Genomic DNA, 142,822 nt, shown 5'->3' on the forward strand with positions numbered 1-142,822 from the left:
AATAAAATGATCTGCATTAGTAACCGGGTAAATTGGGCAACTGCTCGGGCCCCAGACCCTCAGGGGTCCCAAAGGCTCCAGGTTCACTGTGGCAATGTGTTTGTTTTAATGTCCTTAACTGCACATTTATTTAATAATATGCACTGCTAAAGCAGAATATAAACTGTGATTAAAGGCCTATAGGCAGGTCATGTAGGCTAGTGTTAGCTAATCTAGAGGCCATGTTTCAAAGTCTAGTTTTAAAAGCATTATTAATTGTGCTTATACGGTTGCTAAAAAAGTGTGCATTTAATTGTAGTGGAACTAGTGGTTAGTTAAATGCAAATATAGGCAAAAGAGCTGCAACGTTGGAATTGGGTTAATATAATACATCCATTGTTGGGATCATTAAGGAGGGTTAGACTCAGCTGTCACCCCAACTCTCGTTCTCGCGGTATTACCTTCAAGGTTTATTGACAAGGTAATTAGCCAGATGGGACCCCTGTAGTAGTCAGGCAGAAGAGAGGCACCACGGCTTTCAGTCTTTTCTCGTGTGAACCTACGGAGCGACTAGTGTAAACAATCAGTCGTTGTGTTCAACAACACCGAGCCTGCTAAAGGTAGGTTTTCCTATTACAGTAATTATTGCAGAATCTGTTTCCTGCATGGCACGATTCATCCCTGCGATGCTGGGAATCCTGTTCAGTGCGAATGCGCCAGTCTGATATTGTGTGCATACATTGCACCAGCAATAACGCACAGGTAGATACTATGAGTTTTAGAGATGCAATTTTTGTCTTTCGGCACAATGGGGAGTCTTTCAAGGCCACACGATATGAATCAGTAAATGTAGTCGTAGAACATTTGGTGCGATGTAAGTCAAATGTACAACCGCCAGGTGGCGCTGTCATTCTGCTGATCTGTTCGGCTTGGTCGCATATCACCAGCTCACCAAGCACGTTAACTCTTTATTTCAGCTTAATTAAATCGATACACATTGATTTTAAGGGGCTTCCATTTCCCTTTGAGTGTGAGGGTGTAGGGTTTCTCTTGAAAAAGACGGTCCATCTACTTCTTGTAATATCCCGACATGGACTACATTTTTATATCGCTTTTCGGGTTAAAAGTTAAGATGTTGCCAGTTGATAGAAAAAGTTGTTAGAGTTTGACATGCTGAAAAAACAAAACGTTTATAGAATCAATGTTGGTCAGCATTTTTCTTTTTTTTTTGTTTACGAATAATTAGATTGTAAGATTAAAAACTAACTTAAGTTAATTAATTTATTTCAATTTACACCATGTTTAACTTCTCATTTATCCTATTTATAATCCCAGGCTACATGAGTAAATACAGCAGGTATTTGTTTTTTTTTTGTGGCATTTGCCATTAGGGCCTCATAGCCCTGATCAGCACCATGGACAGCGCACACAGAAACAACAGGCGTAACTCTCCTGGTGATGTTGCACATTGGATGTTTTTTTAAGTTGGCTACTTGTTTTTGAGGCAACAATAGTCTTTTTCACTTATAGTCTTTTTCACTTGTCATGTATATCATATTCTAAATGTGCCATCACTTCCATCACAGCTTTGTAACAAATGATAATTTGCCTCTTTACTATAGCTGAATTAATGACTCCTAATACTGGTAATATGTGATCCAGTCAAGTGGGTAATTAGCATAACTCGGTGTAATTGATGACTGGTATTCCTCTAGAATACAAATTTAGGAAACAATGCCACTACCTCTTATTATTCTGAATATATTACGCAAATTAGGAAAAGATCATCTTATCTTTAACAAGTGATGTGTGTTGACAGAACATTGCTGGACCTAAACAGCTGCCAAATAGAACATACACGTGCAGAGACAGAAGAAAAAAAGTCGGCGACAGACTTACAAGTCAAGGTCAAGAAAAGATAAATGTGAGGGGACACAAAAGGAAAAACATTGACTCACGACCATGATTACATAGTATTGAGTACAATAGAATCACGACAGAACAATGGCACCCATCAGGGATGAAACACAACATAAATAATTTAAAGGTCCTATGACATGCTGCTTTTTGGATGCTTTTATATAGGCCTTAGTGGTCCCCTAATACTGTATCTGAAGTCTCTTTCCCGAAGTTCAGCCTTGGTGCAGAATTACAGCCACTAGAGCCAGTCCCACAATGAGCTTTACTTGGGATGTGCTATTTCTGTGTCTGTAGCTTTAAATGCTATTGAGGAGTCCTCGGTTTACATCTACCGCCATTTCTAGCCAATGGGGGACCATAGGCAGGCTACGGGAACTCACATTAATGTTAAAAAACTCATAAAGTGAAATGTTCATGTCATGGGACCTTTAAACAAATGGGAACCTTCTTCAAGAAGGTACCTAATTTACAAATAACTTTAAATTTATCTGACTGTTATAACAAATTAGGTTAAACATAGATGGACTATTTTTGTTTTCTTGTGAAATAGTTAACTCTGTTATGTCTTCAGGCATGTAGAAATCCTTCAATATGAAATAATCAGAGAGGGGAAAATCACGTTTTAGTTGACCTGCTGTTAAGAATCAAGAGATATCTGGTTTCTTTTGGATTTGCTTTGTGGGGTACTCTAGCTGCCTCTTTTCCCAAAAATTGAATGAGTCATGGTCACAGGCAAACTGAAATAAATAAGCTTGAAGATAATCAGCCAGCCTCCTTCATCGCTGACCAGCCTGCACTGCATCAGACGGCCAGCCTGCCCCCCATTGGCTCGCCCCATACCATGAGATACTGTTGTGGGTGATGACCAAGAAAACGTCACACTGCCTGTGATTTTCCCTGCTGCTTCCAGTTTTACACACAGCGATGATGGTAAATGAACTCGCCCTGGCTTTCCTTAAAAGGAAGAGCAAAGCAGCGTTCAATCAAAAAGTCAATTATTTGCTATAGGGCAAGTATATGTCACATTCTCCTGAGTTATAACACTGCAGTGGCTGCAGAAGGTATGTTGTCTTGGTTGTGGATGCGAAATAGTAAACTGAGAAACAATAATATGACAATTATAGTTTTGTGAGGAAACATACACAATATAAAAAAGCAAATGATATACTGTATATTGAAATAAAGTTCAAACCTGCTCGTTACTTGTGCTCAAGCAGTGCATTCATTTCTCATCACTGGATATTGATTAAAGGGACAGTTCACCGCAAAATGAAAAAAACTACATATTTTTCCTTTTTCCTGTAGTGCTATTCATCCATCTAGATTGTTTTGGTGTGATTTGGCCAGTGTTGGAGATATCGTCCATAGAGAGGTCTGACTTCTCTCCAATATAATGGAACAAAAATTTGAAAAACCGGTTACTCAAGATAATCCACAAACCTGCAGTTTCATGTAGGAATTATTTTCTTTCTACCAAACTACACCCGCCAACTGTATCACCGCCCAAAAAGGAAGCATACTCATGGACGAGTGGCTCGTCCTTCTTGGCTGAGCTCTAACTGTAGGTAACTAATATTGATAGTTTAGCTGAGCGTTAGCATTAGGAGGACGCCATTAACGTTTACATCTCATGCTGTCACAAGACACTCGTCCATAAGTACGCTTTCTTCTGCCTGGTGATACGGTTAGCCAGTGTAGTTCAATAAAAATAAAATAGTTCCTACACAAAACCGCTCATAACCGGGTCTGTGGATTATCTAGTATCATTATATTGGAGAGAAGGCAGACATCTCTACGACCGATATCTCCAACACTGGGCAACTCACACCAAAACAAACTCGATTGATAAATAGCACTACAGGTAAGAGGAAAAATATGTATTATAAATATGTATTTTGGGGTAAACTGTCCCTTGAATGATTACACAAATTAGAGAAATTGTATCTCTTTATTATTATAAAAGTTCAATCAGTTGACATAACACTAAAGTAAAAACATTTATAGACATAGGATTATGGAAATTGATATGCTTTCAAATACGGTAACATTATGACCATATAATGAACAAAATGATTCCAGCTTCTGGTTACTTTATCACATAAGATTTACTTTCAATGCCTCTACATGGTATATCACATAATTAGATGAATGCATCACATGAATTGAGAGAATCCATAAATGTAATTCTTGATTTTACACAGTTTGGTCGTCTCATCCTCACCGCCAAGTGCGCTAGCTGTTGTAATGAATCTCCTTTGTCAACCCTGAGGCGTCACACATTTTTTATTGTTAGGTTTCACATTTGTGCGTTTTAGAAAATATCTGTTTAGTGCTTCTGCTTTCTTGTCCCGCACCCTGAGAGAAAAAGTTCATTAACATGGACTACTTCCCCACAACAGATCTAATGAGATACAAACTGATCTCCCTGCAGCCAAAAGAAAAGACCCTCAAAACAACAACCTAAAAAATGGTCCGCATAATTATTAACACTTCCCCTGTAACAGCTGGTGATCCTCTACACCCAAGGGCATTTGGGAAGTGTAGTTAATCCAATGATAATTTTGAGCATGGTTTACACATATTATCACTTTAATTGCTATGTGTGCTGTACAATTAGGCCATCACCAATTACATGGCTGTAGTTTACTAGCCTGTCTATGCCTTTGGTTCCCTCTAATAGATGCCCTTTATCAATGCATGCAAGTGAAACCATCAAGACGTACAATAATGGATCTTTCAATGACATAATGAATTAATTATATGTTTTGAAGAAGAGTGGTGCAGGATAATGCTGAGCCATGCTGTACATAGGTGTATATATATATATATATATATATATATATATATATATATATATATATATATGTGTATATATATATATATATATATATATATATATATATATATATATATATATATATATATATAGCGGGGAGAAATGGAAGCTCTAACACAGAGTAGGGACAGTAGGTGATGTTGCCAATGAAGGTGTGTGTGTGTGAGTGCGTCCACATGTGGGTCCATCCATTAGAATGCAGAGTGCGTCCTCCAGTGTGAGTCACTCCCTCACAAACTCCCCTCCCCTTCCTCCTCCCCACCCATCCACCCACCTCAACCACCAGCAGCATCTAACTGCAGTCACCTCCTAATATTACGCCTCTGACTTCACACCGGCCAACTGAGGATTCTGTTTCTACGGCAACACACTCCAGACTCCTCCTTCGGCTCGTTCCCAGCTCCCCTCCCCTCCCTTCGTTCCTCCACCCCCGCTTCCCGGCACAAAACCACGTGACTTTCAGGAAGGTTTCTCCAACCTCCCCTTTATTGTTATTAACCCTCTCCTGACCGGACCGCTGCCAGAGGCTCTCCACAGCAGGCTGCCTGGCTGGCTGCTCGCCTCTCAGAGGTTTCAAAGGGAAATCAGACGCATCACTAATCTCCCTGGAAGATCAAAGCAGTGCTTGATCTAAATGTTGGATTTGCATATTTTAGATTACCCAGAATGAGTCAATATGGTTCTTCAGTTGTCTGGGAAACATCTTGTAACTTTCAACAAGAGAGTAAAAAGCAGCAATAATCAATATTTTCATATTAACAATGGTTCATACTAGGGATGTCATGAGAACTGATACTTGCGATACCTTTCGGTTCTAAAATGACAAAATACCAAACCATTTTTTTTAAGCACCGTGAGCGCCGATGCCAGTGTTAGCAGCATCGGTGCTGCGCCTCTTCTGGAACTGATGGGGGTAGTATACGCTTCAGAGTGTTCCAATCGGTACATTCAGAAGTAGGAGGTCGCGAACAAGCCGAAGTCACGCCAAGGGGGTAAGCTTCACTTCAGAGCTCTGACCTCCTATGTCGCCATTTTCATGCTACAAAACGATCACCCGACGTTAGCATTCCATTGATTGCCATTCATTTTGACGTCACTTTGACAGCTACCAGAAGACTTACAACTTTCAGACAGGTTGCTCACATTTACATCGTCTCTCTCAGTTGGAGGCTGCACAGTAACGCTCACAAGTGCTTCTAATATACTTCACTGGTCTCCGTCCAGAGCAACGGGATTTGTTGGTCCATTCTTATATACGAGTCTATGAGTCACGCCCTTCTACTTCCGGTCCATGGGACATTATTGATGGGACAACCAACTTTTTTACGCGAGTCGGTTCAACCGGACGGTCGTAGGTTAGCCTACCGAGTTAATAGATTTGGTCACCGGTTCGCGTGACCGCGCGGGGGGGGTGGTGATCGTGTGTTTACTTCCCCCGCCAGAAACCGCTTGATTACATTAGACTCGAGCGGTTGCGGTTACATTCGGTCTCGACATACTATTTACACACTCATACTGACCGACACTAGACTCACACACTGGCCACGGTTACATTCGGTAGCCTGGTGCGCGGTGTCCTCGTGATAGTCTAACTACCATGTAGCAACATTCACTTCTAACATTTAACTTAACATAACTACCAAGATAACATTACATGTATTTGGATATGATATAATACTTTACCCTTTGTAATGTAGCCTATGAATTTCCATGAACACAATTCTAAAATGCACAAAACATAAGGCTTCTGGGATCAGTTATTACTCAAACTTGCCGAGAACCTAGACACCCATTTCATTACATAGACTCATGCATTAGGCACGGTTACGGTCTCGTTCAGTAGCCTGGTGTGTGGTCTCCTGGTGACAGCCTACCTACCATGTAACAAACATTTAACTTAACATAACTACCAAGATAACATGACGTGTATTTGTATTTGATGTAGCCTATTTCCCCATCGATAATGTGTGAATTGCCATGAACACAATCATCTAAGATGCACCAGAAACAAGGCTTGGTTAATAACTCAAACTTGCCGAGAACCAAGACACTGCTTGTCTACATCACGGCCGGTTGCACGGTTGCATTCGGTGCGCGGTCTAGGCCATTTCCTGATTGATTCTACCACCACTCCAGTGGAGGCGCTAATGAGCTAGATTACTACACACACAGTAGCAGTCTAGCAGAAGAATACCAGCTACACACAACGGCACGAATGCATGGATGTATTAAGAGAACAGGAGTAAGTCAGGACAAAGCCCGTCTATGGAAAGCCGTTCCACTCCCTATTAAGCCCCATTGTACCTACTTTGGTTGCAGTTCCACCAGAGTTCCACTGGGGGTGATCACGGTCCAGTGCAAAATGAATGGGACCCTATGGAGCTAGACGGCTAAATTTGTCTCTTTCGCCTGATTGTCGTTGAGAAATCTCAGATTTGATTGTAGTTTTTGCAAGTTCAACATGGATTATAGGTCAAAAGTTGAATGAACGAGTACTTATGCCCTTTCGATTGTTACAGGTTGAGTCGTTGTTGCCCATAACACGCTAGCATTCTGCTAATGAATGCTGATTGGTCAGTGAAGGACTGATTACGATCGGAGATCCCGCTTGACGGCATCCGAAGCAGAACCAGAATGCCAGAGTGAATATTTCGGCGTGGTCTTTAAAACATTAGCAAACCTCTTTCTAGCACGTGTATTGACAGGGAGAGTCTAACCTGTCAGCTGTGTTGTCGATGCCTCGAGAGAAAAAAGGAAGCGACTCAGAGCTTGCCGTAAAGCAGAATCTCTGGCCGTATATGTGTATGACGTCATTGACATTTTAAAAGGCTTTTTAGAACAAAAAAGCCACTTTAAAAAAATCTAACACCCAGCAGTGTGTATTTTCTTAGCCTCCCCTTTCAAATGCAACATTCAAATTACTAGACAAAAAATTATATTCTGAGAAAAGTGGATTTTGAGGGGTATAGCTCCATAGAGTCCCATTCATTCTGCACTGGCCTGTGAGCGCCCCCTATATGGAACTCTGGTGGAACTGCAACCAGTTCAGAAGCCGGAAGTAACGAGAGAGTGGAACTTCTTCCCATATTAGAAATTCTTTGGTCAGGAGTAAGTTCATTGACGTATGGCACTTGATTCTCCTGGTTCAGTGACACGAGTCGGGTTAATTAACCGGCTCTTTGGTCAGTTCGTCAAAACTATGGGACATATCTTTCGAAAAAATATGAACGAGAGTCAATGGAGATAGATTCTACCCGACCTGAAAAACGGCATGTTCACTGTAAACTCACGGTCCTCTCTTTCCGATTTACAGCCCCCCTCTCTTGGCTTCAAATAACTCACCGTTGTCGGCTACGGCCGCTGAACAGGCTACATGTTGTAAACAGCCGTGGCCGCTTGCCTGGTCCTCTGGTAACGTTAGCTAGCAGTTAGCAGGGTTAGCATGGCGACGTTAGCCAGGACCAGTCGGGGTCACTTTACTGTCTGTGTCTCAATTGTTTTTGCGAGTAACCAACTCGGGTACTCTATAATTCATTATGAGTACACAAATGTTGAAATTACATAAAATGCCCATCCCTTGTAGCCGTGATAAATTAGCCTGAAGCTAATGCTTATCTACTTGTTCAGGAGGAAATTAGCCAACTCGCCGTTCTTTTGGGCTCTAAGCTGTCTCCATCTTTCAAATACATCTCCAATATTTACCCAGGGTTTGTAACATCTCTGGTCACGCAACTGTTAGAAACACTGTTTTGTTTTGTTGCACATGTTTTGTATGTCTTGTTATGACATTTTGATATTTTTCAAATATTTTAATAAAGAAGTTCATGTTTCAAGTTCAAGTACATGGAATCTTAGAAAATCCTTTTTTTTACCGTGGTATCGAAATTGGCATCGAGAATCGTGTTATTTTACTGGTATTGGCAGCGACTACTGAATTTTTGGTATCGTGACACCCCTAGTTCATACTAACTACTTGTATGTGAAAAAGTCTTGCTCGTTGTGATAAATCCACAACTCTGAAGTTTCCCTCAGCTCTACAGAGTTTTATATCGACTTTCAGTTTTTTTTTTAAGTTGGCTGTGTTTCTATACATTGAGTATTGTAAAAGTTAACGTTATTGAACTCATCGTATTGTTTATGCAATTTTTGATAAGTGAGTTAGAAATTGTTTCTTTTGATTTGCACACTGTGTCAGCCTATATCACGGGTATGATTCAAGCTATTTTAAACGTGACAGATTTAATATCCCAGTCTGTCAGTGCTATTGGTGTTTTCAATTGCACACCTTCTGAAAGAAGATGGCATGATTTGAAGCGGATCGGACACTCATTACCACCAATTCTCTGAGACGCTAATAATTTCCCTGTAACTGAGTGTGGCTATTAGCACTGATCTTTGTGAATTGCACTGTTTTTGCAACGAGGCTCATTTGCAGAAAGCAGCCAATTGTATGCATATTACCTAATTTAAATACCTGCACATGGCACAGAAGCACCGAGGCGCTATTTGCTTGGCAGCGCAGGTAGGGGTGAATTTCACCCTTTGCAGGTGCTTTGAAAATTACACAGTTTATTTTTGTCTTATTTGTGCAGGTTTAGCGGCCGCAAAAGCAGTGCAATCCTTTTCTGAATTTGCCCCCCACTGTACTCTACCTGCTCTGCATCAAACCGCAGACGGACACAGTTAGCGACTTGCTGGTGAACCTAGTAGAGCAGCCCAAGAGCCAGATATTTCCTCACCAGTTGGTTGAGACCAAAACCTGTGCTGAAATGAGAGTGAATATTTGACTTAGATGAATCAGGTGGCCAGAATTACCACTCATTTAAATGCTAATATTGTTCTATGCTTACTGGATTTGGATGCTGATGTTCTTTTCAACTTAAAAGCTAATCATATTTCAGTGTTGTTTTCATAGCTTGTTTTCACATATTTTGAGATATTGTAAATGTGCACACACAGTATATGACTAAAGATGCACACACTTGTTTTATCCAACAAGTTTTCGGTCAGTTTTCTATCATGACGTCTTCTTTCCAATCCTGAGTATGTGGTGCTGTAATGCAGGCAAGGTTAAAGGATGAAAGGCGTCAAACATCCTTTATAGAGTTTTTAAACGGAAAGAGGGACCTTGGCGTCCGACAGTGATCTCACCTGATCGTTACCTCATTGGCTCAACTGTTTCCTCAGCATCCTGTTGGGAGATATGTTGGTTGTATATGTGTGTGCACGCGCCTGAACACGCCCGTGTGTGTGAATGAATGAACTTTATGAATGAAAACTCTTCTTCCTGAGCTGCAGACAGGAGGTGAGATCATCTTGTTGAAATGGAGAATCCCCCACCCACCAACCCCCTTTACCCGCCCACCAATACTGGTTGGCGCCAATCTTAATGAATCCCATCAGTGGACGAAACGCAAAGTAGAGGCAACCTGATTGATGACAACACCGTCTAATATCAGCTTCCCCCGATTCACAGAAAGGGATCACTCAATTGTGTATATTCACACTGACACAACAGACTTTCTCTGGTATTCTGCTGTTGTTTTCCAGTCAATAGGATGTTGGAGCAGAGTGTTAATTATCTTTGCTTCTTTTGTTCATGTTCTCTTTAGGAACAGAGTTGAGTGGATTTGATGATTGGCCACCTATTGAGCAGTGTGTGAGTCAAAGTGACAATGAGTAACATAAGGGGCTGTCGATGAGGATCCATAAATAGGCTCTCCAAAGAGCCAGAAGCTGCCCTCCCCCTCATTCCCTGCACCCAACCAATCACACACACATACACACACCTCTACCTTCCCCCTTAACCGGACGGGGACAATCTGTGACCATTTGGCACCGGGCCTTTCACAACATACCGTACACTCACAGTCAAAGGCATGTGTACACACATGCACACACATGGCATTCCTCTTGACATCCTTCACTGCTGGCTTCTGTTAATTCCCTCCCACAGATTATGAGGCATGTTGCCAAACAATGCAGCATTTTACATCAGCCATTCGGTTGGATACCACCAAGTCTTGTACAGTCATTCCTTCAGTAGTTCGATTGAAGCTTTGCAGTTCTAATTGTGCACATTTTCTCTTAAATTACAAGATGGTCTTTGCATGTATGCAGCGGTTATGTAACGTTACAGGAGAACGCACGTAGCTCCTTCTGAATCCACTGTGCAATCTTTGAAATCAACGGGAGTCCCACTGAATATATTTTTTTTAAAAGCTGTCACATTTTGTAGATTTGAGGTTTTTATTTGATAAGGAGTGATACCCCTGCAGCATTCATTCTGTGCTTGTTTCTGCTGGAGTAATCACAACAGAAGCAGAAACTGTGTTGGTGGACATCAGAGGCAGCTGCACGGACCCTCAGAGGACTGAACATCCCTGACGAGGAGCCATCCTGCAACTACAAGCACCAATAAATAAATCATGAAGAAAGTTTTAAGAAAAAGATAGAAATAGAACAGAGGATGTGCTGCTCCATTCAGACCGCCTTAAGACAGAATTCTAGATATGGATGGCATAAAATAGCAAGAATGATTAAAGCCGCTGATTTTTTTGCCCACTATTTCTATTTCATGTGATATTAAAACCAACGTTAAACATTCATAAACCACATTTTTGGCAGGAGTTCCTTGAATATTCATTTGGAAATTTGAAGAGGATGTTCTATTAGATTGTGAAATTAAAATACAAGCATCAGGTCCTCTGTCAAAAATTATTTTAGTAATGCAATAATTCTCCGACAGTATCTACTGAGATGGTTGTTAGAGTATGCTGTAAAAAAAAAAAAAGAAAAGGTAGTTAAACATTTAATTACTTTCATAAAACAGGCCCATTATTACTTTGCTGTTTCTCTCTGTTTCCCCTTGTTGGCTATGAAATTGTAGAGTTATAATAAACCTCTTGTTTTGGGGCTTCTGTATCGCTCCACCACAGAGAGAAACATGATACAAAGTACTCAGACAATCTTATTTTGCTTTGGCAAGTCTTCATGTGTAGGCAGAAGGCAGAGTGACTCAAAAGATGAATAAATGAAAAGAGAAGCAATCTATTTTTCTAACTATTTTCAGTAGAGATGTCAAACTCAGCCAGTGCAATTATATTTTTTTCATCAGGATCTCATAAAGCTAAGCAGAGAGAAGAAGAAAAGGGGGAGGTTTTGAATACTTGTGTATTGTGCAGGTTTGTCAGTCTCACATGGTTGGTCTGTGTGCACTAGTTAGGGTTTTCCCCCGCTGCAGCGCGATGAGGTCATCGTTAGGGTTTAAGCCCAACACGAACTTAATCTGGGAGATAAGGGCTGGATTTGGATTTAGCTCTCAAAAAGGGTCATGTAGCTACAACCATCTAGACTGTCACAGTAAATACACAGCTCAGACATGGGATCCCCAGCTGTTCCACAAACTCACATCTTCCTCTGTGTCAGCCAAATAGTTTGACTCTTGGAAGATTCTCCGATGTCTTACACTGATTTCATCATGATCTCCCAGTTGGCCTGTAGAGTTACACTGGCATCCACAGGACTTCTCTGACTTATCGTGAGAGCTGTGTGATTTGGGGAAAGTGAGTGAGTCCCATTTTCTTTTGTATTGTAGCCTACATACTTAAAGCTCACTATGATGATTTAATTTCCATTTGCTGTGAAATGGCTCTACAAAACCCTGTAATATTCAAAAATTGGAATGGTTGTTCAGTTTTGATGTGTTTAAATGCACACATTGTGTCTTAAAAGCTGGAAAAAGAAGGCAAAAAAATGTTTAATTAGTATTTATTCTGATATCTCTAGTATTACACACTAATAGCTTTTGTCATTGATTTATGAATTTGGTTGTAGACATTAATGTCAAAAAATGTGATTGTGATTTCTTTATTTGAGGACTTTAGGTAGGCGAGTTTTGTTTAAAAATATATACGCAGCATTCTGAATCTCGTTTATATGACTTCATGGTGTGCTTGTGTAGGCATAGTTTTATGCATGACACAATAATAAAAACCTCATTCATTCATGTATGATGGCAGGAATACCAGGCCTTGGAAATAACACCCTGAATAATAATTGAATCAAGAACCCTTGAAAATGAGATCCTGGTGGTATTTTCGAACACAAAATAAGATTTGTGATGAAAGGTGACAGTTGTTTAAATGAGTGTAATATTTTATTTCATTCAGGTTAATTAAAGTCGCTAAGGGAAACAAATCACGCTTGGGGAAAGTCCCATTTAGGTCCTGTGCTGTCCCACTCTCACTATCTCAGAGAAATGGGTCAGTAGAGATTGGCGAGGAAGGGTAGGCTACTAATAAAAATACGATCTGCCGTCCTTCCTTCATATCCCCACTGTGGCAGACGGGGTAGTGCTCACAGATTATGCACCAATTATACTTGATACAGACGGCGTTAATAGGGTTTGAAGGGATTTACATGGCGCTGTCCAGTCAAATGCTGCATGCTTTGGGGATGACATCATTTTGATCACCTCACACACCGACTGACCCCCTACCTCCTTGCCTCTAGAGTAGCCTCACTCGCTCATAAAGCCGTTTACCTGCGGTTGTCCCGTGTCTCACCGGACTGAGCTCGTCACGGCACATTTCTCCTCTGATAGGACACCGACACTGCATCCCTCCCACCCTCCTCTCCTCCACAGTCGTGTTTACTATATGTGAGATAGGCCGTATAAATCCCTGAGTGTGCGCAGATCGCATCCTCAGAGAATGGAAAAGGAGGAGGGAGGAGGTGTAGGAGCAGGAAAAACAAGCGAACCAAGGGAGCGTAGCTGTGTCTACTGCTCACTGGGATAAGCGCACGCTGAGAAACATCCGAGAGGAGGAGAAGGAGTGAGCGTGGATGCTGACTATACCGACAAACCCATAAAGGAAGAATTATTAGATGGTTGTTATTAGAATCAATCATAAACTATAAAGTGGAATAAGCTTTTGCAGTCACCAACGATGGACGTCAGCTGTCAGCACTGAGGTAGGAAACGTTGGTTTTACATTCAGTCGGCGTGATAAGAAGGTATAATATGTAAACTGCAGTAGTGTTTTTGACTGTAAGTTCAGTGGTGTGTCAGTGATGAAACCGGAATCTTAACCGCAGCAGGAGGTGCGAGGAGAAGCGATGATGCGCGCAAGAAACCCCTCCGACACATCCACAATGCATTAGGCTGTGACGGACCGTAGCCTGCTCCCGCAGCTGATACCTCGAAATAAATCAAGTGAGAGCCGGAGCAGGACTATTAGCAGGCAGGATCAGTCGGATGTGAATGATTATTCCAGATTTCAGACACCAGATGTGTCTCAGTTGTTTGCAGAAAATTATGATGGTTGTGGTTTGGTTGATGCGTCCTCCAGGCTGTGTCTGTCTTGTTTTGGACTATGATTTCTCTCCTCCTATTTTATGAATTATAGATGGGTTTTTATTACATACAGCTATACTGTATCACGGCTGATGGCTCATACATCAGATGCCAGGCACATTACCTTTTGTGAGACTAATTGTCACAGTAGGGTGGTCGATATAATAGTCTTAATAGCATGTTAATACATTTAGGCTTAGTAATTTGACTCAAATTGACCTTCGAACTGACATAGGATATGAATAGCAAATGCGAGCTACTCTTCACAATGACTAGATGATAACTTGGAAACTGATCCAGCTCCATGTTTGAGATTTTTCTTGTAAAGAAAACACGTTTGTTTCGTCTTATATGTTGTAGCTACAACAACATAACGATGCAGGTATAGGCTACTGTGAAGGGTTTCGATTTGTATCATTATTTTACAAAGAAGGTAAAACCTGTCACCTCTTATAGCCATGCTTGTCAGAGATATAGGAGGAGTGGATCACTTAAAAAGGCCCTGACAAGAAATAATGCATTTTCATTCTCCGCTGAGCGTGTATATGCTGCTGTCCTTGGAGAAATGACAAGCTTTGAAGAGGCTTGCAGAGTTCTCGTTATTATACAGCCATCATTTGATCTCATCCATTTTAATACACCAATGATGTTGCTCCAGCTGTGGCACCATTGTCTATAAAGCATTTGGTTTGTCACATACTAAGCCAAAAGTAATACTGTATGTAATATTCCGTAAGATGTAAGGAAATTACTTAATTGAGGTACTGCGATGCTTTAGCACCTAGATAAGGTTCCCAAGTTAGCCTTAGAGAGGGGGTCTGAATATTTGCTGTACATCTCATCAAAGGTAGTGCTGAACTCAGGCTTTCTCTGATTTATGGTCCAGACTGGCTGCTCTTTTGTCCTCTATCCACATGTCCTGAATCATGTTTTACATTCTAGTAGCCTTTTGATTTCATATCTTCAGATAGCTGACATCATGACTCATAAGTTAATGTCATTGCTCTGACCACTATGCACATGCAGTGACAACCACTCTTATCTTTACCTAGGCTATATTTCATTTTACAAATAACAAACAATGATTTTAACTTGGATTTGATTCATAACAATTTTCCTCTTCTTTTTCTCTCTTTCTCTCTCACTATGCTTGGTCTTGTCCATGCTCCCAGTTCTCTACTTGTTCTGATGACCAGAGACCCTCATGGCGCTTATTCATGAACCTCGTGTCCCCTCTCCTTCTCTCTCCGGCTTCAACTCACCCCTCTCTGATCCTCCATCCTTTCGCCGCCTCGATGACGAAACACCCTGCACCCCAGAAATGGACCTTACCCCGACCCAGTGTGTCCTTCGCAACGTCCTCTCCATAGACACCGGAGGTGCTGTCGAGCCCGGGGGTGGAGGAGGAGAAGAGCAGACTGCTGGGCACAACCAGACACCAGGCGAGGAACAACAGGAGCACTTTGCCAACAGTATCCTGAAGCTCCACGAGCATGATAGGAGTCCAGGAAGGACAGAGGGAGAGGGGCAGGAGATGGAGAGCAGTGCAGTCAGGAGCCAGGTGGATGACGCCAGGCTACAGTGCCAGTCTACCGGAGGGTTTCTGGAGGGGTTGTTTGGGTGTCTGCGGCCTGTCTGGACTATGATTGGCAAGGCTTACTCCACAGAGCACAAACACGGCCTCGATGGTAAGTCTAGCATTTAAATCCATTTCACTGGAAGCACACACATACATCTACTCACACTGGCATTAATGGTTGCTAATAGTTTTCCAATAAAAGCAAGCATCAGCTCACACTTAATTCCAGTGTAAAGCTTTGATATGCTAATTACATGATTGTATCTCCCAGTTTAATTACATTAAACAGTTGGTAGAAAAATGACTCCCACAAAGGCCATGTTGTAAACAAACACTTTCGTTGACGTGAAAGAGCTGCAGCCAGAGAGACTCTATCAAAGCTGCAAATGGCTTATTTTCCCCTGATATTTTCCCCCATCCCTTCGCTTGCTTGTGCCCACCCCACATCTCCCCACTACCACCCCATAATGAAACTAGCTCCCTGTGACGCTGTGTTGTTTATGTCTGCAGCCACTACAATAGCGCAGAGCTCCCCCGGGACTCCTCTGCCAAATCTGCTCCATGAATTATGCATGGCCACTCTCTGACCCTGCACCTCTCATCTCTATTAACACAAACCTGACACACACATATGTGAGCCCAAGGAGGACTGCACGCACACATAAACACATCCACAAATAAAAACATCTAATATTGAGCACTGGCACGAACACATAAAGTACATAAAGATGCCATAAACAAACTTGATAGAATAAATACAGCATCGCACATCAGGCTTGAAGGTGGCAGATATGTCTTCTTGTCTTTATAGCCTTCTGATATTTTATCACACGTTTGACTTCCACACCTCCCCTCCGCTCCCCTCCTCCTTTCATCTATCATTGTCTCCTTTCCTCTCCTTTTCACCCGGTGCTGTTATCACTCCCAGCCCATCTGCACCTCGCTGCTCCCCTCCTTCGTGCATTATCACAGGGAGTCACACACACTGATGAGAGCAAAACAGATAATATGAAAGTGACATAAATAGGGGTACTGCAACTGAATGCCTGCCTACCATATCACAATGCTCTATTCTTAAGCTTTGATTGGAAGACACAATGTAGCACAATAGAAAGCAGGAAAATCGTCGGTCCTTTATTTAAGGTTGAGAAGGACTGTGTGGTGCTTGGAAATTTCCTAATTTTTTCAGATTAAACAAAGCAGACCTGATAATATTCTGGTGGCTCAGATGTGGCCTTATGTCTTTACTGTGGGACATTTAAGAGGCTCATTAGAGACTGAGTCTTCAATCTATCACCACAGAGCATGAATCATTTATATCATCCTTATTAATATGATAAACGTGTCTAAATCATCTTTCTGCGAGTCAGGAACAGCAGCAAAGCAGGCTGTATATTTTCTCTATATTAACAGTCTGTCATCGGCCACATGGACCCCTTCTGACCCGTTGGGAATCCCCCTCCCTTCTTTTCTCTTTACACAACTACCACAGCCACCACTACCGTCACTACCCCTCCACCTCCCTATTCACCGTACACCCCCACCCCCTTTCTGAGCGTCGGACCCCTGCTCCACATCAGCCACACAATGGCACTAAGCAGGATTTAGGAGGCTGAGGAAGAATTAACCCACAGGAGATTAGAGCTCCCTGTCTGCCTGCACACCCTGAGTCTTAGGTTAAGATGAGGTTCAACAACCGAAAAATATATCAACTTGAGCTCTGCGTTGACTGTAAGAGCCAGGGCTTACAACAGGTTTTACTGTGACAGGTCTAACCTATTCTTCTGTGCTTTATGCTCCCTGCTACTAGCTTTAGTTTTACATACAGGTTTTTTTATATGAAGTTTGTCTTGATTTAATAGTTTTAGCTTTTGATACAGGTTTTTAATGTATGCAACAACTAAACATGAAAACATGTTTTGTTTTTATTTCATATGCATAACATTTAACCATGTTGTCATGTTAAAGGAATAGTTTGACATTTTCAGAAATAAGCTTTTTCGCTTTCTTGCTCAGAGTTAAATGAGAAGATTGATATCACTCTCATGTTTGTACGGTAATTATGAAGCTACTGCGAGCAGCCAGTTAACTTAGTTTAGTATAAAGACTGGAAACAGGGGGAAACAGCTAGCCTGGTGGTAACAAAATCGCATACCAACACCTCTAAAGCGCACTAGTGAGCCAATATTTCTGGTTTGCTTTATTCATACAAAAACCAACATGTAAAAATGAAACCTTATGGTTTAAGGGGTTATGTGCTTGTCTATTTCTTGAAGTTGCCAGGCAACCAGTGCAGAATTTGGTTACTGCACCCATAAAACCACAATGTGTAATTGTTACACTTTTGTACAGATTAAACCATGAACATATAATGTTATTTAATTAGCTTTAAAAGTGCTGGGTGGGCAGATCTGTTGCACAGAGCCAGACTGGCTGTTTCCTGCTGTTTACAAGTCTATAGGCTAAGCTAAGAACCAGCTGCTAGCTGTAGCTTCATAGAGAATGAACAGACATGAGTATGGGGTGCCGTTTGTAAAGCGGCTCACGCTGAAAATAACAGCAACATTTTGTCACATTTCGCTTCAAACAATGTTTAAAAAACTGGTATGAATTTTTGAGGGTCACTTTTTTGCACATTTACAACAATATTTGTCAACTTAGAGATATTTTAAATAGTTAAATCCAAATATGAAATGTTACACCTAAATGTTAAATTTAAATCTAAATCTAAATGTTATATCTAAATATTAAATCTAAATCTAAATGTTAAATCTAAATAGTAAATCTAAATCTAAATGTTAAATCCAAATCTAAATGCTAAATCTAAATCTAATTGTTAAATCTAAATGTTAAATCTAAATGTTAAATCTAAATTTAAATGTTTCGAGATGCATTTTGAATGTGCATATTAGTTAAATATTTAGTTTCACCTGAAACATTTAGATTTAACATTTAACATTTAGATTCAACATTTAGATTTAGATTTAGATTCAACATTTAGATTTAACATTTAAATTTAGATTTAGATTTAATATTTAGATTTAACATTTAGATTTCGATTTAACATTTAGATTTCGATTTAACATTTAGATTTAACAATTAGATTTAGCATTTAGATTTAGATTTAACATTTAGATTTAACATTTAAATTTAGATATAGATTTAATATTTAGATTAAATCTATTTGGATTTAACTATTTAAAATATCTCTAAGTTGACAAATATTGTTTTAAATGTGCAAAAAAGTGACCCTCAAAAATTCATACCAGTTTTTTAAACATTGTTTGAAGCTAAATGTGACAAAATGTTGCTGTTATTTTCAGTGTGAGCCGCTTTACAAACGGCACCCCATACATGAGAGCGGTATTGCTCTTCTCCTCTAATCTTGGCAAGAATGCATGTAAGCTTATTTACCATGATGTCAAGCTATTTCTTTAAAGTATAAGGGAACTAACTTCAAAATAAGTCAATCATGTAACCAAACCAGGGGTGATATGACAATATGAATCATCACAACATAAAATACACAACATAAAGGATATTTCTATTACTTACCAAAGGTGTCTGGTGTTTAGTTATGCTATGAAATATCAGCTGTAAGACTATGAGTTTCCAGGTGAACATCACCTGTAGTCAGTACAGATTATATGACAATCGTCACTCTGCTCTACAGTATATCCATAAGTCACCTATAACTACATAGATAAACTCACCATCTACTTTGCTGCCATCTCTTTCCCCAATCTCAGAGGCGTGGGAGATTCCATTCGAGGAGATATCTGACCTGCAGTGGGTGGGCAGCGGAGCCCAGGGTGCCGTCTTTCTGGGCAAACTGTACGGACAGGAAGTGGCTGTAAAAAAAGTGCGAAACATCAAAGAGACAGACATCAAGCACCTGCGCAAGCTCAAACACCCCAACATCATCACTTTCAAGTTAGTAGGAATGATCAGTTGGCTTATTATAAAACAAGATGTGCTGAGCATTCCACACAAAAAAAATGTTTTCAATGAATGGAAATGTTTTCCATTCATAACTGACATTGTAACAACTCTAATATGGTCTGTCTTAACATACTTCTCTACACTCTCAGAGGTATTTGTACCCAGGCTCCATGTTACTGCATCATTATGGAGTACTGTGCCCAGGGACAGCTGTACGAGGTGCTGAGGGCAGGCAGGAAGATCCATCCATCCCTGCTCATGGACTGGGCCATGGGCATTGCTGGTGGAATGAACTATCTTCACCTCCACAAGATCATCCACAGAGACCTCAAGTCACCAAAGTGAGTTTTGTAGACCTGGTGAAAATGAATTGTGTGGTTACAGCTCTGTAATTCTAATGTAAATGATAATGTTAGCGCAAACAAGTCACTAAATAGACAATTTTAAAGTTTAGGTCCAACTTGGATGGCGCAGTTAATTTGAATACTTTTTAGAGGCCGGAAGAGATACAATTATCCAATAATTTACAGGAAAAAGCAAAGATTATCAGAAAAAACATAATTCTGTGTAGCAGTGATTGGTTTGAATTAGTATTTAGTAAACATTTTGATTGTTTGTCCTGTTCTTGTGAACGCGATATCGCAGGAACGCCTTGAGGATTTTTGTCAAATTTGGCCCAAACGTCCACTTGGACTCAAGAATGAACTGATTCAAATTTGGTAGGCCAAGGTCACTGTGATGTCACATAACAATTTTTTTGGCCATAACATAAGAATCCATACGCTAATTGTGACAAAATTTCACATGCTTGTCTAATAGGATACAATGATGAAGTGATGAGATTTTATACTCGAAAGGTCAAAGGTCAATTTTACTGTGACATCATAATGTTCTGCAGAAACAGAAGGGGAGACATGTGGTTGGACACTGAATTGGTGATACTAATCTTTACTAACTGTGGTGATTGTATAGATGTTCTGTGCTGCTGGGTTTAATGTGTGTGAAGTATCCATGTTTCCCCAATAAATACACTTAATATCTTTTATTAAATTCCTTCACAGTCTTCATTACATATATTATATCAGTCAGGACAGACATGAATGTAATGCAACTTGACTGGTTGGTGGAGTCTTAACCACGTGGCAGTAATTATAGTTTAATATTTGTAAACAGATGAATTCAAATAAACTTGCCGTCCATGCTTCATTCCAGCATGCTGATCACTTACGATGATGCAGTGAAGATTTCTGATTTTGGCACGTCCAAGGAGCTCAGTGAGAAGAGCACCAAGATGTCCTTTGCCGGTACGGTGGCCTGGATGGCTCCTGAGGTTATACGCAACGAACCCGTCTCAGAGAAAGTGGATATTTGGTAGGTGTCATAACCCTTTTACACTGTCCTTTTGCACTGGTGATCCTTTGCAATTTTCCCTTATGATTGTCTTATCTGTCATTGAATCAAAATAAAATCTCATTAGTCACAGCCTACTACAGTATAGAGCGCAGGATCCTATTTCCAGAAAATCTATTGAATATTATGTACAATATCTCATTACATGAAATTCTATAGGGCCTCGGCCATATCTGATGGGTTGCCCTATGTTAAGCCCTGATCTCCCCCAATACATTCTCCCCCTCTCTCTCCCATCCTACATCCCTCCATCACTCTTCCTCTCCGTCCTGAAAGGAGCACTGGCTAATTTAATAATTGATTTGCCAGATGCTGCAGTGCTCAGGAGAGGTTGGAATAACCTTCCAAGCCTGCGGATGGTTTGGCCCAGAGCCAGCAGTGCATTAGAAGAGAAGTGAAAATAGGATTAAAAAGCTTTTCATGTAAAAAAGGAAGCGAAGCATGGGTGTATACTGTGGAGTGGAGTAGTCCATACCATGAAAAGAGTGAGTCAGAGAAGGATGTGGTGAAGTATTATGTTTTATTTTGTTTTGTGCTGACATACTTTGGCAGCTGTTACAACTCATGTTCCTGTCTGATCTTTATATAAGGACTATACTAAGATAGCCACAGGTAATATTTAACATAATCATATTTTAAAGTGGAATAAATTAACTAAAGACAATATAACCTTTTTAACTTTTACTCAATTCAAGTCAATCCAACCATATATATTCCTGTAAGGACAATTGTATGCAGCAGCTCGCTACCCGTGTCAACAAATAAACACAATAAATAGAAGAAGAAAGAAAAAATACTGTTAATCACTAAGCCAAAAGGCTATAAGCTAAAATGTGGAACTGGTAATAAATAAATATAGATATCTATAAAAATGACTGTTCGACTGGGACATAGGCCGACAAAATGGAATTATATATTGACTGGCTTCAGTATAATGCTTCATTGTATTATGTAGAATAATTGTAACACAGCAATAATTTGTTTACCTTGGTTATGTAGCTACTGGATAGCTGTGGATAAAAGTATTAAAGAAAATGAATTTCATGGCAAGAGTGGAATTTGGTTAAAAACAACAACAACAACAACAACAAACGTGGGGCTTTTCATTCCTTTATCTTCAAATGAAAATTGTAACAGAAGTGGAGTGCAGAGTGCAGCTTGATTTACAGTGCACTGCATTACTTTTATCTGTAATGGCATATTTCTACATTTTTGTGTTGCTACTCTGAGACACTGAATTGACAGATGAGCAGTTCATTATATTATTGCATCATATTACCCTGTATAAAAATAAATCAATAACGTAGTTGTAATCCATCATCTCATTAACAGCTAATATTTAACCTGGTGGTAAATAAAAATACATGCATTGCCTTGAAATCAAGTATCTCTTCTTATGCATTTATATCACAAATCATAGAGAGATGGAGAGACTCTAAAAATATACATGTAAACACAATGTTACACACCTCCTGCGTGTGATGCTATTGGCACCTTGGATACTGTAAATGGTCACCATGGCAACACCGAGAGTCACCAACAACAGACTTTCCTTAGTTACATTCCCCATGGGTCTGCTTTCATGCTCCCCCACCAAACAGAGGCAGAGATGGAGCTCATCAATGAAACACTAGTAGTGAAATAGTCTTGTTTTTGGCAAAAGATGGGAAATCAGATTTGTCACCAATTACTGTATTCTTTTTGGAGCTTAGATGTATTTATAAATGGACCTGACACCATGATTATTACTAAAAAACACGTATATGTACAAAGAAGCAATTACTGGGAATTAGCAATATACTGAACGCTATTATGGTTATTACCAGTGTACCATTGATATGATTCCAATGATTGAAAAAAGGTTAACAGTGACAAAGCGTTTCATCGTAACAAACCAGAGACTGCCCACAAGGCATTAGCATCAATGGCTTTTTTACAGTGATAAAGTATCCATCAGTTGTCACAGTTGTACTTTAAAGGTGCAATATGTAATACTGACAGCTAGTGTTTAAAATAGTTACTGCAGTACAAATTCAAAATACTGGAGAGAGTCATCTCCCCCGCCCCCTCGTCCCCAGACTCGAAGTTCAAGGAGGTTGCCAGACCGCAGCATCCATAACAATGTTGCTAGACGCTTGTCTCACATAGCCAGACATTACTTCACAGCACAGCAGAGTAGCTAACGTTAGATGCTGGCTATATTGACAGTCATAAAACCCCGTGCTCACGCGGAGCTCTGTACCCAACTGACAGATACACTTTTCCGGCTTAGAATTATGATAGGAACCGCTAAAAGTAACACTACCTCGCCGTCCTCTCCACCCGACTGAACACACTTTATTAGCTTAGAATTACGGCAACAATCGCTAAACACACTGCAAACTCACTGCCCTACCGATTAACAGCCCCCCTTTCTTGGCTTAAGATAATTCACCATTGTCGGCTACGGCCACTGAACAGGCTACACGTTGTAAACAGCCATGGCCTGCTTGCCTGGTCCTCCGGTAACGTTAGCAGGGTTAGCATGGCGGCGTTAGCCAGGACCAGTCGGGATCACTTTACTGGCTGTGTCTCAATTGTTTTTGCGAGTTACCAACTTGGGTACTCTGGCTATATAATTCAAAGTGAGTACACAAATGTTGAAATGACATAAACTGCCCGTCCCTTCTAGCTGTGATAAATTAGCCTGAAGCTAATGCTTACCTGTTCAGGAGGTAATTAGCCAACTCCGCGTCCTTTTGGGCTCTAAGCTGTCTCCATCTTTCAAATACATCTCCAATATTTACCCGTGGTTTGTTATGTCTCTGGTCACGCAACTGTTAAAAACATGCCGGTTTTTTTTAGGTTGGGTAGAATCTATCTCTGGTGATCCTGTTCATTTGTTTGCTGCTGGGTTTATGTTTTTACAGGTATATCTGGCAACCCGGCCTGGCTATCAAACTGGGCAAAACACGAACAGAAATTCTGTCACAGAACGGAAATTTCAAAAGGAGAAAATACTGGCATTTGCATTGTTGTCAGAAAAGAGTATTTCAACTTAGCATGTTTCCTTAATATCTGATTACGCATTGGGGTCATTTTTGGATTTATTACAGTAAATATATTACATATTGGACCTTTAAATCTCAAGATATATTTCCGCAAAATTAAAAGTGTGACATTTCAGTCACGCTTCTTTTTATCAGTTCACTTCACATCTTTATCAATGTGTCTGAAAGTAAATATTCCACATCTCTCTGCAGGTCATTCGGTGTCGTGCTGTGGGAGATGCTGACAGGAGAGGTGCCCTATAAGGACGTGGACTCCTCTGCTATCATCTGGGGAGTGGGCAACAACAGTCTACATCTGCCTGTACCTGATAGCTGCCCAGACAGCTTCAAACTGCTCCTGAGGCAATGCTGGTGAGTGGTTAGGAGCGGGAGGAGTCAGAGAGCGAGATGGAGGGAAAAAGAATGATAGGGAAAAGAAAGTTGAGGCATCAGCACTAAGAGAATATAATTAAGTTAGAAGCTTTAAGAAGGCTGAGACATAAAAACAACAAAACTTACAATAAGATGGGGAAGGTCATTTTTCTTTTTCTTTTCTGACAAAACATTTGTTTAAATTGTCCACAGGAACTGCAAGCCAAGAAACAGGCCTTCCTTCCGACAGATTCTCCTGCATCTGGACATCGCCTCAGCAGATATCCTGTCGACTGCACAAGAAACGTACTTTCAGTCTCAGGTAAACTTCCTTTATCTCTGCCAACAGAACTCAAAACTCAGAAGCTATTTTGATATCCAAACATGAGTACAATTTAATTTAATGACATTTAAAAAAAATTTTTTTATCATTACAGAGAAAGTAGACAAAGTGGAATCAAGTTAAATCTTGTTTAGACACTGTATGTATAATTATGTGTATAACATAGAATTAAGAATCATAATTTCCCAAGTCACAGTCTCCCTTGTCAAATAAATATAAATAAATAGACATCGGACGAGGTACACATGAGTTCTGTATGTCTCTTAATAGAAGACCTCCTGTCAACAGCAGCCACTATCTCTAAAAGTCCTTTTGTTGTCAACCCACTGCCATTTGTTTCCAGTCTGCTGCAGTAACTACAAGCAGGGCAGCTGCACTGGGGGCCCAGGCCCCTCGGGAGCCCACTAATAATAACTGTCCTTTCAATCACAACATATTATTGTTGGTTTCTTGGTCTTTGTTCCTTGTCACATGAGATAGACCTTTCTCAACCTCCCATTATATGATAGTGAATGTCTGTGTGATGGAGAAGGAGGGTGTGTCTGTGATGGATGATGGATGGGAGGCAATGACAAATATGTTAGACCACTGAAAATCCAAACAGATGAAGGACAGGAGGAAAGTATAATTGTGTGGAAGCTATGTCTTTACTCAGCCATGCAGAACCACAGATCCATTTAGAACTCAAGCATGTATAATCGTTAGACACACTTGTACACACAAACACACAAAATGAACAAGATTTAATTTTCTCTTCGCAGCAACCCACTGCCTCCTCCTTCTTTGATATCTCATGATGCAAAAAATACAAACCTCTTGCACTCTCTCCACTTATCCTTGATCCTTTATTTTTTCCTGTTCCCCTTCCCCCCTGCTGCAACCCTCCCCAGCTTCTCTCCACTCTGCCCCATAATGGATTTTTCTTGTGACGTTAGAAAGAAGTATTTGCTGCTGGAGTGTATTGATTGCTTTAATGGTTGGGCGTAGAGAGCAAGGGGAGAGGAGAAAGAGGGGACTGGAGACATAGAAGAGTATGCACAAGAGTCCATTAGCTTGATAAGAAGAGCATCACTCATGCACAGACAGAAATACACACACACATGCACATGCATGTAAGTGCACACACTCATATATCAGACTTCCTTTGTCTTTTGATATGACAGGTATCAGATAACAGCTGTTACGCTCCACTGTGTACAAAAAAATGCCCACGCTGCATCTTTTTTTTTTCTCATGTCATGTCAGTTCATGTTCAGTTTCGCTCCCTGTGTATTGATTATCATCTGACAGCTTAATGGGTTTTGTTTCAATGATACACATGAACCCTCAGTCACTCTGCAAATTAAGAGCTTTTTTACAAGATCAAGGTGCAATGAAGTTTATTCTCAACGTTGATATCAGTTGTTAATATTCATAGTCAAATGAAGTCGAGTCATACTTTATTATCCAATGGAAAACACAGGAATGACTGCATTTTCCAAGTGTACAAATCATAATAATAAAACACAAAACAGGTGCTAAGATGGAACGTATTGGTCTACTGCTGTATCTCCATAGGCAGTTAAAGAGGGAGTAATTACAGTATTGGGAGTAAGAAACATTGATTATATTAATGGTGATCGTAGTAATATTAAAAGATGGAGAAGACATCAGTTGTAGTTTCAAATTATCTGAACCCTCATAACCACAGATACACTTTCGGATGTCAGCATAGAGACATTTCTTATATGTGTACCAAGTAAGCAATTTGTTAATTTTTAACAGGAACGTTTTTCGTTCTGTATTTTTTAATAACTCTCCAATTTGAAATCCATCTGCTACTTCAGCACCATGGACAGCGGCATGGGTTTATCAATACACAGGCAACTGATATATCACAGCCATGGTCTGGTCAACAGATTCTAACTTGCACAAACTACAGTCAGATAAAGCATCAATGAGTCAGGCAGACAAGACTAACATATTCCACTAAACAACCCCTCAACCCCCTCTGCCCCTTGTTAACCTGCGATTGCAGGTTAACAAGGGGCATGCATTTTGGTCATTTTGCTAACAAGGGGGATGGCATCCCCCCTCAAATTGCCTACTGCTTGTGCATGTAAAATGATGAAATACTCAGTTACTGTAAGTCATTAATACCTGCTCTGTTGAATGTGTTTTATGTGTTTCACCAGGCGGAGTGGAGGGACGAGGTGAGGCACCACTTTGAGAAGATCAAGTCTGAGGGGACATGTCTTCACAGGCTGGATGAGGAGCTGATCAAACGACGCAGAGAAGAACTCAGGTTAGCAAAGACATTGTAACATGTGCACACAAAGAACATCTACAAATACAGACGTGGAGATATAAAATGTTGATATATATATATATATATATATATATATATATATATATAAGCTAAATATTAAGACACCAATGCAATTATGTTAGTAGTACATAAATGTATTGTAATATAAGTTGTTCTCCCCATTTTCCTCTTCACACAGACATGCGCTGGACATCCGGGAGCACTACGAGAGGAAACTGGAGAGAGCCAACAATCTCTACATGGAGCTTAACGCCATCATGCTGCAGCTGGAGATCAAAGAGAAAGAGCTTCACAAGTATGAAATGTTTTATTGTTTTACAACATTGAATCAAAGAAAAATTATTTAAAATCAATCAATGTATTTATTTGTCGTGAAATCATATAAAAATACAATAGGCAGTGTCCTCGTTTAGGATCCTATTGGCCTGAGGGTAGATTCCTGTGCCTTCTCGACCTCAACAGTGAGAAAATTAAGGCTTACCTGGGTGGTTTGGATTTTTATTGATTCTCTTAGCCTTTGTTTTGCAGCACCTGATGTAAATATCCCTTAGGCAGGGTAGGGCACCGCTTATTGTATGTTCAGCCGGACAATCCACTTTTAGCAGGGCCTTGCGGTCCTGTTCGGTGCTGTTCCGGCTCCAGGAAGTGATGTTCCTTGTCAGGATGCTCTCGGTGATGCAGGAGTAGAAATTCTTTTGTCTCTGCCTTACTCACCACTGAGTCAGTATGCAGCGTCCAGGTCAGACCCTCGGTGATGTGAACACCAAGCTACTTGAAGCTGTCCAACCTCTCCACCAAGGATCCGTTGATATTAAGAGGGATGTAGTTCCTTCCCTGCTTCTTCGCAAAGTCCCCTATAATCTCTTTAATCTTACTGACATTCATGAGTAGGTTGTTGTCCTGACATCAGTGGGTCAGGTCCTCTACTTCTTTCAGGTAGGCCTTTTTATTGATATCTGTGATCAGGCACACTACAGCTGTGTGGTCAGCAAACTTTTCCAGGTGAGATAGGGTGGTGTGGAGGATGTGTGCTATGGCATTTTCCATTGATAATTTTGGACAGTAGGCAATCTGTAAAGGGTCTACTGCTGGGTAGTGAGGAGCAAAATAGTGTGACAGACTGAGGCAGTGATAGTTTGAATATCATTGTGAATACCGGCGCTAGTTAGTCAGCACACAGTTTGAGGACCTGCCGACTGATACCGTGTTTACATGCTTTAAAGCCCTCCTGACCTCATGCTCAGAAAGGGAGACGGGTGTGAGAGGTGCACCCATCCATCCATTAACCTCTACTTCAGCTGTTTTTGCTTTTTGGCTGCCAATGGCCTAAAAGTAATGTAGCTTTTGGTGCTGATTAAGAAAAAGACCCTTTAATGTCAAATTAAATACATATATCTACAAAGTGCTCTAAATCTATTAAAAACAAAATACAAAGTACTTGTTTGCATAAGTCAATGTTTAGTAGATGCCCCTTTGGCAGCCTGTATGGATAGGTCTCCATCAGCTTTGCACATCTGGACATTTTCTGTCCAGAGTTCTGTCAGGTTGGGATTGTGAGTGAAAAGCCAAAGTAATGGTTAGTCAAGTAGACCTAGGGCTGTATACTGTAGTCATTTTCTAAATGTATCGCACTGTAACAATAGGAAAACTAGGGTTGTAATTATTCAAATATTTTGTACTAATAACTTTATCCATCAACATTGATTAAGCAATGTTTTTGTAATGAAAGAGGATGGAAAAGGTCATCCGTAATGTGAAGTGAAGGGCCATTACATCCAGTCACACAGGGCCTTTGCATGTAACAAAGTGCTCTCTTATGCCATGCTAAGTATCCGTTGACATCCATTAAACGAGTATTGGCTTTGTGTTTAAAACTTCAGGAGGGAGCATTCACTGGACAAAAAGTACCCGGGCTGCTTCAAGCACCAAAGCTCCAGACAGTCGGCCTCCTCCAACTCGATGGAGAAACTCTTGAAGAAACGCAACGTACCTCAGAAGCTGCCTTCACACAGCAAGAGGTGAGACAGCCAGGAGTTATTTTAAATCGGCAGCATTTATACGTGATGGTTTGATCAAGTTCAATATTATGTGAATGCCAAAGTTATGTTAAAGGATAAGTCTGGTGATATTTTTTTATTGTCAACAAATCCCATGTGCACCAAATCTGCATCTTAAAATGACAAATAACACTATTTACTTCTGTTTGAGTAATATTTGCTAAAAAAAAAAAAACAATACACTGCCCAATTTTAAGTATTTTCTTTTTTTTTAACTGAATTTATATATTTATGACCCTTTTTTAAAGACTTATATCTTCAGTAGGAACTAATGGGCTTGCTGCTGAGTGCAGGGTAGAGGAGTTGGAAAGTATTCATTTAGGGAATTTGTTGACAATAACAAAAAAATAAGCTATCACCAGGTGTATTGAAAAATGCACAAGATAAACTAGAATCTATCTAGCAATTAATGCATTTAAATGTTTCTTCTTTTCCCCTGTTTTCTATTCATTCTGTCCCTGTCCTTTCCAGGCCAGACTTACTAAAGTCAGAGGTCATCCTCCCCAAACTGGACTCTTCCATGACCCAGGTCACAATCCCCAACAAGGGCTCTACCTCCCCTGGCCGCTCACGGCGAGGAAAACCCCGCTACAGGAAGGCTGGTAAAGGCAGCAGTGGGGACTTGGCTCAGTTGAAAGCCACTCTCTCCTCTTCATTAGCCATGGTCAACGCCACCTCATCTGTGCCCAGCAGCAAGCAGCATATGGACCCCAGTGCAGCCCTCAGGGGCCTGCAGCACGATCTGCTGCTTAAGAAGATGTACTCCTCAAGTCCGGATCTCATTTCAACCACCTTGGAGGCTGAAGGCCGGAGGAAGGGGCAGGTCGGGCCAGGGCTGGACAGAGCGGGCAGCCAGAGCGCCTCAGCCGGGCTGGGGGAAAGCAGAAGGACTGGAGGGCCTGAGGAGGGGCCGGATGTGGGTTTAGGGACTGATGACCTGGTAGAAACACCTCCACGCAGCGACACGCCCAGTGAGGATGCAGCTTCTATCCCGTTCTCCAGTAGCCCCGACTCACCGTGCGGCAGGGGAGCAGCTGCAGGGAGGGCGTCTGTACACGGGAACCCCCGTGTTTCCCACGAGGGTGACGAGAAGGAAGACGGGACGGTGATCACACGTTCACCTAGAAGTCAGCGTCTCACTCCTGCAGCACTGCTCTACAGGGCAGCAGTCACACGCAGTCAGGTGAGACTTTAACAGCATTGTCTAAGGAAGCAGTCAGACATCATGGCCCAGTTTCACAAAATTATTTTGACTTCCGCCTTATAAGGGAGCAAAGATTAAATAGCAGTGAGAAGGGGAAATGTAACCATTTTGATTTAATTTGTTGCCAGTTAAGCAAAACATTTTCCTACCTTTATTACTGTCTCTGTCTTGACTCAAACCGAAGCACAGGTACAAATCAGCATCTGTAGAGGTGTCAAACAAGAGAAAAATGCTGCGATGCTATGATGATTGAATTGATTTGCTGTCATAATTGACACTGATAATGTTTAGATAGGCAAAACATGTTGGTCTCTAATCTATCTAATATAATCGCCATCACTCCATTAGGTACAGTCCTCTTTTTTCATAGATGCCATGCTACAAATAAGGATAACACACACAAAAAACTACTTCCATCTGTGCATTTGTCAGTAGTGGTAGTTGCAACTTCAACTTCCTGTTTAATATGTGTTAGCTGAGGGTATTTGTATGTTTCACAAGTTAGATATGAATATGTATAAGTAGCAAAAGACATTAAAGATTCAGGTTTCCAAAAAAAACTCACTTTGGTTTTCTGAAAGTGACACCATGTACAGTTTGTATCCGGGGGGGGCCACCCTGATGGCACGAGTGAAGTTGGTGTGCATTGAAACATGGAAACGCTGGGGTTTCACACATACTGTTGATTTTCTCCGCAGAGACGTGGAGTGTCATCAGAGGAAGAAGAAGGAGAAGTGGACAGTGAAGTAGAGTTGCCAAGGAGACGGTAAGAGTTGCTAAACACATTAAATATAATTAGTGACGACCTACCATATTCACGATTCCATCTGTGCATTCATGCAAAACAGTTTACATGTTCACCTTTCTAACACAAATCCAAAATTACATTTGAAAGCCAGAAAAAATGACAACACCTGTGTGGGTTTGCAGGGCATTTAACACATAGATGTGAATATTAGTAATAAACAATTAGGTGTAATCCTTAGATTCACAATGAAATGCCAAATGTGGCAGAAGAGACACAAACTTGGGCATTAGCTTTACATTTTTAACATTTTGGGTTTGAATATGCCTGTAGGTCTGTGTTATCTCTCAACCCGTTTTTTTTCACCTACCATTTCGCTCTACTGTTAATTATTTCCTGTATATGTATTCTTTCTTATTGTATTCCCACTCAGGCGTCCCGTTAGCATGACCAAGTGCCAGTCCCTGTCCACCTTCAGCTCAGAGAACTTGTCGGTCTCGGACGGCGAGGAGGGAAACACTACCGACCACTCCCACAGCGGCACACCGGACGTGGTCAGCACCAACACTGACGAGCGTCTGGACGACAAGAGCGACGATCTGCTGTCTCAGGGCTCTGAGATTCCCGCTGACCCGTCCGAGCCAACACAGCTGGGCTCTGACGGGCTGTCTGAGAAGGAAGCTATTCTTCGCCAAGTCAAGACACAGCTTGCTAGTAATGATCACAATTATGAGGTAGGCTGCAGAGAGTGAATGAAGGGAGAAGGCATGAAATAGATTGATCAACAGTATAGAGGCAGACAATAGGTCATTTGTAGTGAACATCAAAGAGTCTGTTGCTGCTCTAACTCCGATTTTTTATGTTTTTCCTTCATACCAGGGCCTCTATGATGACTCGGACTGTGACAGTGCAGAGCTGGACCATTCAGGCAGTGCGGAACCCAGCCAACCTCCAGCCAACTGGTGAAAATCTGACACATCAACCCACTCAAACTCCTGCAGATCTGGTCTGTGAATGCCTCTTTAACTCTAACAGACCTTCGAATACACGGAGTCATGAGCAGGGACATTGCAAAAGCAGGAAATGAAGGCGCATCTTCATCATCACAAGCAGGAACACAAAACAAACCCTTGGTGAGTGTTCTCAAAAACCTGATATCCTGGGGGGAAAAAAAACAGAAAATCCCATTTCATTTGAGATAAAATGCCTCACAGTGATGTGAGACTGAATTGGGGCACAGCTGAGCTGACAGAGCATCAGCCACCAAAGCAACTGGCCCAAGATCAGCTTTGCAAAAACACCTCAACAACAGAGGCCTCAGTCAAAGAAGCCATCCACACAACTGTCTATTAATGTCTCTTTTCATCTTCCATGTCGATTTGTATTTTTATCTCCGTCAAAAAAATGTGTCATGTTATTTCACATCATGTCATATGAGAACATGATCATAAGATCCTATCAGGGCGCAATTATATTTTAATGTTTCTATTGTCAACATCAATGGGGCAGCCACTGATGTTGCTACTTGCACTTAATTTATGAAATGTACTGATTTCCTCGCGATCATCAGGTTATATTGCATTTACTCTCAAAACGTTATGCACTGACTAATTTATTGCTTTTTTACAGTGTAAAAAAAAACAATGTTTACATTTTTCATTTGTGTTGTTTACATATTTTATTTATATTTGTGTCATGGATTTTGTTTCCATTTTCTACTTCTGTGTTTAATATCTTATGTAAATATGTGATGATGTAAAATGGACAAATTTTTAAAATGTGAGACTGTATAATTTAAAGGTGCTGATGTTTCTAATTAGGTGGCACTACTCTATTTGAACCTCAAAAGGCTTATGGTAGTAGAATGTATTGTAGCTGCTGTTAATGTCTAAGCATCAAAACACAGATAAAAGAGGGACAAGAGAACAAAGAAAAAGCAATATGTCTGCTCTGGTACAGTATGTCCTGTCATGTCACAGGTCAAAAGAACCACAGCTGAGTTCATTCAGGGCAGATGGGCTTTTTATTAGTAGTATTGCAGTGTTTACTGTATTAATACGCAATACCAGTTTGAAAACCCCCTTCTGAACATCTTGGGGTGTATATAGAATCATAAAAGCATGCTTGTGATAAAGTATGGATAGCCTATTGGTCACGGTTTGTGATTCTGGTCAAAATTAAATATTAGAAACATCCATACAGAAAAAAATGCAACAAAAGAAAGACTGCACATTTAATAACTGAAGGCATATGGATGACAGGGACACAAACACCAAAATAGATCTCAGAATAATTATGGAATTACTTGTGGCCACAGTGTTTGCAGTATACCAGCACACGAGAGAGATGATTCGAATTTTTTAGTAAACTTAGCAATGTGGCTCATTTAGTCAAAGATCCTTTTGATATTATTGTTTTAGTAAGTAAATCACAAAGCAAGCACAGGCGTACCTGTGGCAGATGACAGAAATAACCTTTAGCTTACTCAATGCGTGGACCCCAATTCAGCTTGTTTTTGTCCACTCATAAAATCAGTGTGCACATAGCAATTAGGGCTCATAATTTGGCCATTTTTACTTACTGCCTCTTACCACAGCATATTAATTGAGAGAGACGCTTTACAAGCTTATAATATGGTTCATCAGTGTACGGAAAGGTCACTCTGCCATTGTCCTCAACAGTTGAAATTTTGGCCAACAGACAGTACTTTTTTCACAGATGTGCAAAGGTTCCTTCATAACAGGCAGCATGATACATAAAACTCTGGTTTTGATGTACTTGTGTCCCTTGACAAGCCTTCTTACATGCATGTGGTTCAATCTGACTGTACAACAGCACATTGCATCCTGTTCCATTAATGTATGACTGATCAGGTCCCACTCAATAAGCTAGAAATGGCAGCTTGTTTTTTTATCTGGTGTTACCTTTTAAACTTTCGATTTGTAGAGCATTTTAAACAGATTGTGTCCCCAATAATTAAAGCTAGAAATCCTCCTGCAGGATAAAATGTTGCCAAAAAGCAAAACTACTGCCCTCTAGTGTCTCAATTGTGGAGGTTCGTGTTTCCCATGATGCCGATTGAAACAACCCTGTATGATCCGAAATGTTTGCTTTTTATATTATTGTAACTGTACAATAAATATATTTAAGAAACAATTTAAAATAAAATCAAACCTGTAAAATCTCAACTTGTGTGTTTACTATATTTCAACCAGTGACAAAATTCCCAAGACAAGTGGTGGTTTGAGCATTTCACATCTTTATTTCTGTATTTTTTTAAACAATGTCGTGGCACCCAGGTCTACAGTCTCAAAAACGTGCACAAAAGTTTTTCTTTCCTGCAAATAAAAAATAAAATAATTTTCTGACTTGAGCAAAGCAAAGAGCAGGAAACTAGTGTTAACTCACAACCCTTTCTTGGTCTAGTTCCAGAGCTTCAATGATTTCAGCCTCATCACATCTAATAGACAGGTCAGTAGGTGTCCAGGAGTTAATACCCCTTTGGTAGTTTAAAAAAAAATATTTCCTCCATTTAAAACAAATATTCCAACATTTTTTTTTAGTATATATCAGTCTTTACAAAAAAAGCGAGGACAACCCTCTGCTTCCGATCCCTAGAGCCAAGTCCAAATCCCCCAAAAACCTCCCATCCCAGCAAAATATCAACATATGATCTATGATATGAGGACTAGGAGAGGGGAAAAACAGGAATAACATGTAGGGGATAGGAAAAGTGATGTGTAGTAATACACATTCAATTATCTGGATAAATTCAAATCGTCAAAACAGTTGTCTTTGTAACCAAATATCATCAGTGATAGTGCATTGTACAGCTACATACTGTATTCTCAGTGAGACGAGTGTGATCCATGTTACATGCACTTCAAATTGAGAAGGTGACAAAGGGGGAGAATGCTGAGTATATTTAAACCAAGTGAGTATGGACATAAAATAGACAGACGTACTTTGTGGAAATGGGTAAAAAAAGGGGGGAGGGAGCGTGTATATATATATAAACACAGAATAAAACAGTCACTCTATTCTTATTTTTGATACTTTTATTTTTCCTTTTTTGTCTTTTCCTTTTTAAAGAAAAAACTGACTGTACACAACTAAATCTATATGCCTATTCAGAGTTTTCCAACTCTAATCCTCTGTGATGGCAAAGAAAGAAAAAGGGAAGAGAGTTAAGGGATCCATTTAAAAAAAAAAAAGTCTAATAAATCATTAAAACATCCAACTGGACTCAAAAAAGGGAATTAAAAACCTAATGGTTTGCTTTTTTGACTAAAACCAAAAAAAAAATGAAATAAATAAAGAACTCAGAGGATCAAATCAGTGGCGGTTGACATGATTTCAAATGAGGAAGAGGCAGCATAATATATAAACTCTTAAGTTGGATAGTTGCATTGACTGCTTTATGGTGACCGATGATATAAAAGTGTGATTTAGTGCAGATGCAGTGTCTTATCAGTTGGCTGCCAGTCCTGTGGCCTCAGAGGAAAGCCTGGAGAGACAGAGAGACACCCGGAAACCAGGGAGGGAGAGAGAATAAGGCATGCAATCAGACAGACAAATGTAATTTACTGTATATTACATTATTAGAATACAATGCTAGATAAGGAGATATATTATTACATTTATTTAAGAAAATTTATGCTCTTGATATATATAAAAAAAGATCATAAGTTCAGTTTGGCTGCTCCTCTTGTCAATGATTACTAGTCTAGACAGATCTCAAACTGTACTTAAGGTGTTGTGGACTAATGGAGCTGTGACATCTTGAGAAACATGCTTTTTCGCATTCTTGCAGAGAATAAAGATTGATAGCAGCCGGTTAGCTCAGCTTAGCATAAAGAAATGGAAACAGGTGGAAACAGCTAGCCTTATTCTGTCCAAAGACAACAAAATCTGACTACCAGCACAGCTCACAAACTAACACATTCAGTAAAGGGATTTTCACACTGCAGCTATCCTTAAGAGTTGACCCTGGGCTAATTTAGTCCCTTTTCACAGACACATTGTTAACCCAGGGTTAACCTAAGCCCAGGGATATACGACTCACACTGCATTTATACTAGCCATGGATTAAGTGTTAAGTGCCAGCAAGCCCCAGGCTAAAGTCGGGGTTAGCCCACTTGGAATGTGCTAGGATTGTTTCAGTGTGAATGCGTTCTTAGCCCCAGGCTAACAGCTCCCTTAGCCCTTGACTTCCTGAAGTCTTGTCATCACTGAGATGTTGCCAGGCAAAAAAATAGTCTGCCACCCCCGTAACCCTCTTAAATACCCCTTTAATACCACAGTGTTGTTTTTACACTTGGTATTCATCTGCTCATCTTTCTTGCAACAAGAAAGCAAATCAGCATTTCCCAAAGTGTTGAACTATTCCTTTAAAATTAAGATTTTTTTTTTTTTTTTTTTTTTCCACATCAACAAAATTATCTAAATAAAAAAGGTGGTTTGATGCTTTTGATACCTGAGGGCAGATTTACTTGGAATAGAAATTACAATTGCTTCTTATATAAGCAAAAATAAAATCATGATAAATGTACTCTCCATTATAACAGCCAACAATTGTCACTTAAAATGCACTACAAGAAAACCATTCCCATTAATACAATGTGACATCTTAAAGAGAGCCGCTACCTGAGCAGAGATTACACAAAGAGAGAAATGCTTTAGTAAAATCAGTGAAATAATGCACTGTCCATGCTAAGCTCAACGTCATTTAAAAATATAATACACTTGACATGTCATTCTTTAAGACACAGGCCAAATCAAGCTACATATATCTATTTTATAAATATGGCAGCAACCATCTGTCTGGCTGTTTAACACTTGTTTGTGTGCATTTGTTTTCTGTGGTAAGCGTGGCACAGCCAGATATAAAAGCAAATGCAGGAACAGACAACAGAGCATTGTCAGTACTTTAGTAGTAGATGACTTATGTTTCCGTTGTTAGTAAGGGGAAAGCCTTCGCCTTTTAGACTTGGAGCTCAGCTCTGGGGCGATTTTGGGCTCAGTGGGTATTGGGTGTGTGGGGTTACTGGGCCCACTGACAACATGGAGGGCCAGGAGAGGGAGGGGCTTGAGACTGAGGAGACTTGAAACACAGGCAGGAGAGCTGGGGAGCAGGGAATCAGTGGAGGAGGAAGAGGAGGAGGAAGAGGAGGGAGGAGGCGGCCCTGGAGCCAACAAGGACAGAGGAATGGAGGCTGAGGGGGGCACCACACAGGAGGAAGAGGAGGAGGAGGAAGAGATAACAGCAGAGGAGGTGGTGGTAGTAGTAGTAGTAGTGGTAGTAGTAGTAGTAGAGGTGGAGGGAGGGCACAGGCTGGTCTGTTCAGGGTTCAAGGAGGAGGAGGGAGGAGGTTTAGAGGACTCTACACTGTAGAAAGAGAGACAAGGAGAGAGGGACAACACAGTCGGGATGGGTCACAGGGCAGGCTGTGAGCAATGGGTGGGGGGTAGCGGTAGGAGTAGGGTGAGGGAGGGGGGGAGGGGGGGCAGACCACTCAGGGATGTGATCAAAAACACAAAACAAAAAGCTTCATTAGAAATGAATGTGTCAATCCAATTAAAAAAAAAAATAAATAAATAAATAAAAATCACATCTCTAGTCTGATGGTGTGATGTGGAGTCAAGTGAAGGGGAAAATAAGGGGAAAGCACAAGTGTAGACTGACAGAGAGCTAGCAACAACAAAGAGTGATTAGCAGTAGCTAGAGAATACTATTAACCAAATCATTTGAATTTGAACACAAATCCAAAATAAATTAAAAAAAAAAACGATACAGCAGGTAGGCATGTTATGTGTTTGCATATATTAGGTACATAAACTATTTTATTCTTGCACTCTTGCATTTTATTCTTAGTAGAAATCTAATCATGTAGACCAAAGAAACTGTACGTTTTTGGGATCGACCGATGCTGGTTTTTCAAGGCCGATACCGATTAGTAGTAGTTAATGAAACGGATAACAGATTTTTGGAACCGTGCAAATGTGCATTTACAGCGAAAATTTGAATCTTTAAGTCAAAAATAAGATTATGGAATGTTACATACTCCAACAAAAAAACTTTGTTTAAATGCCTTAAGCAATTATTTAGTAAATTAAAAACTTTAACATTATACACAGTAAAAGATAGTCATGGGACGGGACATTAAGTCAGACTCAGTGGTGAGTGAAACTGAAGCAGAGGGACAGACACAGAGCTGTAGCGGAGCCAAAGTAGCACACTTTTTAATTTATTAACTTTATCGTTATAATAAAATGCTGATACAGATAATCTGCAAACTGCCAAGAAAACAGCCCCTCTAGTAGGTTTCCTTAAACAATTATAGACCACAATTGAAACAACCTGAACTGACGCAGGGAAATAATTTGCCTTTTAGCGAAACTAAATGTAACCCAGCTAATGCAATGTTGTTGGTTTTTAAGGCCTGTGACTGAATGAATCACCTGTTGGTAGCTGACATAGTATACTGTATAACTGATTATCTTACCTGGCGTTGATGAGGTACTCTGCCAGACTGATGCTGGCGGGTGAGCCTGTGATGGTGACCTGGCGGTCAGTCGATCCATCCACTGGATTCGCAATCTTGATCTGGGCGCCCGACATTTGCCTGATCTCATTGATCTTGGCTCCCTGGCGGCCGATGATGCACCCAATAAGCTGTAGTGTTGTAGAGGATGAAAGTTAAGTGGGAATAATTAGACCCTGAATAACACAATGAACACATGCCTCTGGTAAAGGTAGCAACTTGGAGTTAACAAGCTTGAATACAGCTTTTTATACACAAAAGGTGGTCAAGCACCATTTTTTTCTTTTTTGTGGATTTAATCCCAGTCAAACATTCAGCATGGTTAACATGGATACAACAGTATTGTAGATGAGAAAACATGCCTCAACTTTAACTGTTAAGTTGAGGCATACAAATTGACTTTTTGAAGCACTTACATCATTTGGAATGGTCATCTCATGGGAACTGGTTTGAGCAGAGGCATCTATCCCTGGAAAATGTGTGGAAAAGTGTGTAGAACTTGGATGACAGAACATCAAATGAGTAACTAATTCAGAAGCACTGATGCGTTATTATGGATCCCACGTGACTTCTAGGCAAGTCCCGCCCTACAAGCAGCTCGACTGGTTGGGGTTAGGCATTGACCTCGAGTGGTTAAGGTTAGGATAGCAGATTGGTCAGGGGATAGGACCTGAACAAATCGGGTTATGCTACCTTGCGTAAGCATGGACGCCTGGCCAATAGTAGTGTGTGAATGCTATTGAAGGGTGGGTCTTGCCTAGAAGTTGCGTGAGTTCCATATAGGGCTGAAACGATTCCTCGACTAACTCAAATAATTTGATTACTAAAAATCCTCGATGCAAAATGATTTGCCGCGATGCTTTGTTTAATCAATGTTACCGACGTATCGCTCACAGTGTTTCCGCACAGCTGCTTATTACTGTCGCACACCGGGCTGAAGCTGCTAGCGACACATGCCATGAAGACTGACGGAGCAGATTACAAAAATGAAGAGAGAGCGTAAATAGTGAGGGGGTAAGAGAAGAGACAGGCTGGAGAAAACGACAGAAAGTGTCCAAAGTTTGTAATCAGTTCAAACGTAATTAAAACGAAAACTCTGTACAGTGTGTCTACTGAAAAATCAAACTAGCTTACCACAATAATAGCACGACGTCAATGCTTCAGCATCTCAACAGAAAACATCGAGATTAACTTAATCATCCATTCCACGAAGCGGACCCGACAAAAGTAAATCACAGATTTGTATGGACGATGAAACTACACCAGACACAACAACTACCAAAAACAAAGATAAGAAAATACGTAGTGGTGACCACAATTTGATCTAAAGAGCCAACTTGTTGACTATCCCTTCGGAAAAACAGCTGATTGTTGCGCACCGTTTTCTCTCTCTCTCTCTCTTCATGGAGAAATGGCTGATCAACAATCTACTAGCATAAGTGTAACAGAGCTGTGTGACATTGAAATCAAATATATAAATGAAAATAGGTTGAGTATAACTAATATTTACATATAGGCCTATATACAGATCAGTCTCAGGTTGAAACTTAAGGTAATGTTTATGTATTATTGGATGTTTAATGTGTGCCTTAGTTTGAGGTTGTTATTGCATTTCAGAAAATGTTTTCTTTAAAAACAATGTAATATGGCACTTAATGTTTAGTTTTTTTAAAAGGGATGATATTGTAAGCAATGTAGGCAATAAAAATGTTGCTCTTTCCGGAAATTAAACCAAACTATTGTATATTATTGTTCTTCAATAAAACAAAAGTAATTCTTAACCCATTACTCGATTAATCGATGGAATAATCGGTAGAATACTCGATTACTAAAATAATTGATAGCTGCAGCCCCAGTTCCATAATAACGCAGCACTTATACCATATTTATCAATTCCAACTTTGTCAAAGCTTAATATCTGTCCTACTTATCCTCACATCTGGTGTGTAGTTTGTGTTTGTACTGGATTATATTATAATGTATTACATGTCAAGGAAGTGGACAAAATATAAGGAACACCTACACAACGCAGTATAATACAACACTACAAAGTACAGCCTTAAAAATCCACAGCTGAATGCCTCCGAGATGGCATAAAAAAAATATATACATTTTTGGATTGAAATGCTTTCCAGTGTACAGTGGGTTATTTCTCTAGGCAATCGGGGTGCCTTACAAATGACGCATAAATCATTATTTAAAAGTCTATAGGCCTTGTTGTGCTGCATACCAGTGAATCCCTGGTTGCTTGGTGCGATGGGGAAGGGGCTCTGCTGCATAGCCAGCTGGTGAAGCTTGGTGAGCTGTGGAGAGATAGCAGCAGAGGAAGACTGTGAGAGTGAGAGAGAAGGCAGGGAGAGAAATGGAAAACACAGGAAGAAGGAAAAACAGAACGAAACAAATCACAGTCAGTACAGACAGCTACACAAAGAACCTCTCTTATCCTTTCATAAAACTCTACTCAGGTGTCTGAAAATCATTGTGTTTTATGGCTTGTCTATGTGGGGTACCCCATAGGTATTCCTCCAAAGTGCAGGCTGCATCTCTTGGTAATGCTTTCTCACAGTCTTCAGGGTCAGGAAAAGGTCACAATACACAAAGGAGGGAGCTCTCATTACGCAGGTGATTTCCTAATTATCACCAATACAAGACCCAAACGTGAACTGAGACAATATCAACTTAGCATCACACTTTACCAGTTATCACCACAATGCTGGAAGGGAGGACTTAAGGTTTCTGTGTCAGTCTTAACAGATTCTAGTTTTAATAAAAGAAAAACTGCCATAAGCAGTGGTACACTAATTACATAAACATAATCCCACTGAACTATATAAATATGACCATGTTTTACATTATATCTGACTGGTACGGCTTTACTCTGTTGCCAATATTCAGTGGCAAGTAAGACTAATAATATACAGTCTATCACATCCAATGGTCCTGATGGAACATTTAAAGCTCATTAAAAACATTAAAAAAAAGAGGGAAAGATTAATTTAGTTGAGAGCCAAGTGGGCAGAGCACATAGTAATAATGAAGGTTGAATGGTTAATGAAGAGGGGGAATAAAATAACATTTATCTGGGACAAACTAATGAATGACACACGTAAAACAAGACGAAAAGGGAAAAAAAACAGAGAAGATTGAGCAGCAGGAACAGATATTATTCATGGAATAGTGGAGAGTCTGGACAAACACAAACAACAAATGTCAGTTTAATTAACAACTGACTGCCAGTCAACTGAGGAACTATACAAACAGAAGTACTAGCAGTGCCACTCTCTAAATGGTTACACAATCTGATAATAGTAAGTCAAAAATAAAATTAGGGGCATGTTTAGCTACATGACAGATGTAATTATAGGTAGGAGTAGTGGGCGGTCATAACAATGTCTACTGCACTTACATCTGGCTGTGGAATCGCGTGCTGTCCTTGTACGGCATACGCCTGAAACAAATAAAAACAAAGCTTTCATAGGCCTCACATCTGATTTTGGTCACATTACCCCTTCCAGCTCTCTCTCTTATTGCTCCAATATATAAATCTCCCGTAAAGACGTAAAAACTATTATCATTTAAGAAAATCAACACGTCTTGTCCAAAGTCTCCACATTTCTGGGAAAAGAGAAATCTTTAGAGACATTATAGTGGAATTAAGAAAAACCGGAGAGATTTTCTTCTTTTCAAAAGTATTAAAAAAAAGATGAAAAAAAAAAAAAAAAAAATGAAAGGTATTTAGTCAGATTAAAGACCTTGTAACGTTAGGCCAACAAGCAGCAGAAAGCCTTTTGGTTCAGACCAACAGTGGGAAATTGGCCTAATGCAGAAGAAACCTAATGCTCAAAAGAATAAAAAAAATTGGGGGAAACATACAGAGAGAAGGCATGACAAACTGCCTCCAGAGAAAATGTTTTATGGTCATCGGACAACTAAAGCTGTTGATACTCTCTCAAAACAATTAGCATAAGCAGCTCAGGTTGCAACAGTTTTCTAAACTTAAATACACTCCACAGCTCTTAACTATTTTGGTCTTGCTCAATCATATACGAGGATGAAAACTGGAATTACCATTCAAGTCATTTTTTACTTTAAGTTGAGTATATTCTGAGCCTTTCATCACACATCAAGATTTTCAAGCTCATATAATATTCTTCACAAATACAGTATGCATCCCACACATATAAGCCAAAATGACACAAGTGAAGCAATAACCCCCCGCCCCACCAAAAAAAATAAAATAAAAATTCATGATTGTAAAGGTGTCATCCTGTGTCGCATGTACCTGTCCACCTGCAAAGATGACGGGGGATCCTGAAGGCTTGGGTCGGTAGGGGATAGTGACCCCCTTAGGGGGAGACTGTAGAGGAGACAAAGAAGGTGGATGTGTAATTACATTACTAACCGTGTTATCAGAGAATTGTCGCAAAATCTAAAAATAGTGCAAGAATTACGTTTTTAAATTACAAATTTAGTACACCACTGCTTGTACCCGCAATATTGTACCTACAAGTATATCAACATGAAAGTAAGGCTGCACGATGAGGAAAATATGCGAAAACACTGTTAAATATCGCATATTTGCACGAGTCGGAGACGAGAGTTAAGTTCTTGCATTGCACGATTTATTAACCCCCTCAAAACAGTACCATAAAGTACATTATTATTATTATTATTATTATTGCAATGTCTCACAATAAATAAAACGGTACAGGATTTGGGCCAGCACTACAGCACACTAGGGATGGGCGATAGAGACGATATTTGCCTCAAAGCTGCCTCAAAGCTTTTTTGTAATCGAATTATTCGAGTAATCGTTTCAGCCCTACGTCACTTTAAATTATGTTGATGCAAAGACTTGTGGGACAGCATTGTCAAGGATGATCCAGTGTGTCCTATGTTAAAGGAGATAACAAATGAGGCATTAAAGCCCCTTTTCTTATCACTTAGACAATTCGAACAGCTCTTATCATGGCTGCCACTTAAAGGAGAATTCCGGCCAATTTTTACGTTAATCTTGATCGCTATAGCTACGCGAGTACTTTCCGATAGAAAAAACCCCGACCCGAATCAGTGCAGGTAACACGGAGAAGCTGCAGCTACACGTACAAGCGTCCCCTGAGCTAAAACGGCAGTGGTCGGGGCAAGTTTTAGAGTGCCTTTGTGCTTCTTAACAGACACAAAATGCAATTAATATGTCTGTGCAACATGAACAGGGCCCTTACATGTCAACAAGATGCGTTTTCAACTCAGACATTGTTTAAATTCACCTACCCTGGTCCTTGTATCGATCCTGCCGGTAGTTAGCTTGCCCTGCTAACTGATAGCCATTAGCCGTTAGCTGCTAGCTGCCGTCCAGTGAGTGTATTCAGACAGGCTTCTGTGATAATCATCCCAATAACAATCCACGGAGCGGCGGTGGTGTGGCTATGTCCTCCAGAGGACAGGTCATGTCATGAAGTTTATTCCCCCCTAAAATAAACAGTAGTGCGGTAGTAGCTTTTAGCTGCTAGCTGCCCTCCGGTGAGTGTGTACAGCCAGATAGCCGTTAGCTGCTAGCTGCCGTCCGGTGAGTGTATTCAGCCAGGCTTTTGTGATAATCATCCCAATAATAATCCACAGAATGGCGATGGTGTTGCTATGTCCTCCAGTTACTGAAGGCTAGCTTTAGCTTGTGCTTGGAACAGCAAGTTCATCTGCCTGTTTCCCCTCCGTCTGTCTTGTTCTTTCCAACAAAAGTTCTTTGTCTGTATACTCGGGTTTGAATAAATAAGGACGACCATCAAACTCAAAAGGCTCTCCCGTGTGTTGTATATCTGCTATATTCTCCCTAGTTACGTTACTCCAAGCTTCTTCCCTTATAAACAACTCCGCTCTTCACACACTACGCTCCAATCTGCACACTACTGTTTACCTTTTCCTGCTACAACTGAATTCCCAGGAGACAGCGCGATGCTACAGCTAAGCTTCAGTAACACTATTACTGTACAAGCCACAGACATTGTTTATCCCGTTTCCATGTAGTTACATAGTCACTGATGTGGTCATAACCACTACAGTGCAGTGAAATAATCTAAACCTTTTGCTGCGAAGGCATGATCTGTCCTATCCAGGACATCCACCAGACCACCGGGCGCTCCGTGGATTGTTAATGGGATGATTATCACAGAAGCCTGGCTGAATACACTCACCGGACGGCAGCTAGCAGTTAACGGCTAACGGCTATCTGGCTGTACACACTCACCGGAGGGCAGCTAGCAGCTAACAGCTACTACCGCACTACTGTTTTTTTACGGGAGAATAAACTTCAAGACGTGACATGACCTGTCCTCTGGAGGACATAGCCACACCACCGCCGCTCCGTGGATTGTTATTGGGATGATTATCACAGAAGCCTGTCTGAATACACTCACCAGACGGCAGCTAGCGGCTAACGGCTATCAGGGCAAGCTAGCTATCGGCAGGATCGAGACAAGGACCAGGGTAGGTGAATTTAAACAATGTCTGAGTTGAAAACGCATCTTGTTGACATGTAAGGGCCCTGTTCATGTTGCACAGATATATTAATTGCATTTTGTGTCTGTTAAAAGGCACAAAGGCACTCTAAAACTTGCCCCGACCACTGCCGTTTTAGCTCAGGGGACGCTTGTACATATAGCTGCAGCTTCTCCGTGTTACCTGCATTGATTCGGGTCGGGGTTTTTTCTATCGAAAGTACTCGCTATAGCGATCAAGATTAATGTAAAAATTGGCCGGAATTCTCCTTTAACTACTTCCGGGTCATTTTACTCTGCAATTTAACAACCTGGGACGTACTACACAGTCTATACATCTACCCCTGGTCTAAATCCAAAACACAGCAGCCAAAAACCCAAAGATCACACCGTTTTACATCATTTATTTACAGGTTAACAGCTGCCACTTCATTTGCTTCATAGCTTTCATGAGTCCGCTTACCTCAAGCATGACCACACAGATCTGCTTCACACACTCAATTATCGACTGGGGAGTACCAGCGATGGTGATGGCTCGCTCTGTGGAGTTGGGGAGCATGTCTCCTGCCACTTGTACCTGAGCACCAGTTGACTGGAACACACAAACGGAGTGAAAAAAGATGACAATTCAAGACCTGCTGTGTATCAGTGTTTGATTTACTTTATTCCACAGGTAGAAAGTTGACAGTCAGCTAATGCTGAGGGATTGGGGCTTGCATGGTTTTGTTTCATAGGTTTGGGATCACATGCTGTTCTCGATACATACCTCTCGAATTTCCTTGATCTTGCAGCCACCTTTCCCGATGAGGGAGCCACACTGGCTGGCAGGCACCACAATGCGTAAGGTCACTGGGGGCTTGCTGGTAGCTGTACTGTTTGTCATTGAGCTGCTTATGTCCTGTAAAAAAAAAAAATATGAAGAGGAAGGTTAATCTAGTTTGTGTTTGGGCTGGTTGCTGCTGACCGGTGAATCCATTAGTCAGCATAAATTTTGCCCTACCTCTTCCAGCTTTTCAATGATCATGGAGAATGCTTTAAAGATGGCGGTGGTTGGACCTGCCAAAGTAATGATCCTCTCAGGACAATTGCCCTCAGAGATGTTGATGCGAGCCCCGCTCTACAGACAAGAGAAAAGCAAGGAATTAAAAAGGAAATTTGGAAGAGTTCCCATAGTAAAAACAAATTCATCTGCCAGCTGTGGGCTCTTAGTAATTACATTATATCCTGTATATAAAAAAAGTATATAAGAAATAAAAAGAAAAAAAACTCACCTCTTCTCTCATCTTCTTCACAGATTCACCTTTCTATTAGCAGAAAATCAGTCACTCATTATCACTTAAAACACAGATTTTCAAATATCAAAATTTCTGTTATATTAAACAGCAGCTTACCTTTCCAATAATACTTCCGACTTCCTAAAATAGGAAGAAAGACAACGTTTCATTAGACTGATAAATCTTTTTATACCCGTCATTCAATAAGTTTACATGCACACTAATATTCCACTGTTATACAATATTCTGAATTAGATATGGGTCATGTAAACAACATATTTCGTTTGCAGCGGTTTACGGCCTTACGGTCAGCTCTGTGCGTTGCTATGGTTGTTGTACACAAACCAACTAGTAAACAGTAGGGGTGGAACGGTACATGTATTCGTATTGAACTGAAACAGTACGGGCGTCACAGTTCGGTGCATGGATTTACATGGAGAATACGCGGTATAAAAATAAATAAAACTTGCATGCAAATTAATTAATGTAATGTGGAACAGGTTCTTTAGGGACACCTAATCTGTAGCCCCGCCTTAGCTCTGAAGCTCTGATTGGCACCTATGTAGCCGAGCTCCGCCTATGTATGCAGTTTTTTGTCAGGTCGACGGTCCAGTGAGTGAGTCAGAGATAGCAGCACTAAGGACGAGTATGGGGAGTGGTGGCGACCTACAAGAGTTAGCGGACCCGCCGGCCTCTTTTAAGATCGCAGGTTTGGGAAAACTTCAGTTTCCCAGTCAGTTACAGTAGTACAGGCGACAGAGTGGTGGAAAGACGAGGACTGTGTGTTGGCGTTGTTCAGCAGTTGTTGGGTATGTGAGTGGAAATACATCTAACATGCTAACGCATATCCGACGCCATCACCCAGATGTGCCAATCACTGGAATGAGACAAAAAAAAAAAACTCCTCTCTACAGTGCTTAACCAGCCTTTAGATACACATACAAATAGGGCCAAAAAAAAAAAAAATAAATAAATAAATAAAAATCACTGAAGCATTTTGATTTGATTTATTTAATTGTATCAAAAATGCCTTACACATGAAAAAAAAAAAAAAGACATGAAATACAATCGAGGATAAAAACACAATAAAGTCCAGGACTTATTTCCATTGTGGTCCTCGCAAGCAATCGGAATTTACTTGTCATCTTCAATGTGCCCGTATTCACTCGTAGAGGAACCTGGCTTCAAGTATTTGCTGTATGTATTCAAACCTCATTACAACATGCCATCCCGTCCAAATATGAGGCAAACTGTAGTCCCTTCCATATACAACCAAACACGGATGTTGATGGAGCACGAGTTGTCAGCTGCACCCTCTGTTTCACTAACGACTGATGGTTGGACTTCTCGTGCTACGGAAAGCTATCTCACGGTGACTGCTCATTTTATTGACTGAGTGGGAAATGAAAGCGTCAGCTCTACAGACGCGGCCCCTGTATGAGCAGCACACAAGCACTCACCTAGCTGAGAAGCTACAGGAGGTCGTGGCAGTTATTATTCTATGTAATTTGCACTTTTACAAATAAGACTGTATTTTCAGTTTTATAGCTGATTGTTGGATGGAGTCTGGAGATGATGTGGGTACTTATTGTTTACATCTTACTTTACACACTTCAGGCTGTTGCAGCTAGCTCAGGGAAGAGACTGTGTGGCACTAGGTGGTACAGCCTGAGACATGCACAATTTAAAAAAAAAAAAAAAAAAAAAAAAAAAAAAAATTTGCCTTCTGCATTTTTGTTTTGCTTTTCCCTCCATTGTACTGAACTCGTACCGAACCGTGATGTGATGTGATGCACGGCTGCATGTAAACGGGAATATAAGTGGAATATTCACTTTCATAAGCCATGTAATCAGCTTAGTCTAAAAATATTGACTTCTTCGGAATAAGGGCAAAAACCTGAATATTATGTGCATATAAATGTGGTTAGTGTTTACTATCAGTAAGTAAGAGTTGGACCGGTCTAACCTCTTTAGCTACAGCTTGCCTAGTTTATCAGGCAATGAAAAACATAAATACACAACAGGCTATTTGGCTTTCCAACACTACAAGAAGAACAGGTGTAACTGTCAGCATTGTAAACACTAAAACATCCTGATCCATCATGAATTCCCCAGCTCTCTACCACAGGCAGTTTTTGTTTTTCAGTAAATTAGGCCTTTATTTCTGAAATAACTAAACAGTGGCTAAGAGGAACATTAATAATTAAGCAACATGGGTCCAACTTGGAAAATAACACATTTAGACATAAGGCGCCGACTGAACGCAGTGCAGACGCGCCCGGTGGAAAATAGGGGTTAGGCTACATTTAAGTCAGGTAGCCAGCGAACAGACTTGGCAGTCCATTATGAGGCTGTGTGAGAGTCCCGTACAGTTAACAGTAAACATTCCTGTTGCTGCCACAAGAAAGTTTTGAAACACTATGAGGGTAAAAAAACGAAACACAAGCACTAACTTCCCAGGAGTTACAGCTGAATGTTTCCTGTAACAACAAAGCACAGTCCCTCCATCTCTTTTCTCTCTCTCTGTGAAATGAAACCGCTTCAAGTCGGAAATAGGGATGAATGATTTTTGAAAATAATCTAATTGCGATTTTTTTCCCAAATATTGCGATTGCGATTCGATATTTGATTATTTTTTTAAGCTCTTAGTCTTCTGCATTATTCAACAAAGAATAATATAATAATTTATAGTATGAACACACAATTACACACTAGACAGTTAAATAAGTAAAAATATAGTATACATCTATATACACACACACAGTGTAATTTTTTACAGTGCACAGAGAGGAGCTGCCTCCAGCCCCTCCCCCTCGTGCTGCCGTGTGCACTTGTTCAGAGAGGCTATCGTTGCGTTAGCTAGTTGCTGGTGTTCTTGCCGTGGGATTAACTGTACTAATAAAACTGTTGAAACACCGCGGCCACGCTGCTGTGAAAGCTCCCCGAACGTCATTTATCAGTCTGATTGTTACCCCTCTCAGTGGCAGCTCCTCCACTCATATCTTTATAACGGAGCTAACCGCTAACCGGAGCTAACCGCTAATCAGAGCTAATCGTTGCCAACCGAGCCTTGAGTTCTGTGTGCCTGTATCCATTAACTGCATGCATAGACTCAAGTCCGAATAAAACCCTTCATTTTATTAAAATGGCTGTAAGTTTTAAACTACAACTCAGAGTTGTTTGAATGACAGAAATCAGCTCCAGGTACGGCGTAGTGTTAGCGTGCTAGTTGATACTTTCTCTGCAGAGTGCAGACTGATTTGCTCTCGCGAGTCATGTGACCAAATCGCAGCCTTTGCGATTAGGAAATCGCGTTTTAACATATCGCGATATTATCGCAAATGCAATTAATCGTTCAGCCCTAGTCGGAAATGTTGAGATCTATAAAACGATCTGACGGAAAACAATAATGGTGAAACATAATGTCTACTTGTGCTACATTGGGGGTTAAATAACACAACAGGACATCATAAATGGGCTATTTAAAGCTATAGTGCGCGACTACTTTATGTTAATGAACATACATTACATTCAAGCCATTGCCAAATGAGTTGATCTTCTGTGTTCTCCTTGATTTGATTGGATAAACAATACTTCAAAAGCATCTGCGTGGAGGAGGGGTGGGGGTGATGCGTGATTACTGAAGGCTTGCGTCACGTGAATCCGCCGACAGTGATGTTGTCATTACTTAGAACTCCTCATGGAGGTGACAGAAACTACGCACTATAGCTTTAAGTGACACTCCCACCGCAGCACTACCCTGTGGCGAATCGCAGGATTGTTTTCGTTGGTCTGAACATGCCCTTACTATTCCCATCAAAGCTCCTGTCCTTTATACATCCCTGGGGAACTTCATTTCCATAAATGTAATGTCATGTCATTGACTATTGAGTGTCACTAGCAGCTGATGAGGGACCTCACCTTGCCATGCATTAGCAACCTAATGGTAAGGGTGACATTGAGCCCTCCTTCAATCACACCGGAGTCCATAACTGCAACCTGGGCGTCCGTACAGAACTGGGGTATTTGGTCACCGAAATGGATCTAAAGGGACATAGCAGACAAAAAAAAAAAAAACTATAAACCAAGGATGATTATATGAAAAGCCTGAATTGCAACTCTGTAAAGAAAAAAAAAAAACATAACATGGAAGCAGGAAAACAAAAGTAAGACGTGGTGTGCCATATATAAAGCGTATATAAAAGTGGCCTGTAAACACTGACTTACATGTGGTCAACAAAGTGTTAAATACGAAATATCTCTCTATAGCATATAGCTAGTGCTCTTAGTGGTAACGTTAATTACATTGTAGCAGGGCCAACATACAATTTCTGACTTATTGATTAACGTTAGATTTCGTAAAAGAATAGGCTATCACTAGAGAAAGGTCTGTTCTCAGCATCAGGTATTATGTTACTATACGTGGCCACAGATTTAAATGTCAGCATTACACAAAGTATTTAAAGGCCCATTTACACAGTTCGCTAAGCAATTACCTTATAAATTGTGTCAAATTAAAACATCCAGTTATATCACACTAGACATTGTAACATTAACAAACTTTGGCTAAATGTGTAAAACTGAACGACAAATTTGCAAATATATGATGATATACCTGGTTTTCCATTAGACAAATGTCTTCTTAATGAACCTATTCAAAGAGAATATGATAAATCTGTGTCACAGCTCATGCTAACGTTAAGATTTATGAAAACTGATGCGTACTACGATGAATAATAGGAAATAGCTTAGGACTCACTTTCACTGTGCCAACTACACGCTGTTAGTTTGGTGCATTTATTTTTAAACATCTGAATACTGCTCGACCTAAGTTATCTGATTTCAAACAAGTACATTAGCATGGAATCCATCTCCATGCTAATATATGGCTTGTAACGTTGTGTGATTCAAGTTTGTCAACAAATGTGCTGATAATTACTCTCCTACAGTTTCATATGTTTCGTAAAATACATTCACATACTTGGTAGTATGAAAAGCAGACATTTAAATGCATACTTTGCGTGTGTTGTTCAGTTAAAAGTAAGTCCATTACTATTAACGCTTTTTGTACGTCGGTTAGCCATTTAGCATGTTGGTTGCTCACCGTGCTGGGAAAATGAATGGAGCATGCGTGTGTTACTTAGCAAAGCTAGCTAGCTAGTTAGCTAGCTGGCTTAATTAGTCAAATTTATTAATGGCTGACAAAATATCGATTGCCTTCGTGGCATGGTAGGTATGTGCTTTTTTGACTAAGTACAGGCGCTAAACAGCAGACAGCGGGTTTTTAAAAAACAACATTAAAATCAAACTTCTCCGTGGCTAGCTAGTTAAGCTAGCCGAATCATTCTGTACGGAGACTGCGTGCTCATCATCATGCGGCCTGTTAGCATGCTGGTTCAAGCAGCCGCTAGCTGATGGCTGGGCGCGATTTCTTTCCGCTACTTCTGATTATAACAACAAATATAATAACACCAAACATCAGAATTAAACTCACCTAATTCGTGTGCTGGTACCTGCCTGGGGGGAGGGTTGGGGTTGTAAGGGTAGAAGGGGAGAGGTTCGGGAGGGTAGAAACCCGGGGGAGAGTTTAGAAAGGACTCGGGGAAGAGGGAAGAGTGATGTGAAATCGAGCTCCACTCCTTTACACAAAGACAACACAATTATAACCCCTGAACTTTCCCCTTTCACCCAACCCAAACCCCCATCCTGACCCAAAGGCACCTCAAAATCACGTATAATAAAAAATAAAAAAAGTTATGGTAGCACATTTGTACATTATGGTGTAATATGGCAGTTAAATTAAGGGATATAATTAAAAAAATAAGTTATTGCGCACAATAGAAACATTGTTGCATTGGTTTAAAACGTCAAAACAGTTAAGTGTCTGTTGTTGAAAATAACTGATGATAAGTGTACATGTATTTAAACACACATTTTCAAACAGGTGTATGCTTTACCAATGTTTCTAATATGCTCATATTTACAAACTTCAATAAAATATTTATAGGGACACTAGTGGGCGTAAAGTGTATTGCAACTCAGTTTATAACTTCAATTATGTACCATTTTGGGGACGACACACGCACGGCCACGCATCTTAGACTTTTCATTTAAATCTATTTATTGAGGAGGTCAATTAAAACACTTTATATATCATCACAATTAGTACAGATACAAAGCAATGCAGAATAACGATTTCTGCAGTCATGTGTAGTAGTGAACGAGTGAACATAAAATTAGAAAATAAAATAAAGTCACTCAATATCTGTATCATTCTTCACCTCTAGGTTAAACTTCCTAAGAAAACAACAAAATATACATATTGTCTTTTGCTAAATCAGAATTTTAGACAGTAAACAGTGTATTTGTAGTGCATTTTTACTGTTGTACAGAAACTGTCACCATGGAACATTTGACATAAACACCAAAAAAAAAAAAAAAAGACATGATGGAATGCAATTACAGCCAAATGCTGTGGAAATGTTTACAGCAACAGCGTATGCATGCTTTTCTAGTTTAAATAGTCCATGATAAATCTCTGCATTTTTAAGTTTAACATCCTGTTAAAAGTGATAAGTATAACTTTAGTGTGTTTATGGTTTGTTAATAGTCAGGTTGCCCTTTTGTAAAGCGACTTTTCTTTAAAAGCCTAGTCTTGAAGTGGTGGCCTCACTCTTCGTCACTGCTGCTGCTGCTGCTGCTGCTGCTGGAGGACTGTGGAGGAAAAGAGAAAAAATAAGCTGCATTTTATAAATGCAACATCAAGAAAGAAGCATGTTGATGATGTCACCTTGGGCACTGGAATTTCCACTATTTTTTAACATCTTATAAACCAAATGGTTAACTGCATATTCAAAGTATTCCTCAGATTAATAAATATTAAAAAAAATAATATGTAGTTGCAGCACTATATTTACCACAAATGGTGTGAAGAACAAATAACTTTCCATTCCAAAGTAGTATTTATAATCAAGTTTTTTTGTCTATGCTCATACAAGCCATCATCATGTTTCATAGTTCAATCTAGTAACTGCAATATAAATCAACCTTAATGATAATTATCAATATTCCTCTTCAAGCAGAATGTCAACCATGTTGATTACCAACAGTATTGTGCCTCTTCAGATGTGCTGCACTTTGCACTAGTTGAGTCATCACTGCTTTTACATTGTGTGTGTGTGTGTGTAGCACTGACTGACATGAAGTTGAAGTTTAATCGGTGTTTTTTGCCCCCAACGGCTGCCTGGAAGGCGCTAGGATTAGGCACTGGTTAAGGTTAGGGTTAGGTGCCTTGAAGGCAGCGGTCTGCGCTGCCTGTAAGGAGTAGTTGGGGGCAAAAAACACCATCGAGCAAAGTTGAAGGGCTGAGGGGCGTAGGCAGGTTAAAGTTTCATCTTTTTATCTAGCGTTGGCATTCATACTTCACATACAGGAAGAGCCATAAACAACTCTTATGTGGTGTATCTTTAAACTTAATCTCACCTTGCCGTGTTTGTGCCCCTTATGTGCTTTCTTCTTCTTCATTTTCTTGGCTTTGTGTCCGCCCACCCCCATTCCAATTCCAGCCATTCCTCCGGCGCATGCTCCAGCCATGGGATTAAAGTCTCCATGATGATGACCTTTATGGCCTTTATGGCCTTTATGGCCTTTATGGCCTTTATGGTCTGCAGGAGGGACTACTGGATATCCACCTGGAACCATAGGATAACCATGTGGCCCTGGAGCTGTATAAGGCATTGCCCCTGGAGGTGCATGTGGTACCATGGCTGGGTTCATGCCAGCTGGGTATTGCCCAGCTGGGTATTGCCCAGCTGGGTATTGCCCAGCTGGGTTTTGCCCAGCTGGGTATTGGCCTGGGTATGTTGGCTGTGGAGGTTGGGGGAAGAGTCCTGATGGAGGTGCAACAGGATATTCAGGGCTGTAGGCAGGAGGGTAGGCAGGGTTTGGTGGGCCCACTGGCGGATGAGGACCTAATATACATAAAAACACATATACACACATTATTCTTCAGAACACCTATATTACTAAGAGGCCTAAAATACATACAGTGTGAGATCCCACCTTGATTTGGCCACATTGTTATATTGTCGAACACTTCAGGTCTCACGCAAAATCCTGAGGAAAGAATGAGAAAGTGGTAAAATAAAAAATAAAAAAAATTGAATTACATGTAAAAAGCTACTATTGTTACACATGTAACTACATTGTATCTTATTATATAAGTAAAATGACATTACATGTAAAAAGCAACTATCATTATGAGTGTAACTACATTGTATGTTATCATCTAATTTAGTATGTGGGTGTTGATTCAATCCAAATCAAACAAGTCACCACACATTATCTTTCCAAACAATGCAGTTCTGTAGATATCATTTGTATCTGGTTGTTATAGCGTACATGTTATATCTGCTATGCTATGTAAAAATGTTCAACCAACATGTTACAACTCATTTCTTGTTTTGTCCAACAAGATATTCAATTTACAATCATATACAATGTAAAAAAGCAGCATTATGCTCAAATTTGAGAACCTTGAGAATCTAACTTATCAATTATCACAATTTTTGTTGTTAAAAAACTTTATTACAACTACTAACAAAGTACTTGAATAACAAACTACACCTCCTGCTAACAATATTCAGTCATTTTCAAATTAGGCTACATAAATTAACCTATCACAGGGCATGACGTGTTTGACATAAATGCCTCAATGAAGACCATTAATTTCGGAACACTGACTCCACATTACAGGTATGATACGACAGAAATTCCAAACAATATGTCACAATTAGGCCTATCCGGTTGTTGTAGTTTCCGGCTGCTTTGTTCCATAAATGCCATTTATAATCATCGTTTTGTGGATGTCATAGGCTTACCTTAGAAACGTACTTCAGGCACAGTGTTTGTCAGCAATTCTGGGTTCCCTGTATGTCTTCCGCATTCAACTTCAGCAAAAAAAAATGCCCCAGGAAGCCACGCCCGTTGTTAAAGGCTACGCACTTTACTTACGTAATGCAAAAGTCCAGCAAGCTTGGATGAAGAGTTGATCTAGGTGTTTCTTTGGTACAAAAATAATAATGGAATTGATGTTTCCTCCCAACCATCCATTGTAAGTGATATTTAAAAGGGAGCACCCCAGTAAGGTTTGACACGCGCGCGCGCACACACACACACACACACACACGGCTTGAAATAAGTGAGTCATACCTCATAGTCGCACAAATCCATTTAATCATGGATCAACAGTTAGGCTATGTAAACAGCACAGGGCTTTAATACATGCTATTCTAACAAAAACAACAAAGGTATTGGCCAACATAACTTGTTGTGGCTCACCTAAACAAACTTGCATTGGTTTGTCATTACTTTAAAGTAATTACTTTATATTGTTTGTTATGGTTAGTTTTTTACATGTGTAATCATGATAAAATTAGTCAAACAATACAAACAAACTAACCTATTGCTGAGAGTGAAGGAATAACATTTTTTCAGTCTTACAACAAAAAAATTCCCATTATGCAATTATGGAAAGGCTTTTTATTTGTATATAATGTAGCTGGATAAGAATAGTTTTTGCAGTATTTAGAGTGCAACATAAAAGGACACATTAAATAACAGTAACACAGACTCAGCCGCACTGCATCAACAAACAAGCATAATCATTGGAACATTAGAACAATACATGACTATCCTGCCTTCCCCCTACATACAAGTACGGCCACATTCTGCCTTATAATGAATAATGCACAAGTTGAAGGAGCTGATGGGATAATATTTCACTGGAATTGTACCTCGTGTGATTTCCTGTGACAAATAAAATTGATTGATTTAAGTAGGACCAGCAGATCAACATAAACATCAAGTATGACCAGCAATAATAAGAAGAAGTCATACTTCAACAAGAGGCTGCCTATTCATTTCAAAAACTGATGAAAATATACTGAAAAGCTAAACAGTAATGACACAAAGAACAGAGCAAATGCTTGATATGTATATTACAACTCAACCGAAAGAGTAAAAAAGAAAAAAAGAAGCAAGTCATGGAGTGCAGCAAGACTCAAGAGAGACTAATCTGTCCGCTACACACTGAGCAGTCAGTCGAGCATCCGGGTCACAGTCCCAACAATCTGTCAGGAGCTCCTGCAGCACAGATCCCTGCAAGTTGGGAAAATGTTGTCAAAACTTATTTCACTATCAAACATTTTCATGAGCTATCCAGTACATGTATCTTCATTGCTACCTAACCAAAACTATGTTCAAGTGAGAAGCACCTGTGTAAGAATACCTGTGGTAGCGTTTCCCAGTGTTTAGGTATGGAGGGTCTCTCGTCCATGTGAACCACGTGCTGGACGATCCTCTCCAGTGTTACATTGGCTCCCAGCTCAGATTCATAAGGCAAAAGATGCTGTGGAGCAATGCCGCCTGCAGATGGAGACATTTGCATGGTTTTTAACATCCATTTAGTAACATGACATAACAGGTAGTATCAAAGCAGTGCACTGAGATACAGCTGATTACACAGATCATCCTCATAGGAAAGTAAAAGCAGAAAGTGTGAAAATCTGACAATATTGAGGGTACATCTATAAGTTTTGATTAATTATTAAGATGTGTGGCTTTATTTAACTGAAAAATCCATCCCAATTAAATGTCTTTCAAAAGACAAGTGAGAACAAAATTCAGAATGGCTGAATCTAAGTGAAGTGCAGAGTTTCTGTGGATTGCTGTAGCAATTTTAAGGGTGGCGAGAGAATTGAACACCCATCTCTTGATTATCTGATCAAGGAAGTTTACCTTCAAATAAATCAGAGCAGCGCATCCAGATCTCCCACAGCAGCAGTGCCAGCGCATATATGTCCCCCTGCATGAGACACCAGCTGTTGCGCAGGTTTACATGGCCTTCCAGGATCTCCGGGGACATGTAGCGCAGTGTGCCCAACTGAGCGTGACCCTGCAGATGAATAGTTATGTGAATTGGTTGTTTCCATGTGTTAGGGCCTCCATTTAAAGAAGCCAAGCCAATGCTCAAAGGGGTTTGGAGGATGCAACATATAAGAAGGATGCCAGACACAAAGTTAACAATTAACCCACAAGCTTCATTAAATTATTCAAAAATATTCCCAAAAGTAACAACCAAGGAGAAACAAAAAGGGATTGGAGATCCCGGCCAAAAAGAACAAAAGATGGGAAGACGCTGGACCAACCACGCAACCTCCCGCGTCTCCCCCTTAACTACCTAAAAAGGATCAACTAATCCTAAAACGAACAAGAGTCAAATAACTGAACTATTGGTAGCCTCCAGCCCAAACTAACACAATAAACTTAAACAACAAAACTACAGCACCTAAACGTGCATTGAGGATGGGAAAAAGAAACCTGCTTGAGGAGAAAAAGTGAGGAAAGAAAACTCCTCACAAGTTTCACAATTGTGAGGAGTTTTCTTGAAGCGTGCTACTGTGTGTGCTCTCCATGTGCACCCTTTCCCTGCACTCTCTGCCTTCTTATCACATCCCCACACTACCTGAGCACTGATTACACTCAGGTGTGCAACAGGCAGAAGGAGGAGGGTGGAACGAGGGACAGAAGCCCCGTTTACACGAAGGGAAGACGCAGATATTTTCCTGCGGTTTGGCCTCTCATTTACACAAAAACCCTGTTTTTATCACAGAAAACGATTATTTCTAAAAACTCCAGCCAAAGTGGAGATTTTGGAAAACTTCGTTTGCACGTTTGCATGTAAACTGAGACAAACGGAGGTTTAGGCAGCTGAGAGAGAGAAAGAGGAAGTGAGTCGTTGCTGTTGTTGCTATTTTCGGGATTCTGATTGGCTAACATGGGCTTGAGCTTCTTGTTACACTGCCACCTACAGGTGTGGCATGCTCTTGACAGCATTGACAGCATATATACACGGGTACATGTAAACGAACACTTTTCTGAAAACATAGAGGTTCTAAATGTCCGTTTATGAAAATAGCCGGCCACGTGTAAACGTAGTCAGAGAGAGAGAGAGAAAACAGGATGCACACAGCAGAGGCACATGTAACATCATGTATTAGATGTTGTCCCTCTGCATGTTTTCATTCATTCAAGAAGATGATGAATTTGCTTTTTAATGACCGTGTGCAATGTACCGTGAATTAACAATAATAAGTGATGGCTGCACCTGGGTCTCACCTCCATGTTTGTTGTGTGGCTCTGCCAGTGATGATGTCCTGAACAAGAATGCAGGATGGTTGAGCATCCAAAATCACATAGGACACAGGTCCCATCTGCTCTCACGAGCACATTGGAGCTGCTGAAGTCTCTGTGGGCCACAGGTGGTTTATGCAAACCTGCAAGAAAAGACACACGTGTAGTAATATGAAGAACCGGACTTGTTTGGATCAAACAAATACTCATACTTCATTCGTTAAGCATACAGTATCAGCCTCCCCATGGCTGGCAAGAGGTGCAGCCACTACACATGACTGACACACTGAAACACAATAGTTCAAACCTCCTGAGTGATATCTTTTAACTGTGAAGCCTGAAAATCAGAAATCATCTGGAACAATACTCCCTTTTAATGTATATAATAATAATATATATATATATATATATATATATATATATATATATATATATATATATATATATATATAATAATTCTGTTAGCAAATAATAATTCAATCAAATCAAAAAATACTAGTCATGTTTCATATTTTAGCTACAATGTGCACATAGACCCACATGATCGTACAGTCATGCTTTCTACATTGGTAGGCTACAACACAGACATGCACGCACATGCACACGCACAGTAATATTCTCGCCAATACCATGTCTGTGAAGGTCAGAGTGGAGATAGGAAAGTCCCTGCGATAAAGACCGGCACAATTTCAGTGACGACTTCCAGTTGGTGGTGTGTTTACACAGATAGGAGTGGAGAGAACCCTGAAATCAAAGGGACACCAGTTAATTATATCCAAGAACGTGAACATTAAAGAATTTAAAGCATTTGGCCACATTGGCTTCATGTGTACAGTGCCGGTAGGGTACAGTTTCAGTTTTCAGAGCTTTTTCACTGAAACCAGCAACCTAACATCCTTGAATTCTCAGAAAATGGGAAAATGCACAATTAATTTTGAAATTTAAACAATTGGTTGCCACTCACACATTCAGCAAATTGCAGGACAATGAGCCAACTGCCTCCATCCAGTTTCCTCCCAGTGCCCAGGAAGTGGACAATCCCAGCATGCTTCATCAGAGGTAGCTCATAGACCTCCTTCTCTGCAGTAAATTTAGTTTTCCAGCCTGCAGGGAAAACTTTCACGGCCACCGTGGATCCCTGGAATTTCCCCTGCCAGACATTTGCAAAATGCCCATTGCCTACAATCTGAACAAGGGTATGAACATCCAGGTTAAATAACAGTACATGGTAAGATATTTCACCTAACTGGATGATTTATCAATATGTTGCACACTGCTGAGCATACAGTATAAATCCATGTGATAGCTGGGCTTACCTGCTGTAGTTCAATGTTAGCGACATCGATCTCAGAGGTTTTTGTTGTTTGGCAGGAACACAGTCGTGAGACACTGTAATCATCAAGAAAGGGTGGCTTCTCTAAAATAATGAAAGTAGACAGGTCTTGTAATTAACACACACTCACAAACAAAGTAAACAAATGTTTATAGTAGCCAAATATTTATGTTTACCTTTGTTCAGCTTTATTGTCCTCGTTTCTAGCCGTGTGGCTGATTCTGCGTATGTACATTGAGAGCAACAAAAAGTAAAAAAAAATCCTTGTATGTATACACATTAATCTGACAATGAAGTCACTTTTAATTTTAAACTAGCCTGACTGAATAGCCATAGAAATCTGATTAAAGAGTAACACAGGACAGAGGTAAAAGGGAGTGTTATAGCAGAGATAAACACCAAGGTCAATTTAGCAGAGAGAATGCAACAGTTACAAGGTCAAACAAGGACATCGTGAGAACTCTATTTCCAGGAACAAATGTGTTTACTGAGGGGTCAAGACAATAAACTCCTCTTGTCTTTGTGCGCTTACTCAACAACTGCAAAAAACAACAGTTAACTCACTGTAAAGGCAATCGATTTGTTCTAGTTTAACTTCCACTTTCTGCTAGTGTAACACATTGTTAGCAGCAACAGTCGTGTCATTGATCACTGTGAAAAGAACAGGTGTTGAGACATATCGCTACAACAATGTATACTCCAATCAGGACAGTGACATTCAATGCAATTCCCATTGTTGTCCACTAAAATAGAAAGTCAAGTTTTTTGAATTTCTATCTTGATGTTCTTACAAAAACAATCTTACTTTTCTTTTTAAATTGGCTTCTCCATTTGGCTGCAACAATCAGCAGCAGGAAGCACAGGACTACCAAAGTTCCAGTCAGAATTATTGCTTTCTTGAGTTTATCTAAGAAGAAAACAAAAAGTGTCCGTTAATGTTGTCTGAATGATGAAAACCTTTTGAGTCATTCAAGTTATTACTTGTGAATTTAGCTTTTTTTTTTAAACAGCAAACATATGATATTATCTGAAGAAAGGCTTAGTCAATTTTCAAATTTAAAAGGGGGTAGAGGATGGTTTAAGTAGAGGAGACTGTGGTGGTGGGGTGTATAAAAATATGATAACATTTTCTGTGATGAAAAGAAAAATACGTCACTCTGGTACAATCTCAGGATATTATTGTATCACTGTGTTGGTTGCAAGTGATATTCAATGATTAGGTACAATCTTATCATTATCGTACCGAGAAAATAAGAGTAGGTGGGTGGAGGCTCTGCCGACTCTGGGGTCCAAGTGATGTTGCTATTGCAGAGGTCTGTGTTGCACACACACTTAATTTGGCGACCGTTGAAGCGTTTTTGTGCCTTGCAGGTTGCATCTGGGCAAGACTTTTCAACAATATCACAAGCTGCAACAGAAAAATCAGTAACACAATAGATACACATAAAAAAAAACCAATAAAAAAAAAACCATGAGAACCATTAAGCCTGCAGATTCATCTATATGTATTACATATTACACAATACACATTAAAGCAATTAAACAGTTTCATGTCATGATGTTGGTTGGGTGTGAGGATTAAAATAGAAATTTTAAGTGCAAAAAAACAGAATCTATACCATGCAGACTAATGGTCCAAGTCAATTTATATCTATTTTATTTATAGTGTTAAATCATAACAGAAGTTATCTCAGGACACTTTCCAGATAGAGTAGGTCTTGACCACACTATAATTTACAGAGACCCAACAGTTCCACCAAGAGCGTGCATTTGGTGTGTCCACATATCTTGAGTTTTACTACGGTTTCTTACCAAGAACGTCAACCTTTGGCTGGCCATCGATGACCCGATAATAACCCACGCAGCATGTGGTGTTCTCACAGAGCTGTACTGAACCACTCACATTGCCAACCGTTGCGAATCTATTGGTCCGGGGAGTCACTTGGAATGCACACAGTCTATTCTGAGGAAAAGACTGGCTGGAGGTGCATATAAAGATGCATTCTGGGAGGAGGAAGAAAGATGAACATCTGTTGTAAATGTGGTTTAAATGGGCAAAAATTACCTTTTCTCTCTGTTATCAACAGTAGGAATTATGATCTGGGCTTCATGGTCACTCTTACTATATAATGCTAAACTAAGAATCTTAATTGTATTGTTTACTGTTGCACTCACTGTTTGTCATTTGGCTAACAATATTGTATAAAAATAGTACTGTAAATATTTTACTATAAGCCACAGCTTCATCATTAAGTCTTTGGTGATGGTTCTATTGTGAGAAGAGTATTTATTTGTCAGAATATCATTACATTTATCTATATACACAGACAAGCAACTTTAGTATATATATATATATATATATATATATATATATATATATATATATATATATATATATATATATAGAGAGAGAGAGAGAGAGAGAGAGAGAGAGAGAGAGAGAGAGAGAGAGAGAGAGAGAGTAATTGTTTCTGTATGATTTGTATGTGGGAAAGTCAAGACTAGAAGATGCCCAAATGTGCATATGAGGAGCCACAATAATACAATAAAAAACAATAAAAAAAATAAAGAAATGAAGATTATTTTTAGGCCTTCAGGAAAGCTGAAGAAATGAAAGGGGAGAGAGAGGGGGGAATGACATGCAGCAAAGGGCTGCGGGTCAGAGTCGAACCTGGGCCCGCTGCATCGAGGAGTAAACCTCTATATATGGGTGCCCATTCTACCAACTGAGCTATCCGGGCACCCAGAGCCACAATAATTCTACAGCTACAAAAATGTTTTACAAGCTCAAATATAGATGACCCTTATTTGATTCCATAAATATTCCTTCTAACACCACTGCACATAATATACTGTTACACTTCCTGAAATTCTTCAAAAATAATTTTACCATTTTATCAGCGCTGTAGTTACAGGGCACATGCACATGAACATCTGTCTTGTCTCTTAATCATTTAGGGTCATGCATTTATTGACAAATGCAGCATTAATTTTAGGCAAAAACAAGACTCAGTAAAGGAGGTATACTCAGGCGACATATTTACAACTACAATTTCCCTGCATGACTAAAATCTGGTTTGTACAGTCAGTGGGTTGGCACTATATTGAATAGAGGAAGTTACTAAAAAAATACATATTTCATTTGTATTTATATGTTTATTTACTAATATTTAATTTCTTAAATCCAAAATTGTCATCATCTAATAGAGTTTAATAAGGTGAGGATTGTATTATTAAGGTTAGGAGTTACAGCAGGTACAATTCTACTGCTTCAGCAACTAATTACTGAGCTATCAAACTGCAAATCATAAGTCAAAAATCAATCAAAAATGAACACAGAAAACAAACCAAAACAAAGAAAGAAACACATACACCTGCATCTTAAGAGTTTCAAAAGAGAGAGAGTTTTTTGGATAGCAAGTTTACTCACCCACAGCCAAAATCAGCCACCACTGTTGCAGAATCATGGTCGCTCTGAGCAAGGCCCGGCCAAGCAGGGAGTGAGTATTTATCAGTCCTGGGAATGTAAGGAGTTTCCCACGTTTCCCAGTCATACTCCCACTGTCACACCTGCATGTACAACATATGCTGCGTGCCTGCCATACAATGGGCTGTGGGAATACAGGACATTTATCAACATTATCATCTCTCAGTGTTATGGAATATGACCTCATTTTATTATTAAAAGATATATGGTAGCCCAATTATAAAAGAGAAATAAACAGAAACCCTTAATATTAGAAAAGCAATAACAATACGTATAGTAGTGTGGTGGAAGTTTTTCGATGCAGCAGGTGTAGATGTTTTAAAATAGGAAGGTGAAACAAAATAAGGACAGTCGAAGACTAAACCAAGTTAGGTTTTTGTATTTTATTATAAATATATTTGCAAATATAGGAGTAACACGATTTCACAAAAGGCACAGCAGCCCCGTTTGGAAAAGTGTCTTCAAATGAGTGAACAGAAACACTGAGCTTAAATACATCTTCAGAGTGACAGCACACACGCACTTGGCTTATTATGACTCTACATTTCTCACAGGCAATCTGATACACATGAAAACAATCAAAAAAACACAAGAGACATCTTGGAGCGATTTCACCTCCTTCCCCCTGTACGACTTTCACCCCCCCAGTTGCATCTCAACTGGCATGGGAGAACTGAATGTATCAGGAGAAATAGTTTTAGGGTGACCTTGTAGCCCCTATCTGTTCAGACAAACAGTGCTCACATTATGTTCCAGACTTTGTGATTCTCACTTAGTTAGAATCAGATTCTACATGTGGGGAATGAGATAAACTCCCTTTCAGCATTGTGAGAGAAAGCTAACAGAGAAGAAAATAAGACAAAAATATAAAGAATCATGCTTAAATGTAAATTTGCCATTGCATTAGGCTAAGTCAAAATGATGACATTCTATGGCATAATTACGACTTACTAAATCAAAATTATGAGATACTAAATAAAAGTCATGACTATTTCAATCAAAAGTATTACTTTTTAAATCACAATTGTGAGATAGAAAGTCAGAAATTCCCATACTTTGTCAAACCTAGGTCAAGATTTTAATATGTATAAATTGGTTTATGATCAAATGCCTGCATAATGGCATTCCCATCAGCCTTGTGCAACTTGGAGACCTGAATCATTCTATAGGAAAATGATGTAGAAACTATAGATTTTGCTTTTCATTGCTGGAAACGCCTACTTTTTCTTCTAAATTTCTGCTGCTATGTCTTGGAATACATATTAAATTCTGCTTTAACTTACTAAATGAGAATTTCCGGGAAACATTGAGCTACTTTGTGTTTTGTTAGTATGCTAACATGCTTAACTAAGATGGTGAACATGGTAAACATTGTATGCTAAACATCAGCATTTTAGCATTTTCATTGTGAGCATGTGGCATTATTATTGTGTCTTGAAAGCATATAGACTGTATATTAAAGTCTGCATGTTTTGGTATTCAGTTCACCTCTTGAGGGTGGAGTTTATATGCGGCATGTTCCGACGCTGTGTGCATTCGTGCAACCCTGAGGTACAAAACAGGCACATCTAATTTCCAATCACATTAATTGGACAGTTACCTGCGCGCGGGCGAGTCTAGCTAAACTTAAGAAGTTAGCTAGTGGTCATCAAGAATATAATGGTTAAGTAACCTAATATTACTTCATCATCAGGCTTAAAACACACTATTTTGTACTTTTTCATATTTCAAATCTAAGTTTGTTGTTATGTTTCTCTTCAGGCAGGGGTTTTAGGAATTAACGCCATCACAAAAAAACTTGTGTTGGCCGATGTTTTTGCGGACGACTCTGAAAATGAGCGAACATTTTACGGCTTTTCTGACAGTGAAATCAGCGACCCCTGCGATAAGGTAAGTCCTTTGGCTTAAATTAAGCCTCCATATTTCCAGATCCAGCATCACATAGGTAAACATTAACCTACATAACCTACATTTGGAAAAGGCACTTTGTTGGGTTGTTTTATGACACATGCTGTCAAATAGTACGAATAGTAGCTACGTTACGAATAGTAACGTTGCCCTGAAGGGATTTGTCATAATTAAATGCAGCTGACAGCAGACCAACAGTGAATTTAGCATTGAATATTCAACCTCAACCAAAATTCTGATGGAATTTCAACATTGAATCAATGTCACCATGCTATCTAGGTATGCTTTTTATATTTTTGGGTTTTTTAGGTTTGGATAAAAACATTTTACCATAAAGGTGTAAGATATGAGATGGATCACAAGCCAAATGAGAAATCCTCTCTATTTATTTACATCAGAATTCAAATTTTCAAGATGAAGATGAAGCCCAGCCTGACCTTTCCCCCAACAAGCAGAAAGCCACATCTAAACCATCTTTTGGTGCCAAAAACTTCAGGCTGAGGGTGGCTCTCCGCTCCGCTCCCTCTACTCAGAAGTCCACTGATGATGAGGAAGAGGCAGAGGAGGAAGAAAAGATGATAAAAAAGAGCGGGGTGAAGTGGGCAGGAAAGACCAGTCAGGCTAAGAAGAAGAAACGTGTTAAATTTGAAGATGAAGAGATAGCAGTGGCTCGGCCGTCTCCTTCTAAAGAGCGTGGATCTGATTCAGCAGAAGATGTATCCAAGTCTTTCCTGGCCAAGAGAGAACAGAACATCAAGGCCAACAAAGCAATGGTAAACCAGAAACACAGAGAACCATATACAGAATAGTATACTATTTGAAGACTGACAGTACAACAGTGTATTTAAAGCTGTAGTTCCCAAAAAATGCCTAAGACTACCCAGGGTAGAAGAACACTTACTGTATATTCATTGCATGGTACCCCAAAACATACTTTTAGTTTCAAGTGTTTAGAGAAGAATCCCGCACACTGACCATTACGCAAGCAATAATTTATTTAGAAAAATACAACGTTTCGGTCTCAGACCTTCATCAGGTAAATTCACACATTCACCTCAACCATAGCCTTAAATAGTTTGGTTGACTAACCAGGACCAATCAGGTCCGGCTCTTGAATGACGTCATTCATTCACAAAGTGGCACTCCCATCACGGAGCTTCAAGTGTTGAAAGATTTGCCCTGCTAGACTGACTTGAGATGTTTGTCATTTGCAATGTCTTTTTATCCTCCGTTTTCTAACAGTTGGCTCAGCTGATGGCAGACCTGCAGAAGATGCCAGGAGGTGCCGGGATTCTGAAAAAACAAGCAGACAAACAGAAGACAAAAGAGAGAAGTTCTGTGAGTAGAAGATAATAAAAAAAATCTCTCACAAAACTACATTTTTGAGGGATGGTGAACAGTAATGTTGACCCCATATTTTGCTTAAGATTCTAGAGTAAACAAAAGGGGAAACAACATATTATTCGCTAACACAGTGGACACCCTCCTATTCTTTATCTTCAGAATTTAGTAGAGCTCTGAATAATAGCATTTGTAAATAGACTTGTATGTACTGAGGTGATTTTTTTTTTTTTTTTTTTATCTAATATTGCCTGCAGCGCCCACCACGCTCTGGTGCAGCTGGAGGACAGTCCAGGAAGAACCCAGAGCGGGCGTCCCGCAGACGGACCCGCTCTATGGGGGGGGGAGGTGAGGATCCTTCAGCCCCTAAGGAGGAAGAACTGGAGCTCAGCTTGGAGGATGAGTTGCTGGAGGTCTGCGCTGTCATTTATCAAGGACCAGTTGAAAATGTTTTAAAAAAGTATTTTTCATAGCACTGTATAACATGTAAGATTGTGCGTTTGTGTGAAACTACTATGTGGCTGTTGTGTCGTCCCTGAGCAACAGTATACAAGCATTTACAAAAACTGATTGGGATGAGTAATGATGGTAAAAATCTGAGCTTTATATTTGTATCAGTGTGTTGTAACCTTTTATTTTTCTCATCCGTTTTGTGTTGTAATGTGTAGTGTGTTCGAGGTTACCGTGTATTCGTCTTTGTTCATGACTGTGTTTAGCTAACTTAATCAGTATCTTTTCAATATCTGCGTAAAACCTCAAGCTAAATTAATCAGTACCGTCGTCTTTGTGTTCCAGGTACGTCGTAGCCGTGCCCCACAGCGCCGTGGAGCTCCACGGCCTAATCAGTGTAAACCTCATTGTATCCGTCCTGTGGAGGACATCACAGAGGACGAGATTCAGCTGGTTGCAGAGAACATGACTGATAAGGTCTACAACAGCGTCACAGTGAGTTGGACTCTACCTAATTCTTTTTTTTTCAGCGAGCTATATGGGGATGATACAATATATTGAAAGATTTGATATCAAGGTTAGTTTGTAGCTAAATCAGAGACCAGTAACAAAATCACTGTGGCAGCTTTGGTTCAGAGTCCTGATATTTGAGGGAAAACTGATGAAGCCATCTGGTCACTACCAGGTGGCAATCTCTCCTTTACTGAAATGTACCGTAATGTAATAAAAATGTCAGTGTACCTGTCCACCATCTCTTGTTGAGGTTTCTTTGCGTCTTTTCAGGGCTCCACATGTCATCAGTGCCGTCAGAAAACGACTGACACTAAGACGTGCTGCCGCAGTGAGGTCTGCCGTGGGATTCAGGGACAGTTCTGTGGGCCGTGTCTGAGGAACAGATATGGAGAGGATGTCAAGAAGGCGCTGCTTGATCCGGTCAGACTGCCAGACACACCAACACACGCTCTAAACCCGTGTCGCTGCACAAAAGATTAATTTTGCTTTAGTACAGTACTACAGTGTAGGACAGTATTACTAAACTCAGCAAAAAGGGCAGGGTTTGATACATATGCTGTTTAAAAATGGTCGTTATCAGTACCTGTCACATTGACATATGACTCTGAACTCTTGAATCTCAACTTTTCAACACTCGCACTAGCAACTTTTCGTTCAAGTGGCAAGACAAAAAGTGGATAATAACTTAAGTTTGACTACTTTTCTAAAGATAGTTGTACACAGGCTTTGTTTCTCTGCGCTTTTCATCATTTGCACCTTAGGTAAACAACCCTGCAGGCATACATCTCAAAGTGGTAGCACTTGTACTGAAAAGTTAAATGTTTGTTTTTTACAAATTGTTTTGCTTGGGTCTTTCTCTGATTTAAGTGATTTTAGTGTTTCACCATTTGGTTATCTCCTCAGGAGTGGAAGTGCCCTCCCTGTCGTGGCATTTGCAACTGCAGCTTCTGCCGCCAGCGTGAGGGACGCTGCCCGACCGGCATCCTGTTCCCCCTGGCTCAGTACCACGGCTTCTCTGACGTCCACTCCTACCTCAGCAGGTGGGGACACTACACCAAGGTTTAAACTGATAGATTCGGGTGTTCTTAAGTTGCCGACTACTAACAGCAACATATTTACCTAATCCCTTTTTATTTTTTTTACAATGGATAATACCCATGTGTATATTTACAATGGAACTCCTCCTGGTCCAACAAAGTGGCCTAGGGTGGGTTCTTGCAGAAAGTAGGGCAACCCATCATTCAGTCCAGGAGTTGGCCATGAGGATCACAAACCTAGTTATGATCCTGCAAATCCACCTTAATGAACAGCATAAGTGTTGGAACTGACAAAACCTCTACAATGTTTTTACTTCTCTCCTTACAGCCTCCGTAACAAACTGAAGAGTGAGGATGACGACGTAGAGACGTGATATCAACACTAGGTGGAGCAATTGTTCAAACTGTTAAATGTATCCCTATTCAAGTTTTGAGTCGGTTTTTAATCCTAGTAAAACATACACAACCTGTGTGATTTGAAATGAATAAAGATTTTTTTTTTCTGATCAGCTGATTGTTAGATTGAAACAAGTTTTGCAAAGAAGAGACCATAGTGTATTCATAATTTTAATCCAGCTGTTGGCATTTGCAGTAGTTAAACACAATATAAAATCCCTTATTTAAAACGGGGCAAAAGAAATAAGAGCACTTGTTGTCCGATGAACTTAATCTATAGAGTTTCAAAGGAGAGCATTTAAACATACATGTTCTGACATAATACAAGTTAATTCTTTCTCAAATAAAGCAGAATCCTAAAACAAAGAAAACAATATTCAACAATGGTGAGAAGCATCTTTTCGGAGAAAACGTTGACCCTTAATACATTATGCAACTTATTTGGACAACAAAGGGATGTGTGTCCGGTGCTTGCCTCAAGCTGGATCTTTTCCAGTTAGACCTTTTAACATATGCATTACAAGAGTAACAATTATTAGGTCATGGACCAAAGAAAGCTTTCCTAGTTTTGCTTATAAAATGAGTATGAACCTTTGGTTTTGAGCGTAGATATTTATGCAGTCTGGACATTATTACAAAATACTTCACTCTGACCAGATATGACTAAAAATGAAACAGTTTTCCACTGAAAAAAACAAACTGACTGCAAGGCAAAGATGATACCACCGGGACAAAAAAGTACTGGGAAGATCTGGACTGTATAGAATACATTATTCTATGACAGGCTCTTAAATTTAAAGATTTAATCTACACACATTTATTTATATTTGTGTGTGTGTATGTATGTATGTATGTATGTATGTATGTATGTGTATATATATATATATATATATATATATATATATATATATAATTAAGATTGATTGTGCATGAGAGGTTCATACAACTGAAAGGCAATTTCAGTAAAATGATCGTGCCTAAGCTAAGAATGTATGTAGCCTTTACATTACCAAAAATATATATATGTATACACAAAAAAAATCAAAATGTTTTGCTATGATAAACATATCAAAAGCATGATGGCTTGAATGTGTACCTACATAAGAGATTAAAGAGTTCTTCTCAGGATTTCAGTGCCCCCGACACACCTACATTCTCACTGATTAGTGCTCTCTGACCTGGTGTACTCCAGCCCTCCTCTAAACGGCTCACCCTAAAACGCTTTCATATATTATTCCTCATACTGGGATTGTAAGTTTGTGAACACGTCCCGTTCTCCCAAAACTGCAACCAATTCAAAATATTTGCTGCTCAAGATTGTTATAATTTCAGTTTTAGGGGTGAATACAGCATTATGGGCCAGTAAGCCTGAGAGGCAAGCCTGATCCAGCAGCCCAGTCTGAGAGGGCAGAAACACCTGAGGGGAACAGGAACAAGTATCAAAAGCTCACAGCGTTGGAAACAAGGGTGAGAGTGAGTTAGTAGTGTCATCTCTTTACTAAAATAAGCTTTTAGAGAGGATATTACTAGCTACCAATGAAACATCAAGAGTGCCGGTCAGTGTGTGATATTGCAATCCCACTATCAAGTAAGATTTTGAGTCTTCGCGTGGGACAAAGGTTAGTGTAGTGCCATTTCCATTTCAGGGGAAATAAGATTTCATGATGATTTCACAAGTCTAACATTTTCATCCAACTCTGACATTAAAATGCCACAGGTATCTTAAATACAAGATGGAGATCCATTTCCCTGCCCCAGTTCTCAAATTCAATAGTGTCTGTTGTGTTGCATGTGTGACCGCCTCTCCTGTCTGAAGCCTTTGGGAGGTTCCGTGTCTGCAGTCAGAGATGCCCTTCAACCCCAAATGTCCAAATGCAACATCCACCACAGCCCTCCCTTAGTAGCTGTTGCCATTAATTTGGTGAAGGTCCACCTGCATCATGTTGATCCCACTGCTAGCTAATCGAGCTATGCTCTCTGCAGATAAGGTTTCCATGGTGACGATGGTGTGCTGGTCACTGGCTGACACTGCTCCTGTGCCGATTTTCGTTCCTGCTGTAGGGGAAGCAGCGTCCGTCGAGACTGTGGTGCTGCTGCTGGTGGCGACGGCTTTCTTGTTTAAGTGGGTTTTGATGTGCTTGGAGAGATGATCGCTGCGCATGAAGCGCTTGGGACACTCTGGACAAATAAACCTTTTTTCACCTTAAAAAAGGAGAAATACAAATAATATAAAAATAGCAGCAGCTGGTATTACCTGACTACAACAGACTGTTGGCTATGCAGTTGAAAGTGTCCGTTTATGAAGGATTAATGCAATGTACTGCAGCGTAGAATAAATTTTTTTTTATATTTCGGGAAATAAAAATATGCAAGATATGAAGGGTACGTAAGATTCAAGGGGATAATCCTTAAGCAGCAACTAACGATTTTTTTCATTATCAATTAATCGGTCAATTATCTTGATAAATCTGGCCCATAAAATATCAGAAAATAATTTTCTGAAGCCCCCAACTGACATTGAAACCCAAATATATTTACTTTTAATATGACTTAAGACAAAAAGCATCAAATATATAACCTAAACAATAAATCGAATATCAAAATAGCTGCCAATTTTATGTGATTATTTAATCCTGCTGCATAAAATGGATTCCCTGGAAAGCTATGTTGCCAAAAAAAACAGATGTTGACTTATGCAAACAGGCTTATCTTTTACCATTTTTAAAATTTAAAAAAAAAGCACATCTTTGGACTTACTGTCATCTTTGACGTTTTGCAGTTGAGTGAAATTTTATGCTCTTCTCATAATGCCAAATAAATCAAACTAAATCCTCACCTGTGTGCGTCCTCTTATGGCGCTGAAGCTCATCTGAACGGGTGAATCGTTTGCCACAGAAAGACCAGCTGCAGACGAAGGGTCGCTCTCCTGTGTGCCAACGCAGATGGGCCCTCAGGTGGGATGTCTTGCCGTAGATCTTCCCACAGCCCGAGATGTGGCAAATGTGCTGCTTCTTTTTAGTTGGGTCACTGTTTGATGTAAAAAAACTAATCAGAGTTAGAGGGTTACAATTTTTAACTAAATTCAGAGGGTACATACAAATCAGCTGAAATTCAAAACATCACTAACTATGCTAAAACATAATTTAATTAAATTAATTAAAAAAAAAAAACCCTGAACATTATTAGCATCACAACAGTCGACTTGACAGCAGTAGACTTGCATTAGACTGTACAGGTGTACCTAAAAAAAGTGGTTCAATGACATACCGTCCTTCTCCATCCTTGCAGAAGGGGCAGGTACAGGCTTCCCTGCGGTTTCGTCGGCCTTGAGGTTGTGGGCTTATGTCCTCATCATCCATAGCTGTGCTATCATCCAAACTTTCTCCGCCTGTCTGTAGCGCCTGTTCTCCTGCAGTCATGGTATAGAAAATACTTGTGTGAAATCATTTATAACAATGGTTTGAGATGTTATGTTATGTTAAGACACATTTCATTAATCAAGTTCAGAACATACTGCAGATAGCCTGAGCCCTCCAGGCTTTAACTACAAGACTAAAGGAAGCGTTTGTAATGTCAGCACAGACACTGATGTGTAGTAAAAGCCACCATTCAGGACTGCTAGAGTCTAAACAAAGCCTGCTGCATACGTAGCTGATGGGAAGCACACGAAAACAAATTACATCACACAACGCAAATTACATGCACTAAAAACAGACAATAATTCCTCACAAACATCACAAATGTAGACTAGCAAATGCATAGACCTAATGTGAGGGGCTAATAACAGAACTAAAGAAGGGTTTAGGCATGATAACGGTTGCTATAAGATGGGAGTTACACCCCTACTAGACACAGAAGTTGAGCCCAACCTACAACAACAGTACTATAATGTGACCATAGTCTGAGGAGATGCAGGGTTACCAAGATATTTTTCTTTTTTTCCCCTTCAAGAACACAATCTCATCCAGTGCAGTAAAGAGCTTAGGGAAACACTGGGCCAGCTGAACTGGTTAAACCAGTATTGTGCACTTCACACACAGAGAGCAAGAGAGGTCAAATATATATATACAAGATACTTTGCATTTCAGTCTGGGGGAGAAGAAACCTCAATACAGGAAGTAAACCTAATTTTCTAGACTACTTAACATATTTACTCAAACCAACTGCCAGTTAATGTACCGCTGAACAATTACTGTGTCCTGTAAGAGTTGTTGGTTGTTTGTCTTGCCTAAACTAACTCAAGCTAAACACAATCAAAAAGGTTAATTTCAGCCTCTGTTATTTTGATTGCAGCAAAAATGAATGTGAAGATGTCTGAAAAGTAGTAACTACAAATGGAAAAGTCAAATAACACATTAACCAATTCAATTTTGCAATATGGATACAGTCCTGCATGAGGATTGCATAGTTTAGCACAAATAAAGTCCTTCGTCGCACAAGGGCTACTGGGTTTTCCTGAGTCAAATACTATGTAGTTTTTTTTATACTGAACATCAATGATTCCTGGAAAACAGGCTACTGACTTACCTGCTGTGCTAGCGATGGTGATGGGAACAGTCTGCAGCTGGTGCAGCTGGTGCATCTGCAGCCCGGAGCCTCCTCCGAGTGTGTTAAGATTTATGGTCTGGATGCCTGGGATCTGCACTGTGTTAACAGACACTCCTCCAGCTGCAGCAGCACCCTGAGTCTGGCCAAGTTGGGGGAGGGACTGCATTGGGGCCAGCGTGATCTGTGGTCCTGTCGGACTCTGGATCTGAATGGTCTGCCAGCTCACCTGGCCATTGGGGCCTACAGTGCGCAGGAGGATGGGGCCTGTGTTTGGCATAATTTGAAGATTTTGAAGCCCTTCCTGGCTGAGTGTCGGAGTTGCAAATACCTGACCCCCAGCCTGGATGGTCTGGAGGGGGGTTCCACCTTGGATAACCTGCTGAGGCTGGATAAGGATCTGCTGTGGCTGCTGCCCGTCTCGGTTGTCCGGCTGTATCGGGACACCTAGAGAAGATGCAGTGTTCTGCTGGAATGACCCCGTCGCCACTCCATTGCTGTTACGCGTTTGGGTCATTCCATAAGAAGTGGTCTGCGTGGTGACAGCGGACGCGCTTGTCATGTAACCTGCCCCGCTGGACACTGGATGTTGCTGTATAAGTTGGTTTCCCCCTGTATCCCCTCCACCATTTGCATCTCCCCCTCCACTTGTTCCAGTGCTAACGGGCAACAGAGTGATGTTTCCATTTAGTGACACGGGCATATTTGCCAGGAACTGGTGCTGGTTTTGTAACATGCCATTGCCTAAGCTTATATTTTGTATGGGGATGGCTCCCTGAAGGAGACTGGGCATCGTTATGATGTTTCCTGCTGCACCAGCTCTGTTGGTTGCAGCTATGATCTGCTGGCCATTAGAAGATGACACTATCTGAAACTGCTGGCCTGGTCCAGCGGTAGGTACCCCAGAATCCTGATGAGCATGTGCCAACTGCAGTGTCTGGCCATCTACTGTCTGAAACTGGGGAATAACCTGGTACTGAATGTTGGGCATCATACCCGATATGGTGGTAAGCATCTGCTGACCCTGCATGGATGGAGCCTGAGCGACTACGTATTGCTGTTGCTGTTGCTGCTGTCCCTGAGTGCTCACCACAGCTGCTGATGGTGACAGCACCTGTCTGCTCTTGCCTATGTCTCCTACTGTCATCATCACCCCTGAAGAGTCGGTGGTGATGGTGTTAGTGCCTGAGGTTGTTTGAATGCTAAGTGGGACAACCTGCCAGCCGTTGGCACTGGAGGTGAAAACACCCTGGTTTAGGTCCAGCTGTTGCTGCTGGTTTTGTTGTTGCTGGTCTGCAGGGGAATCATTCTCTCCTGGGGTGTCAATTCGACTGCATGTGGCTGCCAACAAGGCGAGAGGAGATGGCTGCTGGGAGTCCTGGAAAGGGAAATACATGAGAGGAAAAGGAATAGAAATGTATATAGTAAAAATACATTTTACTATCTAACATCTACATGTTAATGCTGCAGCTCAGTACAAATATAAATGGCTGTCAAAGTGTCCACTCATCAAATCTACCGACGCAGTTCAAAATGGTATACTAAAAAGGAAATAATTATACCAATACAGTTATGCCAACATTCATTTTTAGTGTATTTCCATAAGCAACCTTAAAAAGGTGCTTTACAATAAATCAGCAGATAAAAATATTAAAATAAATAAAAGCAAGATAACCGCATTATTTGAAACATTAACATCACAAGTAGGATGGCCTGAACTTAAAAAAGCAAAAGGATGTTTTAAAATAAAAATAAAAATTTTGACTTAAAGAATTGATTTCCAATTCATGTGATGAGTTTAGATTTAAATTTAAAAAAAAAAAAAAAAAAAAATGGCTTTGTAAATGCCATTCTATCCATGCTATAATTGTGACACGCCATTCATAACATTTAACCTATTTTTTGTCATGCAAGTTTCTTTCCAGCACTTCACAGAGAGTGGGACTGTAGCAGTCCGAGGGGAAGCAGGGTGGGAGATTATGGGAGGGACCGCATTTTTTCCAGAGCAGCGGCGGGCTCGGCTTCCCCTCCCCCCAAACCCACCCATCTCCCTCCCACACATTATTTTGCCCTATAAACTGACACACTGCTCTAGCCACCCCCTCCAGGGCCAGCCAAATGGGCCGAGCGAAATGCACATGAAGTGCCGGGGTATGATGGGAACACCCCGTGTGGGCGAAATTTACCTGCCCATTCCCCACCCCAATGACATGTGCTCTGGAGAGAAAATCAACAACCTGTACAAGCCCCGACAGACATGAATAACATAAATAAACGGACTAATAGGAAATAAATAGCAGGATCAGTGAACATGCGCGGGGGAGTATAGTTAAATGTTTCATCACAAATCATCTGATTTGGCAAAAAGCGAAAGTCCGGTTAACTTACTTGTGAATTTGTGTTTCGCTTTTGACTGTAGCCTCCGCCGCTCTCCACAGCGGCCATTTCACCCTGCTGCTGATCTGCGGAAGACGAGTTTGTAAGATCACTTCTGATAAAGTTGCTACATTTAAAACTGCAGACCATCAAACTGAGTTAACACTGCATTCAACAATGGGGAGAGAACACAAAGGACACGCATGGTCGACCTCACAAACAGAACTAAACTTTAGGAACTGTCTAACGTCAAGCAATTCAGAGAAGAAATGCAAGGAAATCCATGCCACAAGTGCTCCAAAGGGCCAGCTAGCCCATTAGCTAAGCTAACATGAACTCACCACAACATGTAACGTTAATGCTCAGGGGGAAAAAAACTACTAGCTAAGTGTTAGCTACACAGACCGACGTAGTTTCAACTGCACTAACGTTACTAAATGTAACTTCTAGTGCACGTGGATTTGATCAAGTTCATTTATTGTGTAAGCATGTAGTGCCAATTAAGAACAGAAGTTACGTTAACGTTACACAGGTCGCTAGCTTTCCTTGGTTGGCTAAATGTTGACGACAATCAGCAGTTAACTAACGTTACTCACTTTTAAACTGATTGAGACGCTAGAAAACAATACAACTTCATACTGTGAATACATTTAAAACATATACTTTACTTAGCTATACATAGAACTGTTAACGTAATGCTTCGTACACAGCATGCCTGTGAGAAAAAGTTCACTTACTGCTCATAATTTGAAGACGGGAGGAGTTTCTCTGCTCTTTTTTCGGGTTGACAACTTTTCACAACTTCACACAAACTTGACGGGCTCCCCCTATGAAGGAGAAAGACGAGTGCGTTCGATTTATGGACCCGCGAAGGTAGTAGCCTACGAGCACGAACATTGACAAGCAAATAGCTTTTACACTATAATAATAATTATTATTTTATTTATATAGCACCTTTAAAAATAGAGTTTACAAAGTGCTTTGACAGACAAGGCAAGGCAAAAGCAGAATATCCAAAGGTCAATATAACAACAGAGAGCTAAACAGTGGGGCCAAACAATAAAAAATGTTGTGTAAATAAATACAATTGTTTATTATTTAAGAAGACAAAAGAACATAGTACAAAATAAAATAAAAATAAAAAATATGCAATTAAAAAGTGTAAAAATAAAAGAAATAAGTAAAATAAAGTACATAAATAGAAGAGCAATAAAAAAAGAGATGACATCACATGAAATATACTGTAAAAATGGGTTTTAAGAAGTGATTTAAAAGAGTTTCCTGATTCTGAGAGCATTATCTCAGACAGGTCATTGCAAAGTCAAACATGTTATTGTTTGACAAAATGATAAGGCTCACTTACTAGATTATTTCCGGGCTTTCAACCACATCTCACAATCCTCATCAAGTTTATCATTACGTTACCTTGCATTTAGTTATTTGGCTTTGATTTAGCACTTAATTTAGCACGGATTAAGTTGGAGCAATGGATAGTAGCTAACGTTATTGAACCCAAAACGTTAAGTTGCCTAATTATTTCACCGAGCTTTTAATTAGAATCACATTAAAAAAGGTCCCTACCACCATTCAACTTAAGTTGTTGTAACGTTACAAATGATTACTTTAGACATTTCTTCGGTAGCTAATGAGCTATTAACTGCTTAGAATAGCCAACCACATGCCCAAACCTTAACGTTTTTATATGTAATTATAATATGAAAAGACTGAACGTTTATAGGCCATAAAAGTCCAAAAATTATCTTTAAAAAGACGGGGTGTTTGAGAATCAACTTAATTTGAATGTCTTTTGGCACCTGTTTACTGTACTGTCGCACTGTTGCAATGGATAAAACAAGCGCACCCCTGTGGGAGCTACTTGCGAAGGATTGCTGCTTTCCTCCAATGGAATAGGTCGTTTTTGCCAACGAGAAACAACTAGCCAATGTAATTGGCCCAAAGGCGGATAATTGGGCGGGACCAAGCATGGTAGGTTGTACCCCTGAGTATGATTGACGTTGGATTATCTGTTTTCCGCTTAAATGTCGCCGTGAGTAAATATGTTCACGTTAATATTGACATTTCCCCTTACTCCTTCTGTGATATTGTTTTATCATTCAACAGTTTAAGGATGCTATGGCTCATATCTTGCTTTGCACACGGAGGTGGGCAAGGAGGAAAGCAGGCGGACTTGGTATTTAAGTATTGCCTCCGTGGCCACTGGCCACTCCCTGGTGGCGTCATGTGGGCTGGGAAACAGCAAGGAGGCGGGAGGAGTCCGTCAGGGTGGAGGAGAAGAGACCACATCACACTCAAACACTGGCTGTAACCGCGCTGGGAGGAGAAAATTGGCTCGCTTGTGGGAGGGCTTGTATTATTGGGATGTGCAAGGGGGCTGTCAGTGAAGCAGCACATGTACCCATGTAAACAGGACAGAGGGTGGAGTCCATCTTCAGCGGACTTCCTGCGTCCACCCATCTGTCTGAACTTAGTCAAACACTCTGATGTTACTGTACAATTGATACATTTTCTAATTGTTCAACTCCGTTCCACACAAACACAGACCCAATCCGGATCTGGCTGCCAGCGCACCATCTACACAAACTCCCTTGTTGGCTCTGTTGTACAAGTGTCCCAGTAATGACAGTGTGACAGTATGCACATACCATGACCCTGAAACGGAAGCAGCTAAATGGAATTCAGCCATATTCATTCTATAATTTACACCTGTGCTTTTCTTACTTTGACATGTAAAATATCTAAAACCCTACCTCCTGCAAAATAAAGAGTAACCTAAAAATTCTAATGATATTAGCTAGTGATTATAATATATAGGTTAGTAGTATAAATTAGCATATAATAGGAATAAATCAAATAAAGTAGCAAAATTGTACTGAGGTGGGGTAGGCTAGGCAGTACATGTTTAGTTAGGCTACTTCTTACCATTGTTTAGTTCCTTTACGTTCCTTCAATTCCTTGGGCAAGTCGGTAGTCTACCATTCTTGTGTTATCTCTATTAAAAAAAAAAAAAAAGTGTTTCTATTTGCATAATAGTTTTCATTAGAAATTCCAAATGGCTTCTGTTACATAAGAAAAGTTGATACCTCTTTCTTTCCTTCAGAGGCAAGAGAAAACAAAGAAAGCCAATACAATGGACTGTAGGCCTATGTGTCAAACACATATCAACAAATTAAACATACAAAGCTCTCATTGATATAGACGTTGAATAAAAGGTAATAAACCATCCATAGGCAGTTATGAATGTTAATAAATCACAAGGCTTATAGAGGATAAAGGGTTTCTCACTTTCTAACAAGCCATCAGTGGCATTTAGAAAGGGATCTTGCAGTATCCAAAAGTGCAGTTGTCAATGTTAATACATTGTTGAATATTGTGGTCCAGATGTGGCCATTAGTGGATGTGATGGTGAAGGAGAACAAACATCAGCCACAACCTGGCAGTCGTTTGTATTAGTACATTATTATTTAATCCTTAATTAAGCAATTCGTTATAGTTTTTTGTGTGATTTAAATGGTGCCGAAATTGTTCCTGTTAATGTTAATTAGTGTGAAATCACCAAGAATGATTGCCAGCTGCAGTCATTCATGATCTGATGATATGAGGGGTTTCACACTGGCCACCCTCAAATTAAAAAGCTGTTGAGAATATGTCTTAAATGGACTATAAATTCATAATTGTACAAAACAATAAACGTATTTGTGTCATGTTGGAGTTGCTATATAGCCTAGGCTATTGGTAATATTCGCCTATCTTGGCAATTATCACTTCTCTATAGTCAACCGTTACCTCTGACATTTCCAAAAAGCTGTTCCGAGTCAGTCTGCTTTTGTTTCTGCAGGATGTGTCATAGCTGCGCCCCACGCTGATGAAACTGTTGTATTTCAGATGAGATGCAAAGTCACTTCCTACAGTCTGCCAAAACTCCATCCCCTGCAATAATCCGCGCAAATTCAACCACACATGCAGGCAAACTGACACGAATCAGAAGAAATCACCAGAAACTGATCATCGTAAAGTAACCATCGGACGCAGGCTGCATGCAGTTTGTGAGTTTGCAAACGATTGCAGATCAGATAGATATCTCAGCACTCCGACAACAGGAAACAAGAGAAAGAGCGCCACTGACACAATCGAAACCTGCATCCATGAAGGTAAAGCTGCTTTTCTTCTCTCAACTTTGTTCGCTATTTTGCTTTAATTTTGCTTTTTTTTTCATACAGCTAAAAACACAACCTGCAAATAAAATCTTCTAGGCTATGCTATGGATGACATTAAAATAGGCTACTTTTATAATCGCGACAAACATGTCCATTTTTTTCCCCCCAAAAGGTGTAGCCTATTCCAATATATTCTTTATAACAATCTTTTATATCCTATACATGACACGCTTTCTATTCACCAAAATTGTATTTTTCTAAACTAACCAGATTGGGCTCTTTACAAATGGATATGCAATTAGGACTTTCACAGGCATTAATTCACATATAATATTAAACCTTTTGCAAGTTCGAATTTAAACGAATTTGGATGGTTCCATCTGTCACTCTGTGTTTGTATCTGTTATGTTCCATGCTCTCCTTTACTGTAGTCACCTTACATCATTTTCTATATCTACATACATCTTTTATATGCACTTTATTTTTTAACACGCTCAGATATTTTATTGCACTTGGGTTTTCATGAACTTGATGCAGCATAGTCATATAATTCTTTTAATTATTCGTTTAATTTATATTATGGTTTGACTGATATTTTGCCGTATTGGCTTTCAATAAAGTTTTACTGTCAGTGAATGCCATCCACAGAAATATGTTTGTATGAAAAGGTGTTCACGCTTTAAAAAAAAAAAAAAAAGCCGGATTCATTTCTCTACAATGGTGATGGCAGATCAATCTAAATGAATGTAATTAATATATCAATTTCAATTCAACTGCATAAAAGGCTTGTCCAATATGCCATATAATAGCCTACATTTTATGAGGAAGCATAATACATTCAACTTTCCTGATAAAGAATACTGGCACAAAGAAGTGAATATCATGGACTTCAGTATAAAATGTTTTCAGTCTCAGCCGAGTCCCATCTGCGCTCTCGGAGTCTCTGCACCGTCATTGCAGCCGGGGAATGACAGTAATGGCACTACAATGTAAAATAGATGGTTGTTTTAACTCACAGTATCAAGTTCAAACAATAAATGATCATTAATTAAACATATTCTATAGCTTAACTTTATGAGTTGAAACAACACTATTCTTAACATTGGGTTTACTCACATTTTTAAGGCAGCAACTGAACTTACATTTTTAAGTAGAACCACCTTGATAATGTTTACAGTGTAGCGGCACTTACCTATATATATAGTGTCGTTGTGACATCACCACCGTACAGAAGTTCTGACGGCTCGTTTAAAGCCACCGTTTCTGATGTAGCTGTGTGTATTTCTCTTTGGGTTGAGTGCTTTAATACTTTCACAGTTTTCACCTTCACCTGCTTTAAAATAAAAAAAGACATGGAAAATATATTGTCCTGTCCTTGTGCCTGTAGCTTCGACCCCACCATGTTCCCTGGGCTGCATGTACACCTTCATTCATACAGTCGTTGATGTGAACTGAGGCGATGGAGAGCCCGTCGTCCACAGTGAGGCGGCGAGCCTGGATCAACAGCAGCCGACAGTGGCCCACTCTGGGAGAGCTGGACCCTGAGGGACCACCATGCAACCTCCCCTCTGCCTCTATAGCCGATGATGATGTCTTTTCTGACGGTGAGTCCAAACTCAGTATCTACAGCTACAGTTTACAGATGAATTGGGCTTGAGGATACCCATGATCAAGTAGTGTCACTGTAATTTCTGTCATTACATATATATATATATATATATATATATATATATATATATATAGTAAGTATGCATGTTTGTTAAAAAACTGTGAAATGGAGTGAAGAGTTGTTAATTTAATGAGAATTACTCATAAAGCTAAGTGTTGCACATGTGTGATTTCCACAGGATGCTTCACAGGAAAGATTGAGAACTGGCTCCTGGGATGTGGGTGAGTCAGCTCGCTTTACTATGTTTTTTTTTTTGTAAGATGATCTTTTTTTTTTAAGCTCAGGCTCTGAAGGACAAGGTGTCAGTCGTTGGAAACCGGTTTAACAAACAGTAAAGTAGAAAGTGGAAACTCTCTGAAGTCAGGTGTTCCAGGAAGACAGCGTGGTGAGGTTAGCCACAGTATTGTTTTCAACTTAGCCTTAGATGAGGTATTTTTACAGTTCCATTTGGAAAAAAACAAGCTTATTTTTGTTCTTTTAAACCATAATGTTAGAGTGCTCTGAATTGAGATCTGCAAATGTTGAATGACACATCCGATGTCTTTGTAGGCCATGACATGATGCTGACAACATTTCACAGCAATGTTGACTATGATAAAAAAAAAAGCAATTACTGTCAGGATATAAATGCAAACATTTCAATAAGTCCTCCAGTTTCAAGGCTGTTTCACCAATATAGCACACAACTTAAGCCCTTTGACTTTTTCAAAATTTCCCTGTGGTTTAGAGTAAGGTTATTATATAGAAGAAAATAACAGTTCCTTCTTCCTGTTATGAAACTGATTGGAGGAAGAAGTTCAGCACACACAGACATCTCATCATGTCTCTTATTTCAGTTACAGAGAAGGAAGCTGGTAGTCAGTGATGTACTACACACAGCGTGCATCTAAATGGCTCCTAACACTGAAGAATACAGTAAAAGGAGTGGCGTGATGGTGTATGTATTCTGAGAACTCAACATGAAAATGTCCAGATCGGTTTGGAGGTGTTGACACTAATGCTGTTCAGCATGTGAACATTTCTATAAGAGGAAGTTGACAAACATCAGCAGCCTGTTGAGAGCGTGCTCTGTAGCTAGGCTGCTATCTCCAGATGAGGCTATCTATGCAAACGCTATCACTTATTTGAGAGATGAAGCATGCAAAGGACACTGCATATGTGTGTGTGTAGTTATGCAATACATATTGGAATATATCTTGCAGGTCGGAGGCGTACTCAGAGAAGACTGGCCAACTGAGTGTTGGTGAGTACGAACTGAAACAAAGTCATAAATAACAATGTACCATTTACCAAACCTGTGATGCATTTAACAAATTTACTGTTGCACGTGGTAAATGCAAATCAACTCAAACACACTTTTGTCTTAAACCACACTGTTAACCACACTGTTATAAGTAAACTACTCAACAGTATATAATGTCATTAAATTAGATACACCCTGACCAGCTAGCTACAAAAGTCCAATAATATAATGTATAATAGTATAACACTCACATTCTGAATTATAGTTATTTTACTGTTGATACTTTGAGTACACTTTGATGATAATAATATATATTTGATAAGATCAAGAATGTAAAATTTAAATGAAGCTGTCGTGTAACTATAGTGGAGTATAAAGTACAATATTTCCTCTGAATTGCAGATGAGTAGCAGTATAAAGTAGCATGAAATTAATAACTAACTAACTTAACTAATACTTAAGTAAAGTAGTAGAGTAAATATACCACCAGTGACACATACAAGCAATATTTCAAAACCGGATTTTGTCCGTTCTTTTGTTGTTAATTTTAGAAAATTAAGATATGTGCCACTTCATGTGAAATTACTTAAAGCATTGACTGTGTGTCTTTTCTTCAGAGTCTGTGCTGAAAGCCAGAAACTTTGACGATGAGCTAAGTCTTGGTGCTGATGGTAAGTACACACACACAGAAAGAAAAACACAAGAAAAGTAACAAGTCAGGATTTTTTTATTTTTTTTTATTCTCTACGTTTGTTCTGTTTGTAATAGTGGTGAAGAATACGCACACTCAGAGACTGACCTATTTGGAATAAGTCAGAGAAATGTCCAGTGTTACACCGTATTACTGTATGTCTGCCAAGAGGTTAGGTTTTAAGAAGGGGAAGTGTAGAGCAGAAAGTTCCCCCTTTCAAAAGTTAATAATTCATTCAAGGATTTTTGTTTTTTTTATATGAAATGTATCCACACTTGCACATCTACACATACAGTATTTACATAACAAAATAGAAAAAATATAATTGTATTTAAGGTCAAAACATCAAATAATGTCACAATTTAAGTAGTAAGACTAATATCTTTGGACATAACAGCAGGGTAAAGAATTGCATAATGCCTTTAGTTTCGTTGCTTGGTGCCTTACGTTTAACATATGTCTTGTGGTACAAAACAAATATCCGTAACATGACACCATATGTGGATGTCAACGTATGGCAAGAGCGATCTGGGTTCAAACCCACTGGTCGGCTTGGGCCCTTCTGTGTGGCATGTTCTCTCCCTGTGTCAGTGTGGGTTTTCTCCAGGTTCTGTGGAATCCTCCTACAATCCAAAGACATACAGGTTAATTGGTGACTCTAAATGGCCCGTAGGTGTGAATGGTGATTGGTTGTCTCTGTGTGATTGATTGATATACCTTGCCTCTCGCCCAATGACAGCTGGGATAGACTTAAGCCCCCCCCCCCCCGTGACCCTGTCAAGGATAAGTGGTTACAGATAATGGTTGGATGACACCTTATGTACTTAATATGACATACATATATATTTATCTTTTAGTGACATCCTGGTACGTATTTTTCATTACTTCTGCAGCTGTATGACAGCTTCTGTCAGCATGATTAGGCACAAAGTGATCATGAGTTGTGTGCTGCGTTAGTCTAAATTAACTATTGGGCAACTCACCTAACAAACTGCAAATAAACTATGGAACCTACATTCAGATGCATTTTAACATATCCCTCTTTCATTCTGAAATGCTTTCTTTTTTGTTTCAGCTTCTTGTTTAAATGGTGGAGAGATTACACCTGAAGCTGGGTGAGTAGCAATAACAATGAAACAACAAGAAACGAGGAATGTCGTGCAATTGAATTAGTGAATATTAATTAATATGAATCCATGTTGCTTAAATGTAAATGTAAACTGTATTTTTAACTCAATTTCCTATTTTCTGCACTAGAACATATTTACTTTAGGAGAGAGATAAACTGTCACTGATGTGTTTTAGTTGGATTTACAGGCCTATGATACACTTTCGGTCCAAAATGCATCTTTAACTCTCTCTCCCTACCCCCTGCATACTGAGAGTGTTTTTATTGAAATGATTCAGAGGTGTAAATGAGGTGTTTATAACTAAAGTATGGTCCATTATATGGACACTTTTTTAGTTTTGAAAGACTTTTTGAAGACACGTGACTTTCTGAATTCACTAAATCAACACTAAAGAAACTTAAAAGAATGGACTGTTGCTATTTTTCTTCTTTTCCTCACTCTGTGATGACCATGAAGCCTCGTACACGATCCCATATCCCAACAAGGTCCCAGCAGACTCACCAGGTCAGTGGACAACTTCTTCCTTAGCCCAAGATGAACAGATCAGAACAGATCCAAAAAGTATTACAAATAATTGTTCATAGGAATCTTTCTATAGAAGAAAAGCTTTATTTTTTTACTTTTGGAAATGCAAATCAAAAACCAATTGAGGCTTTGTATTTGCTTCTCTGCTGACAAGTCTTTGTTTAGATTCTGAAGCGTAACTATAGGTTTTGCGTTGTTACTTTGATTAATACTTTAGATTATTGTATGTTTCTTATGCGTTGTATCTTGTCTTGTCCACAGTACCCCTCGTCAGAAACTATGTCTGCCGTCACTGAACTTGGGCCAGAGCATGGCCTCCAGCTGCCTCTCCTCCTCCTGCCTCTCCTCCTCATCAAGGTGAGGCTTCAACACTATTACAATGTTCATTATTCTCTCGACTGACAATGGGCTTTTTGCTCTTGAACGACATTCTTGACAAGTTGCACGTTTCCAAATCGGTTTTCCTCCTTTACATTTATCCTTTTCTGGCCTGTTTATACCTGATTAATATATATTTATATATTTATTCCCTGATAGTATTTCATCTTTATTGTTTTCATTTGTATTTATTGGTCCCATGTTTTATTATTAAATTAATTTATTCATTATTATTATTATTAATTTGTCTCAAAGGGGTTCACAAAAACCTTTTTAACATGAAATGAACTTCATCTTTCATTTTTTCTCAAATCCACACTAGTATATCGGAGGTCCTGCAGTTGTGTTCGGAGGATCCGGAGGAGACGCTGTACGAGTTGGGTTTCGGCTGCGATGAGCCGCAGGTCACTGTCCGCATCCCTTCTCGCTTCTTCACCTTCCCCTCCATGTCTCAGGGCATCAATTTCCGCCTCTTCCTGGACTCACAGCTACGGCGGATACGAGAGGAAGACCCCAGCCTCTCTCTTGCTAGTAAGACTACAGAGTCATCTTTGTCACGTGAATTGTATGATTCTGTTTGATGTGTGATAAGGTGAAATAAATCTGGGATGTAGCAAATGAGATCCATTATACATTAGGTTTCTGGTTTTAAATTGCATTTCATTCTTCCCACAGGTCGTTTCAGACAAGTGCAAGTGCTCACAGCAATGGCCAACGCTTTCTACTCCCTCTACTCTCACGTGTCCCGCACTCCTGTACAGAAACTGGCCACACCAGAGTTTACCTTCTCCTCGTCTCCCGTGGAGAGGATCGAACGCTTCAGGAGCCCTGTCCGCAGCGAGCCACGCTCTCCGGTGGAGAGGCTGAAGGACACCGTCTCCAAGATGTGTCTGTACACAGGCTCTCCTCGCGGGTCAGACTCCACCTCTCCGCAGCCCTCACCCATGAAAAGTTCCAGCCTCCCTGATGTTGTGGATATAGTCCTGGAAAAAGTCAAGACTGGGGCGACCAAGAAACTGGATTTGGGGGAATATTATAACAGGAATCCAGCTGTGGATGTTGGGCTGGTCACGGATGGTGATAAATCCTGTGACAGTGGGAAAGAGGAGCAAACACAGCAGACTGTGGTGGACACAGACATTCTTCAAAATGGAAATAAGATCTGTAATAGGGAGATGCAGGGCAGCAAACAAACCGATAATGTTGATGCCGATGAAAACTGTGTCAAACCAGACCACCTCGACACCAGGACTCACAGTGTAAGAACAACTCTAGCGTCATCGTTATCAGGAGAAACTGCGATAGAAACACGTCAGCTGGACTCGTGTTCAACTCAAAGTGAGACATGGACTGCTGATCTGAAACCAGTTGCCAAGATTACACACGATCTAATCTGCCCGCAGATAGTCGAAAGTGTACACCAGGCACCTTTCTGTTGTCAACGCACACTTTGTCCAAAAACAAACACTTTACCTCCTGTCTCCTCTGAGACAGAACGCATAGATAAATCATGTCCTGGATCACATATACAAACAGCTTTCCCTGAGCCAGATGCCAAACAGCTGGATGCAGCCAGATCACTTCCAGTCCCAGCCCCCACTGCAAGCTACACCAATTGCTGCATCACTGTGACTGGCTGGGAGGGGGACGACGTCTCTTCCTGTTCCTCAAACACACCAGATTCTGATCATACTTCTACTGTCACACCTGTCCAGACATGTGAGGAGTCATTTAACGAGGGGGAAAGCCGGTACCTGAAACCACAGACACATCAGGGCCTGGGCCACGAGTCCAATAACCTGCAACAGGTTAACTCCTTTGAGCTGGAGGAGGTACAGTAATTACAATAGTATTTTTTATTTTTTTACATGTAAAAATGTAATATTATAAAAGAAAAGTTACAACATTTTTCTAGTTGAGGTATATGTAGTATGTTACATCTGTAGCGCCATTTGGAAATAATTAATCAAGCAATGATTAGAGTGATTTTTGCTAAAAATAGGACAAACATTTTCTGGTTGACTCAACATGGCAATTGATGTAAATATTCACTCATCAATCCAGGTTAAATGATCATCATGATACTAATTACAAACGTACTTACTCTGAACGTTTAGGAAACTAACATGATGAAAGAATATGCTAAAAACCAGGACATTTCATATTAATATTGTCCAGTTTAAACTATTATCCTAGTTATTCTAGCAAAATACGCTCTTTCGTCAGTGGATGCTGTTAGGTTCTGGCTCATCATACATGGCTCTTTGGTGTGGTGTTATGGGTAATGGTCAAATAAATTAAGTGAGTTGCCTCGTGTTGTGTCAACAGTGGCAAAGCATTCACACCACAGTGCCTGTTATTGCCACTCTCAGAATGATTTTCATTGATTATCCATCATGCAGGAATAGCATGCTTGCAAAAACATGCAATCTGAACGACAGCATGATTTTGATTAGATAGATTGAAGATTATAACTGAAAACTGAACAAGTGATATTACTATATAATCACTGACATTCTATCAATAAATGGGTTTAAGTATGTACCACAAGCTTATAATATATACTTCATACCTGTTGTCTCTATAGGTGCATAGTGCAGGAGAGGAAGATTTTGGAGAATTTTCGGATTTTTCAGAAACTACAACAACAACAACCTCTCTGTTGTCCAACAAACATCAATGCAAAGGTATATTTATATGTTGTTTGTGTGATTGATTTTTATATGAACACAGGTCATGGGTACCGTCGTTACAACTGATGCTTTGGTAGACTTTGACAGTCATAATTTATAGGAACATGGCCTGTCATAATTTCAAAATAGCTGTTTCTAATACACTGATCAGAATCAGAATCAGCTTTATTGGCCAAGTATGTGTACACATACAAGGACTTTGACTCTGGTTTTAAAACAAGGACAACATAAACAATGATGACTGGCAGTTGCTGACCCCATTCACAACTAAATCGGCACAGTTCAAACGGTTCTTGTGTTTCTTCATGTGTTAAGAAAAGGGTGTTCTCAGTCAACGCTGTTACAGTTTACACGTTTGATGTTTGTAGAAATGTACAAACCAATGTGTGTGTGTGTGTGTGTGTGTGTGTGTGTGTGTGTGCGCACGCGTCAGACCTAAACCTTATTGCTAAATAAATGAATTTTGAATTTTTTATTTTGGGCTCACTGTAGGTCTCGTAATGAAATTAGACATTACGTGAACTTAATAGTTGAGACAAATATGTGTAGAATAGGATGTTATGTGTGAGCATGTGTGTATAATTGTGCATGTGTATTTGTCAGTAGGAACATACAGCACGTAGCTTTGTGTGTCTATTCAGGTCAGACAGCAGCTGCATTTATGCAGTGGTATACAGTGCATGAAGTCGTTGCCTGACTGTTTGTATCTTTACGTAGGTGAGGTGGTCCGGGGCGACAGCATGCAGTCAGACAGCAGCGGCTACGCGGACGAAGAAGTCAGCCCCTCATCCAACACACATAGCAGATGACAGAAAAACCAGAACTCCATGTAAAAAGTGTTAATAAAGTAGTGTTGTTTTTTTTCATCTGTGGACTTTTTCCTGCACTGAAGATTTGAGTTTCCAAGAAAAGGGCCTGCAGTCAAACCGGCCCAAAATATTTAAATGTAAACAATAGACCTCGCTGAACAGGCCAGACTACTGTTGTTACTGTGTGCTGTTGTCTGATGGGTACAGTGCAGTGGAAAGGAATTTACAGACAAAGTCTAAATCTTAAACAGACTTGGTCTCATGTGAAACTTTCAGAGACTGGAGAAGCTTTTTGTTCTCAATAAGAAGAGTTGCACTTGCAGACATGCAAAGCATTACGTTTCTTCCGTGTTCATACTGAATACAGAATTTTGAGAAGAAGTAATCATACGGTAAAACTGTTCCTGTACAAAGGTCTTGATGAAATACTGTGTGGACCATGTTCAAATTATAAAATGGTTATTGGAGAATATTCAAGTTATTACAACAGTTGGCAGTAAAATGTACAAAAAATGTTTTATTGGAAACAAAGTCAATTTCACATGGAGCTCACATAGTAGTTCATTGTTTCTCTAAAACTGGCCAACCTTTTCTACTACCACAACAAAGAAGTCTAACTCAAATGTCAGCATAGTTGTCAAGGGTTTCAGCAACTAAAACTCACTTAAAAAACGGCCTAAGTTCCTTATTTGAATTATCAGAAAAACAAGATGCAGATCTGCCTTTTCAGAGAATGAGGTTAACATCAAACACACCAGTGGGAGGAAATGTACAGAAACATGGTCAGCCTGCATTCTGCAAAAGACATTATCTAGTCCAAACCGTTCATTCTTTTCAATACTTGTTCCAGCTGAGTGCAAGGCAGTATATTAAGGGGGGTGGTAACGAATCCTTACACCAAGACACAGCAAGTGCTTGGAGAAAATAATCTGGAAAATCACCATCATCAATTTTCAGATATCATGACAGGAATCAAAGTCACATTGACAGAAAAAAAATCACAGGGGTTTAAATCATAAATTAAACCGTATTGGTTATAATGAGCACAAAAACATTGAAACTCCAAATAATAGGTTTGTTTGGTCTATGATAATGAAAGTGAAAAGTAACGAGAACAATGCTTTATCAGAGACTCACAATGGTTTTTTTCTTCCTCCTTCCCTCTTACCGTTAACTCATCTGTCTTACACTGAAAGGGAATCACTCCTCATGCAAAAAGTGTGCTAAAAAATGTCAAATTGTAAAGCTGTGATAATTACACTTTACAATGTTGTTGGCACATTCAGGAGTAAATTGGACCAATGAGATTTTAAATATAATTGTAATGTTGTAGAGTATTTTTTTAATTATCCTCACAATCGAAACACACAATGAGTAGTATTTCTGTTGCTGCTATGAAAGCGATCAACATAAGCCAAACTCAAGCAAAAAAAGTCTATAAAAGGTGCAAAATTGCACACATTACAAGGACAATTCATCATTTTCAGTCATCTGAGTCTACAGATCCTTCTCACCATTTCTACTTTGTGAACGCCAAAGAGTAACATGATTAGAAAGGTTTAATTTCCATGACTTGAACCCTATTTGAGTTCATAATGTTAAACAGATATTTAAGGACCAACATTAACATCACAGAGACAAACAGTTTGAGTTTTTAAGGTTCAAATTTTATAAACAACAAAAGCTGCATTTTGCTCATCTGAAAACAGGGCAGTCTTTAAAATAATTATCTTCTGATATCTTTTCAGCAGAGTCCTTTTCTCTCCATGTTTCGGCACATGGGTGGAATTCTTTTCTTTCGTCCAACCATCAATGATCGGGATTAAACGAAGCACCAGTAATTAGCGATTCCATGGCCCAATTTCTACAAACCCCTTTGATTGTTTGCACATTTTTTTGCATCAGAATTTGTCTGCAGTTATTTGGGAACTTACTGCAAAAGCACCATTTATGAAATCAGATAAAGACTTTTAAAACTAATTTTTAGGGAAATACAGTGCTGCGTATTAATGCCGAGCAACGCAAACTGAAAATACATTTTTAAATCATTTGTGACAAATATACAAAATGTCAAGCAGAAGAGGAAATGAGTTTTTGGGCAACTAAACTTCATTGGCAACAATAAGAAATCCATACGACAATCCGGGGGTTATTTTGGGGGCAGAAAAAGTCTCTATTTCCACATTTGAGGTAATTCACGTTATTTGAAATCATCACAAAAGTGCCTTTGTTATCCAAAGAGGAAATTTATCCTGGCATTGTGTGGCTACAGGTTCCAGTCTGTGAGAAGGAAGATGATATCACTTTCCTCCAGCCATGATTTTGAGGTACTGCAGTGCATTGTGGGCTGCATTGGCTCGAGCGGCATCTATGCTTGGAGCAAAGCCATGGCACACTGTGATTGGCTGAGTGGACAGTTCCACTAGACACTGGCACAGGCCACTCAGACTGCGCTCCTCTGAAACAAGAAAGAACAAGAATGTTATGTCTCTTTTTAACGTTGATTTTGTTTTGTTTGCTTCAACAGCAGAATATAGCAAGATTTGACTATGAAACAGATAATTCCGCCATCATTGCTGCTTTGGAAGTGTTTCTGGAAGTTAAGACACCATTCTCGATGTAGATTACGTGTCTCACATTCCACCTCAGTTAGCCTGAAAAGAGCACTACGGTGTATTTTAGTGGCATTTAACTGACAGATATTATTTCCATTATAAAACTGGTTGGTGATTTGACAGTTTTGACCCTTTTTCATACTTTCACTTACAATAAATGTGTCAGTGACTACATGTATATGCATAACATATCCCAGATACCAGCCATACATTCAGTTAAGGTCTTAAGCCGGCTACACACTGGATGCGTGGCGGCTGCGTGCCGTTTTCTATATCTTTGCACACCAGAAACGTGTCTGATGCGGCGCTGCTGCTGCTAGCCTTGTCTGTACACATGGATGTTTCCCATTGATAAAATGCACTCAAGCAGTAGTATACATCATGTTAAACATAAATATATACGGATTTGATTACAGCAAAGACAACGTCGGCAGTATTGACGGCAAAATAGCCTACGGAATATTTTGTTCTGTATTGACAGGTGCAATATTTGAAAATCGATAATTATTATTATTATTTTTTTTATTACATTTATATCTGCATGTATGTCAAAACCTAGAGACTTTCCTAGAGATGTATTTGTGTCAAAATGACAATATTTTGAATGGAAACGCTTCCAACACGCTTGCGTGTCTCGTGAAAAATAGGCGTCGGTTCTATTTCTAGCATGCATGCGTTGAGACGTGCGTGTCACGCAGGCAGTGTGCAAGCTCTAACCTGTTAACATGGGAGCCGAAATAAAAACGGACACGCCACGCAGCTGACACGCTCACGCCACGCAGCCAGTGTGTAGCCGGCCTTATTGTTTTAATGTTTGAACATTTCTCTGCAGAAGATAAAATAATGACAGTTACCCATAACAGGTTTTAATACAACTAAATGTTTGACATTACTATTTAATAAAATTAGAATTTATCTATGTTCACTGGACAAATTATATGAAGACAGGTGTGTTCATCTTCCATCACTGACCATCATTGATTGATGTCATGTTCTGTCATGTTCTTATCTCCACGTAGCTATGGCCCCAGCTAATGGAGCTCCCAATAACTCTAAACAAATCAAATCAAATCAAATCTGTTCTCTTAGTATTCTGGTCCATCTGTGAAATTCTGTCCACAGATAGGATGGTTCGCCATTGGACTACATCCTCTATATCTGATGACACATGATAAGAGTTATCACACAGCATGCCATTTATTTTGTTTTGTGTTTCAGTGTAAGCTCAACTAATTCATTATATTTACATGCTCCTAGCTACAATGCAGCTATTTATGCATGTATACACGTAGCCGGCGATGTTCATAGACTCCACATTTCATTTTTAACCTTTCAGTGTTAAACTCCTCTTAAGCCTCCACTGTAGTCCTAATGTGGTGCTCGGCACAAGGGAATGTAATTGTAATTTATTCTACAGCTACTGTTTGTGAACTTACCTAGATCCAGGTAACTGACGTCAAAGCGCTGCTCCACAGATAGGTCACTGAGCAAAGAGCAGAAGTTGGAGCCAGTGGGCATGCCCAGAGGGTGGCTGCGGAGCTGGAGGATCTTCTCTCCAGCAGAGTTACGCAGAGAGTCCCACGTGCAGCTGAAGCCTTTACTTTTGCCCGTTTCAGCTCTGATCCCCATGTGCTGTGTGTGCAGTAGAAGTGAAGTTCATAGCAGTTACAGTTTTTTGTTGATGGCTAAACAACAGTGGGCACAAGTGGAGCCACATGTGCAAAACTCTAACTACAGTCTGCACAGCAGCAGTTCATGTGGACCAAACGTCTACGTCAAAAGTCTACACACTTATCCCATGGCTTTAACAACAACCTGCAAGACACTGAATTTACAGCACTTTGTTCACACTGCTGTCAATAATGTATATATATATATATATATAGGGAAAGTTCAGAAAGCCTTTTTTTGTAAATAAAGAAACACCAAATAAGAATGAAGCAGTTATTCACTGTACCGTTCGAGAGAAACAGTGAACAGGTAAAAGAGCAAAGATACCCATATGTCCAGGTAAGATGTCTGAGGTTACATACACAGCTATTAAAAAAAAGAAGAGAAAAACACTACCTTTACTATAGTAAAACTGCACACTTACTGTTTTTCAGAAAGTAATGGAGGTGGAAGCCATGAAAACATGCATCTGTCATTTCTCGCCTCAAACAGGGCTGTGTACACTCGCTGCCCGTCCCTTGTATTTTGTTTCTGACAATCTGCTGTCTGTTGTGTATGCATTTATGTGTAAATGTTTTTGTTCTTGGGGTCTGAAGACAGCTGGGAATGGAATTGCCCTTTTTGGATAAATAAAGTAGATTGAATTGAATTTGAAAAACTGACAACACTATTTGTAATTTGTATTTAGAGATGATCCAGGTGCATGGCAAGAAAGGACATCCAATGTGTTGATGAAAACATGTGGCCTACTGCTGGAGAGAGGCAGGATTAACCTTTAGTTTGTAACTTTTGTTCTAGTTATTATGTAAATGAATACAGACAAAATAAAATATATATATATACACTGAAGCAAACTGCTGATTTTCATTCCTTCTTTGTTTACCTTAAAAACTGGTATGTTATAAAAATCTAAAAAATTCATGTGAAAGAATTTCACTCTCCTATAAAGAAAATATTGATTAGTGTGAAGTCACTCAAATTATTGAAACTGTAAAGATGAAAAGTTTCTTATATGTATTGGTGTTTGATGCTAGTGTTTTTACTCTCAGTGTGTTCTGAGTGACAGTGTGTGTTGTCTCGATGAAGATTGTTCAAAGTGTTTGGCTGCACTGAGCCTGTTTTGAGATGTGTGGTAGAGTTGTGTTGCTTGGAATGAGTTTTGCAGGTGATGTGAACTGTTTAGCTCAGCTGACTGTTGGTAATACAGACTGTAGTTAGAGTTTTGCACATGTGGCTTCAGTTGTGACCACTGTCGTTTAGCAATCGAAAAAAACCCTGTAATAAACAGTATCATCTGCCAGCAATATTTATGAATAAGAAAAAGGGGTGATGGGGTGACTTATGACTTATAGTATTCTGCATAACATCCGAAGGACAAAAAACTGGAAATGGCAGACATTATTAAGCACTATGTAATGCAAATACAATATTTGCATAATATGGAGTGTTGTGCATCCTTTTCTGTAATGTGCCAAATAATTTAACATGCAGGATTTTTGTCAACTGGTGCACAAAGAAAGGTAATTTCCGTGTGTTTCTCACCATGTTGAATGTGTCTTCTTCCACGTCAGCCTCGTTGCTGGTCCTCAGGTCGACTGGGACGTCGTGTATACGCGATAACATCTTAGCTGCTGCATTTCTCTTGGCTAGCTTCTTGGAGGTTCCACTTCCTGGAGATAAACAAGTGATAGAGTAATGTGGCACAAGTCTTGACCACTGATTGATGATGAGACTGACTTACTGATGTTCATTCAGTAAGACTTTGATAAGCATAAGCAACCGAAGAGTTTACTTGATATCTGCTCTAATTGAGCTAGCCTTATCTATGTCTTCCTGTTAAGATTTCCATTTATTAGAGGCAACTTTTAGCTGTGCCAGAGACCGGTCAATGTTCTTGTAATTTGTGTTGTGGTCAAAACAAAACAGACAAAACCACACAGAACAATCACCAAGAATGTAACAATGTGCATTTTACCGATTTCCACAAATCTCTCGACTCTGCAGGTCATGGTGAATTCCTTGCGGTGTGCTGGACCAGACTCCTGGGTGACTGTGTACTCTGGCAAACGCCATCCTTTCTGCACCACCAATTCCTGGCAGAGATGATCCCAGACGAGTACAAAAACAAAAGGCATGCAACTATGAAGTATGCAAATGTTCATAACACAAAACTGGAAAGTCAGTCAAACAGCAAAAATAACTACTTAAACTACAGGCGTTATCTTTGTATATTCACCTGCAGAGCTCCTACGGGGTTACATTCAGACTGCTGAGAACTGCCTGAGGTCTTCATCTCTGACTGGGAGCTGTGCAGAAAATGGAGGAAACCACACAGACCTCTATCTCAAACTTGTTCAATGCTTAAATGTACAGAGAGTACTGAGATGTTTCCACAAATCTTGTTTTCCCAGCGTAGCTGTCTATGTATCATTTTAGCTTTAGAGAAAATGTAAAGAAATGAAAAAACTAAATAAGAAACTGACCTGTCGCCATCAGTAGACACATCAACCCCAATAAACCCGTCTACTCCTACACCAACACCGGCGGGACCTCCAAGACCTCCCTTGAGCATCTTCAGAGCAGCCTCGGCTGCTTTGTGCTTGGCTGCCTTCTTGCTGGGCCCTTGGCCGGTGCAGCTGATCTCTCCGACGGAGACGCGGAATGTGAAGTTGGGCTGGTGGGCCTGTCCCTCGGCCTTCAGCAGGTCATACACTGGGGTCTTGCCTATCCGCGTTCCATACTCCTGCAGCAGACTGATGGGCGTCTTTCCGGGATTCACAGCCAGCATTTGCTCAATACTAAATAAAAGAAGGACCAGCATGAGGACTGTTGAGCAACTGTTGATTGACTTTAGAAAACTGTGTCATTAATACCTCTCAGAAAAACATTTTATAGCATGATTGTTTAATTCAGAAACAACAATTCATTTTCAAAATGAATTAACGGTGCAGTCTATCCAGAAACACCATACAGCTTACTCAAATCTAGAAAACTCACTGTGGAAGTAACCATAAACAAAAATCCCCTTCAGCTCCTTATAATCCCAGCAGCTCAACTCAAAAACTTAAGCAAATGAAATCAAAAACATCAGCATGTCTACATATCATGAGGACTAATTTTAGATGAGGTCGTACTTATTATAACTTTGCAAGCATGAGTATTTAATTTAAGCAAAAAGCTTAAGTTTAAAAGGAAAATATGGAAAAACTTGCCATGTTAACACCTTAAAATGCACTGCAAGAGGATGCAATGGTACAAGTATGTGCAGCTACTGTAGCTGAATGCCATGCAGTGTAATACAACAGTTATGTAATAAACACTATCTTCATGGGGGTTATAATGTTCAGTTCAGTTTTTGTCAGGTGTTGATTTAACTATATATGGTCATTTTGAAGGCTGTAATTTGTGGTGATTTTGAATTGTATTGTGGACATGAGTTTCTATTACTTTAACAATAAGGGTAGGCTTAATAACAAGCACTTCTCTGCTTTGTCATGTGTCATGCATGTCTTTATAAAAGTTAAATCAATGACAGTATACTCAGGTTGGCAACAAGATCTCTTATTTTGAAGCTAGCGGAGTAAAGTTTATATTAATGAAATGTCGGTGTGTTAGCCAGAAGTAAAACCAGTAGCTTTGTTGTAGCAGGCACTTCGATAATCTATTAATAAAATAGCCACTGCTGCTAGCCACGATGCTATGCTAGTTTAGCTTCTATGCAGCGTCACACCTGGAGCACCCGGAGTTTCTCTTCCAGCTGTCCGATGCTGTCTCGTCGTTCATTCCCTATTTCACGCAGACAGAGCCGATCGCTATTGGATGGTTAATCCCCCCACCAAAACAGACACTTGCATTCATTAGACGATATTTTCCCAGACAGATGCTGAGGCAACGATATGTTAAGAGCAGACGAAGACCCCTCCGCTCCAACAGAATGCAGCGGGGTCCTGTTGGAGCACAGATATGACGTATGACGGAGTCCCGCGAAACTCGAATTCTCATTGGTCAGTGGACGCTTTTGAGGTAGTTCGTTTTGAACACCGGAAAACACCGTTTTTGCTCGCATGTAGTGGCGAGTTTTAAATGGAAAGTGTGCGAAGCTAGGATACAAATATACACATATCGGTTTCATCACAACAGAAACAGGTGAATGGTCACTTACGCTAAACAGACTGGAGAATTTAGTTTGCAGTGGTGGAAAAAAATCCATCACAACTAGAAGTCGCCCATTTAAAATGGTGCATAACTAACGTAGCTAACGTTAAAGCTATAATATTTTTTATTTATTTTTTTTTTTTTTTACAGTAGCTATATGAACGTATTAACGTAGCTAACGTAAGACAGTACCAAAAGAAAACTTATGTTGGTAAATGATAACCCTTCACAGTTGTATGATATTAACGTCAGTGCAGGAACTGCTGAGTTTAAAACAAAACAAACATGATTTATGAGTGTAACGTTATTTTTTGCAGCTAGTTAGCCCCCAAGCTAGCTGAAATCTTCAAACTGCAGCTGTCAAGAAAACTGCACTGGATGAAAAAGTACCAGAAAATGGAAGTTGTCAAGTAAGTGCCAGTACCAACTGTACCTGAGTAAACGTTAGTTGTTTCTGCCTTGTTTTGTTCTGCGTGTGAGGAACTCATTATCCTATCATTTATAAATGTTTTCTGCGTATGTAGCTGGACTGGACGGTACTCTTAACTACCGCAATGACAGAGCATTTGTTTGGCTCGACAGGTTTGCATTCTGGCTCTCAGTGCAATAATTGTTTTGACCAAAAGGAACCAGAAGAGGGCGACAGTCAGTCACTGTTCTGCCAATCTGACAAGTCTCTCGGTCGGTGCTTTGTTAGTACCTTGGGGCCTTTTAGGTTGCCTGGCACCTGTCTTCTCCACTATGGACCAACACGGAAACACAGGAAATGTCACTAGTTTGGTAGACTGACCATCCTAAAGCTAAAAAAAAAAACAACAACCGGGAAAATATAATCATCTCTATAATAACAGCAAACTCAATGTATACAGCACCTTTCAAAAGAAAGGTACAAAGGGTTTTACATGGGAAACAAAATCAAGATTATTAAAAAAAATTAAATAAAATCAGGCAATCAAAAGTGCAAAAAAAATCAAATGGAAAGCTCCAGGTTTAATTAAAAGTAAGCTACAAGTCAATGTGGTGCAACACAGTGTAAAAACAAAACACAACACAATGAAATAAGTAAGAATTTGTTGAAGATACAATAGGCCTACATGGCATGACTAAACATTACCTTTTAGTGGGTGTGTGGAGGGTAGAGCTGCAAAGATGAATCGATCAGTTGTCAACTATCAAATTAATCGCAAACTATTATGATAATCGATCGGTTTGAGTAATATTTTATGAAAAAAAAGTCAACTCTAATCTTGGAGGAGTTTCTTTGCTTAGTTTGGATCCCTTTGCTTTGGTGAATACCCAGAGGAGTTGTGCAGACCCTTAAAATCCTTTGGACCCACAAGTTTAGAAGCTTCTGGCCAACCGATATAGCAGCACTTCCATAAAATATGTCAGTACATTTTCCACCTTTCCATCACTTCCTTTATTTCTGTGCCTCGACAATTAATCCCATGATGGTTTGCTCGTAAACCCCTGCTGGCCACCATTGAAGTATAGCTTAGATTCTGATGGCTTCATTCACTGGCATCAGTGTGTAAGTGTGGATAAGCACATTTTGCCAAGTGCAACACAAAGTGAACTGGCCATGACGATGAGTAAAGTTGTCTCCCGTTTGAACTCCCAAACCTACAATCAAAACACCATGATTTATCTGTGACCAGCGTATACCCCTCCTACTCATTTTTCATAATTTCAGCGTTAATTTGCCTGTTCGCTGGGCCTTCATTTGTCAGTTAAAAGTCCAAATTCATTGTGATAACGTAAGTGTTTTTATTGAACTTGTGGTTGAATAACTGACTGAATGAGATCAGAAATGAATACCGTCTTAGCAGATACAGTACATCCAAAATGTATGCACACATTGACACAAACATCCACAAAAACACTTTCCTTTTCCCTGTCTTGGCATGGTGAATTAGTATGTGTGGTTCCCATGCTTGCCAAAATCATCCGTAGATATCTTCAAGCATGGAGCTGTATGAATGCTCTTTTTCCCTCCTTCCACAATATGATGTGTTTCCTTTTTTGTGTGTGTTTTGATCCCTCTCTTGTGGCCAAGCTGTGCCGTGGTGAGGCGCGGGTTCGAGTGGCGCTCCTGTTATTTTTGGCAGCAGCAGTGGTTGGTGGCTGTTGAGGAGAGAGGAGACAGAAGGGGGATAGCATGAAGCCCAAAAACCAAGGCTGTTTAAAGGATTTCTGTCTGAAGGAATTGCTTTGCAATGATCAGAGCCTCATTATGGATGTGTGTGCACCCATGCGTGAATACACACACACAGAAAAAGACTGGCATGCACATTCATTCATTTAGCACTCCACTAACACCTCATACATGTATGTTCCCATTCACAGACAACACACTCAGGGTTGCTAAATTGCTTAGCATGTGAAATGCTTTTTTAAAAAAAAATAGAATTAACACCATCCATGTATGATGGAGCCAACATTTAAATGTCTGGCCTTATTTACTTTTCACAGTTAGTGTTCCTGTCACAAACAGGGTGAGTGAACTATTTCTTGTTTGTCAAACACTTTGCTAATGCTCTCTCTCCTCTGTGGGAGTCAGTCTGAGACATGCCGCCTGCTCAGGCAACATGCAGTGTCAGGCATTCACGCTCCTCCCTCTACACTTCTGAAAACACCATTTGAAAAAGATTTTCTCTAACTCTATTCTTGGCCACAGATCAAGAGAACGTTATTACTCTACTTTATTTATATAAATATAAATATATATATATATATATATATATATATATATATATATATATATATATATATATATATATATATATATATATTGTGGTGGGAATGTGTGTGAACGTATGCGTGTGTGTGTGTGTGTGTGTGTGTGTGTGAGAGGGTGAGTGATATGTAATTGTGTATGTATGTATGTTAACCCACAAAGATATTTCAATTTCTTCAGAATATTAAATAAACATGCAGCAGCAGCAGCAGCTTCAGTGAAGCGCTGACTGCCAGTGGGTTTTGGGTTGGATGGGTGGCGGTGCTGGTGGTGAAGGGGGAGAGGGGGTTTGTGGCCATGGCTCTGGGGGGGTGAGGCAGCTCATGGTCAGGGCCCCCGCCGGACACACTGGCGCCTCGCGCTGGAGGACTTCTGAACCACCACACTCCTCCACCAAAACCCTGCCAACCCTGGCTCCCTGCTTCTGCTTCCAACCCAAATCACTCAGTTCTCTTTCTGCATTTTGACTCTCTCTCTTGCTCTCTCTCTCTCTCTCTCTCTGTCTGTCTGTCTGTCTGTCTGTCTCTCCTCTCTCCTCCCTCCTCCCTTCCTCCTCCCTGACTCTTTTTCCTTCTTCAGTTGGTCCAGATCCAGATTAATTAGCCGTTTGGCCGCCGGTCTATCTGATTGTCTTTTCTCTACCTTTTCACCTGAGCATTTTGTGTTTTTGCAAATCTACCACTCCTTTTCTGCACTGTCTCTCTTAAATCCCTTCACTTAAAATGTTCCAAGGAAGTATTTAGTGGCTTGAAAAAAGCAAACAAGAATGGTTTGGGCTGTATATCACTCAGAATACCATCATACCATCAAGATAGTAAGCATTTTCAAAAGGAAAGAACAGTTTATGGGTGCTATAGATATTTGTAAGGGCATTAGGTTATAATTGGCCATCAAGTGTTTTTACAACCAAGAGATATAGGGCTATTCCTCTTGTCAATCAAAAAAAAAAACTTTCATTATGGTCAAAATTAAGTGAACCATGCCAGTTTTACTGCATGTGCTCTCACCATAGATATCCTTAAAGTACCTTAAATCTTTTAGAAATTAATCATTTTGTCACAATTACTACTATCATATTAATGTATGATGAGAAATACTTGTGATCACTGCACCTACTGCTGTGTATAATTGAATTATGGATGTCAAACATCTTAAGTAGAGTGGATATGTCTTTTCGTGTCACACATGCAATTTTCTTAACTTAATTTTCCCCTGGAAGCAATTTGTCATCCGGAGGCCATTAAATGGGAAGCATATTATCTTTTTAAAGGGGCACAGAGTCACCCACAACCCTCCCACAGTTCCTATAAACAAAATGGCCTCATTTAGTGCCGCATTTGGAGCATCGGGCAGTGAGGGAGGACTCCTTTTAAACTTTAAAGGCGGTTCTGGGCTAGAAAGGGCCGTGACATTGTATGATTAGAGTTGGAAATATGAAAAGCACTCCAAGTTTGATGATGCAAGCCACACAGACTGCTGTTTGTTCTGTCAAAAGTGAGAGGGTGGTCTAACCTCCATCACCAGTGTAATAATGACTCGGCGAGGAGAGATAGGAAGCAATGCTGAAAGATACAAGATTGTTGCATCATCTGGACTCAAAATCATACCGAGTTTACTGCATACAAGAAGAAAAGCATTTAATCATTGAGGCGCATCTATTGTACTTTTCTGTAACATGGTTGCTGTTAGCCCACCAAGGCAAATTCCTTACTTGGCAATACACCCTTTTCTGATTCTGGTTTCTTTAATGTAAATGATGGCTAAAAGTGATATGCAAAGTAGACAAAGTACATATGTATGATAGCCTGACCTTTTTACCTTTTAACCTCTCTTATCTGTTGTGTTTTCCTCTTCCACCCATTTTTAGCCTGACCTCTCCTTCACTTCAGGTCATGTTATGGTTCATTCAGGTCAGTTGACCTTTCCCCTTAACAAAAAAAGCCTTATCTTGTTTTTACTTATGGACTGACTGCTGAGCCTCTGGGCGTGCTGACATTCTTTTCCCTTTCTCCCCCCGCTCTGCCACAGAGACACAGTCACACCTGCAAACACCTGTGCTTTTGTCCTGCCTCCCACAACCCCCCCCCCCCCCAGCCCTACACTCCCTGTGCCTTTGGCCGTGTCAGAGCACAGTCCCATTGTTTTACTTGACTATTCAGTTAGGACCAGATAATAACAGGAAATGGAGATTCATTAGCATTTTCTTAAACACATCATGATGAGTTTTTCTCTCATTTGGAACAGCTGGAATCACAGAAAGTCCCTGGAGTAATTCATTAAGTTTATGTAACTCATCAAGTCTTATGGCTAAACTAAACATTGCTTTAGTAAATGTTTTAAAATTGCTCCTTCTTGTTAGTTAGGTCGGAAATGGGCTGTGTGATGGCTTTAACTGGTGTGTCTGGAACAACCTTTTTAGTCCAACGAGTCCGTGTATTGCAGTGATTTGTTTCTGTAAATGGAGTACAGGGGCACGAGTGGGCAAACCATATGGAACATATTGTCCAGCTTCTTCTTTTGACCCTATGTGTCACTGACTGCATGTATGTTTTTCTTTTTATGACCTTATTTGAAGCAACACTTAATGTTTCCTGGCTTTCTAAATAAAAGAAGTAAAAATAAAGTTAAGGCTAGAGTATGCCACCACCATTGCTGAGGGAGTGTATTTTAAAAAGGCAGAAAATACCAGTAGCAGCAGAGGTTTTTAAAGCCACTGACCGTCTTCTTAACCCCCCACCCTCACTCGCTGGCCTGACACACCCTACCCATACCCTATTCCCCCCCTTTTGCCTTTTATGTTGTGGACTCGACCATGCGCCCACTTCAGACCACCATAAACATGTCGGTCTCTGATGACAGAGTCGGCCCCGGGACGTTTTATATAAATTGACCTCAACTACAGCTCATTAGAAGCCCTAAATTGGAACCATGCAGCCTAGGAAGTGTAAATGTTACAACAGGAGAGTCAGTAGCTTCAGGGGGGTTCCAGCTGTACAAATCTTCATAACTGTGATGAAACTCTTCACTTTTATATTTAAAAAAAATAGATATTTAATACATATTTCTGAAATTGTTTTACATGCTATTTTAACCATCACCCGTTAACCACTTTAGTTAATAATATATTATAAAGATTCACTCTTTGAATAATTATTTGTCTGGCACTATAATAGTACACAACACATTTAGTTTTTCCTGATGCTATCGCTCTTTTAATGCAAAGTGGGCAGCCCACCCACCTCAAGTATTTGTATTAGTCTGCAATATAACCTGAATGACCTGACTGGACAGAAAGACCCACCAAGTTCCACTTTAACTTTTCAACTTTAATGTCATCTACAGTGGCAGCACGGTCTCAAATTGGAGATTTTTGACAAACCATACTTGATGGTCAGCTCAGCTTCTCCTCTGCATTCTTATCTCCACATCACGTCTTTCGTCCTGCATCCTGCCTTAATTGGGGTCCTTTGTTTGACCGCCTCCCTCAATAAACAATACAACCACAGCTCCTCTGTCCTAATCCCCTCTTCTCCACTGTCCTGACTCTGCTGGAGCATCGCTCTCAGTAATTACCCCTCTCAAGCTGGAGAGTGGAGTAATTGTCTTGAGTGTAACTACAGTGGCTGTCTGAAAGGGGGTCATTGTGTGGAGTTAAGACTTCACTTCAGTGGACGGCTTTGTTTGTGCTGCAAAAGATAATGAAAGTATTTGGTTGGCCATGGTGAGGTGGAAATATAGTAAGATATGAAAAGAATGACAGTGAGTGAGGAGAAGAGGGGATGAGGTGTGGAGGAGGGAGCTTCATGCTCAAGGAGCAACTGCTTTTAATTTTCTGCGTAAAACACCTTTCTCAAGGTGTTTTATGCAGAACACAGAACTTCCAGAGTATTCCGCAGATTTTTTAAAACGTTATTACGGTGCATAACTTACTGGAACAAAACTGAGCAACTGTTGCTGGTGACAAAACCACTGATTAAATATGTACATTGAAGCGATACTGGCGTTAAAGACCCGCTGATCGCCTTCCGATTCTCTGATATGAATGCCCACATTGCATTGTGGGATATGGGCTTTGCATGCGTCCCGCTCGGATCATATCGTAGTGTTCTGTCTTACAGCATACTGTAATATTTCACCGGTAATAAGACCGAAATAATATTATTAAAATAAAGAAATGATAACATCTAAATAAATGCTGATAGATGTAGCGTTATAGCGTTATAGTTTTTTTTTAAAAATATCAATAAACAACAAAGCAATCCAGCTTCCCTGGTAATAAGACTGAAATAATAACATTAAAAGAAATACATATAAACAATGATAAGATCTCGTGAATAAATGTTGATTAAAACAGCGTTTATTGGGCTAAAAATACCAACAATAGCAAAGCTGAATACAGCTTCTCTGCTGCAGCCTGACTGGCAGAAAGAATCGTGCTGTGATCACGAAAGATGCTTCCCATTGAAATACATTAGTTTAAAAAACATGCTGACCATCACGAAAAAAACAAGATAAACGTGTCCGTGTACACGAATCAGTAGATTAAATTACGTGAACATTTCATGAACTGCCGTGAGACTGGGTTGGAATAACACCAGCGGAGAAGATGCCTTTGAAATTTCTTTACTTTTGAAAGCACCAAAATTGTCATGATTCCACACCACAACTTTTACAATGTTCACCTTTACGAGGTTTAATGCTTGATCACTATTTACAATATCTTATACACTCATTTCACAAGTCAGCAAACAGTGGTAATTTAATTCTACGATGATCAAAATTATGAGTAACAAATTAAGCTCTTATGTTTATGTTTCTTTATGCTGATGCAACGTAGAGGTCTTTTTCATTGTGGAAAGTTACACAAAATATAGAAAATACATAAAAAAGTAGAAAAATAACACACCTAACAATATCTATATATTGTTGTAAATATATAGTATGTACAAACAAGGATGAACCCTTATTAATCATTACTTTGCCAGGTGTGGAAGATTTCACAATTGAGAGATTATATAGAAATAGTTTACACGCACATCTAACGTCAAGATCTATAAATAAATCTTTAAAAACACAGCCCCAAACTCCACGTTATAACTAATAAATAAGGAAAAAAAAGTCTTTAATGCATTTTATTTTCTTTTTGGCCAGCTTCAACCATCTTGCATTAATTCAGGCATTATATTTCCTGCAGGGTGCAAGATAATCTCCCATGTGTATAATTTAAGACATAAATTAGATTATTTATGTAAATATGAAATTAAATTAGACATAGTAAGATGCAAACAAAAATGAAATGCACAACATTTTACTCCAAAATGTCTTTGGCAACAAGAAGCAGTAAGTAAGACTGTCCATTGATTGTTTTAAGAATAATGAATAAGTATCAAAGTACAGCTGTGAATCAGATTTTTCTCTAGACATGCAATGCTCCATCAACTCCATCATCCTAACCATAAGTCTCCTTCTAAAACTACTTTCCTTTTGCGGCTTCAGAGCTCTTTTCCTTCTGCTTTTGCAGATTAAATTTCCCCAGTGGTTTGTCTCATTTGAAAGGCAGAAAATGTGTGCGTGAGTGTGTTTACTTGTACGTGTGTGTGTGTGTGTGTGTGTGTGTGTGTGTGTCTGTCTGTCTGTCTGTCTGTCTGTGTGTGCATGTATGTATGCATTATATTCTTGCACATTTGCTCATAGTTATTTCTGTGCTTTTGTATGTGCACATACGTGTTTTTTATTTGTTTCCAAGTACATCATGGCTTGGTTTCTCATATTTATGTGTGTATTTGTGTCTGCCTGCATACATTTGTGCATTGGTGTATGTTTGCAGCTTGCTCATATTTGTGTGTGTGTGTGTGTGTGTGTGTGTGTGGTCCAGACAAAATGAAGTGATTACTACCTGCAACATGCTCAGTCATTTATCATTAACCTTTTTAAACATGGTCTGATATCCTTGCATGTCTTGAAACAAAATACTGTCTTTTTAATGTAAAAGGTGAATTTTTCCACCATAAAACACCCACCATGTCTCACATAGTACTGGATAGAGGACTTAATGAAGTCAGATCTCCAACAGTCCACTGGTGTTCTCAACTCCATTAGGTGTGCCAGTCTTCTCTTCTCCGTTGGTGATTTGGTCAGCGACAGGATTGGTGGGTACAGCGCTGGTGTTGAGCTCTGTGGTCTCCTCACTCCGTGGATCTGTCTCTCCCTCCACAGCTACAGCTTTGCCCTGTATTGCAGAATCCGCATGGGTCTTCTGGTGCTTGGAGAGGTGGTCGCTGCGCGTGAAGCGCTTGTTGCACAGTAGACAGGTGAACTTCTTCTCCCGCGTGTGGGTGCGCACGTGCCTCTCCAGTTCGTCCGAGCGGGTGAAACGCTTCCCGCAGAACAGCCAGTTGCAAACAAAGGGCCGCTCGCCAGTGTGCCAGCGCAGGTGGGCTTTGAGGTGGGAGGCCTTGCCATAGACTTTCCCACAGCCTGGGATGTGGCAGCTGTGGACCGGCTTCTTCCTCAGGGATGCAGCCGAGGCCCCCAGCCTCTCCAGCTCCTGGCAGTTAGGGCAGTCACATGAGGACCTGGTGGGTGCACCCCCTCCGTAGCCTCCTGATCCCCTAGCAGGCTTTAGGCCCATGGGACTCTCAATCAGCCCTGCACTTTGCACAGGCTTGGGCTTGTACATGTCCTGGGGCAGCATGTGCTGAGAGGGCTGGAGAAGGTGTGAGGAGGAGCCCAGTCCCACAGAAGGGTAAGGAGCTGGGTTGAGTGGTGTAAAGTCGGTGCTGTAACTGGGCAGCTGTGGGCTTAGAGAGGCCTGGGGTGCCACAGGCTGCAGGGAAGCCTGGAGACCTCCGTCCGCCTGGGGCTGAGTTGATGACAGCCAGTTGGAGTTGGGGTGGACATCCCACCAGGAGGACGTGGCATTAGCTGGAGCAGCAGTAATGCCAGGGTGGATACCAGCTTTATACCAGGAGCCATAGGGGTGTGTCATATCCAGCGAGGTATAGACACTGGTGAGGCAGTCGGCCGTGGCGTGGGCCTTGGACACTAAAAGAGACGGATCCTGGGAGATGGAGGTTTGGAAGGAGTGGGAGAAGGGGTTATATTCTGTAGTGTAGCCTCCGGCTGAAGGAGGGGGGCTTCCAGTGGGGGTAAGCAGCCCGCCACCTCCTCCTCCTCCTCCAGCTGTGGTGAAGGAGCCAGTGTAGGAGTCCGCCAGGCCACTGCCGTCTGCGGTCCGCCCGTTCTTTGCTGTCTGAAGGTCAGAGGTCATGATGTAAGGCTTCTTGACTGGAGTAGCGCTGCTGATCTTACCGGGTGTAGCCGAATCCCTGATGGGGCTTGTGCTGCCAAACTTGTTACAGGTAGCAGTTAACATAGCCAGAGGACTGGAGCCATAGCGTGCATCTTCCTGGGAAGGAGGAGACAAGGGAGAAAATGAGACTGTCTGTCTGCAGGAAATGGCTGCTTGCTGCTGCCGCTTCTGTCAGTGTCAACTCTAATAAAAAACTTATGTCAGACTGCCACCGCTGGTTTTTCCTGCTCTCTCCGTTTTCAAAGTGGTCAGGGCAATTTCAAGCAGTGAATGTTTATGCTTGTGTAGGTTCTGCTCTCTCAGCAGAGAAGGTATTCCCTTACTCATTTTAACAATTTTTACAAGCTATTCTTAATTCTGCATTCATGTTTGCTTTAAACTTTTTCCACCTGCCTTCACAGTCTCCAACATACATGAACAAACATTGTGTGATCATGTATCATGTATATGTGCTAACTGTAACTGTGTCTCAATTATAGCGGACACAGATATCTTGTCAAACATGTTTTTTTTCCCTCTGGTGGTCACTGTGAAGATTTAACAAGCTAATGGTGCAATGGTCTCACTATTGTTCTGTTTAATTTTCTTATAGATTTTTATGTGCCATCGTGTCTGTTTGTCATCATGTTGATTGTCAATTTGTGAAATTTTATTCAGAATCGTTTCACTGCCAAAGGAATTTCATTTACATACAAAATGTTTTATTTTCTAGTATTTCCTTTTCCATGTGGCAGGTAACTAAACACCATTGCACAACATATCAGACTGTAGACAAGGAAAGGATATAACTAATGAAATTCCTAATGTATTCCTATAATATTTCTATATAACTTTACCGTGTTTCTTCGATATGTAACGGTGAGTTTACTGTTGTTATTGTACTTCAAATAGATAGTTACCTGCTGTTGTATCAATATAAGACTATTGGGAGAATCCTATGGGGAATAAATAAATGTTGGGAAGTTGTCTTTTTCCTTCCAGGCGCACTACATCTCTTTTTAATCCTAGCCTATAACTTTGAATGGCTGTCAATAGAATATTATCATATCTTTAAGACATGGACCAGGATCTTTCCATTCAGACTGACTCTCCATTCAGAGGTGATTAGTGGTTATCTCCTTCTCTTCCAACCAGCCCCGGGGTCAGCCCAGTTTTCAGGTAAATTATGTTTCATCGCAGACTTTAACAGCTCCTACAGTCCCTGCTGTGCTCTTTATTTTTTGCTCCATCCCCTACAGCTGTACAGCTTCTCGTGGCCTTGTTAGATAACTTGTTCAAGTATCTTTATACTTTTCTATTTGCTCTTGGATATTGGGTTAATTCCTTATGCCTGGAGGAAATGTAAATCCTAGGCTAATGCAAAGATGAACAGAGGTTAAAATGTGAGTTGTAAAGTTGTTCAGTGCTGAGTCAAACTCAGTCAGCAGCTCCCCTTTAAATTGCTTTAACTCACCACCAGTAAGACCAGTAAGATATTTCTTCATTAATGCACATTATGATTTTCATTATCCCGCTATGTCACAGATTTATATTCAGTCATACATTATTCTTCAGACTTCAAATAGCCTATACCTTCAAACCAAACTGCCGTAGATTTCCTTATTTCAACTTACAACTACATGACTTTAATATAAATATTAGCTGGAATTACAACAGCATTCAAGTTTGAGTTTGTATTCAAGAAAAAGAAGAAGAAGAAAACTCTACTTACAATTACATTCCCTACCTCCAGAATAGATGCGGCCATCCCTGAGAAACAAAATCCTAAGGAAGCTGAGGGGAGCGGGAGAAGCGCAGCTCAGAGTCCCGGGACAGTTTGGAAGAAGTTGGGCACTCCCGCGGGGAAGTGTTTTGAGGCACGGGGAGCCCGCCCCCTAATTACAGGCTATGGGCTCTTTGAAGACTCGCTAAGAGGCAATAAAAACCGAGAGATGGAGGAAGCTGGACGGAGATTGGTGGATAGAAAGAGGACATCCCATCTCCCCAAACGGAGAGTGTCGAATCATTTTTTCAAGATAAATGCATGAATGGGTTACTCATCAATCACCATGTGGACATTATTTTAGTTTCACTGGCATTCTTTTTTCCACTGGGATTAGTCCAGTGGAGTCTGAGGGCAAAGACTACAGTTTAACATGATCTCTCACGGAGAATTATCTTTCCGGATAACAGATTCAGACATGTTGTAAATTGTATTAAAGCTGTTAGAAACATTACTATAGGAGCACTGTAAATAAGAAGCGAAAACCCCACTAAAGCTCTCTCGCGGTGTCCTCCTGAGAGAGGAAGAATAACAAAAGAACATGTAGCTTCGGCCTACGCCACATATAGAAGAAAAAAAATTAAGCTGACCGAGTCTGTGGTTTCCATCCGAGATTTTATTATTCTGGTTTCAACCCTCTTTCTGTTTCCAATATTCTTAAATGCAGTTAACTGCCTTTTTAGAAATTAACTGTGATGGTTAAAGAGACTGAACTACAAAGACAAGCGAAGCAAGAAAGGATCATGTCATTAAATAAAATAAAGAAGAGATTATCACATCAAATAAAATGAATTCAAACAGCGAATTCCCGAGGGGGGGGGGGGAAGACCCGCAAGAATTGTTTCCTCAAGACGTTTAATGAAAAGAGCAAACAATGATAGAGGAAACTTTGAAATTGTAAAAAATATAAGGTCTTTTTTAAATTTCAGAATCGTCCAGATAACTATCTGTCATAATTGAATATCGAGTCTGGTTGAAAATATTTAAGAAGAAAATATGTAAGCCTATTGGTCTTATTTTGGTGACTTATCATATTTTATCCCCAAACCCCATGTAAGCTAATGGCAGTGGTATTTTTGCTTGTTAAACTAAATGTAAAACATTTTAAAATTATGATTCATAACTTCATACTGATTCATTATACACCTATAGCTTTATCAAATAGGCTATTTCAGAGAATTATTTATCTTTTATTTTATAAACTACAAAATAATTACACAAACCCACCAAAGTCTTTTTTTTTTATGTCTGACACATTTTGTTATTGCATACATTTACATATATCAATACAATAAACAATCAAACATATAAATGTAGTCTTGAATGCATTCATTTTCAGAACTTTATGGTGCAGCATCAGTGTCAAACTGAACACACGGAGGAAAAAAAAACATAATTTCTGACTGAAAAATATTATTTCAAAAAGACGTATCTAAAAAATAAGTCTCTATTTAGTGAGAAAAATATGCTTTTATTTCATATGTTTAAAGTAATCTAATTTAATATTATATTATTCAACTTTTTAATGTTTACAAACTAAAGATACATTTTAAAAGTCAGGTTTGTTATTTAAATGGCATTTTAGAATTTCATTTATTGGTTGTCAAAGTCAAAAACTCAACTTTCAGTCTCGGGTGAGACAGATTCTCAGCGCCTTTTTGTGGGCGTCTCGTTTTCTGAAGGAGAGCACAGAAGATTAAAATTGTTGTCGAAAATAAACATATAATTTCTGTCCTTATTTTCTCCTCAATTACAGGGCATGGTCAGAGCTGGGCTTGTCGTTCTGGAGAGTCTGGCCCTCACATGAACACAGCGGCTATATTTGGCAGTCTGCTCTCCAACTGACCTTCATCCCTTTATTTTCTTATTCCAGAAGGGGTGAGAGTAGAAGAACAAAGGCTGCTACATGCAGCAGATTACACTGTTGCACACTACAGGATTGTGCTTGCTCGCTGTCATATAAACCTATAAACCTCATCTCAAAATGAGGGAAACTGATCTATAGATAGGTAGATATCTATTTGTCTATGTTTCTATCTGTTTGTCTGTCTGTCAGTCTGTCTGTCTATCCATCCAGATACGTGGCAATCCTTTCACACTTTCTTAGGCATTTCCCTCCCCTCTCATTTGACACATGGTGTGCTACTGGTGTACATCTTTAAGTGAAGTGTTCCTTTTCTTCTTTGCGTTCATTAATGCTTTAAATGTTTTACATTTAAGTGAAATGAGAGGGGAGATATAAAGCTCCTATATTGCCGCAAAAGTGGTCCGCAATGCACCGCTTTTCCTCATTTTTATAAGACTTGTAGTAATCTAAAACTTTGGCGTTTTCCCATTTACAGTTCTCTTCAAAAGAGAGCAAGTGAGATCTATAATTAGAGAATGCGTTAAGCGCTTAACAGCCTCTTCAAAAAGCTTTCTCTGCTCTATTTACTATTTTCTGCTCTGTGTGGTTTAGATTTTTGGGTAGGTACAGGCACTGCAGGCTTGATGAACCTCGGGGCGTTGGGTGGGCACGATTATGTTCCCCAGGGCTGATTATATGTTTCGTATGGTTAGTTATTGTCCATATGACAGCTATCAGTTGTATTAGTAGGTCCAGATTTTTGTAGCGTTGCTAGCTCATTAGCCCCAGCCGGTTGGGATGCAACAAGTGGCATGTGATTGCTGAATTAACAAAAATCATAATGTTTTTTTCAACTTCAAAGTCATTTTCTATGCTTTAGTTGATTTTGGTCCAACTAGGCAATTGATGACATACATATAACTCAAGCAAGCATGTTGCACCTTTTTCTTACCATGTGGCCAGTTGCCCTCAGAGGATTCTGGGTATACATCTCAGATCTCTGAACTGTGTCTCTGTGTTGGGAGCTCTATTAACTAGATATACCAGAACTTTGTTTTTGAGTTGATCAGTAGGTTTGATAGTTAGTCAGCAGTCTTAATAGATATCATTGAACTTGTTGTATTCAGCTTCTGAATAAGCTTCAATGCTTGCAATGACCAGAAAAAGCCTCTTCTTTTCAGTCAGTGTGCAAGCACGTTTTCCTCTGATATGGGACTCTTTGAACCTTGGCTACACCTGACACCGCTAGATTTAAGAGTACACACCTTTATTCACCTTGGTAATACAAATAAGCAAATCTTCAGACAATAAGTACATTACTAAAATTGTATGCAGGCATATACTGTAGGAGTGCGTGTACTATATGATTACCTTTAATTGATTGCATTACTTACAACTTATTGTGCGTGCAGGCTGCCTGCCATATACCAGACTGTCACAAATTTTCACATTCATCATCAACAGACACAGTTTGCTAATTGCTGTTTTTTATTTTGTTTTTTTGAAAATAAATTATAATGTATTCTAAAGCCATGTCATCAACTTCTTGTGCATTTTGTCATTGGCAGAATTTTCAGCCTTTTTGTTTTCAGAAATTGTTTCACTTTGGTAAAAAGCAGGAAGCAACATAGACTGTCTCCATTATGTTCACCAGTGGTCAACTTTTCCGTGCAAAAGCTTCTGTCGTTTCACGCTGGCAGAGATTCTTCTTCTTACTCAGCGCTATAGAAAATGAAACCACTCCCAGTAACAACTTTGATTGAAGTGATGGCAGTGAGTTCGCAGTTTGTTTTTGTCTACTCATTGTCTTAACATTCACATTTTGCTGTTGTCACCACAGGAAAGAAAACCTTGGTGTTGAGAGTTTAAGTAACGTAAGTTCTTGTGTACCGAACGCTCAAGTGTGTGGAAGGGAATCAGAAGACAGGTGATGAAGCATGCGAAGGCAGATGTCTATTTACATACACTACTCTTAGGCCTGGGTACTGAACCTTATTGTACTGGAATAAAAATGCGTCTGTAGAACCTGGTATTGAAAACCGTCTGTTACCAACCCTGGTGATGAGTGCTTGGTCTTGTTTAGTTGTTCTTTAAACAGACAATTGCTCATGTAACCATCATTTGTACACACACTGTATTAAATTAAACTCTTGTACGGCTGCTTTGTGTTGAGACAACATTAAACACTGATGCATTTGAGAAGTTTTAAGTATTCTGTTAAACAATTTAAGTAGTTTATAATCTTCAAATTAGGGTCTTTAAAAAAGTATGATTTTAGTACTGGTACCAAAACTCAAATATTACATTGGCAGGCATGGTATCAGAAAACTTCTAGTTCTACCTGTTACTGTTAATAAGTGTGTGTGTGTACTAGGTCTTTTTGAGTATGTCTAAGTGTACTTCAAAACAGTTGAAATTAACATGAATTGCACAGGACATGGCTGTTTGCCTAAAACTAAAACAATCAAATCTGAACTCTTTCCTCTTAACATTTCGAAATCACTGTGTCTTCATTTCCAATAACTATCTCAGTAAAGTTTGTTACAAAATATAGGTAGACAGTCATTTTAGAGAACTATATGCTGGTAAAGACCATATACCAATACTTTATGAAGTATTGTTTTTTTCTTCATAAAGTAAGTTAAATATCAGAGTACTAACTTGAGTAGGAAATTGCAATAGTCTGCTTAGAAGCACTTCTGGCATGCAGTAATCCCAGTAGCTTTGTTTAGTACACTTTAGTACCAGCAAGTTCATCCAGCAGGCATCTTTCTTGAAATAATAGTGAAAGGTTTGCCAGATAGTTTGTCTTGGTGGTAACACGAAAGCACAGCAGCAGTACAAACAATATTGAAAAAAGCAGTCGCACTCCTTAGATGTTAGGCTGTCTATACATCAACATCACATGCTTGGTTTTAAATACATTCTTCTTTTCGGGGTGAATGGCCTTCTGTTTTTTGCATTGGTATTAGATTGGCCTCTTGGTATCATTAGGCTATTAAAGCAACCAAGTAAGTGTGTATAATGGTGGATCAATGGAATATCTCGCCATAATGCATTTCCCTTGACATTCCCCTCTGGGCTGTAACCCTCAGAAAATTAACAATGTTAATAATACTGCGACGGAGGGGGAAAATTGAAATGATTAGATGTGTTTTACTTCGCTGCTGATGGAAATGTGGTGAGAGGGAATCAGGGTCAGGGATAGACTTGCCTTGCAGCATGACTCCGTGCTATTTTTCCAGGCTGTGTGGTCAAAGATTCAGAGAGCTTGTCAACGGAAAATGAGAGAGCGAGAGAAGTGGGGGAGAAGAGAGAAAGAGGGGGACGTATAGACAGAAAGACTAGGAGAGAGAGAGAGAGACAGGGTGGTGGGTTATACAACGCACCAGTGAATATCGTGTTCATTTGCATTGCTGTTGATGCTGCTGATTATGGCATCACGTGTTTGTTTCTTATGCCTTTTTGAGTCAGACATGAAAAGCGACAACATGCTTTGAGGCATGTTGGTGGTTTTAAGTATTCAACCACCAACAGGCTGCATTTCAACCAGTGGACAGAACCTATTCAGTCACCAGACATCAGAGTTGACTTGACATAAAAAAATTACTTGAGACGCAATCTGGACTTAGAAGTCGAAGACTCGTGACTTGACTTGTGCATCCTAAAGTCCTCAAATACGCGTTCGTAAAATGAAAATTAACTCACAAGAAAGATACTAAAATGAATAGTCGTGATTGCGAGCAGGGCCCCACAGAGAATGCCTATGTACAGGGTTCAGAATTTTTGTAGCGTTCCTGCTGCTTAGTACTTTAATGTTTTTTTCTAAAGAGCAAGATAATTCCAGTTTGACATCCCTAACCCCAGCAAAGTTCATTCCCGTCTCACTGTGATGTCTCAGTGACCACACATGTCAGAAATAATCCCACATGGCACGGGGGAGACATTAATTGTTCTCCTCTATGAAGAATATTTTGCTGTTCGCAGAATGACAGAGTTATTATCCCACTTTGGAATTCATAAATGTTGCTGTTCTGGGTATTACATGCACGTATCAGCTCTAGAAACACAGAAGTCCATCTACTCCCAAACAAATCCCAGTCCACCGCCTTCTTCCTGTATACAAGCCGACATCTGGCCTGTAATCTCCCTGTCTGTCGAGGAGACCTGTGGCCACCTAATGACCCCAACAGGCGTCATGCATGCAATTGCTCAGGATGGCGCAATGACAGTGTCTTTCAATATCTCTTTATACATACTTTGTGAAATGAGAGGGACTTTGAGGAGTGCTACGCTTTTCACTGGACACTGCGAAAAGGTTGTCTTGGGAGCAACACACATGCAGTTTGTGTGGTTGATCCTTAATATCTATACTGCATATACAAGCATTTTTATATGTGATACACTATCCATACTAGGATTTCATTTAAACTGATTTGATGGTTGATGTATGGTTTGCTTCTTTGATTGAAAAGACATTGGTTGTCAATGGCATAGCTGTATACATGATACTCAAACACAGACTTAAGTCACATACATGTAAACTTCACACTTGACTTGACTCCCTTAATACTTGATTTGTCTTAAGACTTTAAAGACAAATATGTATTTATTCGGCCTGTGCATTATTGTTCTCAGTTATGTAAAAGTAATTATTACTGTAACACAGCTTTGAAAGGAAAATGGTCATTCTCATGGTCAGCATACTTGATACATTTAGCAGTCCAGACCCGAGTATACCGAGGCAACATAACACTCCAACCTCCCATTACTAGTTTCAGTATTCTTCAAACAAAATGCTTGTCAGATCATCAAACATACTGTATCTAAAACCCCCTCCTTCCACACCTTTCTGAATATTTGTAACTTTTTGAAACTGGCAGTTCAACAAGCATGCCTACTTCATGCAGCGTTTGGCTGGGTGTACAGAGGTACGAAAGTCAACAGGATATACATTTCTCTCTCAAACTCTTTGTTTTTTTTATTCTTTGCACACCTACTTCTGCCCCTTTTTGCGTGTACAAATAAGTGCAACACCATGAATCCCTTTGAGGAAAGACTGTCCAAATGTGCGTAATGTATTTTCCGTTTGTATGATTACTTCCCCTCTCCTCTCTCCATGGCGGCAGGCTTTTCGTCTTCACCTTCCACAAGTGTGGCCAGTATAAAGAATTGGCTTTCAGACAAGGTCAGAAAACACTTGACTTGAGCCTTGCCTCGGATTTGCCCAAAAAACGTTTAAAAACAACTTTCTCTTAATGTGTTATAAAAGTTAAAAATCAAATGAAGTTTGTAACAAATAGAACAGTTAAGATTTAAAAAATCATCACAACCCTCGTAAAGATTATTCAGCATGGTGGGCTGCATGTGAAAACCAAGTCACGTAAGAAAACATCACCACATAAATACTCATTTTAGTTGATTAAGCCATGTGTGGTTGAATCCAGGGAGGCAGAAATAACTTGACTTAAATAACTTGGTGATTTAAAGTCCATGTTATCATACAGTATATGTGTGTTCACACGCTTCCACATGTTTCGTCTGACTTATCAGTTAGCCTAAGCCTGTTTCCTTGCTATGATCCTTCTGATCAATTAGCTGCTTTTCCTTATCACACGTTAGCTCTTACTGATTTCTTTGAACAGTGTCCTGTCAAAAGGTACTGAGCTGCACACCACAGGGTAGCCCACCACCTTCCCCTCTCCCCCCGCTGGTTTATACATATTTAGTCAGTTCCCCCAGACCCTGACAGCAGCTGGTGCTGAGGTTTGGGTGGGAGCTCATTACTCCTTGGTGGAGCTTTGCCAAAAGGAGGGGAGGGTTTTTTTAAAGGGAGTAAATTGAGGTTTTCTTTTTTGGGTTACTTTATTTCGTACGGGCAAATCCGCGTCGTGTGATCTGTTCCATGTGTCGTGTGTGTGCCACCAGCAGTCATCTCTGAAAATAACTTCCGTATAACTTCCTTGATTTAATGAACTCATCGCTTGGATGTGCTTTTTTCACTGAAATAACCTGAATTTTACTCTGTATTTGGGAAAGCCTCTTCACTTTTGTAGATTGTTTTCAATTGATTTTTTTTTACATCTTAAAACCCTCTGGTATGAACTTTTTTCTTAGTTTTGTGTAGAAATAGTTAATGATTTACTGCAATTATGTCAGCTGACAGTCTATAAAAACTGTAATATAACTTAAATATAGCAATAATCTATACTCATTTGCTGAGGTACTTGAACTTCACTTGAATATTTCCATTTTATGTCACTTTATACTTCTTTATATATTGGCGAATAACCATTGGAGACCATTGTCACATTTCAGATGTCAGTTCTTTCTCCTCTAAACTCGTCAGATGGTTTTATTTATTCACACAAAAATTAAGATTTAAGAAAACTCATAAAATGCCTAAAGATTTGTCTAGTAGAACTTTGTTTTTTCTACCCCATCTATTATTAATCAGGACTTTTACTTGTAATGGAGTATTTTTAGATTGTTTTGTTGTTGTTTGTTGTATTTGGTACTTTTACTTAAAAGTATGGTAAAGTATCGGAATACTTCTTCCACCACTGCCTGTTCTTTTACAGGCATCACTTATTGAATCTGTAAGGGTCTGTAGCACAGCTATAACTGTGAGTGTTTATGTCTGTAGTTTTTTGTTCTCCCTGATGCGATCTACTTTAGCTCTGTGGTCCGCCACTCACAAGACAAAGCTTCCATCTCTCGATCTCCTTTACTTCTAACAGAGGATCGTTCAAAGCTGTACATTTGATGTCTTAGTGCCATAATGATGTGGTCTGGAGAACTGTTTATTTATGAGAGACATATTGCTCAACAGGATAGGGATTATATCTTCAGTGGGCCAAAAGAGTGCGTTCGTCTCGATGTTCTTAGACGAGTGACCAAGAGTATCAGATGTCCCCATCTATTGAGTGATTGCGTGGAACAGAAGTGAAGTGTTCTTGACTCGTGTTTCCTCTTCAGGAGAGGAGACTGATGTGGGGACTTCCTGGTGAGACTGATCAAGAACAGAGAGGGGGGTCAAAACAGGGTTAGAAATTAAGGGGTTGGGAATTTAGGCAGGGTTCAAAACTGTCAAAACTGGTGTTTGATAGATGCAAAAGGCCCATAGTTTGAATGTGCAGAAGGCTGGAGTGGAAAAATTCTGTAAGAACTCATAGAAACGGTGAGAGGAGTGGGCAGGGCATACAATACAGAAATAGAATGACATTATAGGTAGGTAAAATAAGCAGGCTGTACCTAAGGGACTTTATTACTTATAACCTAAAACCCTAAAATCAAAACAAAAAGGCCAAGCCGCACCATATGTGTGCAAGAGGAAGCTCAAGTCTTCTCTCTTTTAGACCACCCAACGCTTCACCCACACACTCTCCTGAAAACACTGACTGCAGGACTGAATCAACCATACTTCACATATTTCACAAGATCTTGGAATTAAGTTTAATACTTTCAGTTCATCTATTCTTTCATTATTGGGAGACCAAACCACACGACTGAAAACAGACAGATTAAAGGTACCGGGTTGTGCAAGTTTACTTCTCTTGGATGCAAAGTGTCCTGTTGCTGAACAAAAATTTAATCAGGAAGCGATATGGGAAATTCAATCTAAGAGATTAACAATTTCTCCACCCTGACTGAGTCTACTGGAGTGCAAATGTACAAATCCTCCCAAAGCGCATGGCGCTTTGACTGAAAATAAAGAAGAAATCTTCCTTCCCCCCTGAAGCCACAGCATGTGGTCTACTCTGTTGCTGCTCTAAAAATGGCAGTTGGGCGGCCTCGGGAGAAGCCCAGAACAGCCTCCACCGTAATGGCCGTGTGGGTGTGGCCCCTCGTAGATGGCTTTTGAGGGGGCCCCTCCCGGCCGCCCGCACCCCTTGCCAGCGCCCAAGGGCTCCAGGCTGCCTGACCAGAGACACCGCGATGCGGCCCACGCTGAACCCAGGCCGAGCCGGGCTAGGGTGGGCTGGGCTAGGCCAGGGCCAGGACAGGCTCCACAGCTGCTTCATGGCAGGTTCCTGCACTCCTGCCCTCTGCTGGGGTCACAGAGAAATAAGACAACATCAAAACATTGCAAAGAAAAAGAAAACAAAGTAGCCTATCAAGTTGTATTTCTGAATGACCTGACAAACACAACCAGGTCTTGTGTTTTTATTATTTATTTATTTATTTGTTACTTTATAAAAAAAATTGTTCTTATTGGAACCTACATTTACTCATGTACTGTACACTAATTTTAAGGTTTTACTTTTACTTGAGTATTTCCATTTTATGCCTTGCCACAGTTCAGAGGGAAATATTACAGTTTTTACATTTGTCTTACAACTATAATCACCGGTTAAGACTTTAAATACAAAACCTTCGATTTGTTTATAAAATATGATGCACTGCTACATGGTAAACTACCCGACAGTAAATAAATTAGCTCACACACTGCCAAAATAAAAAAAATGTTTATATAGGAGTGCATCAGTAATGATAATCCAATATATAATAATATAACACTTTCTTATTGACACTGCATTTTGCTAATTATAATGTATTTTACTTTTTAAAGCAGGACTTTTACTTGTAATTGAGTATTTTTACTCTGTGGTATTGCTGCTTTTAGCAACAGTGTCTGAATACTAGTAACACCAAAGCAACATTTGAAGTAAAAACAAACCCAGACAGTTATGTGCAGTTAGTAGTAGGTGCCTGGCAAAGACTGACGCCAAAAAATGAGAAAATTAAATGAGCTGGTACGCTATGTGCTACCATTTCCACTGTTTTAATGTGGTGAAGAAAAGGCTTTAATCCTTAAAAGGATCTTTGGCAGGTCAAACAAACAGTGAAATTCCATGTACGCATCCGGTAGAGGAGCAGCCTGTCATTGAAAGAAACATACAGCAACAAACCCTTAAGAACACTGCATCTGAGATTTTTTACATCTTAAAGCCCTGTAATACAGAGAAAACTGAAGTTTTGAATGAAGCTTTGCCGTGTCTTATTACGTTTCAACACATCTTATCTAAGTTGCTCAGTTGCTGGTCGTGTTGATTTTTAACGCCATGGCCTGTACAGTGGATTCGCACCATTTGTAATACATCATCGCACAGGTTGAGTTTTGCATGTAAAACTGCACATCTGATGGTAATGCTGCCTGAATGGTGATAGTGAGTGATAGGGTGAAGCCAGCCAGTCACCTTCTGGTTTGAATCAGTGGAAGGGGATCGGAGGGGGTTGCTCTCGGTAGGTTGGCTTTTATTGCTTCTCCCCTTTGGTTTTAAACAGATCTGCCTGTTTGTGGAAGTGTGGCTGGTGGTTGGCTCCTCAGCTGGCAAGGCAGCAGCGTTTAATTGCTCTTTGTTGTGGCGGGTTGGGGGAGAAGGAGGCCCTGTGGTCGCCGCTGCACAATGGCGCTTTGGCCTGCCAGCACACACACACAAACACACACACTGAGACACATGGATGCACCTATACACTCAGACAAGCGTGATTTGCGTACTTGAACACACATTGATTAGCACGCAAGACCAGATGCACATTGCAACTCAGTCGATTTTTCTTAAAATTCACATCTCACAATAGCTTCACATTCTTCACTCTCTCTGTCTTTTGCTTTTGGAAAAAAGTAGATGTTACTGCTTACAAGCCACCATATAATAGTGCACATGGGAAACAGCTTAATGGTGTAACAGTGTTGGTTTATAATGGATTAACTAAGTGTTGGAGGAAATAAAAGAGGAATTACAGGGAGAATAAACAGAAGCAGCATGGTTTGTATATTTGTGCTGTTCTGTGAATGGGCAAGCATATAATTATCACATTTACGGGGAAGAGCTGCTGAATAATGGGTCAAAGTGGGTGTAGCAGTAGGGTGGTGTATCCACCCTGATCGGCCCCTTGCAGTGTGTGTGTGTGTGTGTGTGTGTGTGTGTGTGTGTGTGTGTGTGTGCGTGCGTCTGTGTGTGTGTGTGTGTGTGTGTGTGTGTGAGAGAGAGAGAGAGAGAGAGAGAGAGAGAGAGAGAGAGAAACCTGAAGACATTTGATTAAAGCTAAAATATATCACACAATGAGCTAATGTTTGAATAGCCAACAGCAATTCCACGTTCCTCTAAACCAGATCACAGTCAGATTCTGTGACCTTGTGGATCACACGGTCTTCACTGATGCATTCGTCCCAGCCAAAAATGTCTTGCCTTGTTTACTTTTCCTGCAGCCCCTGCACGTGTGTTTATCCAAATCTAAAGTATTCTTTTTTTCTGCTCCTCCGTCACGGTGGCTTTTTGTGCTCAACTGTGGTGAGTTTTGTGTATTTTTGTGTAATTTACTCCTACAATTGGACGAATGCTGTGCTCTTGTGCCCTGCCCGGCCCCCCTCCCTCCTCCTCTCCCCCTCCCAGAGAGGTTCTTTTCCATTGATGCACTTACTGTAAAGTGTTCCCTCTGCCTCCATTGCTGACCACATCAACTTGGCCAATCACTGATGACTCATTATACACACATAAACAGAACAAAGCACAGTCATCACAGTTACTGCATACGTTTACACATGCAGCACGGCAGAGTGTCTCTCAGCTCCCTCTATCTCTTTTTCTTTTTTACCCTCCCCCTCTTTATTTCTCTCTTTAACACACACACACACACACACACACACACACACACAGCATGGATGCACGCAGAATGAACAGAGCACTACGCCACTGTAATTTTTGGAAATGAAAATGGAAACTGGCACCATTTAGGGAAACCAATAAAGTAACCTCAGTTCTATACGTCTGCCAAGTGGTAGAGGGGATTCAACTGGAGAATATAGAGTTACATCCAGCCTTTAGGTTATCATCCAGATAACATCATCTACTTTTATACCAGGGATGCAATTACATATCTGCTGCTACACTCCTCTCTGCCGTTACAGAAGCAGGACATCAAATGAAACAAGCTTGTTCCTTATTGATTTGTTGTCGCACAATTTTTTCTCAACAAGACAATATAATTCAGCCAGTTTAATACCCTTTCATTAAGTAAGTCAATGTTTACATCCACTGGCAGCACAGCTAACTAACAGTGGATCAGTGAGAGGGACATGTTTTGATTTAGTTAAACACTTACTAATTGTGACCCCCATGGCAGCTGCGATTACTTGGTTACTGCAGAACGCTGTATATAAGAAAGGAGATGGAAGGAGGCAGATGGGGCGGTAAGTTTAATTCTGCCTCTTGTAGAGACAGGAGGTAATTGGGTAATGATCCTGTGGCCCTCTGGTGCTGATGTGGTGTTGAGAGAGCAAAGGAGAAAGGAAAAGAGAGAGAGACCTGAGCTTCAGGAGAACCACTAAATGTTGCCACATTCATCCACGGCAGTGACGCCATGCCACACGCCAGTCACACGATCAGCCACGCACACACACACACACACACACACACACACACACACACACACACACACACACACTATCATTCTCCTTCTTTAAAGCGCACTCACATCAGGTACAGTAGTCTACAAACACCCACATGTACGGTAGCCAAGAGAGCTAAATGAATGCACACAAGCAATTAAAGAAAACATCTTCACCATTTTGAGAAAGACATTGACAAATTTCACAACATATAAGTGGCATACATAACATACAGAAAACACAAGCAAATATAAAAACATTAACACAACAACAGAAGTTTGACATAACAATCCCAACTCAAGATCCACTTATTATAGCTTTTTCAAGGGTTCAATTGTGCTGGAGAGCAGCCCCAGCACATAGACCTACGCTCTTCTATGTCATCAGGGGACGCTTAACTTAGCACATCTTCAACAATGTATATTTCTTTACATTTTTCTTCGTCTTAATAATTCAAACATGACCCCCCGCACATAACAAATCCCATTTTAACCCCTGATTACCACACCACAAGAGTAATAATGATGGGAGCAAAGAATGAAGGTGGTGTTAATATAGAGCGACAAAGTCAGCATAGAGAGGAGATCGGGATGGATGTATGGATGGATGTATGGGTCAATAAAACATCACACATGGGAGACTGCTGTTCACTTCCTGTTTCCAACCAGCCGTACTTATTTTAACCCAAACCGTGATCTTCCTTAAATCTAACCAAGTCATTTTGGTGCCTAAAATGTGTCACATCATTAAAAAAAGATGCATTTCTCAAAAAAGATGCATTTCTCAACAGTGACTTGTGACGTAAGGCACAGACAAATGATGTTGTCTTCATGATAGGGGCTTCAGGTCACAAAACGCTTTAATGTTTTGTTTCTAGAGGGACAAACTGCGTATTTTGTATTTTAATTTGCAGAACTTGTTGAGATATTGGCTATACACCTCGCATCAGCCTTTTACTAATAACTACCGTGTTCATCAACTTTTTGGTCCTGTTTTTGTGCACGACTGCAGCATTTCTGTAGGCCTATTCGCTGTATTTTTCTTTATGCAGTGTACAGCATGTTGTGAAATTTGTAAATGTGTTTCTCACTTTGCTTGTGTTTTATTTATTTAACAGTATTTTTTTCTACAATGAAAACATATGTGCAGTGAAAATGTTTTGCCCATCGTGTTTTCTCAAGTCCTGACCTTTCACACACATATATTTGTGCACATACATACATACACACACACACACACACACACACACACACACACGCTCAGACATTAAGCACAGCATGAGACAGTATGCATAAACGCTACACAGTTATGCATGAACAAACATGCAGAGGCCAGACCCAAGAGACGTTTTCTGTACACAGATTCAATCAAATAAAAAAGTTAAACTTGTACTGCATTAAACTCATTGTGTCAACACAGAGACATGTTGACACAAATGTATGCACAATCACAAACTTCTCCGTGTGTTCTTTTTATGAATCCTCCCTCAGAATGACTTATGTATCCACTAAAATATGTTTGTATCATAAAACAATTTCATTCTGGACAGTAGTTTCTTCTAGTTGTTTTTCAAAAGTAAAAGGACCTAAAACCAGTTCTCTGTGGCTCTTTGTGAGCACCCGTTTAGCCATATCCTGACGTTTGCTTCCTTTATTGCTCTTTTCCTCCCCCTGGGCTGTCATTCCCCCTCAGCTCCTCCTGTTCTATACCATCTACCGTTTCCTGTCTCTTTACTTCTTCCTGTCTTCCATCCCTCCTTCAGTCTCTCCATCCCTACCACCCCCTCTGTCTCTCTCTCCCAGTCTTTCTCCCTCTCAGTTGGACTCATGTGGGACTGATTGAGCTTGAGGATCCAGCCCTCATCAAAGGCTGTGTGTGGTTGAATGCGAGCAAGCCACTGAGGCTCCAATCTCGCACTGGTTAATGAGCCCCCTCTCCCCCTTCCTCCTCCTCCTCTTCTTCCTCAACCCAACAGCCCCCCCCAGCCCCGGCATCCCTCCAGCGGCAAACTCATATGACATTACCTCCCCCCTTCCTTCTCTTTTTCCTTTTTCTCCTCCCTCCTTCCTCCTCCCACCAGCCACTCCACACTTCAGTATTCTCATATCTCTCTTCTTTGCAGCTGCGTCTCTCCGCTCTTTCAGCTCATTCATTGCTAATTCATTGCTAATTCAGCTTCCTCTATCATTCATCTATATTTCAGCATTTCAATCCCCACATTTTCTCCTTCTTTCCTCTTCTCCCTCGCTCCCTCGTTCCCCAGTCCCTCGCTCCATCAGCCACAGTCCCTCCTCAGGCTCCGCTCCAAACCAAGGCTGGCGTCTGTCTCTCTGTGTCCGACCCCCTCCTCCTCCTCCTCCTCCTCTAACCACCACCACCATCACCGCACTGATGATACATACACTCTTTCACTCTCTCGCTGCGGACCCTGACTTTAATCACTGCACGCACTTCAGCCGCACACTTGTGCAAGTGTACATATAGTGTGCACACGCATAACAGAAAGCTGTACACAGGTGAGCAACTTGCAAACTGCTACATTTATGCGCACGTCCTTGTAAACACACATTGGCATAATTTTGCTTAAGCATACATGAATAATTCATAATTTCCGCCTTCAGTTTTGTTTTTTCCATAGTGAAGCAAGAAAAATGCCACAATAATTTACATGAATGTAGTAAGTCAGTGGTACAAAGGAACCACTTTTGATTTTATTCCAGATAGCAACTGGGTTTTTGGTCATTAAAATTCAAAAATGACTTTACTAAACTTTACAGGAAAGCAGTGAAAAGATGGTACAAACTGATTAACTATTATATTATTAAAAATAACTGCTGCAGAAGTGAGAAAAGCTTTAGTAGTGAAAAAATAGTTTAAACATGAAGAGATGAAGCATCCATAAATTCCAGGAGGTGCAAATATTATATTTCAGTAAGTCAATGTACAATAGCTGAGGCTCAGCAAGTCTTTTAATTAATGAGCCACACCTCGTTGTGCTGCATGATATTATCACTGTGAGAGAGTAGAACAAGTCAACAGTACAGTAAAGTTCTTACACATTCTTGTTTTTTCAATTAATAGTAATAATGTGTTCTCTTGTTTGTGTATTTTGTGTATTGTTATGCACAACTTTGCCACATAATTCATCCAGTATTGCAAGGGCTACCACAACTGGTCATACTATGCAACAAAACTAAAAAGTGATTGCTTAGAAATATAACAATACATACAAATGTGAAGTGTCCAAAATTTTACAATAATTTAAATTCTTTGTAAATCTTAGATTTCACAAACACAAAGATTCTAAACTTTATAGATATTTGGAGACAAAGACAGGCTCATATCTCCACATTGTATCAATCAAACAATGTACAAAGCCTCACATAGAATCACACATTACTACTAGAAATGTAGTTCATTCAGACATTTTTGTGAAGATTTCAGATTTCATATTATTAATATAGGCCATATTTACGGCTGCAACCTAAACTAGCAACAGGTTGTAACAGCAGAACGTCTTTTATTAGAATATACACTGCACATATGTCAGGCTTCATATGTACAATAGTCAGATGCTCTTTAGAAGTTAGTATCACATCCAATAGTCCAAGCAAGTCTAAGAAACAAATGGCGTGCATACCACCAAGGCATTGTCTCACAGAAAACGCTTCTCACACATCATTGCTTCTTGTAATGCAATAAATAACCTGGTTTACCTTTTTGATGATTTTTATAGAAATGGTACAATTTTGAATAATGAACGAATCATGTAAATAATTTAGAAATGAGTCATTTGAAAAATAATGAAATTTAAAAGTACCTATAAATATCTGACAAGTCCGAAATTACATAATTGGCTGCTGTTTAGTTTGTCTGCATGAGATAACGTAATAGACTGATGAGCTACTTCACAGTCCCAAATCTCAGAGATTTAAATGTTGGGCTATATAAGCTAAAGTATTGATATGGCATTGTTAAAAGGTTTACCTGAGTGACTCCAATCCCTGTCAGTAACATTTGACTACCACCTAATTAATTTATATCATATCTTTCCTAGGCATGTTTACCACCACTGTGTGCCTGAAATGATGAGTCGTGATCTAACTGATTCAAAATGTGATGTGTCATTTTCACGCTTATAGATGCAGTTAGATTATTATTGGAGAGAAATAACTTTTGACTCACTACTGTTGGTAATTTTTTGGGACAACAAAGACACACAGTCTAGTCTGGTGAGTCTTTCTTTAGGGACCCATCTTTGGCAGAAGAAACAGACCAACATCAGCATGCAGAGCACATTTGACAAACAACAGCCAAGGGCTTCATTTTGTAAATTTGGCCAACTCACCAAATTAATTAGTTACAGCTGATGAATCCAATGGCATTCAATGTCATGTATAAATGTGTGATAGATGTCTAAAAGAATACTTTTCAATTCACATGAGATGTGTAGCTACTACATTTATCAGGGTTGATGCATATACAAGCACAAACTTTTGCGCAACCATTTTCCCCTCCAATAGTTATTTTATTTTGTTTGGTGTTATTCTGTCATTAAACAATGCATACATACCACACTTGAAAAAATATATACACAATACACAATGCAAAATCCCAGTTAATACTTCCATGCAATACTGGTCCATTCTGTCATCTGCATTTGTTTAGTGTTTGCTAGTTGCCATCTTTCTTCCATAAAATACTGCCAATCTGCTTTAAAACGCTGCCCATGTATCATCACCTTCGCACTCAGGCTCACACCATTTCTGGCCCATCTCCCGTCTTTGTTGTGTGTGGTTGTCTGGATGAGGTAGAGGGGGGAAGACCAGCAGTCAGACCACTGCATATGTTTCCAATTCCCCCCTTGCAGACCTTCCCTCTCCTCTCTTGGCCTCCTAATGCCCTCTCCTCTCCTCTCCTCTCCTCTCCTCTCCTCTCCCTGTGCTTTTTTCTTTCTCCATGTCCAGCAAATTGCCTAATAGACTTTCTATTTGTCTATCTGCTGGCCTGCCTGTCTGTGGCATGGCAGCAAGCTAAAACTATCTTCCAGACCATGCCAATTACACCATGGGAGACCACTTCTAACATTTTATACTACATGGCTACTAGAAGCCAACTTCCTACACACACACACACACACACACACACACACACACACACACATACACACACACACACACACACACACACACACACACACACACACACACACACACACACACACACACACACACACATACACATGCCTTAGAATAAACTATTTATTGGGATCATGCAACATGCATATGGTTCTTTGCATTTTTGTAACATCCACAAAATTCACTCCCATGAATAGACTACTCTTTTGTGTTGTAAATGGCTTAAGCTGATTTGTACAAAGAAATTGTACATTTGTGGACAATGAATCTCTTCTGTCCTGCTTTCGGGTTTACGTGTTCAGCATGTAGCTCAACATAAAACTGTAAAAAACATAGTTCATAAGGGTATGACATTACATCTGGTTTTACTGTCATGGAGTCTTATATACTGTATATGTTCTAAATGTGTTCTCACTCCTTTTTTTAACATCTCTTTTAACAGACATTTGAAAAAGAGAAAAGATCTCTCTTCCAATAAAAACTGACTGATCAACCTCACACATTTCCAGTCCCAGACAGTGACCAAAAAAAGTCAAACGATGCGGTCAAATGCTTAGCTAAACATTGTTGTTGCATTCTGTAATAAAGAGAGGAAACCTACAAAACCAAAGGCCCTCTGAGAGAAAGTTATTAATATGCTTTCAGCAGTAAATTAGCTCTACGTGTCTCTGCTCATTCTCTTTGTTTTGTCTAGTAGTCGTTCTTCCATCACCCCCACTGGCTGAGTGTGTGTCCCTTGTAGCGGTGAGAGTGAGACAGCATGGTGATAAAACTGCAGACGGAACGGGAGAATGGAACGGAATGGAGCACATATATAGAACATGTGTGTTTGACTTGTGGAAGGATGAGCTATAGTCGGTACCAGGATGGGATTGTATGCACTGTGTCTATATGTGAGGGAAATAAACCAAGGAAGCATTTAGACCAAGTCATACTAAAAAACCATGGTTGACATGAGACACCAAGAGACAGCAGCTGTGTCTGTCTGTGCCAATGAAAATAATTTCAGAGCAAGATGAATGAACTTAAGGTGCCAATCTATGTCTGTACCTACTGTACAATGTGTACCGATGCCACACACAGTGACAGGATCTTCTTGACAGTCATGGTGAGGTCCCTTCGATGAGAGGGGTGTTTTCCTGACTGTTGCACAAAGTAATTAGAGACAGTCTCCAGGAGGTCACAGTTTAGTCTGTAGTGGCCTTAAAAGAGACAGAGTGGGAGTAAGTGCGCAAAGAAGAAGGTGAGACAAAGAACCGGTATGAAAACTGGAAGTAAGTAATACAGATCATTTATCATGATGGAAGATAGATTCAATTCACTGGATTAGATAACTAATGTTAAAGGAGCTCAGTCTGATACTGTTAGCTACTGAGGTGGTTTAACCCAGAGCGACCTGGCTGACGCGCTGCCTAATGTTAACATGCTGTGTAGCGTTCAAGAATCATCAGATGATGTTGCGTTGCAGAATAACAATACGTTTATTTGGTTTACCATGCAGCTTGAAAATGTCCATTCTCTTTCAGTTTTCAGCGTTATAGCAACACCAAAGATTATTTTGTACCTTAAAATAATGTTTCCAAAATCGTTTCAGTGGTTCATCAACTCGTAACAGGGTGAACGACACTTCTGCATTCACTTTGCGGCCCTCAATTGGCTATGACCGCACTATGCAAGTTTGCCAAATCGGGTAGCGGATCTGTAGTTCAAATGAGACATATGGGTTACGATAATGGACAATTCCGCTTCCAACCTGTAGGGGGACCGAAGAGGAAAAGTGCTTTGGTGTTACTTTAAATCCATAAAGAATAAGACAGCATTTTGCACAAAGGTTTGGCCCCAATGCGCTCCAGCATCACAGCGTTCAGTGCACTAATTGATGTCTTTCTAAACAATGGCTCAAATGACTACATCTAATGTGAAATGTGTCACTTGTAAAGACGAACCAAAAAAGAATAACCACCCGACTCTACAGTTCCCCAACTCTGCTCTTATCAACTTAATTTCCAGCAGCAGCAGGCAGCTGTTCATCAAAATAAAAAAAGCTGACAAACTTCACAGACAGACAAAGTTAGCGACTAGCTGGTGAAGGTAGCCAAACAACCAGCAAGCTAGAGACCCTCAGCAGTTGGTGGAAACCAAAACATAGCTAAAAAGAAGGTGAATATTTGACTTATATTTGTCGGATGACCAGAAAGAGATCGCCAACTATGTCTGCTGAATGTGTAAATAGGCAATTATTTGCTAAAATGTTTGCCATAACACCTTTATAAGGTGATAATATGTCAGATAGTGTGGTATCAGCTGGTGCTGTTGCCCCCAAGTGGCCAGAAAATCAAATAATGTAGCTTTAAGTAAAAGTAGTAATACCACAATGTAAAAGAGAAAGAAAGAAAGAAAGAAACTCAACAATGAATGCTTCAATGCATCATATTTTATATGCTTATAGTAGGTTTTTAAAATTGCCATCTGTAAAGTAATTAGTAACTATAACTGTCAAATAAATGTAGTGGAGTAAAAAGTACAAGTACAATACTCAGAAATGTGGTGGAATAGAAGTTTAAAGTAGCAAAATGAAAACACTCAAGTAAAGTATATATATATATATATATATATATATATATATATATATATATATATATATATATATATATATATACACACCTTAAATAATTTCTTAAGTATCGTACTTTAAATGTACTTAGTTACATTCTGACTGGAGGTATAATATTATACTAATATTAATATAATAACATTTGATAAGCATTAGACAAAGTTAATGTTGGAATTAAACTACTTTAACAGAAGAGTTTGGGATTTTAAGATTGCCTGTCATACATAATACACATACATGTGTACAACAAACAGAGTAGAGCTTTGAGAGATTTATTTCCCTGGAAGTGGATCAGACTACATCATGCTCTAATTGTCCAACTCTGTTAAAAAAATTGTGATATATTGGAGGCCATAAGACGGAGGAAGTTTACTCTGCACGAGTGCCATCCCTCAGTACTGGTGTAGGCTCCTGCTGAAGTCTGCATATCCTGCTTGCCGCCTTGTTAACCCAGAATACCCTAATGACTTCCCCTCTCTCGCTGCAGAGCCACACTGTGAAGTCATCCAGGTTTCCATGTAGCCTAAAGTGAGGAGAGGATTGAGGAGGAGAGGAAAGGAAATTAGACAGTATGGAGGACAACTGGTACCACTAATGAGGTGTGCTCTGATGGCATAAATCCTCTTTAGAGTAAGCAGCATCTGAGTGGCTTGAGCCACCAATGAACATACATTACACTCATAATAACCATGTATAGGAGCATATATCCTGCCCCATTCAGCTGTAATGTTTCTCATATTTTCTACTCTAATAAGCTTTAATATTTTTTTCTGACTCCACTTCAAGTGTGGAAACAAAAAAAAAAGGAGACAGAGAAGGCGGGAATGTAGCAGCGCTGCCTTTGCAGGCCACAGAAATGTTAGTTGGGTTTTATCGCTGTTTTACATCACTGTCAGCTCGTGAACATTGTTGTTGCAGAAACCTCACATACTGTTTGAATGATTCAGGGTTTAGGAACCAAGAACTAAAAATAGTTGGATACCAATATATAGTATACTTTCACTAAAAGTTGTCTTCATTATCAATCATTATCTTCATATATTATCATTCTAAGGGTAACACTGACAGACAGCAAATCTGAAGCAAGTCTTTTTTATATTCTAATGTTTATTATTTTGAAGTAACATATGTTATATATGTCCTTATGTAGATGATTTAAGCTCTCAGTATGGTAATTGGTTGGCGCCATCTTGTGGTTGAATAAAACAGTCTCCAACTGCAATTCTTCATGTCCATGATAAATGCATAACACACAAATATGAGTAAGCTTTCAAACACACAAACAAATGTCCAAATACATAAAGACACACAAGGCATGTGTATATGTGTGCATGACGGCATACATATACACACAAATACAAAAATAACACACACACATTACATTCACATGCACAGAGCTAACTGTGAGCAACAGGTCTTTTTGTCAGCAGACATTTTTACTTATTATAGAAAGAAAAGCAGGTGTTACTAATAACATTAACAATGGCTTTGTTCTATTGCCCCAGTAAGCCACGACAGTGGGACAGTGAGCCATGCACTACACCAGGACCCTGAAACTGAAGCAGCTAAATGGGATTCAGTCATCATTCATTTTATTATTTGACATCTGTGCTTTCTACTGTACCTACTCTGCCTTTATTTTGGATTATCAATCCAGACAGTAGAATAATTTGCTTTGACTTCAGCCAAATGAATGTTATGTGTATCCTGCCTACTGGTTTTGATGGGTATAGTGACAGAGCATCTGTTGAACTGCCATTCTCATTTTATTTTTTTATTTGCAATAAGATAAAATCATGCAATTCAAAAAAAAAAAAAAAGGTTTGCATTGTTAGGTAGGTTCCGTCTGCCAATTTGAAAATGACAATGCAAACTCAATTTCCCATTCAATTTCATTATGGAATGGATACACCTGGGAGCAGCTACTCTATTATCCACAGAGTCTCTGTTTTAATTTTAAGTTTTGGCAGCAATGATGCCTTTTAAAACATGAAAATGAAATAAAAGGTTCAATTTTTATTACATTTCCAGACCTGAAAAGGACAGAGACAATGTAGCAGCTTTAAGCTGTTTTCGTTTCCCCATCAGGAGCAGGTAGAGGCGCCAAACAACAGCTAATTAACACCAGGTGTGCCAGCTGATGCTCCAGACTCACTTGTCCAGTTGCCTCTTTTCCTGCAGAAAAAGGACTTTTCTGCAAACTTCTGTACTTTTACCATGTGCGCCCCCTCGCGGTTTGACGTTACTGTTTCAACCTCTTTACAACACTCACACACTTATCATTGGTTCGAAATGTCACCGTCGCTTTCTTGACCAATGGCACCAGTTTGGCCTTTCTCTCAGGGCCTCATGGATCTATGGGGCCTATTTTGCATGCATGCTCCTCCTTTTTTTGGAACCACTCCTACTCCTCCTCCTCATCCTCCTCCTCCGCCCCCCCCCCAACACACACACACACACACACACACACACACACACACACACACACACCAACCCCTCCATGGCTGGGCTGGACGGAATGCTTGTCGAGGCGGTATAATCTAAAACCAAACCGGGATACTATGGAGCAGACGGTGTGTTGTCGGAGATGCGAAAGTGCATGAAAAAGGTGATTAAATTTGCAGCGTTGCTCGTTTACACCTACTAATATTCATCCGCCTTGTAGTTAGCTGATGGCGCTAACTCTCTCCTCTCTGTGTAATCGGTGTATTGCTACTGTTGCACGTTATCATTTATTTTCCTTCACAAAATAATCCGATCATGTTTGTCGTTCCGTTTTTTGAAGACAGTTGGTCTCCGCGGCGGGATGAAGTATGATAGGCGATAAACGCTCAGAGCAACACGGAGAGAGAAAACGGAGTCAACATAATCCATCTGTACATCGTGGGGGGGGAAGATGAGGACCATGATGGCTTCGATGAAAACAGCATTGCTCGTATTTCTACATTCGGGTGAGTACAGCCGTTCAGTCTGCATTGTACCTGTTTGCTCTACACACAATGGCTAAAACCGCCTCTCCATCTGTCACATTGAGATGCATTTGCATGATTGTTCCTTCCGACCGACCAATCCGACTATTCATTAAAATTTTATTTGCAGATTTATTCTCATGAGTTGGACCTTTTTCTGTGCATGTAAACCTAGGACAGCTTCTATGGGACACGTTATCGCATGTCTGTGGTCTGCAATTTGATTACATAACAATCCAAATGCAAAAGTGACAGATAGGACAGTCCACTGACTATCAAACAAAAATCACTGAGGACTACGGACTATTTGATGGATGTGGAGCTGGTTGTGTTAGAGAAACAGGTGTTTTGGGCCAATAAAAATTAGTTCCTGGTGGCATCCAGGAAGTCCCAAGCAAAAGTGATACCATCAGTAGGACTCTATTATGCTATTTACACAATGTTTTTTTTGTTACCCTTTTTAATGCCTCTAGTTTTATAGTTGGACTTGTGTCATTTTATGCTTTTATCACTTGTTTTATCTCCTTAGTGTGTTTTGTTTTAGGTTTCTTCACCAAAAGCAAATTCCTATCAGCTATGATTGAAATGGCAATAACGATTTGAATGTTGTATAAATTAAAGAGTGACAAAGATGCTGAAAAGGTCAGCTGCACTACACAAATAAGACTTTATTATAGTATATGACACTCATCCATACCAAACAGAGATAGATAAAGATGACCTCACATTTTAGATATGTCTTCTTCATTTTTTGACCAAACAGTTTAATACATAACATGCCAGATTGAATGACCTGCTCACATTAATAATAATTATATGAATATAATAACCAAATAGACAGGGTTCTTTGTATCAGTCCTGTGGTCCAACATGCATCTGGGTTCTTAATAAGAAAATTGGGGCTCCTCCGTGTTGCACAGTTTCTACTCCAGACAGAATTGAGCATTGTCACGAGCTGCGGTGTCTCCCAGCCCTATCAGTCTAAGCCCAATGTTAATTAGGACTTGATCCGCTTAAGTCTCCCACTAGTCTCCCATGTCATTATCTATGGGCGTGTTGTTATCGGGTCATAGCTCGGCCTGTGAGAAAGCTCCAGTTGTTTTTAGGTCTGTCTGACTCACACACACACACACACACACACACACAGACAGACGTGGAGTGCCCCACCCATCTAGTATTTCTGGTTGTTCAGGTAGTTGGATCAGCTTTAGGTGAGGGGTTAAAGGGTGTGTGTTAGTTTGGTGCTGATCCTTTCTTTAGTGTCAGTTTGTGGGTGTATGTTTGTTGGCTGTTATATTGGGATAATTACCTCTTAGTTGCATTTTGAGATGATGAGTTTATTTCTCAGCTTTTGGCACCACTTGTAAATTTAAATCACTTGGTAGGCAACCAGCAATAAAAAATATGTTTTTTTTTATGGTTTCTTCCCACAATATGGAACAAGTTATTTAAGAGATCAGTTATGTGACCTCTGGCTGGCCGGTCCACTTTAATAACTAAATGTCAATAAATATCCAATTATATCAATCTCAACTTGTGTGAGCTATTTGGGTTTTCTAGCTTTGAATTTATTTAATTATCTTACACCATGTTTTTAATAGGAATTCTGATACTCACCTCTGATGTGACCAATTCACATAAATACAGTTTCTGTTTTAATGCCCTAATCAGTGTTTCTACTTTTTAATTTTGGGGAAAAGAGAGCACTGCTAGGAGTTCCAGGGTAAGTGAGGTATGCTGCCAGACAATGAAACTCAGTGAAATACAATGACGCTTGAACCTGGAAGCTTGAAACCCCTGAGGCACTCGCACTGTTTTTACTTATAACCAGAACACTGAAAATCTCCCATGTAATCAGGTTTCTATTAAACAGTAAGGTGATGGGGAGCTAGAGTACATTTCAATTCCCCTTTTGGCCTGTGTGAAGTATTTTCACTCAGTTTCAGTGTGATTTGCAGTTTGGAGATATTAACTTTAGCTCATTCTAAAACAATGCACTCAGTGACCTTCCGTTTTTGCTGCTTAAGCACTGAAAAATTACATTTGTGTATTTTAACATTTCTAAATACTGTATAATCACACAGCTGCTCACAATAAAACTTGAGGATATTAAAATGAGCATATCAATATTTTCTGACCTTTTTATAGACAGATTAATGAATTGTTTGAGAATATAATTGGAATTTGAATCAATAACGAAAATAATTCTTCACAGTTATTCACAGCATTAGCACTTTTTGAATGTTATTTTTACTGTATTGGAGTGAGATACAACCAGTTTCAGCTGAAACTAGCTCAATGTAGCACTGTGAGAGAACAAGCTAGTTTTATTCTGTTTGTTAGTGAACTGTTTATTTTAAATTAACCCAAATTGCCAATAGTTTATGCCAGGAATCTCACTAAGATGATTGTATTTAATTTATAAAAAATGTCATTGTATTCAGAGGAAGCTGGCCCTCTCCTAGCCCCAGCTTGAGTGTTTTTTCTCCTATGCTATTTAATGTATTGATTCCCTGTTAGCCGATCATCAGCTCAGGATATTGATCTGTGAGCCTATGTACCAAACATGCTGCACGTTGATACTGTGACCCACAGAAATTGACATTGTTTCCAATTTTTCCTGCTCGTTCGTCACCATCTTTCACACTCTTTCTGTCTCAATTTTTCTTTCACAGTGCTCCAGTACGCTGTGTGTCGCGATGTATTTGTTCCTGCTGGGACCCTCTACCGCGTCGCAGGGTTCCCCCTCTCTCTGCCCTGCGCTGTATCAGGGTACGAAGGCCCACGTACGCAGGACTTTGAGTGGTTCCTGTACAGGGATGATGCTGCTGGGAAGCAGATGGGAGTGGTGTCCACCAGGGACAAGGGCTTCCCTTACGCCCCTTTCCAGGCCCGGGTGAGGAGTGGGGAGGTGAGGGTGGAGAGGGACTCAGGGGACAAAGTCCGGCTAGTGATCCAGAGGCTCCGGGCTGAAGACCAGGGGAAGTACGAGTGCTACACACCCAGCACAGACAGCACCTACCAGGGAAACTACAGCGCCACAGTGCCTGTCAAAGGTAAGAGAGATATATGTAATAAGTGCAATTGCTCTTGGGGGAATTGTTGGGTTTCTGTAAATTATATGTGGTATAGACGTACACTATCTAGGAAGTGTCCTGAGATAACTTCTGTTATAATTTGACACTATTAATAAAATTGAATGAAATGGAATATATATTGAATAGTTTTAGTGGGAACGATGGAGTTCTATGGCACACAGGAATAAGATACATCATAATTGTTAGTAAAATCTATTCATTGTTGGTTTTAGTCTTTTCGTGGGATTTGTTGAATATAAAATAAATAGATATCACTAAGAGGGGCCTCTCTGGGATTAGAATTCTTTTTTACAGGAGAGCCAAGATAGCAGCAGCAGTACATAGAACGTATAACAGAGGTCACAAACATACAACACCGACATAAAATGGATGAAGAAAGTAAGCAGGGATCAATAATACAGATGAGATGAGAATGATAAAGTAGACTTGATAGAACTTAGAACTTTAGAAAGATATGAAAACAGAGATGCAATAAATATATTAAAATACATGAAATAAATGTTGTGAACTTATTCTTTGATCAGATCGTTCCTGAGTTAAGTGTATTATTTAGGTTCTTGTACGGCTGCTTGTGTTCAAACAACATTCAACATCTGAGAACACTGGTTTGTTTTCTTATTTTTTTGTTGTTGTAGAAAGCATGTAAATATTTATTACAGTAATGCATTGGAAAATAATAGTTTTGGTATCGGTACCAAAACCCTTGTATTATATCACCAACTACGACTGCAACTTTTTCAAACGATTCCCAAACCTAGTCCCAAACTCATCATAGTTTAGTTGTGACGTATAGTGGAAACCAGCAAACTGTATTCCAGTTCTGTCATGGGGGTTACCGTATGAGAAGATGTTATCAGCAACTCTGCACTATGTCAGCCAGATGGATGACATTTATTAATTATTATTATTATGTGTTTAACTTGGTGCACAATGACATTCCTAATGTCTGAGCTGTTATTTATACTTGCCATCTGGATTTCTTCTTTCTGTTACTCTTTCTTTTTACGAAGATCCATTTGCTCACGCTATCCAACATATTTTGACAATTTTCCACATGGTTACCAACTGTGTTTCTATCTTCTTTGTGTATCACTAAGTTTATGTTTGTAAGATGCTGGGTGTAGGTTTTGCTGCTAAAGTGTGTTATCTTCATCATAGCCAGCTAATCCCCCTTTCTTTGGAAAAGCTAGTGCCCAAATCTAAGGGTGGTAAATGGCTTGCATTCACTCTCAGCAATCCATTTCATGATTTGCCTTTGTATTCTAAACATAGAAACGTCTAAACAGCACACAGGCAATAGAAATTAAATTTGGCATATTTTTTCCTCCCAACTGGCCTCTTGTTGTAATGTAATTGTCTGTCTCTGTCTCTTTGTTCACCTGCAGTGATCCCCGACACACTCCAGATTAGCTATTCCCGCTTACTTGCAGGCCAGCCCGTGCCAGAGGGGGCCGAATTAACGCTGACATGCTCAGCCGGCATCCACTCGGAGCAGCTCACCCATCTGTCCATCATGTTTGGGAAGCGTAGTGATGGAGAGGGTTTGGGAAGTGGAGCAGGAGGGGTGGTCAGCACCGTTAGAGAGATTATCTCCATTGACAAGCTGCTGAGGGTCGTCCCCGGACATTTGTACAAGAAGCGGTACAATGATGGAGAGATCACGTTGGAGAAGAGGAGCGGGGAGGCTGGACAAGATGTGTACGTGATGAAGATGAGAGCGGTGCAGCCGGATGACACCGGCTCGTATTTCTGTGAGGCCTCGCAGTGGATTCTGGACCCTGATCGATCATGGCAGAAGATAGCACAGAGGACGCTGGATATTGGCAACTTGACCGTTCAGCAACTAGGTTAGTGTGACTTTGAAACTGTGCCAGTTATTTAGGCTAACATTTGCCAAAACTATATGACAGCATGTGACAAATGCCATAGTCATACTGCAACAAGCATATTGCACATTATTTTGTTCAGTGATCATTGTTTAAACAACATACATTTAAAGGATGATTAAGGTAGTAATAAAATCTTACAGCACACTGTGGAAAGAAGTTCTCAAATAAAGTTGGTTGCTCCAGTTACAGAATAAACCAGAGACAGCAATAGCAAAACAGCTGAAGTTTGGTTTGTACTTGTCAGTTCAAGACTCTATATGCTTTCTCAGTGGCGTCAGTCGGCCTGGACTTGTAGTGCTGTTAAGTACACTGGACTCTTTCCAGATTTCAGGCTAAAGCCCTGAATGTTTGTGTTACTTACAGCTCAACTGAATGGCTGACAGAGCAGTGTACCGACTGGATAGGTAGGGGGGCTGATTAAACACGTAACTGGATACACATCTTTAGTCAAGTTGTTGCCTAGTTTGTTGGCTGATTAAGTGCTTTCTGATTAGCTGCCTGGATGGCTGAGTTTGTTTTCCCTTGCTGGGTGGATGGATGGACATCTTACTATTAGAGCTGCAAGTACGATTATTCTCGTTATTGATTAATCTGCTGATTATTTTCTTGATTAATCAATTCATATTTTTGTCTATAAAACAGTGAAAGATGCCCATCACAATACTTAGAGCCCAAAGTGACTTTATCAAATATCTGGTTTTGTTGTACTATACAATTTACTATGAATTGAGAGCCTAAAACTATTCTAACTAACTAAATTCAACTCACTTTGTGTTCATGATGTCTGCTGTCAAACCACTTGACTGAAAAGCTTGATGCTCAGCTCTCTTGCTGATTATTCAGCTGGATTTGACAGGTCGATAGCTGGCTGCCGCTTGGCTCAATTTAAATTCTAAAGAGCTTGTGTAGATCTGAAGGATCCCACTTTGGCTTCTTGTAGCCCGCAAAGAGGATGACTATGTTTCTGTGTGACTGATGTGTCCATTACTGTCAGAACAGCTTCCTAAAATATTTTTTACATCTTGGATAGGAAAGTTAACAGCAGAGACACTTGGCCTCCAGCATAAACCCCTAACAATGATTTTATTTATTTATATATATATATATATATATATATATATATATATATATATATATATATATATATATATATATATATATATATATTCTTAATATGTTTGCTCATAGGAAAATTCTGTGTGTAAGTTTAATATTGAATTATTGTAACCACTTTTTTTTTAATAATTGTTCTTTTTATGTTGCTGATGAGGTACAAACAACTTCTTAGTACTAAGTATTGGAACTAAAATTTATTTAGGTCAATTGTTTTCTCTTCAGTAATAAAATTGAAGCAGAAGTTGAAGCATTGAATGTCATTAATGTATGCATTGTTTTTTTCCGACACTCACTGACAAGCACTATTTAGTTCTGTATTTTCTGGCCCCTGTTGTCTGACTAATACAATAGTCTGACAAGTCTCCTTTTGTTTCCATAAATAATGTGTCTATTATTCTAGATCGATCTGTGTCTAGAGAAGTGTTAAATGTGACTTTGCTCACACAATGGACCAGTGTTTATATCTTCTAATTATACCAGGTTATTAATATCAAAACCCCTTTAATTCATTACACAAAGTTGCTGTTATGCTTTATTTGTATGTCCACACAGTAATTTCATCAATATGCAAGTCTATCTTTCATTGAGCAGTAATAGAAAATTGCAGTACAAGTTTAAGATAATTATAATATAATAACATTATTACAATCATAGTGGGAATTCCTGTTATGTTGTAAAAGTGAGTGTGCATCAGGTTAGGAATATTTTCTTGTGACCGCTCATCACTGATTGCATATACTCTATCTATAGTGTGTCAGTTCAACCAACATGTGATTTAAACAATTTTAGGAGGCATGAAGTTAGAAGGCAGTAATTTGCATGACAAAAAAAAGATTAGAGGAAAAGTCTAAAAAAATATGACTATTATTTTGAGAAGAACAAATGTGTTTTTTCCTGCTTTCCCATCCCTTTTAAGCATCATAAGAGCCCTCAGATTTATTTTACAACACTTTTTGGGGGTCACTGATCTGGAAAATCTAATACAGTAGGCTATGTACAGAAAATATAATTATCCTAATCATTGTTTTTTTTTATTGTGTTCCTTTTTGTTATATGCTGTAATAACCAATTTCTAATGTTTGCATTGTGGTTGAGGCGGTAATCCATTTTAATCTGAGCAATAAATATGTAATGCACTACAGAGGCCACTCTAGCTTTCCCAAAGAACTCATACTCATTGTATATTGCTTCCTGTGAAGACATTTACTGTCAGAATCTAAGTGCTTGTTTGAGGCCCTCTATGACAGAGGATTTCCTGTACTTTCACTTTTACTAAGCTGTCTCCCGTTACCTCTTTAATTCACCAGCGGAGTCTCTGAGTATAACATCCTCACCCAGAGGGGAGGAGACCCTGCAGGTTGGTTCCCCTCTTATCCTGACCTGTGAGGTATTGGGGCTGCCGTCTGAAGTAAACTCGGGCCTGCTGGTTCAGTGGATGAAGAGGGGATCAGCAAGCAGCGATGTAACCGGGACCGGGGGAGTCGAGGTACTGTGTCTCATTCTGCTGACTTATTTATATTATATTGCTCAATGTGTGTGATTGTATATAGTGGGACCATGTAGAGGTGTTGGTGTGTTTGTTTTGCACCTGCACAGTATAACTGAGGGTTATCTTAATATTTCAAGTATGTAAGTGAATGCACAAATCAGCAAAAGAGGAAACATTTGTAATACCTATGTTTTAAAAAAAAAAAAAAAAAAAAAAAAAAAAACTTTCTTAATTTTATTACTTAAAAAACAATCAGTGCAGTATGAAAATCAGTTTGCAAAAGATTTGCAGACGTGGGTGGGTAATCCATCACCATCACCATTAAGTCCAATTTATTCTCTGTCAAAGTTGCATTAAAAATAGATTTCAAATATTTTCATGTGTGGTGCGTTCATGTGCTGGAGGCAAAGTTCTGATAAATGATACTTGAGAATTGGCTTTCAAACAGCAGCAGCAGTCATAAAATTGACATTTTGGTTTTCATGACGTTGGCGTTTGATCGACGTCATCATCCTGGCAACACTTAATAATAAAGTATTCACAGTTTCTAGCAAACTGCCTAAAATAAATCACATTTCGATTCACAATCCAACACATACTGACACATTGTATTTTACGTTAAGGTGGAGGTGGCCCGGATGAGCCCAGACGGTGTTGTGAGCTGGGGGGACGACCTCAGCCGAGCTAGCGGGGGCTCTATGGAGAAAGTGGCTAAGGGGAGGTACTCTCTGAAGCTGTTCTCAGCTAGGCCCTTAGACTCGGGGGTGTATCGGTGTGTGGTCAGTGTTTACGCTGGAAGAGCAAATCCTGGCCCCGATACTCCTGCAACGCTCACCCAGAGGTCTGAGGGAGTCACCGTGAACCTCAAGAGCAAAGGTAAGAGATGTACTCACGTCCTCAGTGACACACAGGCTTCATATATCAGTGATTCCCCTTTTCTCTCTACTGTTGATAACATTTTCTGTGATAGTTTGGTCTAAGAAATTCTAGTAAATTCATAAAACTTAAAATTCATTAAAAAAAAAGTTTTTTTACCGAAAACGGAACATCAGGGATAAATAATAACTTAGTGTAGTATTCCAGTGCTCAAGGTGGACTGCCCAAATTGGAATCTGTGGTTTGATTCTTTTCATATTTATCAGAAGTTCAGTTTACCCTCTATAAACTGTTTGAATGTACCACTTCCCTCTACAGATGTGCTAGTTGCAGCTGTGGCTCAGCTCCCTCGAGGCCCCCTTTTAAAAAGAGGCAGCACCATCACCCTGATCTGCAACGCCACCGTGACAACCACAGGTCCCGCCCAGGCACAGGTGCAGTGGCTGCGTTGGCCAATCCCTGAACGAGTTATCAAGAAGGAACAGAGCCCAGCATCTGATGTTACTCTCCCAGACACCCCTACGGAGGAAAACCCTAGGCTGGTAGCCATCCTCATGTACGACGGTGTTGCAAAGATCTACACCAACGGTAGCGAGGTTAGCGTCGACCGCCTGTCAGCTGGCAGCTACAGACTGAGGGTCCACGCAGCAACAATGGATGATCAGGGCATGTATGCGTGTCATGCCCAGGTGTGGGGTCAGGACCCGCATGGACTCTGGTACGACACGGGGGCCAAAGCACAGTCAAATCCAGTGACTGTGTACCTGTATGCCAGAGGTAAGAGTCTCCCAAAGATGTGTTTTGTAATGATCATATGATCGTAAATAAATGTAACGGATTAAAAATAGACCCACTTTA

General features: G+C 39.9%; 10 protein-coding genes and 1 long non-coding RNA gene across 24 annotated transcripts in view; 5 read left to right on the plus strand and 6 right to left on the minus strand.

The window, feature by feature from the left end:
* Positions 1-440: 440 nt before the first annotated feature.
* Positions 441-34,270, plus strand: LOC116051353 (mitogen-activated protein kinase kinase kinase 12-like). Of its 2 annotated transcripts, none has more exons than XM_031301696.2 (14): positions 441-599; positions 15,266-15,781; positions 19,422-19,605; positions 19,764-19,955; positions 20,827-20,985; positions 24,267-24,425; positions 24,639-24,747; positions 26,943-27,052; positions 27,255-27,371; positions 28,957-29,094; positions 29,605-30,316; positions 31,036-31,103; positions 31,516-31,816; positions 31,962-34,270. In XM_031301696.2, the coding sequence occupies exons 2-14, from the start codon at positions 15,298-15,300 to the stop codon at positions 32,046-32,048; spliced, it is 2,820 nt and encodes a 939-aa protein (XP_031157556.1). In that variant the 5' UTR covers positions 441-599; positions 15,266-15,297; the 3' UTR covers positions 32,049-34,270. The 2 variants fall into 2 exon arrangements, with proteins under 2 accessions (XP_031157556.1, XP_031157555.1); XM_031301695.2 differs by lacking the exon at positions 441-599 and adding an exon at positions 13,258-13,711.
* A 51-nt stretch (positions 34,271-34,321) lies between these two features.
* On the minus strand, positions 34,322-52,066 carry LOC116051359 (poly(rC)-binding protein 2-like). Of its 4 annotated transcripts, none has more exons than XM_031301705.2 (14): positions 51,886-52,066; positions 51,007-51,042; positions 50,313-50,435; positions 46,509-46,532; positions 46,389-46,421; positions 46,118-46,234; positions 45,884-46,015; positions 45,581-45,709; positions 42,909-42,983; positions 42,033-42,074; positions 40,857-40,929; positions 39,043-39,095; positions 38,588-38,757; positions 34,322-35,589 (listed from the first exon to the last, which is right to left on the minus strand). In XM_031301705.2, the coding sequence occupies exons 2-14, from the start codon at positions 51,016-51,018 to the stop codon at positions 35,553-35,555; spliced, it is 1,020 nt and encodes a 339-aa protein (XP_031157565.1). In that variant the 5' UTR covers positions 51,019-51,042; positions 51,886-52,066; the 3' UTR covers positions 34,322-35,552. The 4 variants fall into 4 exon arrangements, with proteins under 4 accessions (XP_031157565.1, XP_031157564.1, XP_031157566.1 ...); XM_031301704.2 differs by having other exon boundaries at positions 40,857-40,956; XM_031301706.2 differs by lacking the exon at positions 42,033-42,074 and having other exon boundaries at positions 40,857-40,956.
* Positions 52,067-52,407: 341 nt separating this feature from the next.
* On the plus strand, positions 52,408-69,454 carry LOC116051609 (cell division cycle-associated protein 7-like). 3 transcript variants are annotated; one of them, XM_036002160.1, is made up of 11 exons: positions 52,408-52,412; positions 57,981-57,984; positions 65,046-65,065; positions 65,165-65,293; positions 65,710-66,084; positions 66,554-66,649; positions 66,910-67,065; positions 67,448-67,597; positions 67,886-68,035; positions 68,519-68,655; positions 68,981-69,454. In XM_036002160.1, the coding sequence occupies exons 3-11, from the start codon at positions 65,063-65,065 to the stop codon at positions 69,024-69,026; spliced, it is 1,242 nt and encodes a 413-aa protein (XP_035858053.1). In that variant the 5' UTR covers positions 52,408-52,412; positions 57,981-57,984; positions 65,046-65,062; the 3' UTR covers positions 69,027-69,454. The 3 variants fall into 3 exon arrangements, 2 of the variants coding, with proteins under 2 accessions (XP_035858053.1, XP_035858052.1); XR_004897606.1 differs by lacking the exons at positions 52,408-52,412; positions 57,981-57,984 and having other exon boundaries at positions 64,873-65,065; positions 67,886-67,967; XM_036002159.1 differs by lacking the exons at positions 52,408-52,412; positions 57,981-57,984 and having other exon boundaries at positions 64,873-65,065.
* Positions 52,492-55,463, minus strand: prr13 (proline rich 13). Of its 3 annotated transcripts, XM_031301712.2 has the most exons (5): positions 55,271-55,463; positions 54,453-54,506; positions 54,224-54,361; positions 53,874-54,193; positions 52,923-53,105 (listed from the first exon to the last, which is right to left on the minus strand). In XM_031301712.2, the coding sequence occupies exons 2-5, from the start codon at positions 54,466-54,468 to the stop codon at positions 53,061-53,063; spliced, it is 519 nt and encodes a 172-aa protein (XP_031157572.1). In that variant the 5' UTR covers positions 54,469-54,506; positions 55,271-55,463; the 3' UTR covers positions 52,923-53,060. The 3 variants fall into 3 exon arrangements, with proteins under 3 accessions (XP_031157570.1, XP_031157572.1, XP_031157571.1); XM_031301710.2 differs by having other exon boundaries at positions 52,492-53,105; positions 53,874-54,361; positions 55,271-55,451; XM_031301711.2 differs by having other exon boundaries at positions 53,874-54,361; positions 55,284-55,459.
* Positions 55,909-63,491, minus strand: LOC116051357 (anti-Muellerian hormone type-2 receptor-like). Of its 2 annotated transcripts, none has more exons than XM_031301701.2 (12): positions 63,347-63,491; positions 61,729-61,920; positions 61,160-61,324; positions 60,722-60,823; positions 60,093-60,137; positions 59,900-60,000; positions 59,548-59,769; positions 59,213-59,327; positions 58,569-58,726; positions 57,189-57,345; positions 56,680-56,816; positions 55,909-56,549 (listed from the first exon to the last, which is right to left on the minus strand). In XM_031301701.2, the coding sequence occupies exons 1-12, from the start codon at positions 63,468-63,470 to the stop codon at positions 56,433-56,435; spliced, it is 1,635 nt and encodes a 544-aa protein (XP_031157561.1). In that variant the 5' UTR covers positions 63,471-63,491; the 3' UTR covers positions 55,909-56,432. The 2 variants fall into 2 exon arrangements, with proteins under 2 accessions (XP_031157561.1, XP_035858050.1); XM_036002157.1 differs by having other exon boundaries at positions 60,093-60,143.
* Positions 69,455-70,001: 547 nt separating the features above from the next.
* On the minus strand, positions 70,002-76,813 carry sp1 (sp1 transcription factor). Of its 3 annotated transcripts, none has more exons than XM_031301697.1 (6): positions 76,707-76,813; positions 75,982-76,055; positions 73,576-74,971; positions 72,316-72,457; positions 71,885-72,075; positions 70,002-71,250 (listed from the first exon to the last, which is right to left on the minus strand). In XM_031301697.1, exons 1-6 carry the CDS (start codon positions 76,711-76,713, stop codon positions 70,946-70,948), a joined length of 2,115 nt encoding a protein of 704 aa, XP_031157557.1. In that variant the 5' UTR covers positions 76,714-76,813; the 3' UTR covers positions 70,002-70,945. The 3 variants fall into 3 exon arrangements, with proteins under 3 accessions (XP_031157557.1, XP_031157558.1, XP_031157559.1); XM_031301698.2 differs by lacking the exon at positions 76,707-76,813 and adding an exon at positions 76,566-76,687; XM_031301699.2 differs by lacking the exon at positions 76,707-76,813 and adding an exon at positions 76,557-76,682.
* A 2,960-nt stretch (positions 76,814-79,773) lies between these two features.
* tespa1 (thymocyte expressed, positive selection associated 1) lies at positions 79,774-90,273 on the plus strand. Its single transcript, XM_031301700.2, has 12 exons — positions 79,774-80,138; positions 81,532-81,748; positions 81,992-82,034; positions 83,016-83,056; positions 83,674-83,727; positions 84,823-84,862; positions 85,334-85,381; positions 85,664-85,759; positions 86,103-86,311; positions 86,456-87,612; positions 88,368-88,467; positions 89,191-90,273. The coding sequence occupies exons 2-12, from the start codon at positions 81,604-81,606 to the stop codon at positions 89,280-89,282; spliced, it is 2,025 nt and encodes a 674-aa protein (XP_031157560.1). The 5' UTR covers positions 79,774-80,138; positions 81,532-81,603; the 3' UTR covers positions 89,283-90,273.
* Positions 89,782-98,350, minus strand: tarbp2 (TAR (HIV) RNA binding protein 2). Of its 2 annotated transcripts, none has more exons than XM_031301709.2 (7): positions 98,157-98,350; positions 96,052-96,366; positions 95,805-95,874; positions 95,544-95,661; positions 95,111-95,238; positions 93,334-93,529; positions 89,782-91,740 (listed from the first exon to the last, which is right to left on the minus strand). In XM_031301709.2, exons 2-7 carry the CDS (start codon positions 96,354-96,356, stop codon positions 91,583-91,585), a joined length of 975 nt encoding a protein of 324 aa, XP_031157569.1. In that variant the 5' UTR covers positions 96,357-96,366; positions 98,157-98,350; the 3' UTR covers positions 89,782-91,582. The 2 variants fall into 2 exon arrangements, with proteins under 2 accessions (XP_031157569.1, XP_031157568.1); XM_031301708.2 differs by lacking the exon at positions 98,157-98,350 and adding an exon at positions 97,299-97,541.
* LOC116051363 lies at positions 97,611-109,588 on the plus strand. Its single transcript, XR_004105334.2, has 4 exons — positions 97,611-97,714; positions 98,041-98,133; positions 108,828-108,930; positions 109,505-109,588. It is a non-coding gene; the product is annotated as an uncharacterized LOC116051363 (long non-coding RNA).
* Positions 105,068-109,603, minus strand: sp7 (Sp7 transcription factor). 2 transcript variants are annotated; one of them, XM_031301702.2, is made up of 2 exons: positions 109,484-109,603; positions 105,068-107,868 (listed from the first exon to the last, which is right to left on the minus strand). In XM_031301702.2, the coding sequence occupies exons 1-2, from the start codon at positions 109,517-109,519 to the stop codon at positions 106,519-106,521; spliced, it is 1,386 nt and encodes a 461-aa protein (XP_031157562.1). In that variant the 5' UTR covers positions 109,520-109,603; the 3' UTR covers positions 105,068-106,518. The 2 variants fall into 2 exon arrangements, with proteins under 2 accessions (XP_031157562.1, XP_035858051.1); XM_036002158.1 differs by having other exon boundaries at positions 109,499-109,581.
* A 23,335-nt stretch (positions 109,604-132,938) lies between these two features.
* igsf8 (immunoglobulin superfamily, member 8) overlaps positions 132,939-142,822 on the plus strand; it is a 14,276-nt gene continuing 4,392 nt past the window's right edge. The window contains exons 1-7 of the mRNA XM_036002662.1: positions 132,939-133,135; positions 133,317-133,478; positions 136,172-136,552; positions 137,980-138,441; positions 140,907-141,085; positions 141,712-141,964; positions 142,283-142,741. Coding sequence (XP_035858555.1) covers positions 133,424-133,478; positions 136,172-136,552; positions 137,980-138,441; positions 140,907-141,085; positions 141,712-141,964; positions 142,283-142,741 — 1,789 coding nt within the window. The 5' untranslated portion in view covers positions 132,939-133,135; positions 133,317-133,423. The remainder of the gene's footprint in view (positions 133,136-133,316; positions 133,479-136,171; positions 136,553-137,979; positions 138,442-140,906; positions 141,086-141,711; positions 141,965-142,282; positions 142,742-142,822) is intronic.

This window comes from Sander lucioperca, chromosome 6 (genome assembly GCF_008315115.2).
Source record: "Sander lucioperca isolate FBNREF2018 chromosome 6, SLUC_FBN_1.2, whole genome shotgun sequence".
Classification (NCBI taxonomy): domain Eukaryota; kingdom Metazoa; phylum Chordata; class Actinopteri; order Perciformes; family Percidae; genus Sander; species Sander lucioperca.

Bases quoted from the DNA above. Each gene is read 5' to 3' on its own strand.
- tarbp2 (XM_031301708.2), bottom strand. From the start codon at position 97,351: ATGAACGACGAGACAGCATCGGACAGCTGGAAGAGAAACTCCGGGTGC. The intron at 95,875-96,051 runs GTCAGTTTCTTA...TTTTCTGCACAG, and splicing joins GTGTCTACTGATGGCGACAG to CTCCCAGTCAGAGATGAAGA. The intron at 95,239-95,543 runs GTAAAATGCACA...GTTTATCTCCAG, and splicing joins CGAGAGATTTGTGGAAATCG to GAAGTGGAACCTCCAAGAAG.
- sp7 (XM_031301702.2), bottom strand. From the start codon at position 109,519: ATGGCCGCATCTATTCTGGAGGTAGGGAATGTAATT. The intron at 107,869-109,483 runs GTAAGTAGAGTT...CCTCCTTCCCAG, and splicing joins TGGAGGTAGGGAATGTAATT to GAAGATGCACGCTATGGCTC.
- sp1 (XM_031301697.1), bottom strand. The intron at 72,458-73,575 runs GTAAGTCAGTAG...CCATGACTGCAG, and splicing joins CACCATCGCTAGCACAGCAG to GAGAACAGGCGCTACAGACA. The intron at 71,251-71,884 runs GTGAGGATTTAG...TCCTTTTTTAAG, and splicing joins CCATAAGAGGACGCACACAG to GTGAAAAAAGGTTTATTTGT.
- tespa1 (XM_031301700.2), top strand. From the start codon at position 81,604: ATGGAGAGCCCGTCGTCCACAGTGAGGCGGCGAGCCTGGATCAACAGC. The intron at 83,057-83,673 runs GTGAGTACGAAC...TCTTTTCTTCAG, and splicing joins GACTGGCCAACTGAGTGTTG to AGTCTGTGCTGAAAGCCAGA. The intron at 88,468-89,190 runs GTATATTTATAT...ATCTTTACGTAG, and splicing joins CAACAAACATCAATGCAAAG to GTGAGGTGGTCCGGGGCGAC.
- prr13 (XM_031301710.2), bottom strand. The intron at 53,106-53,873 runs GTGAGATTAAGT...TTTCCTCCACAG, and splicing joins AGGGGCACAAACACGGCAAG to TCCTCCAGCAGCAGCAGCAG.
- LOC116051353 (XM_031301696.2), top strand. From the start codon at position 15,298: ATGGCGCTTATTCATGAACCTCGTGTCCCCTCTCCTTCTCTCTCCGGC. The intron at 19,606-19,763 runs GTTAGTAGGAAT...CTACACTCTCAG, and splicing joins CCCAACATCATCACTTTCAA to AGGTATTTGTACCCAGGCTC. The intron at 20,986-24,266 runs GTAGGTGTCATA...ATCTCTCTGCAG, and splicing joins TCAGAGAAAGTGGATATTTG to GTCATTCGGTGTCGTGCTGT.
- LOC116051359 (XM_031301704.2), bottom strand. The intron at 46,422-46,508 runs GTAAGCTGCTGT...TTCTGCTAATAG, and splicing joins TCGGAAGTATTATTGGAAAG to AAAGGTGAATCTGTGAAGAA. The intron at 38,758-39,042 runs GTAAGTGCTTCA...ACAACACTACAG, and splicing joins AGATGACCATTCCAAATGAT to CTTATTGGGTGCATCATCGG.
- LOC116051609 (XM_036002160.1), top strand. The intron at 66,085-66,553 runs GTAAACCAGAAA...GTTTTCTAACAG, and splicing joins TCAAGGCCAACAAAGCAATG to TTGGCTCAGCTGATGGCAGA. The intron at 67,066-67,447 runs GTCTGCGCTGTC...TTTGTGTTCCAG, and splicing joins TGGAGGATGAGTTGCTGGAG to GTACGTCGTAGCCGTGCCCC.
- LOC116051357 (XM_036002157.1), bottom strand. From the start codon at position 63,470: ATGACTGGGAAACGTGGGAAACTCCTTACATTCCCAGGACTGATAAAT. The intron at 61,325-61,728 runs GTAAGAAACCGT...TTTCTGTTGCAG, and splicing joins GCCAAAGGTTGACGTTCTTG to CTTGTGATATTGTTGAAAAG. The intron at 56,550-56,679 runs GTATTCTTACAC...CCCAACTTGCAG, and splicing joins ACTGGGAAACGCTACCACAG to GGATCTGTGCTGCAGGAGCT.